The following is a 142,503-nucleotide window of genomic DNA, read 5'->3' on the forward strand; positions in this document are numbered from 1 at the left end:
TACACACACACACACACACACACACACACACACACCCCTGCTGACTGGGTCAATGACACCCTGTGAGGGGTCATTCTGAGGTGATAACAGCAGGCAGGAGAATCAACTATCCTGTGGATGCTGTAAGCCAATGAGTGGAGATGGGCAAGGAACCTGGTGCCTGAGACATGGATGTTTTGGGGGAGCCACTGAGACCCAGCCTTGCTGAGCTCCCGAAAGGCTCAGGGGTTGGAGGAGCCGGGCACCTTTGATGACCCAGAGGTGAGGGGCAGACTGCCAGTCAAGGGGCTGGTTGACAATTGCTCTGAGGAACAACTGGTCAAACAGAGCTTTTCATAATGGGCACAGACAGGATGGGATCTTCTCTACTATGACAGGAGACCCTCCCTCAATGTGCATAAAGGGCTCAGGAGCGTTCTTCCCCCATAGCCTTGATGTTCACATCGATGCCCTCTTCCTGACTGGCTCTCTTATATTGTCTTTATAGTCACAAAGAGACTCAAAGACATGCCCAGAGAAGTCACGTGGGCACCAGGGTCTGGCTTCCTGCTGCCATACTGTCTTATTTATCCTTACCCTCCTCAGTACACCAGGCCATTTGATGGGATAGAAAAGGGCCCATTGCCTTCCACTGTGTAACATCCTCTTTCTCGGTTTTCTAGATGCTGGGCTTGGGACCCATGGCCATACCTGGGCTAAGGAAGCCTCTACCACGGAGCTGGATCCCCATTATCCTCTTTTAGTAACAGGACCTTCCTTCAAGCTCCATCGCAGTTAAATGTGGCTATAGGACTTCATAAATGAAAACTGTACAGAGACTCGGGGAACTGACCCTTTAAAAGGAAGGCGTCGGTGGCTTCTTCTCTGATCTTGGAACTGTTGAGGCAGCAGTCTGCACCTCAGCAGCTACAGTGGACACTGAGCATGGGGACTTTACACCAAAGGTAACAGAACAAAACTGGGTTAAGCTGTCTTCACAGAAACATGGTGTCATGGCCTGCCTCTGGATTTCATACATCAGAGAAGGAGAAAAGTGTCTTATAGTAGCCACTATCATTTGGGGATTTTCTGCTGTGAAAAGATGCTAATCCTCTTTTGTAACCCGAGTGAGGTCCAACCTCTCCCTGGCTCTCTTCCCAGCCAGAGATCCTGGGAGATCAGCCAGCAGGAATCTTGGCTATATGGAGTTCACACATCCAGGGCAAAGCTGGAGCACAGATGTTTTCTTTAGCCCCTACAAAGTTTAAAGAATTAGAAAACACCAATATGTATTCGGTTGTTAAAGTTTGTGGTGAGCTTTTATTGTTGTTATGTTGTTGTTGTTGTTGTTGTTATTGTTTGTTGTTGTTAGTTTGCTGCTGTTGTTAGTTTGAAGCAGGGTCTCATGTACTCAGACTGGCTTCCAGGCTACCATGTGACCAGTGATGACCCTGATTTCCTGATCTTCCTGCCTTAGTGTTCGAGTTACAGGCATACCACCACACCTGGCTTATCCAGTGCAGGAAACTGAACCCTGGCCCTTCTGAATGGTCCATGAGCACAGCACCAACTGAGCTACATCCCTTGAAGTTGAGGATTCTGGATCCTCTTTCCTGGCTGGAGGATCGGGCTGTTGGACCAGTATTTCAGCACAGCATTATTCTGCCTGTTTATTCATGACAGGGTCTCATGTCGCTCAGGTTGGTTTCAAACTCACTATAAAGCTGAGAATGACCTTGAACTTCGGGTCCTCCTACCTCAACCTCTGGAATGCTAGGACTATAAATATGCGCCATCAAAATGAACATTTAGATGTGGCACCTGCTACTACCTTGTGATGGTTTCTTATCAAATGAGGATGCTTTCTTTGGCTCAAGAACGGGATTTTCCTAGGGCTCAAGACTATGAGCCAAAATATGTCCACATGTATGCTGCACTAGGAATGGCTCAGTATTCCATGAACTAGCGAACGTGTGTCATCTCCTCTATGTTGAAGAGGAAACAGCGGCTCTGGGCTTGCCTGAGGCCACAAGCCACAGGTCATCATGAATTTTGACCATCTGTACTCTGTAACTGCTCTGTCAGCATTGACCCTGCAACCCTTGGGTTTCTGGACGTGTGTACAGCCTCACAGGGGAGGAAGATAAACTTAATGATCTTTGTCATCATGTGTCACATTAGGAGGGGACAGCTTACCTGAAGATGCAGAGTGAAGCATCATCCCCTATATTCTCAGAGCCTGGCACAGAGCCAGCCTAGAGAGCTCTGTTGAGGCAATGAGGAGGCCACACTCTTTAGTCGCCCGGCATCAGAGCAGAACCAGCAGAATTGCTGTCCCCTGCCCCGCGTCTTCCCCCAGACCTGGTTGCTGCCTGGCCTTGCCTGCTTTCCTCCAAGCACATCACCTAGGAACATTCATGCTCAACTCTGGCGCATCTCTCATCAGCTGCCAACTCAGAGCTTTGGTTCCTCCCCCAATGAGGGGCTCCCGATTGTGGTTCTTGTGCCTCGGGACTGCAGGGCCTCTGGGAGGAACAGATGGCATCACATATGAGACCATACATAACATGTGCTTGGTAAACGGTGGGAAACATCACCTGCCCGCACCATCCTGACTCTACGTAGGGACGCACCAAGGCCCCGTTCAGATGAGGCTCCACTCTGTCTCCGGGGAGTCACAATGACCAGAGTTTCCTCTGACGCTCCAGCATAAACACCCCACAACACGCAAGCTCACTTTTCTCAGACCTTGGCCTCTGCCTGGAGATCTGAAGAGAAAGCAAACCTACCCACCAGCTAGCAAAAGTCATAGGGCTTTCATGTTTAATTAGTGTATATTACTTGTGCAAAATAACAGGAAGATGCATGTAATGTGTTTTGATAACACTCCCCTCTTACCTTCTCCATTTCTCCTTCTCCTCCTGACCCTCGTCTGACCAATCCCTTTCATGATAATTTGTCCTCTATATTCTGGACTGAGAGAAAAGGTGACCTCCTGTGTTGGACTTTTCTCTCTTAACTTGATTTAATTTAACACGGAGACCTTCGGTTCTATCTGTTTTCCTTCTAACACTATGATTTCAGTCTTCTCGTGGAATTTTTTTTTTTTTTAAGACAAAGCCTCATGCAGCTCTCACTATGTAGCTAAGGATGACCCAATCCTTCTGCCTCCCCTTCCCAAGTGCTGGAATTACAGGCATGCCCCATCACATCCAACTTTTTCTTAGACCGTAGTTTACCTTTAAATATATATTTAGGGCCGGGCGTGGTGGCGCACGCCTTTAATCCCAGCACTCAGGAGGCAGAGGCAGGCGGATTTCTGAGTTCGAGGCCAGCCTGGTCTACAAAGTGAGTTCCAGGACAGCCAGGGCTATCAGAGAAACCCTGTCTCGAACAACAACAACAACAACAAATATATAGATAGATAGATAGATAGATAGATAGATAGATAGATAGATAGATACGGGGGTGCACATAAATGAAGTGCCCATAGAGGCCATAAGAGGGTGTCAGATCCTCTGGAACTGAAGTTACAGGCAATGTGAACTATCTCACAGGGTGCTGGAAATCAAATTCAGAACCTCTGCAAGACCAATGTGTGCTCTTGAATCCAATTCCTCACAGGGCTTTCAGACCTCAGGAAGATTATAGCAAGTCTTCTGGGAAGGGGAACAAAGGGGCTTCCTCAAAGAAGATACCTTCCCACTCTGGCCGACTTTAGATGTTCCTAAACTACATTTCCCAGCCCATTCCACCCCTCTCTGTCTCTGTGACCCCTGATCCAGCTCTACCCTACTACAATGACCTCTACTGCAATGACTTAAATGTGCTTCTTCTGAGCCTGGCTTCCGCAAACTTCCTCTTCTGACTGGCTGTGGTAAACCTGACATCCAGGCGAGTGTTGTAAATTCATCAGGACAGGAGGGGACCACCCACCCAGAATACTGAAGCAGTAAGACCTCAGGGATCAGGGGCCAGGGATCAGCATTGGGCCTGGTATTTGTTACATACATCCTCTTTGCTACAGTAGACACCAGTGAAAGACTGTAGAGGTTTTTTCTTTTTCTTTTTCTTTTTCTTTTTCTTTTTCTTTTTCTTTTTCTTTTTCTTTTTCTTTTTCTTTTTATTTTTCCTTTTCCTTTTCCTTTTCCTTTTCCTTTTCCTTTTCTTTTTCTTTTTCTGGTTTTAGTTTTTGAGACAGGGGCTCTCTCTCTACATAGCTGTGTCCTGAAACTCACATAGACAGATTGGCCTTCGAATTCACAGAGATCTGCCTGTTTCCACCTCCCAAGTGCTTGCATCAAAGGTCTGGCCTAGCAGATTGCAGTGAAGTGAAGCACACCTGCCCACCCCCACCCCCACACTTTGTTACTTTGTTACACTGGCTGGCTATTGAGTTACCAACATTATTAGCAAAGCCTAACTTGCCTTAGCTGGAGATCACTCTTAAGCAATTTCTATAGTGCAATTTTCTAACTGGAACTGGACTTATGTATATTTGAGGCAGAGTCTCACTCTGTAGCCCTTAATTTTGTGGCAATTTTGCTTCCATCTCCTAAGCACTAGAAATACAGGCATGAACCACTTTGTCCTGTTTGGGATTAGCCCTGAGCCACTCCACCCTGGTTGGGGTTAGTTCTTGAACTTGGTTTTGCACAGAAGCTAGGAGAGCCAGAGTTCCAGTGTGCTTGAGAATCTTCCTCAGTAAGAAACTGTGCTATGAGCAAAATGTGTTTGGGGGAAGGCATCTCTCTCTCTCTCTCCATCCCTCCTCCCACTTTAGGCCTGGTGTGTGTTGTGTGGAGAAGATCAAAGCCAGCTTGTAGCAACTGGAAGGACCAAATGACACACTCAGAGTATGGTGGAAAGTCTGAGAGACTTGTCTACAAAGGTGTGCACTATGCCTACGGGCTGCCCAAGTAACCCTGGCATCCCTCTACACGGTGAAAGCTTCTTCTCACTGACACCTGGATGAGCCCGGGCTGGTCTGTGTCTACGGGTACTGAGAAGAGAGTGAAATCAGACTCAAACAATACCAGAACAACAGTGGGGAAGGGGATGGGGAAATACAGTGCTTCCCTGCCACTCAAGAAGTCTGCGATTTGGGCTGGAGAGATGGCTCAGTGGTTAAGAGCACTGACTGCTCTTCAAAAGGTCCTGAGTTCAAATCCCAGCAACCACATGGTGGCTCACAACCATCCGTAATGAGATCTGACATCCTCTTCTTGTGTGTCTGAAGACAGCTACAGTATTCTTAGATATATAATAAATAAATATTTAGACTGAAGCGAGCAGAAGTCCTGAATTCAAATTCTCAGCAACCACATGATCACTCACAACCATCAGTACAGCTACAGTGTACTCATAAACATAAAATAAACAAATAAATCTTTTTTTAAAAAAAAAGAAGTCTGAGATTTGGTCTTTGCAAAAATATATACACAAACACACCCAATGATGGAGGAGTTTGTGTGTCTAAGCCCCTCACTCCCCAGGCCCTCAGGCCCTCAGTTGGGTTAACTGCATACCCCATCAGCTCCCAGAGGCTGAGTGCAGAGCTCAGATTCATCACCTACCTGCTGCTAGGCTTTCTCATTGCCCTGCCTTTTTCTTCATTCTCCTTGTGGTGTTTCCTTAAATCTCTTCAAATAAACCTCAAACTTTGTCTCAGCATCTGCTGATAGGAAAACCCTAATGGAGGCAACGGGGGCCTGGGGAAAGCAGCCACACATGAGGCAGTTCTTGGGGTCATTGCCTTGGAGACGGGGACAAAAGGGGAGGTGTTGGGGGAATAGAAGGGAGGGGTAGCCTGTCCGAAGTTATGGCTTTGCCAGAAAGACAGTTCTGCTTGATGACTGGGGAGTGCAGGGAATAAACAGCCTCACTTCTCCATCTTGTCACCTTCTGCCCCTCTGCCTGTGCCACAGGCAAAAGAGTCCATGGTGTTGTGGACACTGTAAGGTTCCTTTGACAGAAGGACAGGTTGTGTACCCAGTGGTGAGGCCTACCAAAGGCTTGTAGCCCACCCTGCTCAGCTATTTTCGAGAAGTTTGGTCCTGCCTAGAGAGCAGAATTTCAAACACTCCAGAATCTAGACACTTTTCACATCTGGTCAGGATGGAGTCACACAGTCTGCAGGGCTGTGGCAGGTGGAAGTCCCTGCCACCAGATACGGTAGCTGATGAGAAACACCTGCCACAGCTTTGTAAGTAAGGTATGAAGGCTGGGCTCCCCTGGACACTGAAGTCAGCTGGGTTGCTGAAGGGCTGGCTTTACAGTATCTGACATAGTGGGATTTTAGGGGTGGCTGAAAGCTGGGCTTGGCTCAGCAACCAACTGGATTTCCCAACAGTGACTGTGTCTTCTAGTGGCTCAAGTTCCCAGAGCAAAAACAAGAGGCCCCAGTGGAAGTTGAAAGAGCCCCAAATCCCTCCAGGGAAGGAAGTTCAGGAGCCTCCTCTGCCACATTCTAAGAGCAAGCCCTTCAGGACATCCCAGGGCAAGACTCCATCAGGCAAAGACAGGATCAGCAGAGGCTTGTCGCTTTTGGCGGACCAGGAAGTCATTTGCAGAGAATGAGTTGGATGGACTTTGGAGAAAGATTTGACACAGTCCAGGCCCAGCTATAGCGTCAGAATCAAATTCAAGTGCCACCCTCCCTTGCCATGCACTAATCTTCCAGGAACCCAGTGGCCTGTGCCCTCTCGGGGCCTCGGCGACTTCATTTGTAGACTGATAACAGTTTCTGCATCACAGGGTGTAGACAGATTGAATGGAATGATGTTTTCAAAGTGCTTCCAGGATCAGGGCTACGGAGGGTGTGTCCACATGTGATGGTGTTGTCATGTATCTGAAGTAACAAAAAAACCTCCCACAAAGCTACAATGTGTTGGAAATGTTTCTCTCCCCCCCCCCCCCCCCCCCCCCGCAACAGAATCTCAAAAATCTCAATAATAGCATCTTTGTGTCTCAGCTTGGTGAATACTAAGATTACAGGCACATGTATTCCCACCCCTGTCTTAGAAGTACCATTTTGATCCACCCTCTCTCTCACTCCCACAAACAATTGAATCCCAAATCTGTATTCAGCTGCTTACAAGTAGCAGGGATCTGAATCCGTCCTCTTGCCCAAAATCACCACTGTCTCACACCTGGATCTTTCCTGGTGTACCACGCTTTCTCCAGCTCCTTTCATGTTGTCCCCTCACGTCAGGACACCCGGGCATCCCCACCTCAAGGTGCACACAAGTTACTTAAGGAACTTGCTACAATATAGCCCTGCCTCCTGCCCCCAAAATCCCACCAAACCTAGAGTATGGTTCTAAACATACTGTGAAGTCTCCCTGGCTAAGTTTCTAGACTTGGAACAGCTGTAGGAGTTTTCCAAACAGAAGCGTGATGCTGTCCTGAAACCACCGACAAACTTTCAGTGACATCTCTCCGAGCTTCCATCTCGCCTGCTAGCCTCAGCTCCCCTCTCCCCTTCCCATCCCCTCCCCCTTATTTGTAAGTTTGTTTGGTTTCAGATGAGAATTGCATCTCACCTAGTTCTGGGATGCCCTAGGCGTCCCACAGAGTCAGCATGGCCCACCCCAGGGGTGACAGAACTGAGATTTAAGAGTGCTTCCCTTGCTCCCCATTTCTCCTCCCTGATGCATATGTTGTTATTTATATGTTCTAGAAGTTGACCATAGTATGAAGTTTTCTGCAGCGTATTTTTTCTGCCCCCATTTCACTACTGTGAGCACACGTGCTGTGCTTTGTAGCTGAAACTGGCTTTATTGCTGCAGAAACCAGTCCACTGTATTTGCCCACAGCACTGATGTGAGCATTCTAAATACGTCTCGATACGTGGGCATATTTCTCCAGCGTAACTGCCCCAGGAGAGATGAACTGTGTGTTCCTGTCCACCCCCTGTCTCCAGCCACCCTGGAAGTCCTTTCGGACTTAGCTCTCAGGAGTCTCTCTCACACACAACCGTGTTCTCTGCATCCCACCCGCCTTCACCTGGTGAACTCCAGCAGTCGTAGCCGCTAAATCTCCCTAATTACACACTTCTTCTGCCTTGTGATTCTGCAACAAGTGGGTCTATCCCTCAGAATCCAGCCCACAAGGCTTCAGGACTGTGTGGTTCCAGCTTCAGCCTGCACAAAGTAGACGCCCAAGCAACACTGGAAGCCTCAGTACTGAAGGGGCCCGGGAAGGGGCAGGTGAGGACATTGGAGTCACGTCTTCAGGGGGCTCACCTGGGAGTTTCCTAGGTAGGGTGTAGCCAGCAGGGAAGGTCTGGGGTTCAGAATTCCGGGAAATGCGCGCCAGAGTTGCGGGCGGGGGGAGAGGGCGGGGCCGTGGCTCCGGAAGGCGGGGTCTCTCTGTGGGCGTAGCGTGGGCGGGACTGTGCCGGGGCAGTCCGGTAAAAAAGAGCGTGGCGGGCCGCGGTCTCTAAGAGCCATCGGGAAGCGACCCCGCCAGCGAGCCAACGCAGATCCAGAGAGCTTCGGCGGAGAGAACCCGGGTGCACGCTCGGAACCATGGCCCAGACGCCCGCATTCAACAAACCCAAAGTAAGCACCGAGGGGCTCCGTTGCCAGGGTTCTGTCCCGGGCTGTCCCGGGGCTTAGCGGGGCCCAGCCTTTGGCGCCTTTAACCTAGAAGCATGGAGTGGCGGGGGGACTCCCGCAGGCATCTCCCCTCGACCCAGGCCTTAGCTTGCTTCCGGGATGTCGAGCGAGAGACGATGTGGCAGGGAGTGTCCAGAACCTGGGGGTGTCTCTGGTCGGCCTTCGGGTTCGGCTGCTGTCTATGCGAACCTGGGAGTGCCTCCAGTCGGCCTTCGGGTTCGGCTGCTGCCTATGCCCTGTTCCCTGGAGGTCTCAGCCTCGCTGTCTACCAAATGGGCATCCAGTGCGGCGGGGCTGCGCAGCTGTGTGGGACTGGGCTAGGACCTGGGTGTCTGAGCCCCAGTAGAATGGGGCCCAGGGTCTCTAGCTGTTAAATGTTCAGTGTATGGCTTTATACTTAAGTGTTATGATTACTTTGTGGGCAACAGGTAACCTAGGTTTGTGGGTGCGCCCGTGGGAAAATCTATGATCCAAACCAGAAAAGGAAGGGATAGAGGCTTCAGGGTGCCAGGAGGAACCCCTACACATACTGACCGCTTGGCCATATGGGTTTATTTGGGGTGAAGTTTTAGCCCTTGACCCCAGAGGAGAACCCTTTATCTGTCTTTCCGAAAGCTGTGGCTTCTTGGAAACAGGGAGACTCCAGGTCCCCAAGGCCAGATTTGCAGCCCTTACAGATTCTGTCCAGCGAGGGATTCAACCCAGTAGTCAGCCAGGCAAATTGAACTGGTCAGCAGAGTGTGGGACTGAGAACTCAGGGGGAGGGATCAGAGACAGTCACCCTTAGACTTACCCCTCCAAGAAACAGATGCTGAGTGGGGGGGGAGGGGGGATTGGCAGACGTACAAATCCCGTGTGCATGTTGTGCCATATATGTGTGCATGGAGGGAACGGGAGGGAAGATGGGCAGTGGGCCTGTATCCCATGCACTTACCTTAGGGAACACACTCTGCCCCTCTAGCTAGAGGCTAGAAGGGCAGGGCAAGTCTTCCTACCCAACCAATGTCTGATGCACATCTTGTCTGGTGGCTCCTGACCACAGTTGGTGCTCTTAGACATCAAAGGCTGAGCTTTCTTTTGATGGTCTGAATTCTCCCTACCCTTGGTCAGGGGAACCACCTCTCCTGATGGGAACCTAAGAGAGTGACTAAAGGTGAGTGACAGGTTACACTTCTGTGGCACTTACCCTTTTGTAACAGCTCTTGGGGGATGGGGGGAGTGCCAATACATCATGAGCCCTGGTATTGTCATCTGACCCATGCTGGGATGTCATTCCTTCCCTCAGGGCTCTTAGACTCCACACCTGGAGAAAAGGACTGTTAGCATTGGTGTCTGGATGTTGGAAGGTGACGTCAGCAGGAAGGTAGCATGCTGGGCTGCTACCTCTGAGGTGGGGCAGGTCTCATGTCATGGTGAGGAAGAAATGCTGCTATGGTTGGCAGAGTGGGAAGGAACCACTGTGGTCAGCGCCTGGCCAGCCTGCATAACTGATGCTACCAGGGGCCCAGCATATAACACCATAACTACACACAGCTAGTGCCCTGACTTGATGAGGTAGCTGATGCTGTCTCCATGGATAGATGGGGAAGCAGGCACAGAGCGCTTAATTAGGATGTAGCCAAGCTGGGAGAGAAGCCCACATTGAGGGTCAGCTTCAGAATCCCATTCCCTAAGCCAGGCACCATAGTACAGAGCTGGAATTCCTATTATTTGGAAGGCTGAGACAGGAGGATTTTTGAGTTCCAGGCCTGAACTATATAGCAAGACCTTTGTTTTGGATGAAAGAACAAAACCTAGGAAGCAGAAATTCTATGTCCCCATCTTTCATGGGTGATCTCTGCAAACGCTTTAGGGATAAGATGATATCTACCTGAGCCTTTGCTGGGTTCTTTGGTTTCTCATGCCTACACCAGTTGGGACTGGGGCTTGGACAACTTCAAGGTGAGCAGATGAAATGGGCCAGCGTTTGTTTTTGTTTCTTATATGTGGTATGTGTGAGCTAAGGCACTCTGTAGGGACAGGCTTGAGTGTCAGATTTCACCCTCCAGCATGTTTGAGATACAGTGTCTTGGTTGTTCACCACTGGAACTCCAGGCTAGCTGCCTCGTGGGTTTCTAGGAATTCTGTCTCTGCCTCACATCTCACAGTGGGAGTGCTGGGGATGGCAAATGGCAGTTACCACGTCTGGCTTCTGTGTGGGCTGTGTGGATTTAAGTCAGATCCACACACTTGTGTTGCACGCTCTTTACCTGCTGAGCCTTCTCCCCAACCTTGCCCTTCAGATATAGATATACACGCAAGTCACCTGGCTCTAACTGTGACTGGGGAGGCTTGGGTGGCACTGAGATACTGTTGTCATGCCCTGCCAGCAATGTAAAACTGCTGGTCCATCAGCCTGCGTGGAGAAGAAAGACCCCTGCTTTGACTGGGTGCTGGCTTCTTTAGTACTTGCTGCACACTGAAGAAGATGGTGTGTGTGTGTGTGTGTGATATGTACATGTGCATGCATGACCCAGTAACCCTTATCACTCTGTGCCCACTTGAAGCAGGACTAGAAAATCCCATGGTTCCAGTTGCTGCTGTATGTAAAGATGCATGCTGACCTCCTGCCTCTGGCTGAGGCTCTTTGGAGTTGTTGTGAGTACCAGGAACCTTTAACAGTCATTCACAGAATTGTGAATGACTGAGAATGACTGAGCAGGCAGCTGTCTGCATCCCATTCACAAGTGGAGTTGTCCAAGGACTAGAGAGGAAAAAGGCTTGCTCAAAGCAACACTCTCTGTGCACTTCTATGCAGGTTCATAGATAGCATGAGTCCAGTGAATCTTTGCTTTCTCAGACTTTTGAGGTTTGTTCTGTACCAAGTGTAGTTCTAGCTGATTTGTGTGAGTTAAGATGCCAGGGACCAGCCTCGGCTGCAGGCAGGGTCTGGAGAAGGGTGGATGGATGCAAGAGCAGCAAGGGGAAGGATCAGACATGGGATGTGGGGGACAGGACAGAGGGAAAGCACACATCACATCTCACTGTGGCTTCTCCTACGCCAACAACTTTTGTCTCTTTCAGGCTTTATTTATACATTAAAAAATACAGAAATTTTATTTGTTGATTACACAACTTTTCAAAATACATTTTCTTGTAAAGTTTTCCTTGATTACATAAGAATATTGAAAGAGGAACAAAGAGAACAAACAGAAAATTTATGAGAACTAAAAAAATTAATATTAAGATCAAATCAATTTTCTTTAAATGCAGTATCTTCTTCCTTAAGATTGGTGTCATGCTGGGCGTGGTGGCCCATGCCTTTAATCCTAGCACTCGGGAGGCAGAGGCAGGCGGATTTCTGAGTTCGAGGCCAGCCTGGTCTACAGAGTGAGTTCCAGGACAGTCAGGGCTACACAGAGAAACCCTGTCTCGGAAATAAATAAATAAATAAATAAACCAAGATTGGTGTCATAACGCCTTGCAGTGACAGAAGTGCTAGACAGGCTGGCTCTATTTGAATTTGATTCTATTTCAGTTTGGCATAAGATTAATAGTTCAAAAGTTATGTCCTACTACCTATTATATCAAGCTTGGCTTTGTGCAAGAGTTCAGTATCTAACCCTTACTTAATTCTTCCGTTCCTTCTTCTATATTTCTTTTATATTTGGCATAAGACCACTGTCCTTTTTCATTGGTTCTTAAACTATTCTGCAGCCCCTTGGCTGAAGCAAGGACAGTCTATCAGGAAAGTTCTGGCCTGACAAGTCTGTTCAGGAAGTAGGCGGTTCACAGAGGATGTCTTCCTGTGTCTCTGTCATGAACCTTCGTTTCAATACAGTTTCTATCTGTTACACTTGGTCAAGAACAGCAGAACATCAGGATTCCGAAGCCTGCTTGCTTTTGCCTTCAGGAAGGTACAAAGGCTTCATAAACTTGCATGACCAAAATCTCTTCCTATGCATACAAGTTCCTACTTTCTAAAGCTGAATATTAAAAACCTAGCAATTCAATTACAGCTGGTCGGCTTCTAAAATGTCCCTAAGTTTTTCATTCTTGTTTACACTAGCTTTCTGCTATCCCAGGTCTAGCCTTCGGAGAGAGGCCTTTAACAGTAAGAAACAGAAGACTAGCAAAAGGTGTGCAGCGAATATCCATCAAGGGCAGTGAAGGGTCAGTCCAGACTGTCCAAGCACCGGAACTTTGTCAAACAAAGCCTCCAGGATGGTTAGCATCACCATTAAGTCACATTTCATTCACACTAGCCTTTGGGATAGATCCTGCTATCCTCATTTACTTAGGAGGAAACTGACTCAGAACTTGCCAAAGGAGCATGGCCAGAAAGCAGCTGAGCTGGCCTGCAACTCAGACTGCCCTAAAACTGAAGTTGGTGCTATCAACTGCTTTGCTAATTCATCTTTCATTTTCTTTTTGTTAGAAAAAAGGGGGGGTAAGTGGGGGGGGTAGGAAGATGTTACAGAGCAAGGAGTCAGAATCTGCACCTTGGCCTTCAGACAGATCAGGGTAGAGCCCCCTGCTTCTCAGCTTCACAGCATCAAGTCCTCAGGCACACCCTGAAGCTCAGCTTCCTTCCACAAGCCAGGACAGAGAAACAACTGTTCAGGGCATTGGGGAAAAGCTACACACCCATAGCTTCTGCTACAGTGCCTGATGGGTAGCACAGGCTCTCAAGTGCGTGCTTCCTTCCGGAGGTTGCAATAAGTGCTTCCTGGACTCCGGGACACCCTCATTTCGTATCTTACGAGACAAAGCCCCAGGTGCACCTCTTTGGATTCTTGATGTCTCTCATTTACCAGAGCCACCTGTTCTACCCCCGGGTGAGAGCAGCTCACCCGTTTTGACTCATGTGGCAGTTGTTGGGGAGGGGACAGAAGGAGATTTGGTTTCATAGAAGCCTTTGTTTGACAGAAGCAGAATGAAGGGCCAGAAAGGGGAAGGGGAAAGAGGTCTGTGGTTACACAGGAAGGCAGGGAAGCCAGCCAGACCCCATCCAGGGAGGCAGTCCTGCAAACTGAGAGGATTGTTCATCTGCCTAGCTGTCCTGTGGTGGAACCCCCTTAGGGTTAGGGAAGGCAGCACAGTGGGATAGCCTTGAATAAGGGGAACCTCAAAATGAGGTTAAATGCTATATTTACCACGAGGCTAAGGATATGGGTGAGCCATGCCCCCGAGTGCCCGTAGGGCTGTGTATACCTGTACCCAGCTCACAGACACCACATGTGGGCCTGCTTAGGATGGGTATGCCGCTGGCAGCTGCTGCCTCTAGAGACCAGCACCTCCCTGGTCGCATTTCCCCATCATCTGCTTAGCACCTTGCATTGCAGGATGTGGGAACATATTGCCGTGGGAGTGGGGGGCCTTCCAACTCCAACTTTAGGGTCATACAAGTCTCTGGCTATGGCATTCATTACTTTGTAATACTGTTGTGACTTAAGGCAAGTTCCTTTTGAGCCTTGGTCTTATCACCTATAAAGTGGGGGTAAATGGGCTGAATTTCTAGACTGCTGAGTCAGCCATAAGACTTCTCCCAAATGGAGATACTTCTTACTGACTTGGGGACTTCTGGGATAGCTCATGAATAGCCATGGAGAGCTCAGCCAGGCCCTAAGGTTTCAGGAAACACAGAGGCTGTTTGGTTCCTTCCAGTCTACTTAGAGCTATAGGAACCCAGAAAGGGCAGAGCTTAGAGGGCTTCCTGAAGGAGGTGGTGCTGAGACAGCTTCTTGGCCCAAGGCTGCCTTGTTTGATGGCTTCATCTTAAAAGCTAGCTGAGAGGCCCTTCCTAGGGCATGAGTACTGACCCCTGCCCCACTCAAGCCCTTGCCAGGAGCAGAGCTAGGAAGGTGGGACTGGGGCTTGCTCTGTGGGCATCTGTGGCTCCTCTGTGATCTGGCTGTAGTGCTCAGGGTCTGGCTTCTCTGCCCACCCAGGGTCTCTACCACAGCTGCCATTGCTGCCATTGAGCCTGGGGTGAGGGAGAGGGTAAATCAGTGACACTCGGCAGAAGCAGAGCACATTTGACACAGCAGGGTGACACAGACAGGTCCCTGCTCTCAGAGAGGCAAAAGTGGGTTGAAAACAGAACAGGGAGCAGGTGTGGCCACACCCTTAATCCCAGAGCAGAGAGACAGGTCAGCCTGGTCTACACAGTGAGTTTGAGAACAGCTAAGGCTAGAGAGACCCTCTCTCAAAAATACATACATACATAGAAACGGAAGTGGGGGAGGAAAAAAAAGAACAGGGTTGTGTGTTTTAGAGGTCTGGAAGCATGGGACACACTGTCCTATTGGGACAAGCCCCCTCTAGGCCTGAACCAGCTATGGAAGCCTGTGACCAAGGAATCTGAGATTTAGCTCCCTGACCTGGTTCTGTCCCAACATGTCTTGTGACCTGGTGTGACCTGGAATGCTGGGGGTTGTGACTGTGCTTCTCCGTCCCTCACCTATGTGGCTGACGCCTCTCGGTGCTTCCCCAGTTCCTGGACACAGTAATTATCTGTTAGTTACTAAGCTGTTTCCTGTCCCCAGCAGCAGTGGGAGGGCTTCCTGCTATTCTGACAGATAATGGGCAACTATGAGCCAGGCTTGCAGAGTGAGACGATGGAGAGATGCATGATACTCCTCTCCAGGAGGTCAGGAGGCTGGACGGAGGCTTGGCGCCAGGGTCAGGGTGGTGCTGTGGCCATGAACTAGACCTGGCCTTAGAGGCAGAAAGACTTGGGCCCTGCCTGGAGGTCAGGAGGCTGGACAGAGGCTTGGTGCCAGGGTCAGGGTGGTGCTGTGGCCATGAACTAGACCTGGCCTTAGAGGCAGAAAGACTTGGGCCCTGCCTTTCCTGTACTGCAGTGGCCCTCAACCTCCCTAATGCTGTGACCCTTTAATACTCGTGTTGTGGTGACCCCCAGCCATACCATTATTTTCATTGTTACTTCATAACTAATTGTGTTACTGTTATGAATTGTAATATAAGTATATGACGTGCAGGATAGCTGATATGGGACCCCTGTGGGAGTCTTGACCCATTGGCTGAGAACCGATGATCTCCTGCCAGTCTGTGCAGGCCTGGGGAGGTCCTTAAACAGCTCTAAGCTTTGCTCGCAAATCCAGTTGCAATAGCAACTAGGTCTAAGGTGACCCTTGCCTAGTGATGAAGAGAGACTCAGATGGAGGGTCTAATGACAGCTAGGGCTCTGAACGCCTCAGCACCGTTGCCATAGAATTCCTCTTGTCTGCATGAGGCCGGCAGGAGCTCAAGAGCAGACTGACTGATCCTGAATCTTTAGAGATTCCTTTGAGCCTCAGTTTTCTCTTGTGTAAAATGGGTGTGGAATCCTTGCCTTCAAGGAGACAATACATACTCACACAATAGACACTCAAATGTTAAACTTCCTATCTGTTCCTTTTCCCAGAATATGACCAGGAGAACAGGCTTGTACCTCAAAGCTTGGCCCCCCTTGGTCATCTGGGGTGGTAGGTTGGCTTCTCAATGGCGGCTTTCTGGAATGTTCACTGTCTAAAATACAGGCTGGCTGTGGAGATGGCCCAGGCTTCTGCTTCCTTCACCCCTCAGCCTGCTCCATATGGCATTTTCTGTGGAGCATGGTGGGCAGTTGGACCCAGAAGGACCATTGCTCCAGCCTGCTTCTCTGAGACCCTCCTCTGGGAACTGTCATGTGTTGGACTCCTCCTGCTTGCCAAGCACCTACTGGGTGCACAGTGTGGCACACTCTGTGCAGGAGCTGGCTCTCATCTGGACACATTAGCAGTCCTCTGTGGAGGTTAACTCCCAGCCTGTTCTCCACCCTGGAAGCCAAAGAAAGCTTTTAAAAGGTGTCTCCCCTATTTGAAAATATTTTTGTTGAAAATCCATCTCTGTGAGCCATTACTGGCAGGCCTCCTGATTCCAACACTTGGTAACTCCTGGATCCATGCTTCTCTCTAGCCTCCTCTGCCCTAGGAGGTCTCCTTTGAACCAGCCTTCCCAACATACATTCTATATGGTACCCCTTGATGTCTTATTCTCTTTACTGTGTGGTTCTGGATTCTGTGTGTCATTGGAGCCTGGGACTCAAACCTCAGGAGTGCTCTTGTTCTGCTAAGCAGGACAGGACAGAACAGTCCAAGAGGGCATGGATGCTTCTAGAGCTGGCTCACTGGCTGTCTGCCTAGAGCTTCCCAGAGCCATTCTGCTCACAATGGTCTCCTGGGGCCTGGCAGGTAGAGCAGTCACACCCTGACTATTGTCACAGCTACACTACAGCAGGGAGCAGTGTGGAGGCATCTCATCTTGACTTGTGCTTTCCCCAGAGCGACCTTACAGACCCCTGACACCCACTGATGAAGACACAGGGCCCAGACACCCTGCCCTGACCCAATGTCCAATCTCCCAGCTCACAGACCGGAACCGCTATGACCCACATCTTCTCCCCGCGTCCCCCTGAGCTAACTGTTGGCCGTTCAGAAGCATGGTTCATAGGAGAACTATCAAGATTTTCCCCTCTTCCTTTCTTATCCGTGTTGTTTCCTAGCCTGCCCTGGCTCAGGCCTCTGGCACAGGGCTCCAGGCCACTTTTCTTAACCTTGAGTGCATAAGAAAAACAAACAACAACAACAAAAAATTTTAAAAAACAGAACAGGGCTGAGGGTGTGACTTAGCAGAGGGCCAGGCCTGCTCAAGGGCCTAGCTTCCATCCCTAGCACCCCCAAAATTACAGAAGCACACAGTTGTGCCTGAACACACCCAGAGGGCTGAGGCAGGTCTAACCCCAGTTGAAGTCCAGACATCAACTTTCCAATACTACCGGTGTCCTGAAGGGTTCTTCCAGCCTGCGTTCTTAGACTAAGGGACACCGATCTGACCTCCTAGCCTCGACCTCTGGCTATATGAGATTCCCGTGGTGGCTGCAATAGGTGACCACATTCTAAAACACACTGGGCTCCATCCCTAGAACCACGAAGACCAAATAAAGGCAGTTACTACATGACTTGCTCCCAACCCACACTCTGCCGTTCTGCAGGCCACAAGTCTAAAATCAAAGTGCCAGGCAGGGCCTTGCTCACCCTACAAGCTCAGTGGGTCAGACCTTTGCTTCTCTGTCCTCTGGTAGTGTCAGGCACTCTGGGCTTGTGGCCTCGAAGCTCCTATCTCTGCCTCTGTGGTCACATAGCTGCTGCTTTTTCTGAGCACCAGATCTTCTCTGCCTCTGCTACTAGGACAAGAGAGTACATTCAGGGCCTGCCCAGAGGGTCTAGGATAGGTTTTTCCAAGATTGTGATTGACTCCATGTGCTACCATCTAAGATAGTGGATGACTCCATGTGTTACCGTCTAAAGTCCTTGCTACTGGTCCTAGGGCTTGAGATGTGATTCCAGGGTCCCATGGTTGGCCCAAGGTTCTGACCCAGGGAGGCTACTGCTTCTCGTTGATAAGCCACCAGGACTGGCCTCTATATGCTGTGTCCTCCTATCTCTGGTCTCTATTCTCCAGACCCTGCCTCCCTAGCACTAAGTGCTGGCTTAAGCCAGGGCCTGGTCCTAGACCCCAGCCTCAAACTCTTATCTGTGGTAGCTTCTCTCAGCCTACTTCTCTCGAGGTACCTTAAGCTGGCCTCTCTGTGCTCTCAGCAGAAAACCCATCTTTCTGTGGTCATGCAACCCTTCCGGATGGTTCTTCCCTACTGTGCTCAGTCTCAGCGTTTCCCTTCCTCCCATACACCCCCACTTTCCCCTGTCGCAGGGCTTCTGCGCAGACCGTTCTCTCCATGGACTATTCTTCTGCCCCGCCTCCTCACCTTCACCTGCCTAGATGGTTCCTTTGCACCACTCAGTGCTTGGTTTGGATTTTCTAGGAGTCCGTTTGCTGCCTGGCTGGACTGTGAGTTCATGGCACAGTTAGTGTTTCCTGTGGGAGTATCTTGGTTCATAACTATACATTTTTTCATGTGTCTTTAGTTTGTCCCTTGCTGGACTGTGTGTGCAGAAGGAACAAGGCTTTGTCCCTCTTGCTTGCTCCTGTAGCCCCAGCAACAAGCAAGGGCTTCACTATTTTTCCTCAAATGAAAAGCTCCTAAGTGCTGGGTGTGGTGGCTCATGCCCACAGTCCTGACACCTGGCAGGCTAATGCCGGTGAATTGCAAGTTTGAGGCCAGCCTGAGCTAATAATGAATCTCAGGCCTGCCTGGGCTACATAGTGAGTACGATCATGTCTCAGAAAACAATTTGAGAGATAAACAATCAGGAAGACCAAGGGTCATCCTTGGCTATTATAGTGAATTTAATGCTAGCCTGAACTACATGATACTATAGTTTAAGTGATAAATGGCACGATTTTACCTATTGCCATATGCCTAGAGCTTTGTGACTGACCATCCCCGTGACCCCTGTTCATAAAGACCTAGAGGATGGTATACTGTTCTTCCCCAGGTGACATGAGAACCCAGAGGCACAGAGTGAAATACTGGAGTGATCTGGTTACTCTAAGGTTTTGCCAGCTAGAGGCTTTGGCACCTCTGGCCCCTGTTGCCCTGGCCCTGGTTTCTCTTGCTGGAAGCAGGCTCAGTGACAGTTCCTGGGCGGCTGTCCCTTGGACCAGAAGCTCCCAAATGCTCCTCCTTCCAGCCAGGTCTGCCAACTTTCTTATCTCAGCCACCAATTTCCAGAAATGGCCCCACCCTGGCAAACACCACTACTGGGTCTCCCTTAGTCCAGGAAGTTTCCCCCAAGACTTGGATCAGGCAGATGACAAAGTCCCTTAATGTAATAGCTGTTAAAAACACCATCTCCCAGAGACACTAACTGCTTCCTTTGGGCCACACCTCCCCACATTCACTGTTTAAAATCTCTGTCAGGGTTTTTGTACAAGAGCGAGCTATCCCACACTGTTGGCACTTAGGCCATCTGAGATCAGCTGTACAAATGTAGATCTGTAGTCTAGACACATGGACTCTACAGAGCCCCTGCTTGTGGCCTCAGCTTTGTGAACAAGGTGTCACACATAGGACTGGGCAAATAAGGGATGGTCACCAAGACCCTTTCTAGAGGATCAGAAAGACTTAGTTGTCAATATGCTGTCTGATAAGATGGGCCTGACTAGAACCTGTTTGTGAAACAGAGCCTGGTATTTATATTTGCATTTACTTTGCAGTGCTAAAGTTGGAGCACAGGGCCTTGCACATGCAAATGTGACGTATGCCCCACCGGAGTCTTTTATTTCGGTGTGTGTTTGTGAGCACGTGTGCGTGTGAGTGCAGGTATGAGTGAGCGTGTCCATATGTGCCTGCATGTGGAGGCTAGAGGTCAGCATCAGGTGTCACTCAAGTGCCACCCACCTTATTTTTTGAGACAGGGTCTCACACAGGGATCTGGGGACTTGTTGATTAGGCTAAATTGTTTGGCTAGTGAACCCCAAGGACCCCCCATCTGCCCTCCTCTGGAATTACAGGTGTGCAGCCCCACACTTTATGTGACTGCTGCCTGAGCTCAGCTTGTACAGCAAGTACCGAGCTATCTCCCAAGGCCCCTGAGCCTGTGAGTCTGCAGTTGGCTCTTTCTGTTAAACTCAAGAGCTGACTGAGTGAAGTCACCTACGGTAGTGGCTCTGATGTGGTGGTGGCTGGCCCCCACTGAGACCGTGGCTGGCCTTGTGACTTGCTGTGTAACTTAGGACAAGGCGCTTAAACCTCTCTGAACCCCAGAAGCCCAAGCTGTGAACCACATGGCACCTTGACTGCCCCCAAAGCGCACTCATGTGAGCTTAGGCGAAAGCCTGTGTATGAAGAGTTTAAGTGTACTGATTAAGGTCCAGGAAAAGGGTGACTTCTGAGGAGCTCCTCGGGATCTGTGGTGGCTTCTGAGGTGTCCTCTGGCTCTTCGGTATCTCATGCTCTTTTTCTGTCCCTTGCAGGTAGAGTTACACGTCCACCTGGATGGAGCTATCAAGCCAGAAACCATCTTATACTTTGGCAAGTAAGTCCAAGGACAACAACAGACCTTTCCAGGATTACATAATGTGTACAGCTCTTCTTGGGGGCCCCTGGAGATTCCCAGGGCTCTCTTCGTTCCCTGTGGGAGGCAAGCCAGTCCTTGATGGAAGATGGTGATGCTCTGGAGTCTTTCCACTCCAGCCCCCATAGGTTGAGGTGGGAAGGGAGCATCCTTCCTCTCGGGCGGTCAGGAAAAGTGAGCCCCTCCCCCCAGCATCTTCACTCATGCTGTTAAGCATTCTGTGTAGACTGGAAGGACCCAGCTGTCTCCCACTGTCTCCAGTGTCTAGCCTCGACTCTGCCTCTGTCCCATGCGACAGCCTCGCAGGTGTCCAGGTGCTACTTGGGAATTTGTCTCCCAACTTTTGAGCTTAGCTCCCAAGTCCCTGGAGAGTTCTGCTAGACATCTTTCCTCCGTGTTGTTCTTCCACAGCCTTTTCGTTCCCTGGGTCATGGTGTGCTTTGCCTTGGCTGTGCTACACTAAGTTAGTGACTCCTTCCCACAGTGAGGTAGGCAGTTTTCTTGCCTGGCCCGATCCTCTTTGTAGATAGGAAGATGGAGTGATGGCAGCCAAAGGCTTCCTTCGGAGCATAGGGCGGGTTTTATAGTTCAGGACTCTGACAGAGTCCCAGCTACTCTCACCAATGAAACCAGCGATTTCTATGAGATCAGCCATGAGAAGTGAGAGGCTCGGGACAGATTCGCTTGCCCCGTAAAGGTCACTCCCAGATGTTAGTATGGGTATCTATGGCTCTAGTGTCAGGGGGACGCCTCTGGCCTTACCTCTGGGTGGCCTTTGGTCATTTGGCTGGCCGATATCGCCCCAGGGCCTCTCTGAGCTCACTTGGGTGGGACACTGAGATGGGTTCCAGGCAGGCATTATTAAAGGGTCAAGGAAGGCTAATGTATTAGCCAGGTCATGGAGATGTGGGCAGCCAGGCTAGGGTGGAGTGAAAGAGCAACACGTGGGGAGTGGGGGCTGCTGAGATTTTTCTAGCCTCAGTGGCCCCCACAGGGGAGGAGGAGGCTCCCCTGGAATATTCAGGCAGCAGAGAAGAGGCCATGGCCTGCGGTGTCCAAGCCAGTGTCCCATTCTTGGTGACTGCGTTGTCAACCATCCCGTCTTCCTCCAGTTCCCTGGCTTCTGCTCTCTCTCCATGGTGCCTCTTACCTCCTTCCCAGGCCCTTTACCACCCTGTGGGCTCTCTCTAAAGCACACTGAGGATCCAGCCACCCTCTGTTGCCGTCGTTGTAGAACTCTGAGCCACCACTGTCCCTTCTCTTGTCTATCTGCAGTCTGTCTCCAGGTGCCTACCCAGCATCCTCTGGGCTTTAGGGCTGCAGGTCTGACCATTGTCTCTAAACACAGTTACCAGTGTGCCCCTCTGAAGGCTCCCCAGGATCACCATGGCTGGATGTGGCTATAGGAGGGTGACTTTGAGGCAGTCTGGCCCGCAGCAAAAAGTTTAATCTGGAGGGACCAGGTGGATATTGAGAACCTCCCTCTTTGTGCCAGGACCATAGCAGAGGGAGGTACTGTATTCCCACAGTGCATGATGGGAACCTAGCAGGACTGGTGAGGATTCATGACTCACAAGCTGGAACAGGGAGACATGGGTGTCTCCTACTGGAAAGTTCCAGGAACATGGGCTTATTTTATTTTATTTCATTGTGGTGCTGGGAATGGAACCCAGTGCCTCTGCATGCTATGAAGCTACAGTCTAAGCCCCTCAATAGCTTACACACACACACACACACACACACACACACACACCCAATAATAACAACAATAGTGATGATAACATAGAAGAAACCAAGGCCTAGAGGGACCCAATGGGCTGGATCTGAATCACAGTGGGCGGAGACCGCAGTGCATGCGCAGAAGGAGGAAGCCTTCCCAAGTTCACACCAGCTTCTGTAGTCCATGGGGAGGCAGAGACCCTGATGCAGGAAGAAGACTCCAAGGCAGAGGTGGTGGTGCTGGATTGGGGCGGGGTGGGAGAGGAGTGTGTGTGAGTGTGGGGGGGGGGAGACAGTCCTGAGCTGAGTGGCCCACACAGCAGGCATAGGTGTAGGCTGGGTGGGGCAGGCTACTGTGATATGCCAGCCAGGAGAGAAAAGGGAAAGGTCCTGCTACCAGCTCCCGTCCCGGGAATTATGATGCTGCACAGTAGCTATTGTGTCTGATAGCTTCTGTCTGGGCATATGTCCAACTGCCTCTGCCTGCCCCTGGACCTGATGAGGAAGTCATGGGCTTGCCACGGTACTCACCCTGTTAGTCCCTTGAGATGAAGTGACTTGTTTCTGGCTATTCCACCCCAAATGCATTTAACCCTGGAAGTCAAGCAGAGCTGGGCCTGGTTGTTCTTGGATGGGAGATGAGTGACCTTTTTTTTTTTTTTTTTTTTTTTCATGACTTCTGGTTAGAAGTGTTTGGCGGTGGGGGGAGCTCTGTTCTGTTCTCTATGCCTTGGAGTTTGGAGTCTGCATCCATCCCATGGGAGATGGAAGGGATCCCCTGTTTCTCACTGGGGCTACCAGTCTGTTCCATGCTGCCCTGGGAGGCCAGGCTGGATCCTGCCCTGGCATCTCACTGTTTTCATTTGTTTGTTTTTGTTTTTAAATGTATGTATTTTTAAAAATTCATTTTATGTGTTGAGAGTGTTTTGCCTACAAGTATATGTGGAACACACACATGCCTGATGCCAGCAAAGGAGGCCTGAAGGCATTGGATCCCCTGGAACTGGAGTTACAGCTGGTCATGGGCCTCCATGTGGGTTTCGTCTTCTGCAAGAACAGCCAGTGTGCTCTGAACCACCCTTGACTTTATTTTTAGGAAGAGAGGCATCGCCCTCCCGGCAGATACAGTGGAGGAGCTGCGCAACATTATCGGCATGGACAAGCCCCTCTCGCTCCCAGGCTTCCTGGCCAAGTTTGACTACTACATGCCTGTGATTGCGTAAGTTGCCCCCCAACCCTTGTGCCCCATGGCAGCATCCATCCCTGTAACCAAGGTCAGGCCTGAGCTGCTGCTGTACAAGGCACTCTGCACCTCTAACCCTGCTTCTTACCATAGTGCGCACATGAGCCGACCTCTCCTGTGCCTTTGGGCTCCTGATCTCATCCCGTCCAGAGGTGGCTTCTGTCTCAGGGCAGAGGAGGCTCTGCTTGCTGAAGCCCTGTGCTGGCCGGGTTATCTAGGATGTCCTGTTCAGAACTCACTGCTCTTTAGACCCATGCCACCATTCCAGATCTCATAGAAAGAGCCCTAGTCTTAAGGTAAACTGAGGCATGGGTGCAGAACAGGGAAGGGCCTAAGCCAGGTCCCTCATTCCCCAGGCTAGAGCTTTGGATGGGAGACCCTGGAGTGGGACATGGAAGCGGAGTTGGGTCTTTCTTTGATATCTTGAGTCACTGGGTGAGTAAAGACCATTACTAGTCTGTGAGAAGGCCCAGGAATGGTCACTAGAGAGTGCCAGAGAAAGGACTCATGACTGGAAATCTAAGCCAGCCTTCTGACCCAAATAAACCAACCTTTCTCCACATCTCTCAGAGCAAACACCAAAACCCACAGGACAGGTGTACAAGCCCTACAACTTTGAGCTCCTGCTTTCATGGGTGCTGACTCCTCCCCCACCCCACCCCACCCCCACCCCTACCTCAGATCCTCTGTCCCTGTTCTCTCAACCTGCACCACTGTTCTCTAAAAGCCCACGGTTTGGCTTCTGCACGTGGGGTCTTTCTGGCCGTGCTGTGGCAGGTCACATGGCCTCCTAGCTTTACCTGTATCGGTAGCATTCCTATATCACAGATTGTATGTTTTCCCCCTATTTACACCTGGCTTCCCTGTCACGAGGCAATGGAAAGGCAGGGATCCTAGCTCCTGTTCACTGTGTAGTAGGACTCTTGGCCCAGCATGAGAGCTCAATACCCACTTGAAGGACAGATCAGACTCTAGATAGCTATGTGAGAGCTGTGGGGGGCTGGAGCTGGGAAAGACAGTGAGCAAGCTCCCCACTATGGCAGAGCTGAGACCCGATCCTCCCTCACCCATGGAACCCACTCCTAGGAATGACTCCACTGCCTCAGAGACAGGCCCTCTCTTCTCCCCCAAGGGCTGTTGGGGGCACTTGCTTGCCTTCTCTACTCTGGAGGGAGTCCTAACTAGGCCCATCCACTAGCGTTTGATCACTGCCCACAGAGGCCTTCACAGGTAACTTGTGCCTTCCTTGCTCATGGAGTCCACACTCGGCAGCAACAGCAACTAAAACCCTTCCGGCCTGTGTCTGATCACTTCTTGGCCTTTTGGCTGAGACCAAGGGTAGCATTTGTCTGCCTGTCCAACTGCTGGCCTGGGTGAGGTTTCGGATGCTCCCTTCCCTTACAGTAACCCTTATCAAAGGGTAATTGACTAGCCAGGATCACACAGACTTCATAGTGAGTCCATGACTGGAGACCAAGTCCTCCCACCCCAGCGTCCCTCTGGATTCACCATTTAGCTTCCCTGCCAGCCTTCCGTCTATTATTCATCTAATATATGGCTACTGTGTCCTAGGCACTTCCCTTGGCTGAGGTATCACAGCCATGACAAGATAGACGAAAAGATCCTTGTCTCATAGGAGCCAAGGGGAGATGTGATATAGCCCCTAAAAAAAGCATGTGGTATCTAATGTCAAGTGGGGATTGAGGCATGGGGAAAGGCTGCTGAGGGAAGGTGGTTTGAGGAGGCCTGGGCAGAGGGCCTTAAGCTGGCATTAGGTGGGGGCAGGCAGAGTGCAGGAGGCTGGAGCAAAGGGAAGACCACAACCCAAAGTCCTGAGGTGGGAGGGACAAGCTCAAGGGTCCTTGGCCAGAGGAAGACTGTGCAATGCAGCACAAGGCGCTAAGGAAGCTGGTGACTGTGACATTTGGGCTGGTATGGAGTTAGAGCTATACACCTGGCAGGCATAGGGGCTCAGAAGAGAGGAAGAATGTGCTTTGGTTTCTCTTTCTCTCTCTCTCTCTCTCTCTCTCTCTCTCTCTCTCTCTCTCTCTCACACACACACACACACACACACACCGTTTTTTTTTAATCACTCTCACTGCTTTGTGGAGAGTGGAATACTTTGGGACAAACTGGTCGACATGCCTCGTTGGCTACTAGAGCTCCCAAGGAGCTGAGGAAGGTTGCCAACCTGTGTTCTTCCCTTCCCAGGGGCTGCAGAGAGGCCATCAAGAGGATCGCCTACGAGTTTGTGGAGATGAAGGCAAAGGAGGGCGTGGTCTATGTGGAAGTGCGCTATAGCCCACACCTGCTGGCCAATTCCAAGGTGGACCCAATCCCCTGGAACCAGACTGAGTGAGTGACACCACTGGAGGGGGCTGTGCTGAGCGGGGCTCTGAGCTGAGGATGGAGTGCTTAGAGCCCTGGCCTGGTCCATGGACTCAGAGCGACTCAGCTCAGTCCTAAGCACACAATCCCTATTCCTCTGCTTGAGGCTGTGTCTCTCCCCTAAGTGAATACTAGCTAGCTGCCATGACTCTGCCTGGCTTAGCCAGTGACTTCTAAAGTCATTTGCTCAATGAATGAGTCTGGCCCGTTGTGGACTTCTGGTCGACCCCTTGCACCTTTAAGTCTCTTGAACCCCCTATTCCTTCCCTCTGAGCCATGATTCTGATACACCACATGGGAAGTGGGAATTGAACAGGCCCAAATTCAATCACCTCTCCATCTAGAAATAGGAAGGGCTGTGTGACATCACCACACTGGGATCTGGCGATGCCCCGACAGCTCTAAGGAAGTGGACCACTGCATAAGGGCTTGAAATCATGCCCGTGTGTCTCCTTGGATGACATAATCCAGGGCAAGGCTGTTCCTCCCTGCTCTAGTTCCATGGCTGCCCATGGCCTTCCCTTGGCCTAAAGTCCTCCCTCTTCCTCTCTCCACACAGAGGGGACATCACCCCTGATGACGTTGTGGATCTTGTGAACCAGGGCCTGCAGGAGGGAGAGCAAGCATTCGGCATCAAGGTCCGGTCCATTCTGTGCTGCATGCGCCACCAGCCCAGTGAGTACTGCCGCACCCTGCTGGCTGCCTGGCCTAGGACAAGGCTGGACCGACTATCCCGGTGTCCCCCACCTTGTATTTCTAGAGTTTTCTAAAAAACATCTGTGAACTTTTGGTGACTCTGGTGAGTCTCCTTAACAGGAAATCTGGGAAATCTGGGACTTGACAGCCACGTGACCCACAGGAAGCTCACAGCCAAAGGAACCTAAACAATAGGGAAACGTGTAATACCATCTAAGACTCGTGGTCTGGCCCTGCCTTATCTGGGCCATAAAGACTCTTGATGGGTCTGATTTCTGAGGTATCCAGGGGTCCTCCCCCACTACCGGTCAAGCCTCCAAGGCTCAACCTGCAGAGCCCTTTCTGTGACCCAGGGCAGGTCACATCACCCCTCGTGAGCTCTTTCACACAGTGTCTGGTGATGGTCACACTCACTTCTTGCCCCCACCCTAAGGATTAGTGGGAACCAAAGCCCCGGGCTGATGTTAGGTTACAGGGTCTGTTATAATAGGGCATGGCCTGTCTGTCTCTTCGTTAACCCTCAGTGTAGCCTGGGGACTGAACTCAGGTCATCAGGCTTAGGGCTTTAACTGCTGAGCCATCTTGATGGCTCACATCATAATAACTGTATGGGGCTCCTAATATAAAAGTGCATGATGCATTAGAAATAAACGAATATTCCCATGAATTATATTCTAGGCTAAATGTTAGGCTCTGATTTCCTCTCTTCTCAGTGGGGTAAGTCTGCCACGGGAGTTGGTAAGCACCACTGGACTAGCCTGTCCATCACTTACTGAACTCAGCCCACGTCAGCAGACACTCGCCATGACCCTGTGCAGTGGTTGGTGGTGTCCCTCTGGGAAAGGGCACTCTGAGGCATGGGTGAGGGGGACACAGCAGTCAGGATATGAAGACAAGACACTGGATCTTATATCTTCTCTGGCCTCAGATGAGGAATTAAGGCAGCCAGTGGGTGGCTGGAAAGCCCTACTCCATCCCTGTTTGATGTGGCCCCGTTGGACCTCTCTTGCAGGCTGGTCCCTTGAGGTGTTGGAGCTGTGCAAGAAGTACAATCAGAAGACCGTGGTGGCTATGGACTTGGCTGGGGATGAGACCATTGAAGGAAGTAGCCTCTTCCCAGGCCACGTGGAAGCCTATGAGGTGGGCCTGAGAAGGGGAGGGTGGCCCTGGGGGCCTTGGGTAGTAAGCTTGGGGTCTTCTGAATCCTTAGGTATGTCTTGGTTGGGGCTCAGGACTTAAAACAGGATATTACCTAAAGCCCCACTAGGTGTTGGGAGAGTTATGTTTGAGTCTGCATCTGCCTATGTATTCCTGTGTGACCTTGGACAGGGCTGCTTTTTATCTGGACCTCATTGCCTTGATTCTAAACTTCTTGTTAGGCCTTGGTCATGTTAAGTTGGCTTTCTTGAGCTCCGCCCTAAAGCAGTGTAATAGCATTTGCTTTGGACTATTGGACAATGTGTTTAAACCCTTCAAACAGCATCAGGGCATAGAAGTTACAGAGTAAAACATTTCCACTCTACTCCTGACTTGGGAAACTAGACCACACTGTCCTGTACACTTCTTCAAGTAGCCTAGCCTGATTCTGGGGACAGTGACACTTGCCAAAAGTCAGACCCCTAAATGTGGCAGAGACAGAGCTCGCTAGGGTCCTCTCAGAGCCACACCCAACCTGTCTCTTCCCCTTCCAGGGCGCAGTAAAGAATGGCATTCATCGGACCGTCCACGCTGGCGAGGTGGGCTCTCCTGAGGTTGTGCGCGAGGTAAGGAGCCAGTGACCCCGGGCCTCCTCTTCCTGATTCTGTTCCTGCCCCTGGACTCACCTCCTCTCTGCTTCTCCACAGGCTGTGGACATCCTCAAGACAGAGAGGGTGGGACATGGTTACCACACCATCGAGGATGAAGCCCTCTACAACAGGCTACTGAAAGAAAACATGCACTTTGAGGTGAGACTCCAAGACAGAGAGAGAGAGAGCTCTGGCTACCCTGTGCCTTTCAGACAGAGGCAGGACAGGCAGGCTGAGTGGGAGTGGCCACATGGTGAAGGTTTCGTGGGGCTTGAGGCAATGAAGCACTAAAGCTATTCAGAATAGTACCTCAGCAGGTGGCTCAGCCCTGACCAGTCTGGCCCCGGGCCCACTGTGCCAGCCACACACCTGCCCCTTGCAGGTCTGCCCCTGGTCCAGCTACCTCACAGGCGCCTGGGATCCCAAAACGACGCATGCGGTTGTTCGGTGAGATCTGGTTCCTGGGACCCATTTGGTTTTGATCTGGAAAGGAAGGGGAGGGGATGGGGACCTGACCATCCTGGTTCTTAGTCATGAAGTCACTCTGACTGGCTGGGAAGCAGGCATTGCTGTCCTTGTCCAACAACTGAGGACCGTGAAGCTCAGATGTGCCAACCTGACTCCTCACCCACTGACTAGCAGAGCTGGGCCCATCGGCCATGAGTGTCTACCTTCTTGTTACTCGACTCTGTCTTTTGGGCTGCGGGAAGATGCGCCTCATCTGTCTGGATGTTCGCTCTTATTGATGCTGCCGGGTGTCCCCTGAAGGCCAGCTTGAAAGCTTTTCCCTAGAGCACCTTGCCCATGCTACCTGACTTCCATCAGCAACTAAAAACAAGGCCTTCCTGGCCAATGACCTTATCAGGCTTCAGGAGGAGAACAAAGCTGTCTTTTCCCAAGGCAGGATAGAGGTGGCAAGGACTTGGGCTACCAATGGCCAGGACAGCACTGGTCTGTCAGCTACGCTTACACAGATGGAAGGACTGTGCTCTTATAACAAGAGGCTCGTGAGCTTTCTTAGTGCATGGCGCCCGTGGAACGGCTCAATGGCCACTCTAGGAGGCACACACGTCTATTGCACACAGGCTGGGGAAGGGTCGAATCATCTGCTCAAATGCAAAGGTTGAAGAACAAAGACTCTGGGAGATGGTGGATCAAGATGAGGAGGGAAGAGAACCTGTAACAGTGACATTAGTGACAGGCAGAAACAGAAGGAAAGCCAAAGACGTGTCAACGTGCCCAGGGCTGGGAGACACCTCAGTGGATAAGGGAGCTTGCTGTGCAAGCATGAGACCAGGGTTCAGACTGCTAGCACCCACATAAAAAGCCAGGCATGGTGATGCACACCTGTGACCTTAGCACTAGTGAGGTGAGTGGAGACAGGAGGATTGCTGGCCTCAAAATAGTGAGCTTCAGGTTCCATGAGAGACCCTACCTCAAAGAAGTAAGGTGAGGCCTGTCAGAGAAAGACACCCAATGTCTTCCTCCAGCTCCGTGCACCCCTGAACACACACAAAAAACCACAAAAACAAAAGTTTCAAATGACTTTTTAAAAAAAGTATGGGGTCAGAGATATCCAGGAATAATGCTTTGAGAAAAGTCAAGCGTCAAATTCTGGGACTGGTGAGATGGCTCAGTAGGTAAAGATGCGTTCCTCGAAGCGTGACAGCCTGAGTTTGATCCCAGGAACCTATATGGTAGAAACAGGAAACCGACTGCCATAAATTGTCCTTTGACCTCCAAGCTCATGCCCCATGGCATGCTTAAATAAATAAGAATTTGAAAGCGTTGAAAACTGCTCTCCAAGCAAGGAAGGTTGGAGCTGCCAGAAACCAGTCAAGTTCAACAAGATGGAGGGCAGGGTTGTGCCAGGAAGTTTCCATGCTGTGTTGGAAGAGCCTTGTGGCAAGGGACTGAGGACTGACTAGGAGAGGAGGGTAGGATGCTAGCCATGCTCCAGGACTGAGAGGGGGAAGGCTAGAGAGCATGGTAGCTTAAGGCTGTCACCGGCTCCCTGTCTGTCACCTCAGGCTATTCTGCCTCTGCCTCTGAGCTGGCTTTTCCCAGAGTTTTATAAATGTTTCCTCTTTAATACGAGAATGCAACCCTTTGTGTTGTCTAAGGTTGTATAAAGATGGAAGAGGGAGATAGTGGACCGGCAGTGATGGTTCTTGGAGTGAAGAGGCTCTCTCTCTCTTTTCTTCCTGCCTGGCCCCTCCCCCAGCTTCAAGGATGATAAGGCCAACTACTCACTCAACACAGATGACCCCCTCATCTTCAAGTCCACCCTAGACACTGACTACCAGATGACCAAGAAAGACATGGGCTTCACTGAGGAGGAGTTCAAACGACTGGTAAGTATGTGTGAGCTGTGAGCCTGACACTGGCCCAGGTGTGTGTGCTCATGCGTGTGTGTGTGTGTGTGTGTGTGTGTGTGTGTGTGTGTGTGTGTGTGCGCGCGCACATACACATGTGAGTGCAATGTATTGTGTGGATTGCCTAGAACCTCTGGAGACCAAGAATGGGTTGCCCTGACATGCCAAGCTCAGCCTAGTACCAAAAGCCTTCCACAGAGATGCCTGTGCCCCCCACCATGATGCCCCTTGCCCTGGCTGACAGGGCTGCTCCCTTCTTTGTCCTCTGACTCCATGTTTCCCCCTTCTAGAACATCAACGCAGCGAAGTCAAGCTTCCTCCCAGAGGAAGAGAAGAAAGAACTTCTGGAACGGCTCTACAGAGAATACCAGTAGCCACCACAGGCTGACGGTACGCTTCTGCAGGGCGCAATAACCACCCCACCACACTGTCCCCCCTTAACTCTGTGCAGGGTTTGTGGCAGAAGTCCTTGGGCGGGAGCACACCTCTGCAGGGTTGCAGCCACCACCCTATGCTGTCCCTCCACAACTTTCTGTGTGGCTTGTAGCAGGAGTCTTTTCCAGAGTCAGGACAGCCCTGAAAATAAAGGGAGACTGGCTTCTGGGCACAGTGCTCAGCTTCTTGTCAGGGTGGCTATCTCCTGATCATTATGTCAGGATAGGCTCAGGCAGCCTGGAGTGCGACCTGAACAGCAGTTGGCCCAGTCCCAGTTCCATGAGTCCCTTTATTTCCTTATGGCCTTGGCAAGCCACACATTCCCTTGCTTGAAGTCCATCTTGCTGTCTATGGAAGGAAATTATGACTCTCTGGCCTGGATTTCTGTGCTTTCTACCATGCCTTATATGTTATGAGATCTGACCTTTCTATTTCTCTGATTTGACCAGCAGGGCAGGTCCCCTGAAGATGGCAAGGCCACTTCTCTGAGCCTCATCCTGTGGATAAAGTCTTTACAACTCTGACATACTGACCTTCATTCCTCCCAGACCTTGGAGAGGCCAGGTCTGTCCTTTGATTGGATATCCTGGCGAGGTCCCAGGGGCCTTGACAATCATGCACATGAATTGAAAACCTTCCTTCTAAAGCTAAAATTATGGTGTTCAATAAAGCAGCTGGTGACTGGTATCTTGCAGCACATGGTGAATATGGTCTCGGGGCTGCTGACTAGGATGGCAAGAAAGGAGAAGCCCTGGGCCCTACACTGAGTATCAGGCTGGGGAAGCCAGGGTCTCTTTCCTGCAGAAGTGATTCTTTTCCAGAGGGGCTGTTGGAGCAGATGCTCCTGAACTCTCTGCCCCTTTAACCAGTCCTTTGGATTTATTTTTATTATTTTTAAATATTTAATTATTTTTATGTATATGGGTGTTTTGCCTGCTTGTATGTATATGCATCATGTGTGCCTGGTGCCAGAGGTCAGAAAAGGGCACCACCTCCCCTGGTACTGGAATTTAGGTAGTTCTAAACCACCATATGCCCATGTGCCCATCAAGGACAGCAGGTGAAAGCTGACTCTCTCCTACTACCCTGTCAGCCCCAGGGATTGAACTCAGGCTGCCAGGCTGGGCAGTAAGTCTCTACCCACTGAGCCATCTCACAGGCCCTTTTCAGGCTGTGGCAGGTGTGGGCTGTGGGTGGGTGGGGTGAGGAAGGACTCGTGAGATGCCACATGAGGGGTTGTGCTAGTCACCACAGGATAGAGGGCAGCAGTGGGGCCCTGCAGGGTGATGATGTGGGGATGCAGAGCCCAGCTGTGCAGCTGATAGTTAAAAGAAAAGATCATAAGCCAGTCACACAAACCACCAGCATTTATTTCCTGGGCCTAAGTATCAGTCTCTTGGTATAAAGGGTAAAGAATTGGTCAGTTAGTTTTGAGTCCAAATCCTTTCCCAAAACTGGATCTGTGAGGCTCCATGAGGAAACTTAGAGCTGCATAGATCATCAGAACTGAGCTTAAAACGGCTTTCAAAACAAAAACAAAACCCAAAACCAAAACAGAAGAAAAGTGATTGTCAGCTCCCCCCTCTCTCTCTGAAAAAGTTATGTTTTTAAAAAATGTAAAAGAGGCTTTAAAAAAGGGCTAGGAAGATCTTCCCGACAGACGGCTGGCTGGAGGGTGAGTGGTGACAGGACAGTCCCTGTCCAGGTGGCAGTTGCTCACCTAGGGGCAGGGCCTGGTTCGAGCCCCGCCTAGCCGAATAAATAACATCTCATGGTGCTAGTGTCTTCAGAGTGTACCTGGGCACCGTGGGGAGGTGGGAAGAGTGGAGCCTGTGCTGTGGGTGGAGGACTTGGCTGGAGTGGGGGCCACAGAGGACTCCATGAGGCTCCAGTCCAGGCGGTACCGCAGGTCTCTTCCAGCCTTGGGACCACAGGCAGACTCAGGATGAGGTGTTCGCGTCACTGCTCTCAGGCTGGCTGCTGGCTTCCTTGTCGGGGGTACTTCCCTCTGCCTGTCCTTCTGCAGGGGAGAAAAGGAGTGTGTTTTCTTCTTTCACCCATTTACATGTGGGAAGCACAGGGGGCCTGGAAGGAGCAGCCACACTGATGACCGGGGCCAGCCTTGGAAGTAGGCAAATGGGTTCGTTAGGGAGGGCGAGAGAGGCATTTAACCTGCTCTCAGGTCTCCTTTTACCATGGGAAGGCTGCCAGGGCTGCTGGTATACTAAAACTCAGTACAGGTCAGGACTACAGACCTGCTGATCAGCATGTTCTCTCTAGAGGGAGAATGTTAAGTTCCCAGCAGGACATATGTGCTTAGCAAATGGGAGTTTCCTCAAACACCATATAGGAGCTGAAACCAGTGGGCAGCTCAGGCGTGCCCACTGTGGCCTGCACATCCTAAGGTAGAGGATACCTGACTCTGAATACCACTGGCAGCATCCAGCCCTGCTCTATTCCAGCCAGCCAGAAACATGGGCTAGAATAAGGGACAGCAGCAGGCTGGGGAACCACCTGGCCTGGCCTCCAAGTCCCTACCTGAGCTAGTCCTCACTCGCAGCTTCTCTGAAGCCCTGATGGAAGGTGGGACCAGCAGCTTCTGCCCCATGCACTTGCTAGCAGCTTGTGCTGTTATTCAACCCTCTCAGGGCCAGCATCCTCCACAGATGCTGGTTATGGACAAAACTCAACTAGTAGTGCAGTCTCAAGCCCCAGGGACCTTGGTGCCACTGAAGGTACATGTCATTCTGCCATTAGGCCCGTCTTTAAGTCTATGTTGAGCTCTGGGTCTGGAATTCTGTCAAACAGTCCACACAGCAACCTGAAGATGTGGTTAAGGTCATAACACCCATAAGGAAACAGGCTCAGAGGGGCGAGATACCTGCAACCAAAGGGGAGAGCCTGCTTACTGCTGAGCCCCACTTCTTCCTCTAAGCTGCATTCTCCTGCATTTATAGAGGCATGTTGGCAGGACGGCCTCCCATTGCCCTACACAGCAGTCTTTGGCTCTGAGTGCTCATGGAAGTAAATAGTGTGGACAGAACTTGGTACTGTGGCTCAAGTATGTGCCAATCTGAGCCTGCCTGTCCTGAAGCGGCCTCCTCTGAGGATGGGGGCTGAACCAAGATTCAGCCACAAAGTTCTCCTGGTCTCTGGAGGCCTAACACCCCTGACGTACTAGGTTCATTTGTGAAGCACCCCATGAACTGAGACCCTTTAAACTCCCCCATTGTCTCTGCTGTTTACTCCACTGCTAGAGACTGCAGGCAAGTCACTTTGTAGTAACCAACCTGTCAGGGATGAAGATATCCTGAAGAGACTCTGTCCCTCACCTTGGCTGTCAGACTATTGAAACACTGGGCCCCCAAGAAATTATATATTCCCAAGGATCTCCTGCTGAAGAAGAAAAGCCTAAGCCTGAGCCAAGCGCGGGGACTTTTCTCCAGGAAGGAGTTCTGTGACTTGCCAGCAACTGAGGATAGTGGGCCCTGGACAATGAAGGGGCAGTGATGGGCAGACCACACCTTGTGAGGACAGCCTAGGTGTGCACAACGCTGGCCTCTACTTAAACCTACCCTCATGGCAGAGCCCCAAAGATGAACTTGGAGGGAATCACCTGACCTCTCTGTCCCTCTTCCCAATGTGGCCACGCTGAATAAATTGCCTTTTGTTGTTCTTCATTTTAATTTGGCTTTTTAATTTTTTTCTTTATGTACATGAGTGTTTTGCTTGCATGTATGTTTGTGAACCACATGCATCTGTGGCACATTTGGAAATCAGATGGTACTGTATCTCCTGAAACTGGAGCTACAGATGTTGTAAGCTGCTATGAAGTGGTCTTAACCACTGAACTTAACCACCAGCTCCTAATTTGGCTCTTTTAATTGGCTTATTGAGAAGTGATGTCTGAATCTGGCTTGATGGAACGTAGGCTGTGGCCCTAAGTCCTCTCTAACAGTCATACTTCCTCTGTACCAGCCCCAACCCTCCCTTAGTTGGGGAGAAGGTCCTCTTCCATCAGTCCTGGGAGGAAAGAAACTGTTGCCCAGGGTCAGTGTACCCTCATCTCCATGGCTGGCCTCTGGCTTCTCTTCCTCTTAAGAGAGTATAGCAAATGTGTGCTCCCTGTCTGAGAAGATGACAGGCACAGACAGATGTGTGCCCTGCATGCTGTAGGACACTGATAGATCCAGCAGGCCACAAGTTTGGGGAGACCAGATAGCTAGGACACTTCTGCCTGCCCATACCCTACGGGGCCACAGTTCTGTTCCACTCAGGCTATGCATCAGCAAGGGCGTGGCAGAGAAAACTCTGGGGCCTTGGCCTGTGGGTCAGAATCTGGGGGATAGGATTAAGGCTCTGTCTTCAGCATATGAGAGTCTGCTGGGCTCAGAAATGCCTGGGGACACTTTACTGTGATGGCTTCTCATAGCTGGCCACCTTGATTCTATCAAAGGCATTCCAGTTCTCAGCAGCAGCAAGCACATTCTGTCCTCATGCCTCCCTTTTAGACATCCGTCATAGTGGCTAGCAAGTGTCATGTACTGGGAGGACCCAAATACCACAAAGACCCTCAGTAAGGCAAACGGTGTTGTAAAGGCCTGCATGAGGGACTAGTGATGGCTAAGGATGAAGGCAGGCAGCAAACAAAGCTGATGAGAGCTGAGCAGAGCACAGGAGCCTTGAAGAGCCTCTTGGCACTGTGCCCGGTGTGCCAGCTGGGCCCACGCCGTTGAGTAGGTACCCGTCACGTGCCAAACACTGCTAGTCACAGAGGGCATGAGACAGCCTGTGCTGGAACAGCTCAGTTCAGAAGGGGTGCTTACAGGGCCATGGAGATGGGAAGAAAGGGGCGCCTCTGTCAGAAACAAGCTGTGGTCTGGGAAGGCCGTAGCACTAAAAGCACCACAATGAGAAGCAACCGCCAGAAGCAGGGCCCTACAGGCCTTTGTTCCGGCTGCAAAGAGAAAGCAAAAAGTGGGAGATAAAGAGTTGGGGCTGCGGAGGGGGTGGGGAGCATTGTGTAGGTGTCCATACTTGAATAGAAAGCGGGGACCAACACAAGAAAGGCCAAAGGGCCTCAGCCTGGGAAACTTTGTGAGGCTGTGGGGGTAAGGGGCAGGGTATTCTCTCGAGGCATAGAGACTGTCATACTAATGATGGGTCATTGGCTGGGCGAGCCTAAGAAGACTCAGGTTCTCTTTACTTCGGTTAAATCTATTACATGAGAAACTGGGTCCCTGACCCCAACATCGTCCCTGTTCCGTGTTCCTAAGTCATTTCTGGGCAATAAGGACTGAGAACTCTAGACTGGGGCCGCACAGGCAAAGACAATGCTTTGGCCCAGCAAGGATCTGCTCCTGGAGTAGCACAGAGGAAGCCGCAGTGCACCATGGGAAGTGATACGGCAAGCACGGCTCTGAGCCTAAAGCAGAGAAGTCGTAGGGAAGGCTTCCCAAGGAAGGGTCTACAGCTAACTGTGGACCTAAGCTGAACAGAGGCCTCTGAGAACAGAGAAGTGAGGAGCAGGGTGTCCCGGGCAATGCTGGGTCCCCTTGGTTTCTTCATTGGGTCACTCAGCCTGTGGTCACAAAATGCCCGCCATGTAAAGGTATAACAGGGTTCCTCTCTCCTAAAACGAAAGTCAAAGACATGAGGCCTCTGAGAGTGATGTGGCTGGGGGCACACTAGCTAAGCAGGCCTCTGGGAGCATCTGGGGTTGTTGTAGACAGAGGTAACAGTGAGTGCAGTGAAGGCCCCCACAAGGAGGCCCTGACCCTTTATAGAGAAGCAGACAGAGATGGGCAAGTGGGGAAAAGTGAGTAGGGTGTGGATGGACCCCAAGGCCAGGCAGGCTAGCCAGCAGGGCATGACTCCTGGGGAGCACTGAAGAGTAGCTTGGCTCTGAGATGTTACCATAGAGTCTGGGACAGAAGGCTGACAGGACAGGACAGGCTAACTAATCCTGCTGTCTGCTGTGCAGGAAGGGCATGAAGTCCAAGTGAACAGCAGGTAAACATGGTGGCTGTGCAGATGTGGAGAAGCTAAGGCATGGAGCACTGGGAGTTAGGATCCATTACAGAGATCTAACAGGACTTGTTGGAGTTGGGGCAGGAAAAAGGGGAAAGGCCCCAGCTACTCATCAGAGCCCTTGGAACCAGGACGCTGGCACTCTATCCTAGACATCGGCTGGACTCTGCCAACAGTCGCAAACAGCCTCAATTAAGATGCAGCTGCTTCCCTGAGGAAGGTGTAGGGCCTGGAGGCTAGCAAGAGCTAGCAAACTACCTCCCCAGCTGCCCACCAGGATGTGGGGGCACTAGCTCTGACCTGCTCCCTCAAGTGCAAGCTCGCCCATGTCTCCAGCGAGCTTCCGCACACTCACGGCCTCCGAGTCACCCTGGATGTCAGGGACTGCATTCCGACGGCCTGTCCGGTCGCAGGAGATGAAGTCCGAGTAGGAGGACTCGACTTCCATCATGCCTGTCGCATCGCTCCTCAGGCCTGTTGGGACAGGAGCAGAAGTGAGACACTGACGTCCTTTGTAACTCCACAGTTAGACAACTTCTACCCACGTCTTACAGAACGAGCATGAAGTCAGGCATGGTGGTGCATTTTAATCTTAGCACTTGAGAGGCAGAGCTCTGTGGCTCTAGGCTAGCCTGGTCTACCTAATCAGTTATAGGACAGCAAAGGCTACATAGAGAGACCCTGTTTTATTTTTAAAATTAAGAAATAAAAAACCAAAAGGAGGCAGGGGGAAGGGAGGAGAGGAGGGAGAGAGGAAGGGAGGGAGGACAGAGAGATAAGCCATGCATGAGGGTCAGGAAGATGGCTCAGTGGGTAAAGGTGCTTGCCACTAAGCCCCAGACACCATGTGCTAGAAAAACAGAACGAACTCCTGCACATTCTTTTGTGACCTTCATACCTGCACTGTGTACCTTGTGTGTACACACACACACACACACACACACACAGAGCAAAATAAATGTGAAAACATGTAAGACCATGCATTCCATCTTGATTCAAAGTCCAGCTGATGGGCAGCTTGCCCCACACCATGTGCCCAGCACTGTCTAGGGTACAGAGGGAGCACCTCAAGCCGGCATCGCTCCCACCTCACAGAGCTTAGAGTTCACCACACACTGGGTCACTTAGCTCATGACTGCATGTTCAGGGCTTCAAGGGCGCTAGAGGGATGGCCAGGACCCAAGCAGGACTCAGAGATGGAAAGTAGCACATCAGCCAACAGCCAAGGATGTACGGGAAGAATCTGGGCATGGTAGCTTCCACCTGAAACTCCAGCACTGAAGAGACTCAGGCAGGAGGACTGCTGTGAGCTCGAAGCCAGTCTGAGCTACACAGTTGAATAGTGATCTCTGGGATAAAAGAATGAAACCATGTCTCAAGTAAAATTATAAAATGAAGAGAGGCAAAAATTATAAAATAAAAAAAGGCAGGAAGAAAGAAAGGGGGTACAAGGAGTGCCTACGGAAGGGAACAGGCAAGGAGTGCCTAAGGAAGGGAACAAGCAAGGAGTGCCTACGGAAGGGAACAGGCAGGTACTGAGGCTCTGAGGAAGGAAGATGGGGTGGAGCAGAGCAGAAAGGACGCGCATGAGGGACACTGACAGGGAAGACGCACCCTGGAGGGGTTTAGGTAAGACCATGAAGACAGCTGTGGATGGGGTAGGTTAGGCTTCTGGGGAGGTCAGAGGTGACAACACAACAGGGACCAAGCAGACACCAACCTGGGTCCTAGACACAACCTGGAAAACAAATATGTGGGCAGCTTCTGTCTGACAGGGAGTTTTGGTTTCTGACTTTAGTCAGGTGGTAGAAGGAGGCGTGGCTATTGAAATGGGACCCAGGGGGAAACACTTGGGACACCAGATGGATGGAAAGCAACCGTTCAAGGGTTCATTCAGTCCCTGCTGGCTTCAAGCTCCCATGAGCCCTCCAAAGGCGTGAGACCAGGAATGTCCCTGTGGGGGACAACAGTCTAGAGTGAAGAGAACCATGGTTCTAAGGAAGGAACTCGGTAATTATACAGGGACCAGACCATACATTAGATTTCATAGCCAATTCTCTGGAGCAAAGACCCTGCCCCTCTTTGGGTTTCCAAATGAGGAGAAGCAAAATTCTGTGTAAGGAAGTGCCCTCTGCACCCAGCAGATGGCGCTCTCCGCCTGTCTTTCTTAGCTGTGGGGCGCGAACTCCTGGAAGTGGTTTCTTCTGCTGCCCACTCTGCCTCCCCTTCCTCTGGGGAAACTGTTCAAAGCCTCGGCAGAGCAGAATGGCCTGTTGCGATGGTGATGACACTCTACAATGATGAGACTGCAGCACAAAGAGTGGTGAGGACAGTCACCAGGCGCTTGCTCACGTCCATCACTCTCAATGGCCCCACCCCGTAGATAAGCACTGTGTGTGTGTAGCTTTATAACTTGACTTGGAAAGGTCTCAGGCCGGTCCAGGCCGATCCATCCTCAGGCTCAGATGTTTCCCCAGGTGACACCAGCTGCCCAGGTGGGTCAAACCGTGGGCAGCCCATACCATCTGCTGTAGCCTCTTTGCTCAGCTCTTTTCCAGCGAGAACGTCAGTTCCAATGAAAAGGGATTTGTGTCTGGATTGTCAATGCACCAGACTGAGAGACCTGATCTTGGCAGCTGAGCCAAACCCACTCTGCTGCTTTCTTCCAAGATGCTGGGCTCGGCACCTGCTACAGAGGAATGCGCTATAAATACACCTGGATCACACAGCTTTTCATCCACCCACCTGCCCACCCACCCATCCTCTCCTCCATTCCCTATCTGTGGGATGACAGAATGACCCCAGGGACTGCAGGGAAGGCTCTGACTGCCAGAGTGCTCCACCGTTGTTGCTCTCTCCAGGATCTGACACCAGAAGATTAATTACCTGCTAAGCCACCTGCTGGCCTCTCACTAGGACAGACTCCCTAGGGCTCTAACCTTGCTCTTGCTATGTCTGACCTTTGAGCCACCCTGGCAGAAAGCTGATGCTGTTGGCACTGCCAAGTCCCAAACCCAATCCTGGAAAGCATCCATCTTCATTCATCCTTAGGGACCATGGCTCCAAACACAGCTCTGGGGAGTTTTCCAACTCAACACACAAACACTCAAATTTACTGTCTTCCATGACTGTGGTCTTCACACTACGGTGGCCTAGGCCTAGAATTACAGCTACTTGATGCCAAGGGAGGATGACCTTGGGTCCAGATAGCCTGAGGTACATAGCAAGATGCCATCCCAACAGACAGACAGACAAGCATGAGAAAAATGTTCATTTATGCTGGAAGTGAAATAAAATCATATAGTCATATATGAGTAACTTTTTTGTTTGTTTGTTTGTTTGTTTTTCAAAACTGCTTCTCTGTGTAGCCCTGGCTGTCCTGGAACTGTAGACCAGGCTGGTCTCAAACTTAGAGATCCACCTGCCTCTGCCTCCCCGGTGCTGGGATTAAAGGTATGAGCTACTACAGTCTGGCTTTCCTCAAACTCGGGATCCTCCTGCCTCCACATCCTCCAACAAATCCTACCAGTGTGCACAAGGCCACCACAGCCAGCAAGATTGATTTTTAAGTATATATATATATATATTACTCTACATTTTTGAGACTGGGTCTCATGCAACCCAAGCTGGCTTTGAACTCAAAACATAAACAAGGCTGGCCTTAAACTCCTGATCTTCCAGCCTCTATTTCCCAACTGCTGAGATAATATGTACCATACCTGACTTACCTTTTCAATCTTCTTTTGGGAAATGGCTTTGTTTTTATTTTTATTAGTAGTACTGGAGATGTGACCCAAGGTCTTCTGCATGCTAGGCAACTGTTCTATCATTCAACTACACTCTAGCCCATAATTTATCAATTATGTGTGGATGAGAAATAAAACTCAAAAGGCACAAATGGAAAGATGCAAGGCCTGGGTGTCTCCACGTACTCCAGACACTCTCCCCCAGCACACTATATCTTGGGTCCTTCCAGAAATGTCTGTGTGATACACAAAACCCCTCCCTTCTTTCTTATGTCTTTTGTAAAGAAATTTCTCATTTGTCCATTTCTTCATCTATTACTGTGTGTCCATGGCATGAGTGTGGGTGTGTGGGAGCACGATGCTTCTATGGAGATCAGAGGACCTCTTTGGGGAGCCTTCCTGTGTACTCTAGGGTCTGAACTCAGGTTGTCAGGCCTGCAACGCAAGAGCCTTTCCCCCACTAAACCATTTTACTGGGCATCTCTCCTTTTCTTTTTGAGAAAGGGTCTCACACTGTGGACCAGGCTGGGCTGGAACTCACTATATACCCTAGGTGGGCCTCCAACTCACAGCAATCCTCCTGCCTCAGCTTTGCAGATGCTCGGATTATAGGCATGCACTATCATGACTGGCCAAAATTTTTTCTTTTTCATCTTTTCTTCATCCAAGCATATGTCTTAGAAACAAATCCAAATTACCCTGAAACTCTGTGCAACGATTATATCAAAACACTACAAACATATCCAAAGTCCACCCAGCCCCCGGTTAGCAGCTGCAGGATCCTCTGTAGGGAGGCACAGCTGCAGACTTGATTTAATTACCCTCCCCAAAGACCTGGAGTTTCTTCCCTTAAAAGCAGAGCGGCCACATCAAAGGCTCTGTGCTCTCCATCCCAGGCCCCTCCAGATGCTCTTTTATCTTCCCTCCCATTTCAAGCCACCTTGTGCTGCTAAATCAAAAGCCCTGAGTGGACCACGCTCAGCCGCATGCTTCGCACGACAGACTTTATTATACAGATTCAAGAGTTTAAAGACCACTTTCATTCTTCTGTAGTCTCCTTCCCCGAGAGTGAACACCATTGCTCTTGTCTTTGTACCCTCAAGGCTGTTCCAGTGCCTGCACGCAGTGGGTACTTCATACTTACTGAATTTAAAACTAACTATTAATAGCCTGAGTCCTCCTCCTGAGTGGCCAGGTTGGGTCACTGACAGCACACTGTGCAACACAAGTCCTCTAGCCTCCACTTGAGAAATGAGGAAATTGAAGCTGGGGAGTGGAGCGACTTCTCAGCTCATCTCCGTTCCTCTCAGCTGGCCTGCACTCACGCTGTCCTTCACACTCTCCACCTCTCTGTCCCATGGTCTGCCCATCCACTCACTCAGCATCGACTCTCTCGTGCTGAGGTGAGACACCTGGGTGACACCATTAGGAACAGCAGCATTGTCTTCCTTTCTGGGCAAGGAGCAACCTCAATTGTTGCCTGAGAGAAAACTCTATGGCCCTCAGCTCTGGCCTCCTCTTAGTTTCCTCTCTCATGGGTTTCCTGCACAGGACTCAACTTGGGTACATAGGCCTAAGCACCCTGGTCTCCTAAACCTGCCCTTTTCCCACACAAGCTGGCCTACCTCTACCTCTGGCTCCCTCTCAGGTCCTCCTTCTCTGCTGGCACGAGGGACACTCAGGAAAGTAGTCAGGCTTGTGGCAGCACCTGACTCAGAACTGTTCAATGACTGAGAGAGTAAAGCAAAGCTGAGCGTGGCTGTGCATGCCTGCAATGCTAGCGCTCAGGGGATGGAGGCAGGAGGATCAAAAGTGTAAGGGCATTCTTAACTATACAGTAAATTCAAAGCCAGTCCGGGCCACAGGAGACCCATAAAGAGCGACATGCACACTGATCTGCTCATACCTACTGACACAAAAATGTTCTCGATAAACAGTCACCAACATGGGGGTCTGTGTTGCTTTCTCGGCCCTGGCCCACTGCACATCTCCAGCAGAGAAGCAGTTTGGATGCACTCAGGAAATGACAGGGCCTGGTCCATAGCAGGTGCTTCTGAGTTCGAGGCCAGCCTGGTCTACAGAGTGAGTTCCAGGACAGCCAGGGCTATACAGAGAAACCCTGTCTCGAAAAAAAAAAAAAACAAAAAACAAAACAAACAAAACAAAAGGTGGGAAGGTCCAAAGAGGTATGGAGAGTTGAAGTGAGAGGCACTCCAGAGACCATCTAGAAAAGACTGTTGTTACTTGGAAAAACTAAAGCTCAAAGAAGATTGCGAGAGGGTCACCTTCAATTCCAGGAGGCAAAGGTGACATCACCAGTTCAGGGACTGCAGGTGTGCTGTGGGGAACTCATCAAATGCCTCTGTCAGTCAGCCTCCCCTCTTACCGCCTGGGACACACTGGCTATCACCCTTTGTCCCTGCACTTGGGAAGAACCAAAGCACCCTGAAGTTCATGGGCTGAAGTGAAGATGAGGTGAGATATGGGCTCAGAGGGGCTGGAAAGTTCCATGAGACATGAGAAGCACCAATTAATAAACCATTGCTGTGCCCCACTGTGGCTGAGCTATCAGTAAACCTTCCCTTCTGACATTTCACTTGACTCCTTTGTTTACTCTCTCTCTCTCTTGTTTTTTTTTTGTTTTGTTTTATTTTTTTGTTTTGTTTTTCGAGACAGGGTTTCTCTGTATAGCCCTGGCTGTCCTGGAACTCATTCTGTAGACTAGGCTGGCCTCAAACTCAGAAATCCGCCTGCCTCTGCTTCCCGAGTGTTGGGATTAAAGGCATGTGCGACCTCTGCCCAGCTACTCTCTGTTTAATGGTGCTGCAGAGAGCCAAAACCCTACCCCTCCTTCTCCTGTGCTTTTGCTGCTAGGTGAACAGACATTCCACCAGTTGGCATCCTGGCCAGCATGGGCACTATTTACCTGAGAGACCTAGCTCAGAGGCTGCTGAACTGCTGTAGACTCTAGGGTAGAGGGAACAAGGGATGGACCCTGTGCCGCAACAGCAGTAAAAGTCTGACCCTACCCTCACGGTCCTCAGACTCCCAGAACCCCGCTCCTCTCCTAGCTTCCTTTTTCCCATCTGAACAATAATGGAGTCTGATCTCTAAGTCTCTTCCAGCCTGGACATTTCATTGTCTATGGCGCACCAGAGATGCCAGGCACCTTGTCAGGTGTGAGGTACACACTGGAGACAAGATTTACAATCTGACACAAGAAAAAGCACTGCATGGGTATGTTAATTGACCATGGCAGATTCTAATACTGGCTATGGAAGGAGAGGAAAGGGCTCTCCAGTGGTATATGTGGTTCAGTTAAAGGTGGGAAGGTCGCTGGTCGGTGGTGGCGCACGCCTTTAATCCCAGCACTTGGGAGGCAGAGGCAGGCGGATTTCTGAGTTCGAGGCCAGCCTGGTCTACAGAGTGAGTTCCAGGACAGCCAGGGCTATACAGAGAAACCCTGTCTCGAAAAAAAAAAAAAAACAAAAAACAAAACAAACAAAACAAAAGGTGGGAAGGTCAGAGAAGAAGTTTTGGGGTAAAACTGAAAAGAAAGAAAGGGGGGAAAAGGTGGAGAGCCAGGCGTGGAGACATCTGACTATAATCTTAAACCTTGAAAGAGGCATGAACACTCCCAGATGTTCATGGCCAGCCTGGTCTGCACATAGAGTTACACAGGAAGACCCTGTCTCAGAAACCAGATGAACAAACTAACAACCCTCCCTCACACAAAATGAGGGTGGCGGGGTTGGAGAGAGGGCTCAGTGGTTAACAGCAATGGCTGCTCTTCCAGAGGTCCTGTTCAATCCCCAGCATCCACGTGGTGCTCACAACCATCAACAAAGGGGTCTGATGCCCTCTTCTGGTCTGCGGATATATATGCAGCAGAGCACTCAGACGAAGATGATGAAGAAGAAAAGGAGAAAGGAGAAAAAAAGGAAGAAGGAAGAAGGAAGAAGGAAGAAGGAAGAAGGAAGAAGAAGAAGAAGAAGAAGAAGAAGAAGAAGAAGAAGAAGAAGAAGAAGAAAATGAATAGTCCAGGCAGAGCCAACAGCCAATGTGTCTAATAGCTTCTGTCTCAGCCTGTGCTCCATGGGCTGCTGGACACCAAAGTTCCCTGCCTTACCCCGGAAGTCTGGGGAACTCAGGGATTTGGATGCTTACAGGGAACCTGACCTTGAATACCCAGGCTAGAAGAGAGAAACCAAACTTGCTATAGGTGCTTGCTCTGGTCCCCACAGGATGGCATCTTCCTCAGGTCTCTCTGCTGCTTTCCTGGGCTATGTAGACTGAAGAAACCCTGGGCTGTGCCAAGAGCTACAGTCTAAGTCTGCAGCTTAGTCCCCATTGCTAGGGCAGATTCCATTACAACTCCTAATTGCTTTCCAAATAAATTTGAAAGGTCATTTCCTGTTTTTTTTTTCCCTTCTTAAAAAGATGAAATATGTTGCAGAAGTTACAGAAAAAGCAATCAGACTTTTTTTTTTTTTTTTAAACAGAGAACATGGGGTACAAGAGTATAAAATCCTGTTTCTTAGAGTGGACAAAACTGCCCAGCATCTCTAAGGCCAGAACGAGCTTAGACACCTAACAGAAAGGCCAGGGTCTAGGGTCTACTAAACCAACAGTTCTCCAATCATCTCTGTGAAGGAACCTGGCCACCAGGGCTGGCATCAAAGTGCTCCCTAATGCCCTTGAGCACATGCAGTGCCGAGCCCCACAGTGTTTAGTACCTGTGCAGAGAGCACCCCTGGGCGAGGCTTTGATCAGAGGCACATGGAGAGCCCAGACTCTGCTGGTCAGAAATGGTGCAATGGGAGGAAGGGGTAGGGTGCTGTGCAGGCAGGGCCATCGGTGACTTCTGCACTGCTAGGGACGGGGCACTTTTCTTACTTCTCCAGTCATGTTTCCCACAGCGTGTCCTGACACCACACCCTCTGGGCCTCCTGTTCCACCGGGACCAATGTTAGAGCTTCTCCCCCAAACCTCAGTCCTGGGACCTTCCTTTAAATACTCTGCCGAGAGCCCCCAAAACATTTCAAACTCTCTTAGAACGTGTGGATCTGCCCACTTTGTGTATCACACTGGGCTTCCTCATCAACACAGCGAACCTCATGTGCAAGCTATCAGCTCACCCCTCCCAGCTGCCTTCCCCTTGCCAGCCTCCCCTGTTCACACGTGGCTGGAGCTGATAGCTGGGAGCCTTTCTTGATCGTCCTCCTCTGCCACCTGCAGTTTGTCACCAGGTTCCATCGATTCTGCTTGCAAAACAGTTGCAGTGTGCCAACTGCCTACCCGCTAAGTGCTATCTATGCAGAGGCCCTTGACCCCAAAACAATTTTCCATTTAGAGTTGTTCTTGAAACAGAAACTGGGCTGTGGGATTCCTCTGCTCCATTCAACATCAACAAAACCCTAACCTCCCCGGTCAATCCTGCTGTCCCACTCTGACCTCACCCCTCTGTCCTTCCCTTCTACTTTCTTCATGGTCTAGTTTCGTTCTGTCATGCTGGACCCTCTAATGCTCAAATCTAATGTAATTCCTGACCTTTCTAAGCCTCTTCCCTCTGCCTGAAGCACTCTTGGACACTCTCAGCTCCTGTACACTGTAGACAGGTGGCACCCAGGCCTGGGGTTCTTAAAGGTTACTGCTTTGAGGTCTGCAGACTCAAAACCACCAGGGTTCCTGTCTCACTGTCTAAGTCAATAAGGCCTGGTGCCTGGAGGCTAACACAGTGGACATAACTAGGGTTTTGGAGGCTGTTTGTCCCCAGTGTGGCCCTTTATGGTGTTGGCCAATTTACCCGACCAAGGGACAACCAAGAAACATGGGTGCTAATACTGAATGTGGCTGTGGGATTCTCAAAGTTGACAGCAGAGGTCCAGGTGGTCTCTCTCTGACTGTATATCAAGTCTAAGACAAAGAAATCATTATTGTGGCTATTTTGCTACAGACATGGGAGGTTCAGAGAGGTTCGTAGCTTGTCCAAGGTCACACAGCATACGTGGAACAGGAGCTAGTCTGTAATGTCTGTAACTGGGCTAACACATGGAAATGATCTACAATGGGCACTAGTGTCTAATAAGATTTTTTGAAGAGTCTCTTTCCTTTGTCTTTTTTTTTTTTTTTGGTCCCCAGCCACCCCAGTCTCTAGCCTCAAAGAAAGAATTTCAAAAAGTAGAGCAGGAAACAGGGAAGGCGCATGAAAATATTCTACTGTGCTCGCCAACACAAACACCAGATGCACTCACCACGCTTAAGCAAAGTTCTCTGCTGAATTTTCTCACTTGTAGTTTCTGGTTTCGAGTCAAAGTCTCATAATGTATCCCAGGCTGGCCTCAAACCTCTGATTCTCCTGCCTCAGCCTCCCTCGTGCTAAGCGTATAGGCTGATACCCCATAACTAACCCTCTTCATTGAATTTTGTGCTGGAGATCAAATTCTTCAGTCTTTTCGCTGATGTTTGGTTGAGTCTATGAATTTGCCTCAAAAATTTTTAATTATTTATTCAATTCACTTTACATCCCAATATCAGCCCCTCCTTACCCCACCTGCCTCAAAATTCCTAATCCACAGCAATAGAAAAAAACAACAACAACAATTTGGGATATCAATTTTAAAGCCCCACCCTCTTAGCGACTATGCTCTACCCAGCAGGGCTGTACTGTGACTTATGTGGGTAGGGGCTACCATCGGTGGTTCTAAGGGGCCACTGGGATGAAGCAGAAGTCTTGATAGATCTCTTAGAGGCCAGGCACACTTCTCCCCAGCTCTTTTGCCATTTGTGTCTTTTCTATCTTAGTTGGGGCTCAGCTTCGAAGCAGAATTTCCAGAAAGGGGCAGCCTCCCTCTTCCATGGAGGGAGGGGCAGGAAGGGAAAGTGAAATCACTTCCAGGCAGGCTTGCCAAGGTCCCAGGCTGGGCTAAGCTCTAGCTCTGTTGGTATCAGGTGGGTGCCTCTGGGGACAGTTCCCCAACCTTAGGGGTCCCACGTGCAAACGAAAGGGAAAGCAGCCACTTATCTCTGTAGTAATTCTGCAACGTATCTACAAGTTGTTTGGCACTCTGCCTAACACACTGACATCTAAAAAGCTGGGAGTGTAACTGGGTGACAGACCGCTGGCCTAGCATAACACAGTCCTGGGCTGAAGTACCATCAAGAAAATACAGAAGGGGCTTAATTTAAATCCTTTTGGATGCTTTATGAGCTGGCTTTAGAACTGACTTCTTTTCTTCCTTCTCTTCCATTTCCTCCTCTTTCATTTTTGGGAGGTGCTGGGGATTCAACTTAGGGCCTTCCATATATCACTGAGCCATTCCCTAGTATCTGATGTCTAACGTAAAATGAAGGATGGTGTCTGACTCTAGGATGAAGTTAGGGGGCCTCAGACAGCATCCACCTGGCTCTCCTAGGATACCTGTCTCCTGCAGTTGAGAAATACAGGAAACCAGAGGCTGCCACACCATGAGGAACTCACACTCTGGGAAGTGAGCACATGAAGAAGCCTGAGCTGCATGGGTGGCGATGCAGCTGTCAGTCAGTGACTCCTGCACAGCCCTTGTTAATCCAACTCCAGGCAGTAGCTATGTGTGCCAGACGCACACTGTCCCAAGTCCTGCCTGCAGCAGCCAGGAGAGAAAGTAAGTTACCACTGCTGCTGCACTTGTGGGAATGTGGTGACGTGTCACGCAACACTGTAGAGTCAGCGCAAAGGAGTCGCTTCCGGTTTAGGCTTCCTCTCCAGCTCCTCTAAGAGTCCTGTCAAAGTCACCCCAAAATACACTGAGAAGGATGAAAAGAAACAAGATAGTATTATCTCTCTAATAGTCATGCATTCATCCAGAAAACTCACCGATCACTCACTGAGTACCAGATTTGTGACTACATGCTGTGTGCACAGAACAGCCAGACACAAGTATGGCCTTACTGGGGCTGGTGAGCTGGCTCAGTAGTTAAGAGCGCCGACTGCTTTTCCAAAGGTCCTGAGTTCGAATCCCAGCAACCACATGGTGGCTCACAACCATGCATAATGAAATCTCATGTTCTCTTCTGGAGTGTCTGAAGATACACTATAGTGTACTTACATATAATAAATAAATATATAAATAAATACTTTTTAAAATAAATATGGCCTTAAAGAAGCTCAAGGTCTAGCGAGGGAGACTGACTGAAAATACCTTAACTCTTCACAAATTACAGCACAAGAGGCACACAGTAGGATTGCTAGAAGCACTGGGTGTGCTTTCAAACTCCCTCAGTAGGCCGGGCGTGGTGTCGCACGCCTTTAATCCCAGCACTCGGGAGGCAGAGGCAGGAGGATTTCTGAGTTCGAGGCCAGCCTGGTCTACAAAGTGAGTTCCAGGACAGCCAGGGCTATATAGAGAAACCCTGTCTCGAAAAACCAAAAAAAAAAAAAAAAAAAAAACCAAACTCCCTCAGTAGGTCTGCAAATGACAGGCAGGGTGGGGCACTGGTACAATGTCCCTTCTTGACATTTTACTGATGGGGGGCATGACAATCTATATACCTGGTAAGGGGGAAGAGTTTAGGAATATTTCAGGATATCATATATAAACCTTTAAAATGTCACAAGTGTTGGCAGCTAGGAGATAGCAAAAAGGAATAGACAGAATGACAGAGGACCTGGCACCTTCCTCGGGTCTCTGTGTCTGAGCACACTTGTACATATATACACACATAAATAAATCTTATAAACCCTCCTGCCTCTCGCCTACATCAGTTCCAGAGTGATCTAGATCAGAGACATGCTCAGAGCTTCTTAGCTAATAAGACCATCTTTATTGTTGTTTCAAGACAGGCTTTCTCTGTGTAGCCCTGGCTATCCTGGAACTTGCTTTGTAGATCAGGATGGCCTCGAACTGAGAGATCTTCCTGCCTCTACCTCTGGAGTGCTAGGATCAAAGGTGTGTGCCACCACTGCCCTAAGACCATCTTTAAACTGCATTAGAATCAACTTTCATGTCTCTATTTCCTGGGGATGGCCGTAGCCACAGCAACAAAATGCTCAGATTATTACTCTAAGTGTCAAAGCCCTCATTGGGAGACACAAAGTAGATTAGGAGTCGCATGAGACCTGGGAGGGAACAAGAGGGGGATGGCAAAAGGGTGCAGGGTTTCTTTGTGGGTGGTGGAGACGTCTGTCTATCTAGCTGTGAGGGGCACTGACTTATATCCTTCAGTGGGTGAACTATGTGGTATGTAAATTCATAAAGCTATAGGAAGAAAAGCACCCTATCTAGTTCTGATGGAAAGAACCCTGCTCCTGCAGACACTGGTGCACAGGTGCGGTAGGCCCTAAGCCTTCCTCAGGACTCTAGATCACTCCTGTGAATGTAGTTTCTCATATAGGCGATCACACAGAACTTTCTCAGGATCACAGTGTCTGGGCTCTAAGCCTTATGCAAAACAGTTCCTTGCCTTTTCCCTAAAAATAAGGCAGGTGAGCAGCTGTGCTTTAGTTACACACTTCTGCCTGCCTCACTGGCTGTGTAATCTATGGCAAGACACACAGACTCATACAACAGTCAGTTTCTCCACACGTAAAACGACAGCACCCACTTTCTTAGGGCATTATGAGGGTTAAATATGACAGCATGCAAGGTGCATTTAACGGTACCCATGGCAGTGCATGTCAGATTATTTTGTTTTTCGAAGCAGCGTTTCTCCTCCCTCCCTCCCTCCCTCCCTTCCTTCCTTCCTCCCTCCCTCCCTTCCTTTCTTTTTCTTCTTTTTGTTGTTATTGTTTTGTTTGTTTGTTTGTTTTTGAGACAGGGTTTTTCTATGTAGCCCTGGCTATCCTGGAACTCACTCTATAGATCACTAGTCTCAAACTCACAGAGCTCGTCCTGCCTCTGAGCGCTCTGATTGAAAGTGCACGCCACAATGCTCAGCCCCAGCATAGTTCTTGCCATTACAATGCTTACAATGCACACAGCATTGTTGCCCACACAGTCCTTGCATGGACTCAAACCCGTAAACTCATGTCATGTTCAAAGCACTTAGGGGTTGAGTAGGGTGAGCTGGGTTGTACATTTTGTGAGGGGAGTCGGGAACATCCCACAGAGTGGCGTGAGCTTCAGCAATATGAAGTCACCTATCTCAGCTCACCCATGATCCTGTCACCTGGAAGTTCAGATGGACTAAGTACAGGGGATTATTTCTAGATGAAAAGTTATCAAATTAAACACATTTGACAATCTAAGGAAAACTATGGGCATATCCCAAGAAAATATGTATCTGTAAGCATCAAGGAGTGCCCATGACTCTAGGAACCCTGGTGTCCTTGGTCTTCCCACAAAGCTCCGCAGTGTAATGTGCACGGGGCTCTGGCCCTCGATGTTCTAAAAGCAGCTGGAGCAGAGGCTAACCCTCCTAAACTCGGGTTGGGTGGAAAAACATTCTGGGGACGAACAGTTGCAACCAAGTCACTGCAAATATGCATCTCGGGGATTCCCAGAGGCCCTGGGTCAGAAGAGGACACAGCCTGGGGTTCTGGGAAGCAGCTGGCAGGCAGGGTATACAGGATGATAAGCAGGAGGAGAGCTCTATTCTCATGGGGCCTTCCCACTAGAGACCCTGGCTCTGCAAGTAGAGAAGAGTCTCAGTGGAGGGGTTGGGAGGTAGAAATCCCCCAAATCCTGGGATTACTAGAAAGCAGAAGAGAAAAAAGGCAGTAGATTCTGCCCTGATTGCAAGAAGATGGTGCTGAGAGGAGGTGGGAGGGGTGGGCTGTGGGGAAGAAGCCGAGTCACGAGCTCCACTTTACATGATGCCGAGGGAGCAAAGCACAGACCTTCCGAGTCTTGGGTTCTTTACCTGTAAAAACAGTCCCCGTGGAGGACTGCCGCCAAAGGAAAGAAAATGGGTGCCACTTTCTCTAAGTCCTTTACTTCTGCGGCTGTGGAGAAGCACGGGACAGGAGTGCAGGGTGAGAATCGGAAGCTTTCTCTGCCAAGAGTTCAAAGCCTGGTCTTACTACACAGTTCGGGGAGACTGAACCTCTTCAAACCCCTAATTCTTTGCCTGTGAAATGGGGATAACAACTTCCCCACATGGCTCAACTAGAACCTAAAAATAGTGAGTGGATAGTGCTTGGCTCAGATAAGACATTCAAGGCAGGAATTACTTTCACCCAAAAAGTGAAGTAAAATCCACTTTTGAATAATTGAAAAATGAAAGGCATAGAGTTGGAGTGAAATGAAATCTTGCTTGTGCCACTTTCTGTGCCACTTTTTTGTTTGTTTGTTTGTTTTGTTTTGTTTTTTTCAAGACAGGGTTTCTCTGTGCAGTCTTGACTGTCCTGGAACTCACTCTGTAGACCAGGCTGGCCTCGAACTCAGAAATCTGCCTGCCTCTGCCTCCCGAGTGCTGGGATTAAAGGCGAGCGCCACCACGCCCGGCTGCTTTCTGGCTTTTGATCATTGGCCAAATGCTGTGATTTCTAGAAGCCTAGGGTTCCCACTCCGTAAACCACAGATAATAACGTGAGTAGCTGAGTAAGATGTCAGGAAGAACATGGCCCATGATGCATTCTTATTTCTGTGCTAAAGTGTAAACCATTTTCTAGATGGCAAAACAGCTCAACAGGGTTGAATGATGGCTTCCAATGAACTGGATAGATGTTTAAACCTTTTCAGCATTATGGTGTTAAAATTCAAAAGTAAAACATACATATTTAAATTTTAAATTGCCTAAATGGTTACCACATTCAGCTAATTGTGTATCCATCACCCCACTTTTGTGAAGAGGCCTCTAAGACCTGTTCTCTTAGTGACTGGCAAGAACCCAACACTTTATTACAACAACAGTTGTCACTCTGTATATTAGCCTTGTAATTGTCATTCATTTTATAACTGCAAGTTTGCAGCCTTTGGCCAACACCATCTCATTCCTTGGCCCCTCACTCTATTTCTCTGAGTTCTTTAAATTCCACACAGAAAGGCAAGCATGTGGTACTTCTTTTCCTCTGCTTGCTTGTTTTACCCAAGATAATTATGTCTTCCATGTCCATCCTTGTTACAACCTACAGTCTATCCTTCCATTTTAAGTAATATGCATGTATATACGACACATGACACAAACTCAATCTCTCTCTCTCTCTCTCTCTCACATACACACACACACACACACACACACACACACACACACACACACACTTTTCTTTACCCGTTCATCTGTCACTGGACACTTAGCTGCTTCCACATCCTGGCTACTGTGAACCATGATGCTGTGGTGAACTTGGACTGCAGACATCTACTTAGGAGACCAACTTTATTTTCTTAGAGAAATACACGGGAGTTTCTAGATCCTGTGGTAGTTCTATTATTAATCTGGGGTGTTATTTTATTTTTGAGATAGTCTCACTATGTACCTCAGCCAAGCCTCAACCTCACAGCAACCCTCCTACCTCAGTCTCCGGAATGTTAGCATTATAGGTGTGAACCACCAAACCTGGCTACTTTTAATTTTTTGAGAACCTTTCCAGTTCTCTATAACAGCTATGCTAATTTACATGCCAACAATAAGGAACAAGCGCTCTGAGTTTCTGAGCCTTTTACAACAGTGCTCTGAACACATATGAAGCAGCTAATTCGCTTACTTTAAGTTGCATTTCTCTGATGACTGTAGGCTGACATTTGTCAGCCATTTGTATGTTATCCTAAGGAAACTAATTATTGGGTGGAGCAGCACAAACTTGTAGTTCCAGCTCTAGGGTTGTAAAGGCAAGAGCACTGTGATTAAAAGGCTAGCCTGGGCTAACATAAAGCCCTGTCTCAAGAAAGCAAAAAAGGAAAAATTTAAAAGGCCAGGTATAAGAGCCATGTGTATAGCACATGACTCGTGCCACTATTTGGAAGCAGGAGGCAGAAGATGGGTAATTAAGGTGGCCAGGCATGGTGGCACACGCCTTTAATCCCAGCACTTGGGAGGCAGAGGCAGGCGGAATTATTTTTTTTTTTTTTTTTTTTTTGGTTTTTCGAGGGCAGGCGGACTTATGAGTTCAAGGCCAGCCTGGTCTACAAAGTGAGTTCCAGGACAGCCAGGGCTATACAGAGAAACCCTGTCTCGAAAAAAAAAAAAAAAAAAAAAAGGAGGCCCTTAGCTATGGCGGGAGCGTGAAGCCAATGCAGGCTGCATACAATGCTGTTGTTTTTTCTGCTTGTTGTTTTGTTACAGAGTTATATACAAGTCTAATGTATGAGTCTAATATATTCTCCTTAAATCCTTATCTTTAGACAGCTTAGCATACAAACGGTCCTGGGCAAACAGGATTCCCACCTGAGCCCCTCTCCACGCTTTAGTGACTCCTCTCAAAGGAACTGCCCTGGTAGCCATGGCTCCTCATAAGATGAAGGGAAAGGCGCCTTCAGTGTGTATACTGGGTTAAAGCAAGCCACTGCTCTTTCTCTCACGGGAGTAATAATGCCATTTCTGCAAGCATGGCTATAAACCAAAAGAAAAATGTCCAGGGAAGAAGTAAACAGAGACACTCCCAGCTGCTAGGGAACTGACCTACGGGCAGAGAGGTGGCCTCAATGCACGTGGAGGAAGGTCTTAGGAAAACACTAACTGGACAAGCCACACCAGAGCTCAGGTCTAAAGCTCATATTAGTCACCAGTGGCCTTGCTAAGAACTTACAATTTTGGAGAGAACAAAGGAGCTGTGTCTCTGTTTCTCCATGGCCTCTGTCATGTCTGAACTGTCTACAGGAATATGTACAGAATGGCAAGTCAACTGTGGTCAGAGATGGGCTCTTCAACTTCACCTTGTATCGCCAGAGGTAAGAACTGTCACCTTTTTTAGCTCAGTTCCCTTATCTGTAATATTTGGATACTTCACAAGATTAAACTAAATGAGATTAAGACGCACTAAAGTAATTCAGGGATGGTGGTGCATACCTTTGATCCCAGGACTCAGGAGGCAGAGGCAAGCAGATCTCTGATTTTGAGGGCAGCCTGATCTACAGATTGAGTTCCAGAACAATCATGGACACACAACAAAGGATGGCTGTGTTTACCGTAGGCTTACTAGTTCTAAAAGCCTTCTGTTGTGTCATGGCCAAGCACATACCTAGTCTTCAGTCAGCATTTGTTTGCTCCTCCCTAAAAGTGACATCACGGGAGAGAAGCCCTTGACATAGGACATATAGCAGCTAGTGAAGCCCTAACATCCCTGTGAGGATTTCAACAGTACATGACATGACAAACAGGCAGGATTCTGCTGAAGCCCTAATTGGGCATGTAAAATATCCACAGAGGAAGGGGACAGGAGAGAGGGAGAGTCCATCACCCTTTAGTAGACAATAGTCGTGCTCACAGGGATGAAGGGCCTCGTGTAAGGCTACTTCAGTGCTGTACACTGAATGACCCGCCTCCTCGTTCTCTCCAAGGAGATGTTTCTCCCAGACTCTGTCACCGTTCCTCATCAGGGTCTACTAGCAGGAGGACCACAGGCCCTGAGGAGAGGTTATGATAGCAGATGGAGAGGGTAAGATAATTAACATGGCCCACTTCCCAGAAATTTCTACGTATAACTCACATGGCTCCTGGAAGATCACTCAGTGACTTTCTGCTTAGAAGCAACAGGAGAAAGCCTGGACTAACTCGCAGCCATTTGCAAGCTCCAGCCCTGACACCTGCTCTACACTACCAAGCCCATGCACACCTTGTCTCCACAGGGGCTCGCAGAGCCCTCTGGAGCCTCTGGGCCTTCCCCGTGCTGCTCCAGAAGGCCCAAGGTCTGCAGCCTGTTTGGCACACTCCTCTCCAGTCCATTCCTCACCTGCCTCTGCATCTAGTGACCAGACCCTGAAGCTTCTGAGGGCAAGGCTATGTCCGATATTTCTGCTGTGGTATCCAGTATCCACCTCACCCTTGCTGATAAGCTGAGATAAAAGGCAATCTCCTGAGTGACTCTAAGCTGAACTTCATTAGAGCTGCACTCTTCCTACAAGACCATCCTCCTCACACATCCCTGGTTGAAAGCACAACAGTCCAATGAGCTCCTCAGAAAGAGGTGAACTCACCATCAGGCTCCCTCATCCTTTCTGACCACTCTGGTGTGGCTCAGACCTGGTAGAAATGGGTCAGCTGGGCACAGGTGACCTTTGTTTCTTACTCCCTTTACAAGGACAAATTCATGGGTAGGCAGATATCTGTGGACCACATACTCCCAACCTGACAATTTGCTGTGAGTCACAGGAATTGTAGATTTAGATGAAAAGCCAGGTGTGGGAAGATGATGCTCACATCTCATCCCAACACTTGGAGGCAGAGGCCAGCCAGAGTGAAATGGTAAGGCTTGGAGAGAGAAAGAGAGGGAGTGGGAGAGGGAGGGGGTAGGGGGGAGAGAGGGGGGAGGGAGGAGGGGTTGAGGCAAGGGGAAGGGGGAAAGAGGGAGGGTTGGGTAGAGGGAGAGGAAGAGGGAGAGCGAGAACCAACAATCATGCTGGCTCTTTTAGACTACACACTGCTACACCTCTATGCCAGAACACCTGGCTATCACAAAAACTATGAGCACTGACCCTAGGCTGTGCACCACTACTAGGCAGCCCACTTACACTGTGTGCAAAGTGTGTCTCCAGACAGAAGGTGCCTGCCCCATCCCTTTTAACAGGCCCACTAGGCTGGGCCCATTTGGTAACTAGTCTTAAAACGACAATTCCCATAACATGCCCTAGTTGTTATAAATACTCCTTTATAACTGATAAATGCAGAAAAAAATTGAAGTCACACCCAATGTTGCTAATCAGCTATGTAGGACTCCCTCTGTTTGGGTACATGGCTGAAGAAACCTGCTAAGGCACCGGAAGGAAGCTGTCTTTCCAGTGCTATGAAGAAATTGCCTGGATGGGAATCAGGCCTGTGGCTCTGCAGCATGACTTTACATAACTGCTGCTAAGAGTCACCCTGCCTTTTCTTTAGGTGACTAAAATTCCCCCTCGAACTTCATTTAGAACCTATTCTATTGGCTTTCTTTTCTTCAAGCAGAGGAAAAAGAAAAAAGAAAAAAGAAAAAAAAGGAAAAGGGTGTGTAGGCAAACGTGATGAGAGGCAAAGAGGTGCGAGCCACACAGCTACCCACCTAGTTTAATTCCGTTTTCCTGCCTGCATCTCTTCAGGTTTTTCACTCTTGATTAGCCAGTGCAGAAAGTCTAAGGAACCAGAAGAAAAGAAAACAAAATTAGAGCCAGACTCCCTCTGGGCTGTAAAGGAAACTAACCTCTGGAGACTAGTTTGCAGCATCTGTTACCATGCCATGAGTACAACCTTCAAGTGGACCCAATGTCCGGGAATTGATACCACAGATAGATTCAAGCAAGGAAAAGGCACCTCGTGGAATTAACTGTCTAGATAGGGAATGGAGTTAAGTTCTTGGGGATCAGCATGCCAAGATGCTACACAGCCATTTCAAAGTATAAAATACTCCCACGGAAAGATAGGCTTTGTTGCTTAAAGAATATTGTGAAATTGCATGTATTACTTCTGCTTTTCTGCGGGGGGGACAGTCTTCCTGTGTAGTACCAACTAGCCTCACAATCTCCCCCTCAGTGCTAAGGCAGATGACAGGCGATGACCCCACACACTGCTCCCTACATATGGGACAGTAAGCTGCATTTGGTTAGGTTGTTTGGGGAAGGGGAGAATCAAAACAGAACAGGTCTTCCAATCCATTTTCCTGTTCAGGTTTTTCAGACAGGCTGCTGGCTAGCTGGATTCTTTGTGTTGGCATGCAGGTTTCTATGAACCTAGGTCAGCCAAGGCCACAAAGTGAAAAATAGAAAATAAAGTCTAAAACAGAAACCCTCGCATCCAGCCCTGGGAGTGGCTGGCTGCTGGGAACTGGCTGCTTCAAACCACTGAATTTCTGCTCACTGGGAGCTGCACCTAGCAGACGCCCTGAATTCCATAGATGTGAGAGCAGGAGGCCAGAGAAGAGAAATGTGAACACTTTTTGAACCGTTTAGCCAGAAGGAGAGGACAGAGGAAATTCGACAGTGAAGTGAAAGAGGCCGAGCACTCGCAACAGGTGCTGTAGCCTGTCAGTCCCCTGGAGGCGCCATGCTTCAAGCTTTTGCTCCATTGATAAAGATTCCAATAAAAGAGCAGTAACGCCTCCATCTCTATATATCCTAAAAGCATAGTTTGCTTTGCCTCTCACTGCATTCAATCTTTTTTCTCTGTACACTTCTTCTTCATGGCAGTGACCACCATGTAGGTCCACATCCCCAGGCCCTGAGGCACTGTGAACCATAGGCCCACATCCCCAGGCCCTGAGGCACTGCGAACCATAGGCCCACATCCCCAGGCCCTGAGGCACTGTGAACCATAGGCCCACGTCCCCAGGCCCTGAGGCACTGTGAACCATAGGCCCACGTCCCCAGGCCCTGAGGCACTGTGAACCATAGGCCCACGTCCCCAGGCCCTGAGGCACTGTGAACCATGGGCCCACGTCCCCAGGCCCTGAGGCACTGTGAACCATAGGCCCACATCCCCAGGCCCTGAGGCACTGTGAACCATAGGCCCACATCCCTAGGCCCCGGGGCACTGCGAACCATAGGCCCATATCCCCAGACCCTGAGGCACTGTGAACCATAGGCCCACATCCCCAGGCCCTGAGGCACTGTGAACCATAGGCCCACATCCCCAGGCCCTGAGGCACTGTGAACCATAGGCCCTCATCCCCAGGCCCTGAGGCACTGCGAACCATAGGCCCACGCCCCCAGGCCCTGAGGCACTGTGAACCATAGGCCCACATCCCCAGACCCCGAGGCACTGTGAACCATAGGCCCACGTCCCCAGGCCCTGAGGCACTGTGAACCATAGGCCCACGCCCCCAGGCCCTAAGGCACTGTGAACCATAGGCCCACATCCCCAGGCCCTGAGGCACTTTTTTCCTCTTTTCTTTTACATCATGCATTCATCACTTCGCCCAGTACAGATGATGAATGAATATTGGCTGACCACATGAAAATGCAACCAACATGAACTAAAGGTGTAGTGGCTTCAGTGCCTTTTAGGCTTGCCACCACTCTCTGGGGCCTCTCCCAGGACACAAGACAACAGGTTTGTTTTGTTGGGACTTATTCCTCTATCAGACTGTGTAATTAAAAGCCTTATTCCTGGGAGGCTGGCTTAGAAGTTATGTTCAGATCCTGGAGTACATACCAGCTAGCTCACAAATGCCTATATGCCTGTAACTCTAGCTCCAAGGGATCTGACCTCCATAGGCACCTACACACACACACACACAACATGCGTTATGTGTATGGTGTGTGCATGTATATATGTATAAATATGTTTGCTTTACTCTAAGTTAATTATATTTATGTTTACATTAATTTTTTTATTCATTTACTTAGCTGTGATAGGGTCTCTCTACATAGCCCTGGAAATCACAACCTACACCAGGCCTGCCTCCAAAACAGAGTTCCACCTGCCTCTGCCTTTGTGAGTGATGGGATTAAAGGTGTGTATCATGCCACGCCTGGCTTCCTTTTATTTCTTTAATCCCAAGAAAGTTTTTTTCCTTGGGGGGTGGGGTGGGGAGGGGAGGATGTTTGTTTTTAATTTCTTGTTATTTTATTACACATTTAGTTTGATATCTTCTTTGTTTGTTTTTTTTAATGTGTCCCTGTGTTCACATTTCCTGTGTGTACCTGTGTGCGTCAATGTTGTGTGAGACTGAGAGACAGAGACAGGGAGTTGATGCTGTCATCCATACAGAGTGAGAGAAAGACAGAGACAGAGAGGGGCGTTATGATGCTATTGTCCATACACTTTCTAGGTCACAATTCAAAATTTTTCAGTAACTGTATGGTTGCTGGCTACCATCTTGGCTGGTGACTTTTAAAAAATATATATCTTGGCCAGAGACAAGCAGGGTGGTGCACACCTTTAATCTCAGCACTAGGAAGGCAGAAGCAGGCAGATCTGAGTTTGGGGACAGCCTATTCTACACATCAAGTTCTGGCCAAGCCAGGGCTACACAGTAAGACTCTGTCTCAAAACAAATAAACTAGGGCTGGTGAGATGGCTCAGTGGGTAAGAGCACCCAACTGCTCTTCCGAAGGTCCAGAGTTCAAATCCCAGCAACCACATGGTGGCTCACAACCATCCGCAACGAGATCTGGCGCCCTCTTCTGGAATGTCTGAAGACAGCTACAGTGTACTTACATATAATAAATAAATAAATCTTAAAAAAAAAAAAACAAATAAACTAAAATAAATAAAAATTTAAAAGGTTGGGGGCTGGAAAGATGGCTCAATGGTTAAGAGCACTGACTGCTCTTCCAGAGGTCCTGAGTTCAAATTCCAGCAACCACATGGTGGCTTACAACCATCTATAATGAGATCTGATGCCCTCTTCTGGGGTGTTTGAAGACAGCTACAGTGTACTCACATATAATAAATAAATCTTAAAAAAAAATTTTTTTAAAGATCATAATATCCCCCTTCAAATTCCTACCACAACACCATGCAGGAGCCCTAACACCCACAGTTTTGACTAGAGGTCAAGACCAATGGAGGCGGCAGCCCCTCCCCTCTCAGATGGTAGCTCATGTCTGTCTGTCATGCAGTCCAGAACATGGACTGCAATTGGAGGAGAGGGAGCATCACAATGCACACTATAGAAACAAACCAACAGAACATCACTGATGACTTTAGACTCCAAGTCACCCATCCCTTTAGTTGGGGTCCCCAATCCAGGCCATCCCTGGGGGGTGAGGGGCCACTGCACTTTGTGAGGAAGGGTTCCTTCTAGCCCTCTGAAGAGTGGGAGACAGGAAGGTAAAGGAGCAAGTGCCTTGCGGTGGCTGCAGCTTCCAGATGCTTCCAGCACAAGCGCTGCAAAGCTGTAAGCACAGGAACTGGAGGGAGCAAGCACGTGCTAAGAGAGTGGCCGAGCTCAGAGTCTCTGCTGGATCCACTGACTTAGCACTTCACAGCCCTGCCACACATTTCTCTTACTCCACTTGGCACATGCCGCAGTAACTGTTCACTCCTTTGCTGTCTTCCCTGGATCACAGGGCTTGGGAGGTACCCCACTGTGGAGTGCTTGCCTGACATGAACTTGGCTTAAACATCAATGCTTTGTTTAAAACAAACAATACAAACAAACAAAAAACAACCAACAACAACCCAGAAATCATGTGGAATTTTGACCCAGGCCTGGTATCATACACCTCTAATTTATAGCATGACAGAGGCAGAGGAAAGATGCATGGTAAAGGCAAGCCTCAGCTATTTAGTGAGTGTGAGTCAGCCTGGACTAGATAAGACCCTGTCTCAGAAATAAAGTGGGTGGAGGATAGGACACAACAAAAGCTATGCCTATGATCCCTTGCATTAGTGCTTAGTGTTGTGGGAATGTGACGGCCAGCCCGACCTGATGGCACTGTGGTATTGCTTGCCCAGGGAGAGACCATTCTATCCCGGTCATTAATATCACTTCTTTCCATTTTCCCGGGGTGGTTTAGTTTGTATGACAATTTATACATGACTCCAGTATGGTGGCTAAGGAACTTAAGGCTGTACCGGGCACCCCTTAAGTAGTCATTGACCTTTTTTTCCTGAGATGCATGAGAGATCCTAGGGGCCTGCAGATGGTGTTGCTGCTGTGAACTAACTCCGTGCTGTGGCTTTTGTAAACCCACCGTGGCTGTGGGCAGGATGAAATGGTCTCTTTACTGCTGTACAATGGAGCTGAGAAGAACTGAGGGCCATGAAGCAATTTTCTTGCCCAGCTGTGGATTCCAATGAGCAGGAGGTAAGTGTGGTGCCCACCATTATGAACCCTTCCTTTAGCATGCTTTGGCTCTAAGGCTGCCATCCTGCTGGCAATAAGAATAAATTCAGTTCATCTAAATTTGAATTGAGTCTAAGTTTTGGTCTTTGCCAGTGGATTCAAACTCCACAACAGCAGGGGAGCCCTGAGCACAAATTTACCAAATGGTAGGGGCTGCATCTATGAAGTACACAGAGCTGACCTAGAGCCTGGGACATAAGTGTGCATGAGCCACCAGACACTTTGGGACTCTGAAGGTCCTTATCCTGTCCAAAGAGCCAAATGGAAGCTGTCATTTCTTCGAACATCGACAAAGCTCTTAACACTGGGAAATGTTGGCTTCACAGAGTGCTAAGTTCTACTGTGCACTTCAGAGCTGAGTGCAGCGCTCGGAGAAACCATGCCTTTTAGAGGAAGCCAGGCCAGTGTTGAAGCATTTCCAGGCGATGGTGAGCACAGCTGGGGGCCATGAGTAATAACTGTTTCCAAGCGTTCCCACCTCTGTCTCTGTAGGAATCACTTCTGGCGCCTCTCCCTCAGCTGAGGAGACTGAGGGTGCTCAGCAGCCTCTCCCTGCAGCTGCCAGGCCAGGGCCCTCGGCTCCCCCAGGAGAGAAGCACCCCTTCTCTCTGCCTCCGTGCTGATGGCGAACTTCAAGTTGAACACTTGGTGTCCGGGTGACAGAAAGCAGCCCTGAAGCCTGGTTTGTAGAGCCAAGAGGCATTCCTGAGGTCCTCACAGACACACTGCCCTGTGAGTGCACACACCAGCACTCTCCCTCCTGTGGTACAGCAGCAGTCCAGAGCATGCAGTTTGGTTTTACTTTGTTGTTTTGTTGTCTTGTTGCTGGTGGTGGTGGTAGTGGTGGTTGTGGTGGTGGTGGTGGTGAGTGTGCACGCATGCACACCCTGCGTGTCAGTTCTCTCCTTCCTCATTATTCTGAGACCTGAACTCAGATGGGCAGGCATGTGCAGCAAGCTCTTTTATCCTCTAAGCCACCTTGTTGGCCTTGTGTTTTTTCGTTTTGTTTTGGTTTTTGTTTAGTTTTTTTGAGACAGAGTTTCTCTGTGTAGCCCTGGCTATCCTGGAACTCACACTGTAGACCAGGCTGGCCTCGAACTCAGAAATCCGCCTGCCTCTGCCTCCCAAGTGTTGTGTTTTGTTTTTATCTTGTTGTTTATTTGTTTGTTTGGGCAACAGGGTTTCACAGCCCAGGTTGGCCTGGAACTCATTCTATATAGGCTTGAGGTTCAGGATAGCCTGAAACTCATGGCTATCCTCCTGCCTTAGCATCAAGTGCTAGGACTACAGGTGTGAATTGCCATGGCCAGCTGAGTTTGGTACTAATATATAGGTGCTAATTTACTGTATTTCATCTACCCCCACAACACCCTGTGGGATTGATCTGAGTGTGGTCCCAGCTTTGCCCACCTCTATTCCTAAGATGCTGTAAACTCGCCTCCAGGGTGGCACACGTCAAGAAAGCCTTGTAATGGCACTATGGTAGCACAAACAAGAAACTAAAGCCACCCTTACCTTGCATATGAAGAAGACATGCCACCTCTTTCCACCCCAGTTTCCATGCAGGGACCGGGCAGCCCAAACCCCACCCTTTCAGAGCAGCATGGCCTCACTACCACCTTAGAAAGAAGGATGGCCTCTGTCCAGAGTCACCAATGCTTGGGACCAGGCTGGGGGTGAGGCACAGAAAAATATCTAGGCCTCCCACTGTCCTTGCTACAGGGTAGCTACAGGTTCACCTTACACAGCCACTGGGGAAGTCTGCAGCTTTAAGATATGCCAAGGGCCTCTGAGAACTCTCCCTCTAACCCTGACCTTACTTCAAAGAGTTTCCAAACAATACATCCTCCTGAGGATTAGGGGCTCTGGTGGCCTTAAAGACAAAGACTTAACAAGACCTGGAACACAGCTGACTTTGGCTTTTGTCTCCATCCTAGCTGTGGACGTCCCTTTTCTGTGCAGCTGCAGTGGTGGCCAGGACACTAGGTTAAGAGAAAAAGGGCACATAGGCAAGTACAAGGGCACTTCCCCCTTTCTCCGCTCATCTCTCCTGACAAACTAAAAACTAGAGTGGTAGGTTTAAGCTGAAGTGGAATTGTTCAGGCTGGAGAAACAGCTCGGCAGTTAAGAGCTCGGTCTCCTCCTCCATAGGACCAGATTCGATTCCCAGTGCCCACATCAGCTAATTACTCAGAAACACCTCTAACTCTGGTCCCAGGGGATCCTATCAACGCCCTCTGGTCTCTAAGGGTATGTGGGGCTCAGAGTCATACAGGCACACACACACAGTTGCATTAGTAAAAGTAAATTTAAATGAAAACAGAATTATCTCCTTCACCTATGTGTCAGACTTTCTACAGATTGCAGATCACAGCGAAAGGCTAATGGAGACACAGGAATTGAAGTTAGCCAATAAGTACGTACAAGGAGCTCAGCTGACTTACGGAAGGAGTTCAAAAGAATATGGAAATATTTACCCTCTGCAAAGATGGGCAGGGGATTCACAGTAACCATCTACTAAGGTAAAGGGTTGACCACTGACAGGGTGTTGACTAACAGTCATTTTTTCTAAGCCCCTCTTAAATACAAATGCTTGTAGACACCAACTTTTCCCCTCTTTCAGGCACACCAAATCTGTAGAAAACCGTAAAAATTCACAAGCAGCTTAATACTGCCTGTGTGTGTGTGTGTGTGTGTGTGTGTGTGTATGCATGTTCATGTGTAGGAGGGACATTCACCTGTATCCGTCTGCCTGTATCTCTGTGTGCATGAGTGTGGAAGCCAGAAGCCAGCCTCAAGGACCTCCTCTATCCCACTCTTCTTCTTCAAGGCAGGGTCTTTCATTAACCCTGGAGTTAAGTGGGCTAAGCTGTTTGTTGGTGAGCTCTTGAGAGCAGTCTGTCTCCATGCCCCAAACTCTGGCATTACAAATGCACTTACCATTACACCCAACTTTCATATAAGCTAGGATCTGAATTCAGGTCTTTGTGCTTTTAAACAAGCAAGCACGTCATCCACTGAGCCATGCCTCTTGCCCAGTGTCCTCTTGATTTTCCCACCTGGCTAGTTTTTAGCCATGTTGAAATACTAAAAGCCTAGGGCACTTTGCCCAAAGGTTGTAACGGTCAGCCTCAAAGAAAAGAAGTATCCACAAGTTCATCTGCTCTTGTTCCCTCATTTCAGTACAAATAAGAAAACTCAGAGGCCAGCACTTGGGAGGCAGAGGCAGGCGGATTTCTGAGTTGGAGGCCAGCCTGGTCTACAAAGTGAGTTCCAGGACAACCAGGGCTACATAGAGAAACCCTGTCTCAAAAAAACAAAAAAAAAAAAAGAAAAAAAGAAAACTCAGGTCCAAGTGTATGAGATGCTGCCCAAGGCCACATACTTTCCTTGGGTGACTTTTCTACATGGTGGATTTATTTTTTTGTGATGCTGGAGACAGAAACCAGAAAGGCCATGTATATGGTGGCAAGTGCTCCAGCTGGGCTCCACCTATTCCATCTCTGCTTTTTGCCTTCCAAGGCTGGAATATTTCCCTCCTAGCTATAAATTCTCAAATATATTTAACCTGCTTGGCTCAAACCTATCTGTATCTCAAGTTTCAGGGGATTCTGCACCCATTTCTGCCTCTGCAGGACCAGGCATGAAAGGTTCAGACAGATCTCTAGCACATATACACAGGCAAAACATTTATACACATAAACTATATAATATATAATTTAAAATATATTAAGTATATTCAACCTAACTGCGGAGTGGGCCACAGCATGCCATAAACCAACTCTAGCACCAACTCTAAACCAATTCTGAGGACCTCAGCTGAGATCCACCAAAGGGACCTAGAGGGGACAAGTGCCCCCCACCCCCTGCACAGGGACCAAGAGGGAGCAAGCCCCCATCACCCCCTGCACAGGGACCTAGAGGGAACAAGCCCCCACCCCCCCCACCCCTGCTCAGAGTGGCTGGCTTGTTGAAAGTCCTGAAAACAGGCTCCAAGAGCAAGAAAGCCTAAGCGCTTACATATCTGTTTACTCTCTAGACACAAAGTTTTAAAAGGAAGCAAGGAAAAGACCACAAAGCCAAGGCTAAACATCACTCCTTCGGAGCCTAGAGTTCTCCACACAATTGCTACAATATCTGGAAGGTAACTTCACAACCTAAGCAAACTGGCATTTAACATATTACCAGCACTTGAGAGGTGGAGGCAGGAAGATAGGGAGTTTTTTTTTTTTTTTTTTTGGGTTTTTCGAGACAGGGTTTCTCTGTGTAGCTCTGGCTGTCCTGGCACTCACTTTGTAGACCAGGCTGGCCTTGAACTCAGAAATCCGCCTGCCTCTGCCTCCCGAGTGCTGGGACTAAAGGCGTGCGCCACCACGCCCGGCTATAGGGAGTTTTAATATACTAATTTTATATATGTGAGACAAGTCTTTCTAGAATTTGCAAAACGTTTTTAATTGGAATTTTAAAAACCCTCTGTAATCAGATAACCATTACAATTTTACGGACCGCAATTTCTAAGGTTTGACTTGGCTTTTTAGCCTGTATGTGGGCAAGCGGGTGCTCTGAAGGCTGGAGAGACTACTGAAGCTATGAAACTATGTGGAGAAAATCTCCAGTGGGGATGGAGCCAGCCTGTGAGAATGAGGCTCACATTCTGCAGCCTTGGACAGCTGCAGGGAAGGCTATAATGTCGGAAGCAATCGTTCATGCATCAGAAGATAGAAACAGACCTTTGTGGGCAGCAGGCTGGGGTGAAAGAAGGCAAGACAGTACTCACAGGAGCCAAGTCTCCAAGGCCAGGGATCCTAGGTCAGATGGGAAGGTAGAACAAGAAGCCAGGACTCAGAAGGGCAGTGCAGGCTGGGGCAGCCAGCTCGCTCCTGCCCTTTCTCTCTCCCTGTGTCTCCTAAATGAAAAGCACTTCGAGGTTTTAGTGGGTGTTTCCCAGTCTCTGGCCAAGTAAGTCTCCATTTGTTGTAATCCAATTCCCGGTCTGATGATGTCAACCACTCAACCCACTTGCTCAGTTTCCACCTCTCTGTCCACAGGAGAGATCCATTTCCTTTGGACAATGAGCCAGAGGGCTGTAACTGCATCCCAGGCCCGTCACATTTGTCAAACATCCTTCCTTCAATTTTCAATGCTGCGGCCTCAGTGACAAAAGGCTTCCTATGTAGTCGGTCAGTGGCCAGGACTCCCCACATAAATCTGCCTCTTAGTCCTTGGGAGGACGGTGGCTGCCTGCGTGTGGCTGTGCTTCCATTCATTTCTTTGGGGTATGATGTGCTAACCAGGCAGAAGCCTTCTCTGTGTCTCTCCATCTCTGCCCTCTGCTCAGTCCTCCAAACTGTTTCATCACTCTAGCTTCCTAGGAGTGTGCTGGGCACAGTACGTGCATGTGCCCTTTGTTCTTATGAATATACACAGGAAAGGCTGGGACACAACACTGCTCTGTTGCCTGGAGAACTGGCTTCAGGTCTTGGGCCCTGCTTTAAGCAAGTCACAGGTCTTTGGTTTCATCAGTAAAATGGTAACATGGGTGTCTTTCCTGCCTGAAATTCCACTGGAAACCAGTGTGTGCAGAGCTTCTTATCAAATGAATCTTGGAGCATTCTATTCCATGCTAACAGCCACATGCCTGAGCAGGAAGAAACCCTGGCCCAAGATGCCTGGCCTTGTGGACTCCCGGGGTCCCCTTTATAGGGGAACTAAAACATTTCTCTGTGAGAAAACCCAAAAGAATTTAGTGAAGGAGTCCCAGAGGGCATGAAATACAACAAAAACTACTAGATAAGATAAACAGTAAGAGAATTTAACTGTCCTTAGGGACAAACCCAGCAACCGCTAGGCTAGATAACAAGAATGTTGCATGTGCAGTGTGCTCCACCAAGGAAGATGTGGCAAACCTCTCTCTCTTGCCTGTGAGAAGCAGGGAGACCTAGGCAGGGACTGTGAGCACCACGAAGAGTCAGGGACAGAATCTGGGTCCGACATGACACATAACCCCACTCCCCAGACCCCAGTCTCCACCTCTTAGTTTTCCTATCTTAAATGAGATGCTAGTGGCTTCATTTTAGAATTATGAGAAGTGACACTCAAAAAGGGACAGAGACAGCAGTCAGTACAGACCAAGTATGCTAGCTCATGGACAGATGTTGGTTCTCATTGTGGTACATCATCTATTTTGATTCTCACAACACCCCTAGGAGAATTATTATTACTCTCTTTCCTCAGTAGGAAAATAAAACAGATGTTATATGATTAGCTTAAAGTTACACAGCTTGAAAACAAAAGGGCGTGGTGGCGCACTCCTTTAATCCTAGCACTCAGGACGCAGAGGCAGGCGGATTTCTGAGTTGGAGGCCAGCCTGGTCTACAAAGTGAGTTCCAGGACAGCCAGGGCTACACAGAGAAACCCTGTCTTGGGGAAAAAAAAAAAAAAAAAGGGTCAGAACTAGAAAGAAACTGAAGCTCTTAACTCCTAAGTCAGAATGAGCATCACACATGTGCCAATGCTATTCTTATAGCACACCCGACCCAGATGATAACGGAAGCACTTACCACGTGAGAGGGAGGGCCTACTGACATTGTGACCAAAATATCAGGTGGTTTTAACTGCCTCTCCCCAAAGGGGCAGAGCAGACCTGCGTATAGCTACTTCCATGGGGATGGAAGTTAGGGCTGGAACTCTGCTGGTCACAGCTCTTTATGGTAGATGGGGGAGGCTGTGGCCCTTTGTAACTTAACAGGAATTTTAATTAGTTCTCAGAAAACGCTGATGTTTATCAGGACTCAAGCAAACAAGCTCTTCTTGGGAGTGTATTTGCCAACCAGAAGGCTTTGGACAAGTTGGTGAACTGTGGTGGAATAAAAACCTCCAGCTTGAGAGGAGGGGAGAGATGTGAGGTCTGCGGGCCCTGCCTTCCTGCTACTGTGGATAACCTACAGCAATCCGTCTGTGCCTTGGCTGTCCAATGGAGGATGAGATCATAACTTCCCCCAATAAGTTCTTTGTGTGTACTGTATGTGAGTACATGCTTGTGTGGGTGTGTATGTAAAAATGTACACTCGTATGTGGAGACCAGAGATGCATGCCGGGTGCCTTCCTCAATCGCTTTCCACCTTATTTCTTTTTAGATTTATTTATTTTATTTCATGTATATAAGTGCTTTGCCTACATGCATATGTGTGTTCTTTGTGTGTTGGTGGTACCTACATGCATATGTCAGATGAGGACTTTGGATCCCCTGGAACTGGAGTTTACAGTTGGCTGTGAGCCACAGTGAGGGTTCTGAGAACCTAACCTGAGTTCTCTGTAAGAGCAGCAACCTGAGTTCTCTGTAAGAGCAGCAAGTGTTCTGACCACCGAGCGATCTCTTCCGCCCTCCACATTAGTTTCTGAGGTAGGGGCTCTCACTGAAGCTGGAGCTCACTGATTTGGCTAGGGAACAGATGCATGCAGCCATGCCTCACTCCTATGTGGGTGCTAGGGTCCTCATGCCGTCATGGCAGGCATCGTACTGACTGAGGTATCTCCTAGACCCTTCTAGGTTTTTGTGAGGATTAAGTGACTGACACATACTGTAAGTACAAAAATATTTGCCACAACAACAACAATAACGCCCAATGTCTTAATAGTAAAGACACAATTTTCTAATTCTGACTGTTTCGTGGTTCTCTGCCCTGGTGCTGAGTGAGAGGAATTGGGAGGAAGGCACTGGACTTCTCCAGAATGTCAGACTGAGTCCTGCACAAAGGTCTTCTGAGAGCTGCTGGGGGATGGGAGGAGTGCTCTGTCTAGAGGGGCTGGAGACTGACCCATTGTTTAGCTGTGCCTTTACCCCACAAGCACAAGGGGCATCAGGAAATAAGGCTGCTTTGTAAGAAAGTTCACTTTACTGACACTACCCTCTGGCTTGGAACAAAAGTAATGGGAGCTCATTCACAAAACATCAATTTCTTCAGCATGCTGCCCCTGGCACTTGCCTTGTGGATCTGTGGCAGAGTGCATGAAGAGAGCATGCTGCCACCACCAACCTACAGGCATGGCACATGTCTCACAGCTGACAACAGTAGACACACATGTAAACCAGGATCACGCACAGCCAAGCCTCACACACATGTCATCTCACATCATCTGAGTGATGATCAAATGGTCAGACAGGGGCTCTCATGAGTACTCAGTAGGACAAGCATGCTGATGGGGGCAGAGGGGGGCGGGTGAGCTTCTCAAAAGCCCAGGAAGGAAGCCACCCAGGCTATGCTCTGGCTCAGGGATGGATCTCCAGGGCCAGGCCTGATGCTCTCACACCTCATGCCATTGCCTCTGAAGGGCCTCTCCGCAGACACGTGAGGATGGAGGGGAGGAAAGCGGTGCAGACTGAGGGGCTCACACAGTCCTTCACAATGAAGCTGCCCTTGACCCTGCCCTTTCAGCATCCCCAGTGCCACCTTAGGCTCTTCTCTGAGCGGCTTTTATTCCCAGGCGAGCACTAGGATCCAGGCTAGGGTCTTAAGGAAAAGATCTGTTTCTGAGAAATATTTTGTATGGATTATGAGACACCTAGTAGCATAAGAAAACTCATAAACAAAAACATTTGTCGGATGTTTATCATATGCAGGTGACAGTCTATATTTCTGTATCCATTAGCTCCCCAATCTCCACAGAGCTCCTGCGAGGCAGACTCTTCCTCCTCTTACACAGGCCAACTGGGCCATCTGTTCAGCTAGCAATACACTGGTGTTTCTTTTCTCTTTGTTTGGCACTTGAGGACTGTCTGTATGTCTGTCTGGGTGTGTATGTGTGTTGAGGGCTGGTGGTGGTGGTGGTGGTATGTGTGAGAGGTTCTCCTAATGTTTTTAGACTGGGTCTCATTCTGTAACCTTGGCTAGCCTAAACTTGTGGCAACCCTCCTGCCTCAGGCTTCCAAATGTTGTGATTATCGGCATGCGCCACCACAGCTGACCACAGTTATCTCTTAGCAGGAATGTATACATGAATAGATTCTGGCTATCACTATTCACTTTCTTGATGCACAGAGCTGCTGTAAACTGCATGCTGTTTTGTTTGTTTTGAGACAGAATCTCACTAGCTCTGGCTGTCCGTGAATTTACTGAGAATTCAGGCCTTAAATACACAGAGACAGCCTGACAGTGCTGGGATTAATCGTGTGCTAGACTACACCCAGTTGTGCATGCTTATTTAAAAAAAGAAAAACTGCATCTTGTACAGCCTGTGCCCTATCAAAGGCAGGCTGCAGATTACAGCTTACTTGTTCTTTGTGCCACAAAGCTACAAAGGCAATACCTTTTTTCTAGACAACAGAAAAACATACCGAGATTTACAGCTGCAATGAGAGCTTCTTGCCATTATATTTTCAATTATAACAACTGCTTATTTAAAAAATGGTAATCTATAGAAGAACAGGGAAAAAAAGGCAAGAAAACCATCGGCCTAGCATGCAGCCCTAACCAGAGAGCCTCCTAGTGTACAGCGTACAGATCTCAAAATCAGGTTTGGAATCAGAAATTTGAATCATTTGGGAAGCAGTGCAGTCAACCCCACAAGAGTCACAAAGACACCTTCAGAAGATCTACTTGAATTCTGTACACAGGCCATGCTAGCCCTTGACTTTCCAAGGATCAATCTTCTCCCTGTGGCTAGTAGGACACATGCCACCACCCCTGCTTTTTAAATGACTTCTGGACATTTGAACCCAGGTCCTCACAGTTGGAGAGCAAGCACTTTACTAAGCCACCTGGTAGTATCCTTGCAGAAGGCAGAAGGTTCTCCTGAGGCTGCACAACCTACAGGTTTAACAGGATGCAGGTTGACTACTTTGGGTCTTACTTGCCACTGCCACTCTGATGGCCCTGCCCTCTGGTTCTGATTACTCAGATCCCACATGAAATGCCACTTTCTTGAGGAGGCCTTGTTTGGAGTCACATTAGCTCCATGCTCTTAGCTCAGTCCACTTTTTTTTTTTAATTGGATATTTTCTTTATTTACATTTCAAATGTTTTCCGGTTTCCTCCCTCCTAAAAACCTCCTATCCCATCCTCCCTCCCCCTGCTTCTAAGAGGGTGTTCTGACACCCACCCACCCACTCCCACCTCCCTGCCCTCGATTCCCCTACACTGGGGCATCTATCGAGCCTTCATAGAACCAAGGACCTCTCCTTCTATTGATGCCTGACAAGGCCATCCTCTGCTACATATGCAGCTGGAGCCATATGTACTCCTTGGTTGATGGCTTACTCCCTGGGAGGTCTGGGGAGTCTTGTTGGTTGATACTGTTGTTCTTCCTATTGGGTTACAAACCCCTTCAGCTCCTTCAGTCCTTTCTCTAACCCCACTATTGGTGACTCTGCACTCAGTCCATTGGTTGGCTGCAAGCATCTGCCTCTGTATTTGTAAGGTTCTGGCAGGGTCTCTCAGGAGACAGCCATATCAGGCTCCTTTCAGCATGCACTTCTTGGCATCCACAATAGTGTCTGGGTTAGCTCATTCCTCTTAGCAGATACCTGCTATGTTCTCCTACCAGAGTGGAAAGGCCAAAACATCTCTGATATAGCCATTCCAAGTGCCTCAAACTACTCTCACTAAACACACACACACACACACACAAAGGAAAAGACAATGGAGAGGGAGACACAAGGCAAAAGGGATCTTGATTTTAGAACAATCCCAGAAGTTCAACATGCCACTGATTAGGAATTTCAGGAAAGAAAGGGCAAAAAAGGAGAAGATAGGAAAGTATCCTTAAAAAATTGAGGCCGGGCGTGGTGGCGCACACCTTTAATCCCAGCACTTGGGAGGCAGAGGCAGGCGGATTTCTGAGTTCGAGGCCAGCCTGGTCTACAAAGTGAGTTCCAGGACAGCCAGGGCTATACAGAGAGACCCTGTCTCAAAAAAACCAAAAAAAAAAAAAAAAAAAAAAAATTGAGAAGATTCGAGAGATGGAGGAAGACAGTCTTCAAGCTCAAGAAGAGAATAGAGTGCATGGTTGACAGCCACTTAATCTTGCCCAGATCTGAAATCCCAACACTTGGGAAGGTGAGGCAGAAGGATGTTGAGTTCAAGGACAACCTGGGCTATACAGTGAAGCGTTTTTGTTAAAGAGTAATATAGAAATAGATGGTCTTGTTTAACTCTGACTAGAAAAGTGAATATGTAAGTGAAGTGGAGATCTTTGTTAATTATAAGGGCTGTTAATTATTGCATTTGAGATACTAAACATAAAAAAACTGGGTGTTGTTTGTGGGGTTGTGGGGTTATTTGGTGTGTGGTAGCTCAGTGGTAGAAGGCTTGCCTAGCTGCTGTGAGGCCCTGGCTTTAATCCAGGCATCATAAATAAACAAACAGGCCATGCATGGTAGAACATAGTTGCGATCTAAGCACTATGATAAAGGCAGGAGGATCAGAAATTTAAGTCAGCCAGGCAGTGGTGGCACACGCCTTTAATTCTAGTACTTGGGAGGCAGAGGCAGGTGGATTTGTGAGTTCGAGGCCAGCCTGGTCTACAGAGTGAGTTCCAGGACAGCCAGGGCTACACAGAGAAGCCCTGTCTTCAAAAACCAAAAACAAACAAAACAAAAAACAAAAAACAAAAAAAAAAAAAAAAGAAAGAAAGAAAAGAAATGTATGTCAGTCTTTAGCTATATAGCGAGTTTGGGCCCAGCCTACACTATAGGAGACTACAGAAAATTAAAAGGCCAGTGATACTAACATAAATAGTTGACTCAGAGTGAGAGGACACAGGAGAACGAGGCCATTCTGGCCTCATATTTTGTTTTGTTTTTTAAGTTGGTCTTGGCCAGGCACAATGGCACAAAGGTTTAATCTGAGCAATTTGGAGCGCAAGGCCAGCTCACAACAAGTTCTAGGCTAGCCAAGGCTACATAATGAGCCTCTGTTTCAAAAGCAACAACTCACCCATTCCCTCAGTTGTGTCTTACCTGTACTTTAAATTTTTACCTTTTACTATCAGTTATACATCAGCTTTCATTTCAGCTGGTCCTTGTGTTAACGTCACCATCTCTACGCCCAATGTAACTGCAAGGTTGGAGCCCTCAATCACCTAAGGGTCAGTGATGAACCCGCTGCTGTCCCTGACAGCTCACTGTGTGCATTCTTAGTCCTAACTGTCCCGACAATCCCCGGGACCCAGCCATCCTCTCCTTCACATTCTGCTACTTGGGTAGAAACCAGAAAGTAATTTCATGTAAATTTTCTCATCATATCAATGAAAATGGAGGGGGGGGGGCACGACTATCCTCATTTGAAAAATGAAGAGTAAAAAGGTAAGTAATGTATTTGCTCAAATATTCAGATTCCTGACCCCTATCTATCGCTCTTTCTACCTGACCTTCTCATCTGCCACAAGCCTTCAGGGCATTTGACTGGCAGCCATGGTAAATGAATCCCGCTGAAGAGAGATAAGAGCAGGCAGAGACTAAGGAGAGACCCCACCACAAAGGAAGCAGAGTAGTCAGCCATGGAATGTCCTCGGTTGCTCCGTCAGCATTCTGTATGAGCCTTGAAGGGGCTCTGGAAATGCCAGCAGCCAGAACCTGACCCAGCTCAGACAGCTGGTACAGAGAGCTCAGAGCTCTTCTCATAACTGATGCCACTTTTGTTGGTTCCAAAAGAAACATGCATGCCTCTGCTCTGAAAGACACCACCTGCGCCTCCCAAATCTGCCTTAGTCCAGCCATGTGGTCCAGGGCTTTTAAATTCTGCCAATAATCTTGACTAGGGCTGGTCTAGAGCAGTGGGGTAGGGTGACACAGCCTCACAACAGGAGGGGCCAGAGCTAAGTCCCATGAGTGGAGGTAAATGGGCAAACACCTGATCCAGTCACTTAAAGCTCACAGAAGCTGGAGACTCCACCAGCAGACAGGGCAGGATTTGGGTGCCAAGCACCGAGATGCAGACTGCTCCCAGCCTGTTCTGGCATGTGAATAATAGCCAAACAGCAGCTAGGGGAAGAGGCTGTTTACTTGAGTTCAAACTATTTATAGCGTCAGCAATCTGCACATATTTGGATGACAAATCTCTGGGTTTCAAGTGAGCCGAGCTTTGCTCCTGGACAATTTCAACAAACACATTCCCTCCCCACGCCACCCCCGGGTCCCCCAACACGTGTTGCCCTCAGGATGTCTAACTTGAGTTGCCGAGCTTCTAAAGATTATAAAAAGAAATCACATTTCAAGAGCATGTGACTTTTAATTCATCTATCTATGGGTTTGAAATACATAATATTTCCTTTAAGGCTTAGATCATGAATCTCAATCCATGCACATTCTTTAATAGTTTCCAAAGATCCCATAAACTGCCAACAGTATCTGAATGACTATAATCAGCATATTCTGCACTGCTATAACGCTGTCATGCCCAGCTCAAGACCTACACAAAGAACATTTCTTATGACACAGTTTGTGTAGGAGGATAATGGTTTTCAGAAGTGATCTACAAATATGTAACCATACAGGCGTGCCAAACACACAGCAGAAGCATTCCCCACTGACTGCAGAGCAGAAGCAGTCAGTGCAGGATTACAGAGGCCTCTGAAACTCACCGCATGCCACATGGGAGAAAGGTGGGCTGCGACAAAAGGCATGCAGAAACTTCTGCAGCTTTAACTCACCAACAGCATGGCCAATGAGTCCGTTTGGGAAAACTAGCTACCTCTAAAAGCCACTTTGTTTTTAGAGCTAGGCATTGCCTCACTCTGAAGCAAGAAAAATGGCGGTTGTTAGGTCCATATGCAGGATGGCTGCATTCAAATGTAAACAGCTGATCAGTGAGAGGAGTGGTGCTGGACCAGCAGTGTATGGAGAGGGAACACGGCTTGTCTTTGAAAGGACTGTCCTGTTTCCTAAATCGTTCCTCTTGCTAATAACACTTACTAGAAGATAAATGAAAGGTTCAAGCAAATCTTGAATTTTTATTACTTTTTGCTTTGAAATAAAATCTTACTACATAGCCCTGGCTAACCTGAAGCTGATTGTGCAGAACAGTGGGCTTCAGATCTGTGGCACTCCTCCTGCCTCAGCCTCCTCCAGGGTGCTGAGATCAAGGTATGTGCCCCCATGACCAGCTTATACTTATGATAATGCAGAGGACAGTACCCAGGACCTCAGGCATGCTAGGTAAATGCTCTATCATTTGCAACCCCAGCTTTCAATGTGCACTTCTTGGCCAAGTGATTCTCAATGTGGACATTTATCACACAAAGATAACCAGAGAAGAACCTTAAGTAGGTGCATCCATCAGTGTTTATAAAGCAAGCATCAGTGACATATCACCAGCTATCCAGAAACCTCAAGTCTACTGACTGGTAAAATAGGAGCCTCATACCAGGGAGTCAAGATTAACTGAGACAAGTCAAAGTACCCAGTTCATAATTATGGTTCCCAGGGCTATTCACCTCTGTAAAGGGATGGATGTGTGTGTGTGTGTGTGTGTGTGTGTGTGTGTGTGTGTGTGTGTGTGAATGAGAGAGAGAGGGAGAGGGAGAGAGAAATTCCATCCATCCACACACAATATCTCTGGACAGCTGGTTGCACGAGGCATTCACTAAATTATGTATTTCCACAAGACCTTAATTCTTATAAAGTGCATATTAAGGCTATAGCCATAAAAAAAAAAAAAAAAAAAAAGACCTTTCTCTTTAGGACAGGAGGGTGGGTGGAGGTGGGACTTGGGGGCAGAATAGTTGCCCAGAATCCACAAGGTTCTGGGTTCAACCTCTAGCATCACAAAAAGGAACACAAAGAAAGGATGAAGAGACTAAAACTAAAGGAACTTAAGCAGAGGAGAAACCACTTGGGCACAGTAACGGGAACTGGCTTAGGAGATCTCAAAACATAACCCAGTTCCTAGCCAGGGGGTGGTGGTGCACATCTTTAATCACAGCACTTGGGAGTCAAAAGCAGGCAGATCTCTGGGTTTGATGATACAATTGTCTATATAGTGAGTTCCAGGGCAGCCAGGGCTACACAGAGAAACCCTGACTCAAAAACAAACAAACAAACAACAAAGAAACCCACATCACACAGTTCCTCCTGGGATTCAAGAGAGCAGCTGGTCAGTGAGTGGTGAGGGCTCCTCCACCAGGCTAACCACCTAACCCTCATTCCGAGGACTCCCATTGTGGGAGGAGAGAACCTACTCCCTCAGGCTGGTCTCTGTCACACACACACATACACACACACACACACACACACACACACATAGGCGCGTGTGCACGTGCATGTTAATGCACACACAGAGGTTAATTCTTTTGTTCTAGGTAAAAACATGATCTCAGAAGTATTTATAGCTCCTATCCACTGTGAGGGCTAACACAGTAACAAAGAACATTACTTTTTTGTTGTTGTTTTGTTTTGTTTGTTTGTTTTTTCTTTTCTTTTTTTTTTTTTTCTGAGACAGGGTTTCTCTGTGTAGCCCTGGCTGTCCTGGAACTCACTCTGTAGGCTGGCCTCGAACTCAGAAATCCGCCTGCCTCTGCCTCCCAAGTGCTGGGATTAAAGGCGTGCGCCACCACCGCACAGCAGAACATTACTTTTAAAACAAACAAAACTACATAGGAGATTTATTAGGATGGTCTCATAAAATTCAAGAAGATATTATAACATATATACAAGAAAGAAGCTCTTTATGATCAATCTGTCTGCTAAAAAGGTTTCTGTCAAATAGATGGATCTCATGGCTAAGCACCATTTGAGTTCAGCTCTGCAAAATGTAATAGAAATAAAAGCTGCAGGTTTCAAAGTAGCTCTGCAGGACCCAGAAGGAAGAACTAGGGTTCCAGGGTCAATCTGTGGGTTATAAACAAGACTATGAACAGGAGCCATACTGTGGCAGAAACTTAGGGGCCTCAAAATTACCAGCCAACTGTCCTTTTAATGCTTACAATGAGTGTGTTCTCTGTTCTGGATGAAAATAGGGGAGGAAGATAGCTTCAACTCAGAGCTGACAAACTAAGAACGAGAGAAAGGTAGTGGGGAGCATAGCTCATTTGGAGTGCTTACTTACCCTGCAGCTTCAACCCCCAAAACTGACAAGAAGGGAAGAGGAAGAAGGGGGAGGGGGAAGGGGGGAGAAAGAAGAGAAGGGACTGCAGTGACCTAAAGAAGTACATGCCACATTTTCTCCAGGAAATCTATAGAATCCTGGGGAAGCTTTTGGCTTCTGCAAGGCATGAAGAAACCAAGAGTATAGATCTCAAAGTGCTGAGGTACCTGGATCATAAGACTTTTTTTCAGTTATGTGTTTAGTTCTGAGATAGGGTCTCATATAGTCCAGAATGGCCTTAAACTTGTTACATACCTGAAGACGGCCTTGTACTTCTAACGCTAGGATTGCAGGTGTGGCCTGCCATAGCCCATTTATTCAGTGTTAGGAATTTAATCCAGAACTTTGTGCAAGTTAGGCAAGTACTCTACCTGGCTATATCCCAGACCTTGGCTTGCTCTCTCTCTTGCGCGCTCTCTCTCTCCTCTCTTCTCTTCTCTTCTCTCTCTCTCTCTGGGTGTGTGTGTGTGTGTTTACATTTTCAGACAATTAGATCTTGAGGACTCTGACCTCATGAATGGTTTAATCCTTTGATGGATTCTATTTTTTTTTTAAACTACTTTTTTTTTTTTTAAGATTTATTTATTATATGTAAGCATACTGTAGCTGTCTTCAGACACTCCAGAAGAGGGCGCCAGATCTCGTTATGGATGGTTGTGAGCCACCATGTGGTTGCTGGGATTTGAACTCTGGACCTTCGGAAGAGCAGTTGGGTGCTCTTACCCACTGAGCCATCTCACCAGCCCTGATGGATTCTATTATGATAGCATTACTGGGAGTTGGTGAAAGGTAGGGGGGGTGGAGCTAGTTAGAAGTAGGTCAATGGGAGCATGACCTTGAGGCTGTATCTTGTCCTGACCATTTCCTGTATTCTCCTGTTTCCTGTGTGCTGAGAACCTCTGCCACACACTCCTACCATCACCAGGTTCTGCCCAAGTGCAAAGGGCCAAGTGACCGTGGACTGAGCGAGTTCCTGAAACTCTAAAATCCTTCTTCCCTTATGACTAATTGTTCATGTCAGTTATTTAATCCTATGACATAAAAACAACTACTATGCACGAATGTGCAAAAATATACTAATGAGACTCCTCCTCATCGGTGAAACACTTTCATACTTTGAAGTGTTCCCTACTTATTGTATAGTATGTGTCCCTTTGGGAATCTACAGAAATGTATATTTTCAAACAATTTTTCTTTCAAGGGATCAATGAAATCTGACAATCATCTTTAGGTTTGTCAGAGATCACATCTGAGAACTCTCAGATCCTTAGGAAAACTATAACAGTTAAGATGAACATTCATTGATTGTTGTTGGTAATGGATATCAAGCCACTTGCAGTGTATACAAAAGGCACCACAGTGCTGCCAATCTCCATTCATTCATTTATAAATGTGTGCTGGGCCAGGTATACCGGATCACAAGGGCATCAGATACATGCAGTGTGACCCTTAAAGGGCTAACGAGGGACTGAGGGGACCAGCAGAGCAAACACACAACAGCAAACAATAGGCAGGATGTATCAGAGCACCTCATCCACATGGCCTCACCCCTCACTTTCCTCTTTGGCTCCCGAACTTCCTAGCTATGAAACAACAGGTGGAAATGATTGACAGGAATACTGAACAGAAAAGAAAGCAGTAACTAGTCCAGACACTATGGTGCCACTGTTAAATACCCAGCCTGCTCTGCCTGTGTCTATTTAAGAATATCTCAAAACAAGAATAAGAATAGGTTTCTTGGGGATGACAGGCTGAATCACTCCATAAAGTGCTTGCTGTACAAGCAAAGGGGCCTGAACCACTCTTAAAGAACAAGCCAGGGGTACAAGTGATTGCAATCCCAGTGCTGGGGTTGATGGAGGCTGGCCTTGGACATACAGAAACCCCTCTGCTTTTGCCTCAGTGCTAGGATCAAAGGCATGTGCTAACACACTCAGATTCACATGTTCTGTTAAGTGGTACTTCAGGAAATAGGAATTTGGGGCTGGAGAGATGGCTCAAGTTAAGAGGACTTGCTGCTCTTGTCAAGGACCCAGGTTCAGTTCTCAGCTTCCCTCATAGTGGCTCACAGCTGTCCAGCGCTCCAGTTCCTGGGGATCTGACACTTTCTGGCTTTCCTGGGTACAAGGCATCCACAGTATATGTATAAAGCTGCACGTCCTTTAAGCCAAAGAAACCAAGTTAGCAGCTGTCTAAAGGAAATTTCTTTTGAGATTTTTATATGTTTTGGTGTTTTGCCTGCATGTATGTCTGTGTGACTGTCTCTGAGGGAGGCTAGAAGTGGATGTCTGATCCCCTGGAATTAGGTACCATGTTAGGGCTGGGAATGGAACCTGACCAGCTCCAGTTAGTACTCTTAACCACTGAGCCATCTCTCCTGTCCCTATCTTTTGAAGTTTTAATAATATATCGCCTACTGTGTGGGTGTTTATGTATGTGTGTGCAGACATATATATGTGTGGAAGCCAGAGGACAACTTTTGAGAGTTAGTTTTCTCTTTCCACCATGTGGATCTCAGAGATTGGCAACAAGTACCTTTACCTACTGAGTCACCTCACCCGCTCAAGAGAACACTTTAAGAATTACACATGGAAAGCCAGGCGTGGTGGTGCACACCTTTAATCCCAGCACTCGGGAGGCAGAGGCAGGCGGATTTCTGAGTTCGAGGCCAGCCAAGTCTACACACACAGAGAAACCCTGTCTCGAAAAAAACCAAAAAAAAAAAAAAAAAAAAGAATTACACATGGGGCTGAAGAGATAATTCATTGCTTAGAGGTGCTTGCTACTCTTGCAGAGGACTGGAGTTCAATTCCCAGTGGCCACACCAGGTTGCTCACAACCACCTCTAACTCCAGCTCCAGGCAATCTGTCACCTCTGAATTGCATGAGCGCCTACCTACATGTACACACACACACACACACACACACACACACACACATACACACATACACACACATGCAGAAACACACACACATTTTAAATTAAGCTGGCAGTGGCGACACATCCCTTTCATCCTAACACTAGGGAGACCGAAGCTGGCAGAGCTGGCTCACAACCCCTGTCAAAAATGTTATATATGTATATATATATATATATATATATATATATATATATATATATATATATAATCTTTAAGATATGTATTTATTTGGAGACAGAGTGTCACTAAGTTGATCAATTTTATCAGCCTATATCCCAACAGACCTTGAACTTTAACCTCTGCTTGGAGGTCTGAGTGTTGGGGTTCCAGGCCTGGCAAGTCTCACTCTATCTCATGTTTATTTCTGTGTACTTAGACTTCTTTTACTGTTTTGTTGAGCTGTCAAAGAGAGGGGAAGAGCCATCATTACAATACATTATAATGAATGAACTATAAATGCACACTTCTAGAGGATGAAAATTCGGCCTTTTGTTGACGAGAGTGGGTGTTCTGCTTTGAATGTGCACTATCAAAGATTTCTTTTTAATAATAATTCCTGGTGTTGTGAAGACATGGAAAATAGAAGTCAAATGGAAAAAAGCCAGACATCATAATTCATGACTGTAGCTACAACATACCTGAGGTTGAAGCAGACATACTGCCATCAGCCTGAAGCTAATCTAGGCTAAAGAATGAGGCCTTGGGGCTGGACCAGATGGCTCAGTGGTTAAGAGCACTGGCTGCTCTTCCAGAAGACTTGGGCTCAATTCCCAGCACCCACAAGGCAGCTCACAATTGTCTGTAACTCCACAACCTGACACCCTTACATAGACATACATGCAGGCAGAATACCAATGCACATAAAATAAAAATGAATAATTATTTAAAAAAAAAAAAAACAAAGAAGAAGAAAAAGAATGAGGCCTTGTCGCAAAACCAACAAACAGCAACAAAAAAGATAAACCTTTTTCTTGGCCTGCTGAGGCAGGGTCTTGTCCTATAGCCCAGATTGACTCACTACAGAGCCCAAGGTAGCCTCCAACTCCCTTTGTGGACAACACTGGCCTGCAGTTAGTGATCTTCCTGCTTCCACCTCCTAAGTGCTGTAAAGCTGGGTCTGGTCATGTGCATCTATAATCCAGCTAGCCTTGTCTATGAGGCAATGAACATGAGACCCCAGTCTCAAACAAGGCAGAAGGTAAAGAAGATACTTGTCCTAACTGGAACAGTCCTCTAACCTCCACAGACTCTGTGGCACTGTGCCTATATTCACACACATGAATACACACATATGGTACCAGCTGGTTAAAGCAACATACACCTGTAATCCCAGCACATAGAACATGGAGGAATGAAGGCAGATCACAGGTTCTATGCCAACTTGGACTACACAGTGAGTTCCTGAGCAGCCAGGGCAACAGTGTAAGATGCCATCTCAAAGAAAAACTAAAGCAGTTGGTGAGATGGCATTACAGGTAAAAGTGCTTGCCACAAGAATGAAAACCTTAGTTTGATCCCTGGGACCCAGATGGCAAAAAAGGGGAACTGACTCTTGCAAGTTGCCCTCTAATTTCTACACTGTGGCACATGTATACCCCTATACACATCACATATATAAACATGCACACAAGTAAACAAAACTTAAATATTCATAGGGTTATTTTTCTTTTATTTATTTTTTGAGACATGGTGTTTTAGTCACTGTTCTATTGCTGTGAAAAGACATCATGACCATGGCAACTCTTATAAAGAAAGCATTTAATTGGGGCTGGCTTACAGTCAGAGGCTAGTCCATAACCATCATGGTGGGGAGCGTGGCAGCAGGCAGGCAGACATGGTGCTAGAGAAGGTGCTCAGAGCTCTCCATCCTAATCCATGGGCATGGGTTGTGGAGGGCAGAGGCGGGTGGGGGTGGGGTAGAGACAGACAGGGCCTGGAATGGGCTTCTGAAACCTCAAAACTAAGTGGCATATGTCCTCTAACAAGGCTGCACTTCCTACTTCTTCTAATCTTTCAAATAGTGCTACTCTCTAGTGACCAAGCATTCAAATACATGAGCTTGTGGGGCCCATTCTTATTCCAGCCACTACACATGTGCTCATTATTTGGCCCTGGTTGGCCTGGAATACTTTGTAGACCAAACTAGCCTTAAACCCACAGAGATGCTGGGCGGTGGTGGCGCACGCCTTTAATCCCAGCACTTGGGAGACAGAGGCAGGTAGATTTCTAAATTCAAGGCCAGCCTAGTCTACCAAGTGAGTTCCAGGACAGCCAGGGCTACACAGAGAAACCCTGTCTCGAAAAACAAACAAACAAACAAAAAACCCACAGAGATTCACCTGCCACTGTTTCCTTACTGCTAGAATTAAAGCCATACATATATAAAGTTGTTTTTATGTTCCTTAGGGCAGGCAGTATATGCCTGTGTGTTACAAGCATGTGCATTCTCTGACATAAATGCAAGATTTATATTAGAGTTATCTGTGATACAATAAAATGTAAACCCATGTGGCTGCTCTAACTATGGAGAGACACACGCCACAGTATCCTCTAACCCATTTCTGGATGGTGTGCCTAGACTCAACACTCCCCTGGCCCAGTTTGCTCTGCCCAGCCTGTGCCTAGCACTGCATATAAACAAGAAACAAACTGAGTTGGGGATAGTGACACACAACCATAAACCCAGCTCCTGGGAGGCTGAGGCAGGAGGATGCCAGATTTGAGACAAAAAGGAAACACAAGGCAGACAGAGAGAAGAGGCAAGAGTCCTTGACTCCAACTCTGACTCAGGCTGCCCTGGAGGGAAGGACCCAGTCGCACGAGGGCCAAGAAGGGGAAAGGCAGAGTAGGTGCTGGAGAAAGAAAAGAAAAAAGCATGTCTAGAAAGGCGAGGTAGAAACAGTAGAGGGTGAGCAGGAATCAGCCAGTGGGCTCCTGAGCCTGAGACACACCCTAAGGAGTACTGACTGAGTCAAGGTGAGAGGCACTTTACACACTTCAAGGCTTGCATATATAGCCAGTTCTACAGGGACAAAAGCCTAAGGAGTCTGTCTGTCTTTGGAGAAACAGGAGCTTCTTAGAATTCAGTTATTTTGTAGTGTTTTAAAAATACTGTTCCTATAAGTTTTTATTGTTGGTGTTGTTTTTGGAAAGTTGAACAGTCCTGTACCCCTCTCAATGCATTTAAATGTTTGTTAATTTAATTTTAACAGAAATTGAAATACTTCCTAAACCAGGAATAGTGATGCACACTTATAATCCTAGCTATTGGAAGATGGAATAGGATAAGAAGTTCAAGGCTAGTCTTGGCCACCTAGGAAATCAAGGAGTTCCAGATTAGCCTGGGCAACTCTGTTTCAATGTGTGTGTGTGTGTGTATGTGTGTGCGTGCATGTGTGAGTGTGTGTGTGCGCGCGTGTACGTGTGTGTGAGTGTGTGTATGTGTGCATGTGTGAGTGTGTGTGTGTGTGTGCGCGTGTACGTGTGTGTGAATGTGCGTATGTGTGTGTGTGTGAGTGTGTGCGTGTGTGTGCGTGTACATGTGTGCATCATGGTACACGTGTGAAGGTAACTTGAGGGGGTTGGTTCCAGCCTTCTACTGTGGATGTTGAGATTGAACTCAGCTCTTCAGCCAAGCACAGGAAGTGCTTTTGGCCACTGAATATCTCAACAGCTTCTTCATTTATGAGACTTTCTTCAAAATGCAGGCTCTGTGGAGGCTTTTCAGGGACACCTTGAGGAACTAGTCTGCAGTGCTCTGTATGACACTTGGGCTCCTCCAAAGCATTGAGGGGTTTGCCCTCAAAACACTGACCAAGAGCCAAGAGGCTGGTGTGTTCCTAAGCAAGAATCGCTGCCTCCCATCAGCAACAGCTCCAGCTCAGGCGGAGCTCCTTCCCAGTGGCCTTGCAGCAGGTTAAGTCGGGGCTGCTGGCTCTGTGGGTGCTTGTGTATTTGCCATGAGCTTTCTATCATAACTAAGCTTTACTCAAGTTAATAAAATTTCCCACTTACTACCTGGCCTTGGTTGTCTTTATGGTCTGTGTATATATCTGTGTTCAGCTTAACACTCACTGTCCTTCTGTCACTTCACCTCCTTTCAGTTCCTCCCAAAGCAAGCTCTTCCCCTCCCCCACTTCACAGTTATCGCTCTTGAACCTTCTTCAGCCATCTTAGCCCTACCTTAGCCCTATCCTTTTTCCTAGTTAACCACCTATTAGCCCATCGGTCTCAGCTTCTGTGCCTTCTCCTCCAGGAAGCCTTAACCCTTCACTTCAGCCACATAGAAAGCACATGTGCAGGCCAAAATGACTCTATGCTCCCCTTTATGTTTATAAAACCTGTGGACTGGGGTTGTAGCCCAATGGTAGAATGCAGTCCTAGCATGCAAGAAGTCCTGGGTCCTATCTTCACAACACTGTACCAGTAATTAGCTCAAGGTATGGGCACTAGAAAAGGAGACAGGCATTCTCACTTGTCAGGCATGACAGCAGGCATCCCTGGGGTTTAGTGCGTCTCAGATGCTCAGCAGAACACATTTAATGAATGGTAAATGAAGACAAAGAAATTAGCCATTCTGCTCAGGAATTTTGTTCCTCTGATAGGCTGTCAGAAGTCTGCTCTGCAGCCTTAAGCCCATCATGAGGACATCAAAGCCCTGGCTCCACTTCTGCTTCTTGTTCCTATCTTAGAGGAAGAAAATCCCAAATCCAACAGAAATTACGGCGGCGGCGGCAGTTATGAGTGAGAGGCTGTTCCCACGTACACTTCTGCCACTTGTCCAATCGCTCAGCCAACTCATCTAGGCAAAATTCTATGGAATATGTTTAGCTATGTAACTACACTGACTGTACCAGGGTGACATAAACTTTAGACTCCCTTGAGATGAAATTGGTGATAGCTTTCAACCTTGTAGAGTTTTTTTAAAAAGAAAAAAGAAAAAAGCTAACTACATTCCCTAAAAAAAATTCTGTCCCAGGCAAGATCCTTATGAGGCAGTGGGAAGGAAAATGAGGGTGACTCAGCCTGAGTCAAAGCGCAGAGAAAGCGCTTCTGGTAAACAGTTGCTCTTTTCCAGACAGGATTAGGATTACCCAAACCCCGCTGCTAAAAATACACAGATAACAGGTGGTATACATTATATAAGTGCTTCCAAAACAGAGCCTTGGTCACTGACTCTAAAAAGAGAACAGTTAATAAGAGTCAGCCAGGCCTGACTCTTGGAGAAGCCCCAGGAATGAGCAAATGTCTCCACTGAAGGGAGGACGAGGCCCCTCAGCGCCCCACTGCTCTATCCTCCAGCTTTAACTCTTCACAGCCACAGGCTCCTACACTTGCCGCTCGCTGCACTTGCTCCCTCGGCTTTTGGAAGGAACCCAGGCTACCCCCCACCAGAGCTAGACATACCCCCAGCTGAGAGGCAGGGCCTCACCAGGAAGCCCACATGGCCTAGAACTCCCATTCAAGCAATCCTGCTGCCATGCCCTCTCCTTTTTGCCTGCTTTCATTTATTGTCACTGGGGGAGGCATGTGTCATAGGGTGCATTCTGGATGTCAATTTTGAGAACAACTCTGTGCAGCCAGTTCTTGCCTCCCATCTTAATGTGGGCTCTGAGGACTGAGATTCAGTTTCTCAGGCTTATGTGATGAGCACCTTTAACCACTTGGCCAATTCACGGGACTCCTGCCATAGCCTCCCAATGCTAGGATTGCAGGCATATAAGGGTTCACCCCAAACAGGATGCTTCATCCCTAGCAACTCCTGTACCAAGATAAAGGAGAGGGTGGACCCAATAAATCCCAAGCTACAAAAGCTATAGGATCATCAGGGCATGCTGATAGATCAGGGCGCCACACGGTGCCTCCCAAACCTAGCCAAAGCCCAACACATGCTGCTTCTTTTCCTTTCCAGTAAACCCATCATTCAGCCTGCACTACTTACTCAAAGGATCAGTCTGGTGAAATCAACAGTGGATATTTCAATGTCCACCTTGCCTCCCCAGGCTTCCCTCCTCCCAGATACCCATTTGTTCTCTTTATAACATCTGTTCCTCCTCCCCACCCTCTGCTACCCCTTGCCATCTCTCTCTGCCTCTCTTGCTAGTCTCCCTTCTCTCACAGACAGCCCTGGGTATGTCCAGTCTCTTTCTCCCAGGTGTGTCTGGCTATTCTCTGTCTCTAAATTATGATCTGGTCATGTTGGCAGCTTCTTTATTGTGCCCCCTCATACACATATGGTGTGGTAACCCGGGATTTGACTCTCCTAAGGTATGGATCATTTGTTTCTGCTGGCTTCTGCCACCCACCATATCATAATTGACTCCGAATTCTAAAGTATGCCTGCCTCTTCAGCCACTTCTCCCGTATCTGCTCCAACCACTTGTTTCTCCTACTCAGAATCTTCTTGGTCTCTGGCTCCTGGAGCCACTCCCACATGCTGGGCACCGACCGTATAGAAAGGCCATGTCTCCTGCTGGCTCACTGGAGTCAGCTGTTTGATTCTCCACTAGGGCTCAGAGCATCTCTCTGCTAAGGCATGGACCCCTGACCGCTCTACTGGAATCCTGATGGATTCCCACCTCCTCTCTGCTCTACAGTCTAAAGATTGCCTTCTTCCCTGCTTGCTCTCTACCCATGAGCTCTCTCATTCAGAATTAGAGTCGCCCACTCCTCGCCTGCCTTCTCTAAAGTCTTTCCTCTTCAGACATAGGGATTCCATTAAAGCCTCACTGTGCTTCTGCAAAAGGCTTGGCCCCAGTACAGCTCAACACCAGAAAATGGCACCCCTGACTTTCAAATTCTAGACAACTGTAGCTACTGCTGTTGCATATGCAAATGATCCCACAATCCCTCTCTAAGGCTTCTCTGCTCACTGCTCTTGTCTTCTCTCTGAGCAGTCTTTGCTCTGCTCACTCTAGTTGCTCTCTCTGATCCTAACTCCAGTTTTACAAGGATTCAAATGTCTCCTGGGGATGAATAATATTAAAGATTGTCACATGCTGTTCTACTTTATTTATAAAAAACAAAAACAAAACAAAACAAACAAACAAACAAGTAAAAGACCTAGCTCTAGAGTTGGGTTATGGTCCTCCCTCTCCAGACCCGAGCACGCTTCTTTAAAAAGTTTCCTCCAAAATCTCTGTCCTGGATCCGGCGGGTCACCTGATTCTGTGACAGAGAAGAATGAAACACAACAACACCCCACAAAGACCCTACATGCTTTAAAACAGCTAAGAAGTAAACTGTTCCCTACGGGACACGACACTGCTGCTGCTTGTCCCAAAGCCCTCTTCCTGGTTATGTTTAACTCTCCAACACTTCCCCCATCTCTAAAACGTCTGCTAAAGTATAAACTTTCTGTATCTCTGGATTTTTAAGTTCACTGGGTAAAGTTAAAATCTGTACAATCTATAACAAAAAGTTATCTTAAAACTTGTAAAAAGAAAAACAGGTTGGTAGCTTAAAAAAATTATACCTAAGTAATCTTAATTTACCACAGCATGCTTGTATGTAACTTGGATTCAACTCTTATTTTAAAAAGTAGCTCTGCTGCCAGGCAGAGCTGGCACACACCTTTAATCCCAGCACTTGGGAGGCAGAGGCAGTCGGATTTCTGATTTCAAGGCCAGCCCAGTCTATAAAGTGAGTTCCAGGACAGCCAAGGCTACACAAGAGAAGCCCTGTCTCAAGAAACCAAAAGAGAGAGAGAGAGAGAGACAGACAGACAGACAGACAGACATTTGGTGGGCTAGCCACCCAGGTTCTATCTTGTGTTTGCTGACTGGTCCCTCCAAGTGAGGAGGCCCACTATACACTTCCCATAACCATGAGCTCTGCCAGGATTTCCCCCACGTGACAGACTGCAACTCTCTGGGACTGTGATCCAAAAGGAACCGCTCTGCCCTTGTTCCTGCCAGGCATTTTGTCACGGCAACAAGAGAAGTAAAAACCACAGCTGTGCTGCATCCTGATCATGAAGATGCTCTTATTAAAGGAGACTAACAAAGAGACACATGATCCCTCTGTGCCACTTCTTACAACTGCATGTGAGTATACAGTTAAACAGACTTTTAAAACAGTTTACCCCAGCTATGGAAAGAACAGATTTTTCTATATGTACAGATTGTATACATGCAAATCCTATAAGGGTAAGAAGCCAAGTATCGTGGCTCATTGCTGTAATCAGCTTTGAGAGACGGAGTCAGTAAAAATGATTCCAGTTCAAGTTCCTGGAACTACAAACTCAGTTGCAGAAGTCTACAGACTGAGACTGTCTCAGTAATAAAACAAAAAGGTGTAAGGATGTAGCTTACCACTCGGTATAGTGTTTGCTTAGCCTGCATGAGGCCGTGGGTTCAACTTCCAGCACTCCATAGCAGGTACTGTATACCTGTAACCTAGCACTCATGGGACACAGGCAAGAGGTTCGAAAGACCTGAACTGCCAATACATGGGAAGGGGAAAAGAAGAATGAGTTCCAGAGCAGTGTGGGCTATGCAGAAAGACCCTGTGTCACAGCAGATCAACCACCCTCCTGGAAAGGAAGACTGAACTCCAGGTAATCAATCACCTTCCAGGAAGACACCACGAGAAGATGACCAGAGATGACCTGCCCCAGCTCCCTTGAGAACAAGTATCCACCAAGTACACGGAAATCACAGGAAACAGAAGTCTGTGGTGGGAAACGAAGACTTCTACATGCCAGTGTGGTTAAATGGTGGCCATGGGACACTGCGCTTCTTGTTTGTTGGGATTTAATCTCCTAGAAGTTCATAAATTACAAGATGGTATGAATGACAAATGCTAAAAAGCCAAACTTATGCTATCAAAAACAACCAAATATTTTAAAAGTTAAGCCTAAATAGCAAGTTAAAAAAAAAAAAAAAGAAATAATTAAAAAAAAAAAAGAAAGAGAAAATTTTAAGACTTCCTGAGAATTTGGGTCTTGTGGTACACTGGCCTTCTGGCCTGGGTTTCTGTGACCCAGGGGTGTGACAGCTGACTGTCCTGTGCAAACAAACCCTGCAGACATTTATTTGAACGTGAGAGTCGTCCATTTCTCTCCCCACAAAATGAAGTGCTTATCTGGGGCAGACAGAGGAGTCTGTTCGAGCTTGGAAGAGTGTTCTACATGATCAGAATTCTTTGTAGCACGGAGGAGGAGACAATTGGTTTAAAACTCAATTTTCATTTAAAAGAAAAATAAAAGACTGACTTGCCTACAGAAACCCTGGCTTTGGGGAGAGTAACACAGTAGTATGTGAGTTATCTTTAATTAGGGGTTGACAAATGACCGTGAGAAATGTGGACAAATAAGGATACTATTTATATTTCAAAGTTAGTGATCAGATTCTGCTACAGAAATTTCCCAACACTGCTCCTTAGCCAAGTACGATGTAGGAAAATTATTTTTATTCCTTTATCAACTTGGTTGAGAAGAATTCCAACTCCAGTGCTTATATGGACAAGCTGAAAAGTGAAAGTGTTTTCATGCTTTAGAAATAAACATTGTGGCCGGGTGTGGTGACTCAGGGTCTTTAATCCCAGCACTTGGGAGGCAGGGGCAGGCGAATTTCTAAGTTCAAGGCCACCATGGTCTACAGAGTGAGTTCCAGGACAGCCAGGGCTATACCGAGAAACCGTGTCTCGGAAAACCAAAAAAAGAAAAAGAAAAAGAAAGAAAGAAACATCGAAGCAGAGCTTTGTGGCACACAGCTCTCATCTCAGCACTTGGCAGCAGAGCTAGGTAAATGGAACTCTGAGTTGGAGGCCAACCAGGGCTACACAGGAAGAAAGACTCTATACTAAATAAATAGATAAATAAACTCCTTGTACTAAGCTCAAGTCTAAGTGGATTAAGGAACTCCACATAAAACCAGAGACACTGAAACTTATTGAGGAGAAAGTGGGGAAAAGCCTCGATGATATGGGCACAGGAGAAAAATTCCTGAACAGAACAGCAATGGCTTGTGCTGTAAGATCAAGAATCGACAAATGGGACCTCATAAAATTGCAAAGCTTCTGTAAGGCAAAAGACACCGTCAATAAGACAAAAAGGCCACCAACAGATTGGGAAAGGATCTTTACCAATCCTAAACCAGATAGGGGACTAATATCCAATATATATAAAGAACTCAAGAAGATGGACTCCAGAAAATGAAATAACCCTATTAAAAAATGGGAGTACAAGCCGGGCGTGGTGGCGCATGCCTTTAATCCCAGCACTTGGGAGGCAGAGGCAGGTGGATTTCTGAGTTCGAGGCCAGCCTGGTCTACAGAGTGAGTTCCAGGACAGCCAGGGCTACACAGAGAAACCCTGTCTCGAAAAACAAACAAACAAAAAAAAAAACAAAAAAAATGGGAGTACAGGGCTGGCGAGATGGCTCAGCGGGTAGGAGCACTGACTGTTCTTCTAAAGGTCCTGAGTTCAAATCCCAGCAACCACATGGTGGCTCACAACTACCCGTATTGAGATCTGACGCCCTCTTCTGGTGTCTGAAGACAACTACAGTGTACTTACATATAATAAATAAATACATCTTAAAAAAAAAAAAAGGAAAAAAAATGAAGTACAGAGCTAAACAAAGAATTTTCAACTGAGGAATACCGAATGGCTGAGAAGCACCTGAAAAAATGTTCAGCATCTTTAATCATCAGGGAAATGCAAATCAAAACAACCCTGAGATTCCACCTCACACCAGTCAGAATGGCTAAGATCAAAAATCCAGGTGAAGCCGGGCGTGGTGGCACACGCCTTTAATCCCAGCACTCGGGAGGCAGAGGCAGGCGGATTTCTGAGTTCGAGGCCAGCCTGGTCTACAAAGTGAGTTCCAGGACAGCCAGAGCTATAAGGAGAAACCCTGTCTCGAAAAACCAAAAAAAAAAAAAAAAAAAAAAAAAATCCAGGTGACAGCAGATGCTGGCAAGGATGTGGAGAAAGAGGAACACTCCTCCATTGTTGATGGGATTGCAAGCTGGAAATCAGTCTGGCGGTTCCTCAGAAAATTGGACATAGTACTACCGGAAGATCCAGCAATATCTCTCCTGGGCATATACCCAGATGTTCCAACTTGTAATAAGGACACATGCTCCACTATGTTCATAGCAGCCTTATTTATAATAGCCAAAAGCTGGAAAGAACCCAAATGTACCTCAACAGAGGAATGGATACAGAAAATGTGGTACATTTACACAATGGAGTACTACTCAGCTATTAAAAACAATGAATTCATGAAATTCTTAGGCAAATGGATGCATCAGGAGGATATCATCCTGAGTGAGGTAACTCAATCACAAAAGAACACACATGATATGCACTCACTGATAAGCGGATATTAGCCCAGAAACTTAGAATATTCAAGATACAATTTGCAAAACACATGAAACTCAAGAAGAAGGAAGAACAAAGTGTGGATATTTTGCTCCTTCTTTTTTTGGGGGGGGGGTTGGTTTTTCGAGACAGGATTTCTCTGTGTAGCCCTGGCTGTCCTAGAACTCACTCTGTAGACCAGGCTGGCCTTGAACTCAGAAATCTGCCTGCCTCTGCCTTCCAAGTGCTGGGATTAAAGGCGTGAGCCACCACTGCCCGGCACTTCGCTCCTTCTTAGAATGGGGAACAAAACACCCATGGAAGGAGCTGAGATCGAAGGAAGGACCATCCAGAGACTGCCCCACCCAGGGATCCATCCCATATACAACCACCAAACCCAGACACTATTGCATATGCCAGAAAGATTTTGTTGACAGGACCCTGATATAGCTCTCTCTTGTGAGGCTATGCCAGTGCCTGGCAAATACAGAAGTGGATGCTCACAGTCATCTATTGGATGGAACACAGGGCCCCAATGAAGGAGCTAGAGAAAGCACCCAAGGAGCTGAAGGGGTCTGCAGCCCTATAGGAGGAACAACAATATGAACTAACCAGTAAGCCCCCAGAGTTGTGTCTCTAGTTGCATATGTAGTAGAGGATGGCCTAGTGGGCCATCAATTGGAGGAGAGGCCCTTGGTCTTGCAAAGATCATATGCCCCAGTACAGGGGAATGCCAGGGCTAGAAACCAGGAGTGGGTGGGTTAGGAAGCAGGGCAGGGGGAGGGTATAGGGGGCTTTGGGGATAGCATTTGAAATGTAAATGAAGAAAATATCTAATAAAAATAATTTAAATAAATAAATAATAAGAAAACATGAGAGAGAGAGAAAGAGGGGGGGGGGTTGGGGAGCAAAGGAAGGAAGGAAAAACAAACATTTGACCAGGCACGATAGTGCATGCCCATAATTGCAGTACCCAGGCAACTACGGCAGGAAGACTACCACACATTAAGACCAGCCTGGTCTACATAGCAAATTGAGACCAATCAAAAATCTATAGAGTGACTCTACCTCACAGATAAACAATAAAACATACCTTTTTTTTTTCCAAATGAAAAAGAGAACCTACTATGTTATGAAGTTTATTTGATGGACTGACAAATGGAGCTCTGAGAAAGCCCATGAAGTCTCCAAATGGAAAACCATACACCCCACCCCTGATGTCCCAAGGGTCTGATCCCTCGAGGCCAGAACACCCTGGGAAATTGTCCTTAATGTTAACTCAGAATGCATTTACATTTATTACTTGTGATGTTCTGATGGCTTAGATGGCTTAGATACTCTTAGCCCCATTTTCATGTGAAGAAACTCTAGCTTGGAAAGGGTGGCACCTAAGGTCATTTAGTTTAGTGCCTCAACTGCCACACCTGCCTTTCTGTCTGCTGCCGAGCAGTGCTGACCACAGGCACCAGCAGCAGTGGCACCTGAGTCTCACTCGCCACTCGGTGGGCTTTGTTCTCTGCACTTGTGTATGCCAACTCAGGTAGTGTGTACAATAGTCTTTCACTAAAGGCACACTGGCCTATCTGTGGGCCACCAGCCTCCTCTCTGTCTACTCTGCTCATCTTACATGCTCTGCATCTCTACCCAGAAAATCAAAATGGCCACCCTAGAACCCCAATGTTCTCTCCACCTTCATCTGCAATCATAACTCATTCTAAAATATTAGTAATTATTAAAGCTGGATGTGGGTAATGAGGACTGCTTTTTACTATCTGCTCCTGTTTTATTTAGTTTAGAAATTACCTTATAAACATTTATGGTTTTCCCTTAACATAAAATCTGACCCACTGAAGAAGCCCGATGACTAGCCTCCACTAAGAGTGAATTCAAAGACAGTGTTTCCCCGGGCGATGGTGGCGCATGCCTTTAATCCCAGCACTCGGGAGGCAGAGGCAGGCAGATTACTGAGTTCGAGGCCAGCCTGGTCTACAAAGTGAGTTCCAGGACAGCCAGGGCTATACAGAGAAACCGTGTCTCGAAAAACAAAAACCAACCAAACAAAACAAAACAAAAACCAAAGACAGTGTTTCTAAAGAAGGCCCTGCAGTAAAAGAAAGGGGTGTTGACTCACTCACTAGTTCTGAGAACAAAGACCTGATCCCCAAGTATGTGTAAGGCTAGGTAAAGGTCCATGGAGGAATTCTTATTCTCACCAAGCTAAGAACTGAACACACACACACACACACACACACACACACACACAGTTCAAAGTGCTACAGGAGTGAAGAAGGAAATTCCATTATACAGAACTCTCCAGGGCAGTCCAAACTTTTGACAAGTATTATTTCAATTCAGTAAGTGGCTCACAGAAGGATGAGTGCCAAACACAAAACCAGGTCTGGAAAGCCACATCCTCTCTTTTATGCCATCGTGGTGGCTTGCAGAGAGGGGTTGGAGGTGTAAATTCTTCTGCAGTCTCTGGACAAAACAGAGATTAGAGAAGATGTGTGCATATGTGTGTGTGCACATATAGGTGCTCACACATTCACAACCTAGAAGTTGTGTGTGCGTGTGTTTAAGACAGGGTTTTTCACTGAATTGGAACATGCCAATTCAGCTAAACCTGTGGCCAGCAAGCCCCAGGGATTCTCCACGTCCTTAGAGCTGAGATCACAGACATACATGGTCAGCTTTTACATGGGTGCTGGGGATTGCACTCAGGTCCTCAGTCTTACCAGGCAAGCACTTTACTCACTGAGCCATCTCTCAGCTGACATTTTTATTTAAGATCTTTAAGGGGCTAGAGATGCTAAGTTAAGAGTGCCTGCTAGGGCTGGAGAGATGGCTCAGCGGGTAAGAGCACTGACTGCTCTTCCGAAGGTCCTGAGTTCAAATCCCAGCAACCACATGGTGGCTCACAACCACCCGTAACAAGATCTGGCGCCCTCTTCTGGAGTGTCTTAAGACAGCTACAGTGTATTTAAATATAATTAATAAATAAATCTTTTAAAAAAATACTAAAATTAAGAGTGCCTGCTATTCTTTGACTTTCTAGCTTTCTAGTACCAGACAGTGCTATTCAGGCTGCTGGAGAAGAAAGGATTTCACCCAGCACCAGACCCTGGATGCTACAATATCAACCTAGTACAATAGTGGCATGACTGTCAAGGAGGTGACCAGCCACTTTCTGACTGAATCTGAGGCCTGCTCCACAGGAGGAAGTTGATGTCTGATATTATAAACCTGGTCAAAAGCCATGGTAGAGAGATTGTAGGTTCTACAGGGGAACCTACTTTTGTTATTTTTGCTAAATTTTTCATGTTGCCAAACTGCCTTGTAAATGTTTCCATCTGTACATCTGTGCTGCTCTTAGCTAAGTCAGGGAAGCTTCTTTCTGTCGTAGGCAGTAGCTAATGAAGAGAGTCATAACTGTCTGAATGCTGAGAATAAGTGATCAGGAGCACTGAGCACTAAAGGAGACATCTGTGTCATACTCCCTATGTCCAAGGCTCAAGAACACTGCAGAAGAGAGGGGGAAAGGGTGTAAGAGCTACTACAGGAGGGGAGGAGTGTCATGTGAGTGCTGTCTTCTGAACAGAACATGGCTTTTACAGTCATGAACTCACTCCAGCTGTGGATACATGCACAACCCTGCATACGATCCCGGCAACAAGATCAGACAACAACATCCCCACCAATCCCCACCAGGCAGCACCACTAGTCTCAGACTCTGATCCCCCCCCACTCACACACACACACACACACACACCACAGAAAGGACAGGAAGGTAGGAGGGGGTGTGCTGGGGACATCAGGAGACTGGGGAAGGGATAGTTAAGGACAGGATATACACTTGACTGGACCTACTCTGTAGAACACAGAATCATGGATGCTGCCATCTTTGAATGGTTTCTCCCAGAGTGAATCATTGTGAACAGAAAAGCTGGGCAGCCTGGGGAAAAGCTGTAACCATCAAATGAAGCAAGACAAGATCACTGTACCTTTGCCAAGGTACCTTTTTCTAAAAGGTATTTGCAATCTCTCCAAAAAAGTACTTGAAGAATAGGGGCTCAGGGTGTGGCTCAATTGGTAGAGTGATTGCCTAGCATGCAGAAAGCCCTGAGTGTGAGTCGCAGCACTACAGAAACCTGTGTGTGGTGGAGCATCCCTCTAGGTTCAGAAGTTCAAGGTCATTTTCCCCTACTTAGTGGGAATTCACTACCGGCCAGGGCTAGAGATTGTCTCAAAAGCAGCATTGGGCTAGGGCTGAGGGATTTATTACTCAGCATTCTATCATTGCCTAGCTCTGGGTTCCTTCAATCTCCAGTTGGGAAGGAAAGGTGAACGGGAGGGAGGAAGGGAGAAGAAAAATATAGAAAGGCATAGGAGGAAAGCTGAAATTTTAAACCCCACGACTTAGAGGTCCCAGCTTCCAAGGAGTCTCCAGAATCCTCTCACCTAAGGTTTTCCCCTCTGAAAACTAGAAGGATCTTCCCCCACCTCGCAGAGCTGCTGCCTAGGGGAGATGAGATTATGGGCTTGCATCTTTCAGAAATTTGAAGTGTTGAGCTATTTACAAATGTCAGTTTAACACCTGGCTCCCTCCAAGACGCTCTGAAGCAGATCTCAAGGATATGGGTCTAGAGGAGGTGATGGATGGGCTAAGGTCATCCAGACCCTGTGAATTCTTTTCTTTATTCATTCATTTTAAGATTTATCTTTTGGATTGTTTTTTTTAAATGTTTCTGTTTTGTTTTTTGGAGACAGCGTCTCACTTTGAAGTTCTAGCTGTCCTGGAATTCACTGTGTAAATCAGGCTAGCCTTAAACTCACAGAGATCCACCTGTCTCTGCCCTGAAAGTACTGGGATTAAAGACGTGTGCCACTACACCCTGCTAAGATTTATGTATATTTTTAATTATGGTTTTGTGTGTGTAAGAATGACTGCAGCCCCTCTGGAGTTTCAAGCTGTTGGGAGTCTCCTGACGGAGGCACGGGGAATCAGGGAGAGGTCCTCTGGTAGAGCACCATCCATTCTTAACCCCAGCCCTTTTTCCAGCTCAGATCCTGAGAAGTTTTGTTTCCTTGAAATGCCCAGCACTTGGTAAGCAGAACCAAGAAGATAAGGAGAGTTCAAGGTCATTCCTGGATACAAAGAGAGTCCTAGGCCAGTTTGAGCCACATAATACTCTGTTCCAAAAATTGGGTGGCAGGGTGTGGGGTGGGGAGATAATATGGTAGCATGGCCTGGTGTATAAACCTTTAAGCCCAGTACTCCAGAAGCAGAGGCAGGTGGCTCTCTGAGTTCAAGACCAGCCTGGTCTATATAGTGAATTCAGGCCAGTCAAGGCTGCATAGTTAGACTGTCTCGAGGACGATGATGACGACAATGATGAGGCACTGAGTACAGGGTACTTTCCCCCATGAACCTACAACACAGACATAAAGTGCTTCTCTTCCTCACACACTCATGTTTCACAGCAGCATTAGTCATCAGAGCCAAAACAACGAAGCAACCCAAGACTCCCCCATAGAGAGATGGATAAGCCAAGCGCTAGAAGCACACAATGAAGCGCTATTCAACCTTAAAAAAAAGGAAACAGGCTTCGTGGCTGTATTAGTCAGGGTTCTCGAGAGTTACAGAATTTATGATAGTCTCTATATAGTAAGGGAATTTGTTGATGACTTACAGTCTATGGTCCAACTCCCAGCAATGGTCAGCAGTAGCTGTGGATGGAAGTCCAAGGATCTAGCAGTTGCTCAGTCCCACTCAACAAGCAGGCGAAGAAGAGAGAATCAATCTTCCTTCTTCCAATGTCCTTCTGTAGGTCTCCGGTAGAAGGTATGGCCCAGATTAAAGGTGTGTGCCACCAAGCCTGGAACTGGGACTTGCTTTGTCCCAGATGACCTTAAACTCAGAGATCTCCCTGTCTTAATCTTCTGTGATTCATAGCCACTATGCCTCAAGATCTCCATGCCAAGATCCAGATCAGACACTTGTATCTCCCAGCCTCCAGATTAAGATCACTGGTGAGTCTTCCAATTCTGAATTGTAATTCATTCCAAATATAGTCAACTTGACAAACAGGACTAGCCACTACAGTGGCATATATCTGTAAGCTCAGAATACAAGAGGTTGAGGCAGGAGGACTGCCTTGAGTTTGTGACTAGCTGGGGCTACATAGTAAGACTGAAGAGGAAAATTTAGCACATTATATAACAAGGCTGAACTTTGAGGACTCTCTGTTAAGAGAAATAACTGATCACTGAAAACAAAGTGAATGTGTGACTTCATTACTGAGATATCTGGAAGGAAGGAAGGAAGGAAGGAAGGAAAGAAGGAAGGAAGGAAGGAAGGAAGGAAGAAGGGAGGGAGGGAGGGAGGGAAAAAAAGCCAGCAAGCTGTCAGAACTGAGGGGGAGGGAAATGGAGATTGTTTAGTAAGTATAAATTTGAGTTATGGGGGAAGGCTGGAATGATGGCTTGGCAGTTAGAAGCACTTGCTTGTTACAGCTTTAATCCCAGCACTCTGGAGGCAGAGATAGGCAGATCTCGAGTTCAAAGCCAGCCTGGTCTACAGAACAAGTTATAGGACAGACAGGGCTACACAGAGAATCACTGTCTTGAAGAAAAAAAAAAGTATATAGGTGTTTTGCCTACATATATGTCTGTGGACCATGGGTATACCTGGTACTTACAAAGGCCAGAAGAGAATGTCAGATCCCCTGGGACTGGAGTCACAGATGGTTGTGAGCCACCACATGAGTACTGGAAACTGAAACTGGGTCCTTTGGGGAAGCAACAATTGCTTTTCTTCCTCTTTTTTTGGGGGGTGGGGGTGGGGATTTTAAGACTGGGGTTTCTCTCTATAGCCCTGGGTATGCTGGAACTTGTTCTGTAGATCAGGCTGACTTCTAACTTGGAGATCTGCCTGCTTCTGCCTTCCATGTGCCACCAGTATTTTTAAATTATTTCTCAAATTATCTCAGCACATAATATAAAAAGTATAAACTGACAGCATCCAGGTTGTGACTAAGAGTAAAAGCTGAGTGGGGAGCTGCCCAAGCAGGAGGACCTGAGCTTGGAACCTCCAGCATCCACAGGAAAGACGACCACAGGGCTGAGGGATGCTCAGGTTACAGCAGCTGCTACTCTACTCAGGACCCGGGTTTCAGTCTCAGCAGCCACATGGTGCTCACAAGGCCAGCTACATATACAGGTATATATACACATACACACACACACACACACACATACATACATATACACGTACATGAAATAAGCATGGCTGTGCGTGCCTGTAGCCCCAGCACTATGGAGGATGGAGGAAAGGGGATCCCTGGGGCTTGCTGCTGCCAACCTAACTCTAGGTTCAGTGAAAGACAGAGAGTGATGGAGTATAACGTCACACCTGCACACACGGGTGCACGCACCACACACACAATGATTAAACTCTCTGGACTCCTCAGCAAACTAAAACACAGAACCCAAATATACTCTGATCTGGGGTAAGCATTTTACCATAGTTTCATCCATAAACCGAAGATCATAACAGAACCTGTCTCATAAAGGTTTTATAATGATTATATCATTGAGGGATTATAGAGTGCTTGCCTAGAACCCACAAGGCACTCAGTTCAACCCCCAGCAACCTGCCCCATACAACAAGGTTATAAGGAGATTAGTGTGTGACAAGCACTTCATAGAGTAGTCTGAAAAGGCCTGCTACCTGCCAATAACGAGAGCATCGTTTGTGCTCCACACGCACACCTTTTGTCCGTGGTTGGTGCCTGCCATTGGTGCACTTCTGTTGGCAATAACCTCTCTGCCTGAGCCTCTCCACTCCTGGCTTTCAGAGACAGCTGTGCTATCGCGTTTCCCTTCCACTCCCAGGTCTTCTCAGCCTTTCCTCCCACCAGCTCTGTGCCAACTACAGTTGTCTCCCATGCTTTAAAGAAAACCCTTCCCTTACTCCTCAGTCGAGCTCCAGCCTCCCCATCCCTCCACAGCCACCCTGCACGGAGCTGCCTCCGCTCTGTCTTCTCACATCCCACTCTTACCTCTTCCCACTGATCCATTACACCGAAGCTTTGGAAGCTGGGACATTAGAGATTCCACCCCCGCCATTTCGCCACATCTGCTCAGTCAGGGCTCTGGTGACCTTGGAACTGATTTATTCAGATGGCACCTTCTGACTTTAATTGCAGCTGCTGGCCACCTGACCACACATTCTTGGTTTCCTCTTACTTCCAGAGCTATTTCTTCTTGGTGTCACCTAAATGAATGGTTCTTCCAAGACTGCAAAGCAGCAGCCCTCAGATCTGGGCCTTTAAAAATCTCTCATTATCTTCCACTATTATTTGGGGCTTGGGGGGAAGAGAGCGGGTTGTTTCGTTGACACAAGGCCTGACTATGGAGTCCAGGCTGGCCCCATACTCCTGATCCTCCTGCTTCAGCCTCTGAGTTCTGGATTGCAGGTGTGAAGCACCACAGCTGCTCAGCACTGACATTCCACTTGGAGCTGTAGTGAACTGCTTTCACCTCCATAAACACACTAATACTGCCCAGTGTGGTAACATGCCTTTAATTCTAGTACTCTGAAGGCAGAGGCAGAGGAGCCACTGTACATTTTAGGCCAGCTTGGCCTACAAAACAAGGTCTCAAAATAAACAAATTCACAAACTTGTGTGTGCGTGTGTATGCTGAGATAAGGTCTCATTCAGCCCAGCCTAGCCTTGAACTTGCTCTGGAGCCAGGACTTAAACTCTTGGTCCTCCTGCTTCCACCTCCAACTGCTGGAAAGACAGGCAGGTGCCACGCTGGGCTCAGTGACATTGCTTTTGTTTTGTTTTGTTTGAGACAGGGTTTCTCTGTATAGCCCTGGCTGTCCTGGAACTCACTCTGTAGACCAGGCTGGCCTCGAACTCAGAAATCCGCCTGCCTCTGCCTCCCAAGTGCTGGGATTAAAGGCGTGCGCCACCATGCCTGGCTTGACATTGCTTTTCAATATTTTGAAATACTGTCTTTTTCCATTCTCACCATCTCTCCAGATAGAGCTAATTCTCACTACTCTCTCCCCCAACCTCCAAACTAGATTGTATTCACCTGAACAGAAACACCCAGCAACACCTCCCATTACACTGCCACTGTCAGCCTAATTTCCCAACTAGGCCCTGATCTCCACAATAAGAACCAGCTTTCTCATCCAGCTCTGCCCAGTGCCTGGCACCTCATACTTCCTATGGGTTAGATGTAGTTTGTGTGCATGTCCCAAGGGTTCATGTGTTGACATTTCTGCTTCAGATGGTGAGTGAAGACAGGGGAAACCACACTGACACAGTGTCCAGAGGAAGGAGGCAGCATCAGATAAGGTCAGAGGTTGTGACTCGATCCTGGAACTGCCTGAGAAAAGGCCAAGGGTAAACAGCTCTGAGGCAGTACCCATGCCTGCTGTGGGCAAGGGTCTCTTCAACCCCGACACCACTAAAAGAGGAACCCTTGAACTCCCCATCTCGTGATATGCTCAACAAGCTGAGCCCTCTCAGGACACTGCCATAAAAAGAACATGGTCAGAAGTGGGCCCCAAGAATCTCCAGAACTGTAAGCTAAAGAAACCTCTTCTCTCTCTCTCTCTTTTTAAAGATTTATTTATTGCTATATGTAAGTACACTGTAGCTGTCTTCAGACACACCAGAAGAGGGCATCGGTTCTCATTACGGATGATTGCTGGGATTTGAACTAAGAACCTTGAGAAAAGCAGTCGGTGCTCTTAACCGCTGAGCCATCTCGCCTGCCCCGAAACCTCTTCCCTTGCTAAAGCTATCCAACCTCGAGCATGTAGTTTGTTGTTTGTTTGTTTGTTTGTTTTGTTTTTCGAGACAGGGTTTCTCTGTATAGCCCTGGCTGTCCTGGAACTCACTTTGTAAACCAGGCTGGCCTCGAACTCAGAAATCCGCCTGCCTCTGCACCCCCACCCCCCACCCCGAGTGCTGGGATTAAAGGCGTGCGCCACCACGCCCGGCTGAGTATGTAGTTTTAACAATGAAAAAAGGTCTAAGATAATTGTCAATATCTGTTTTTGTTTTTGTTTTGAATCGCCATAAAGAACTGGCTGCAAAGCAAAAAACAAGAGCAAGGAGACCAAAGAGGGTGAGAGGTCTACTTCTGATCAAGGGCGCGCATAGGATCACGCAAGTGCATGCGCACACGCTCACCCGCTACTAATTAGACGCCTCTGCAAACTCACAAACTCAGGAGCGGAGACATGAGAGTCAGGAGTTCAAGGCAAGCCTCAGCTACAAAGCAGCATTAATCAAGACCAGACTGTAGGCCACAAAATCCTGTATTAAAACAAACAAATCCCTTGAGGGTTCACAAAAAAATAAAAAGCAAACATCCTAAAACTTTACCCATGACGCCACCTCCGACCCTAAAAAAGTCTGTCAAGAAGAGCCGAGGCTTATCCTTCAAACATCAAGCTCTTGCTATCTTTTGGACTCCCTTCCAGCCTGAAATTCTTGGGAGAGTTTCTAGAAGTTTGGCTGTCTCCTCAAGGCACCGTTTTCCTAACACTGGGCACACACAGCAGCCTAGTCTGCTGACCAAGACATACCTCCTTTTGGAAGTAACCTAGTGTAATCCTCTCTCTCTGATCACCTCTGAAGGTCTACAACTGCCTCCACTGCATTCAGCTTCCTGTACGCGTAAAACCATAGCTCAAATTACACCAAATTCCAGTCCATAGGTCAGTTTCCTACGGGCAGGAGTGGAGTTCCCTAAGGACAAGACGTCTCATTCACTTTTTTTTTTCTTTTTTTTTTTTTAAACCGCTGGCGATCAGCCCAGGCCCTGGTTCTCAATAAATACTCAATGATGCTCCTCGTAGTAGTAGCAAGAAAAGCGCCCATGTAGTGAGGATTTTAAATATAAATGCATGCTGTGATCATCTTATAAGACAGGTATTATTATCCCCATTGTGCAGGTGAGAAAACTGACTCAGAAATAAGTCCTATCTCGCCGACCTCCCCCACCACCACCAACGAAGAGCGACACACGCAGACGTTCTCTTCAGTTCCTAGCTACTCCGCGACCAACCCTCATAAAATAGGAGCTTTTAAAAAATTACTATTTAAAAGGAAAACTTTCGAGTGAGGCTCCAGAGATACGTAAAGAATAAAAGCGGAAAGCGCACCCACCCGAACCCGGCCAGGGTCAGAGGGCGTCGCAGACGCCAGCTCGCGGGCCCAAGGGACAAAGGTCCGGCCCTCCGTCCTTGCCTGGCGTCCCCGCGACCCGTTCCTCGCCGGTCGCCCGGCGGACCGCTCCTCTCCGGGTCACGTCCACCCGCTCTACCGCCGCTTACCTGCCGCCTTGTCGCCTCGTAGAGCCCCGGCCGCCGGCGCGAGCGCCTCCCCGGGGCCGCCTGGCGCCCGCAGCCCGCCGCCGAGCCGTTGCCTAGGCGACGCGACTGCCGAACTCCCGCGTCGCTCGCTCTATGGCGGCCGGGAAGGGACGCGACTGGGAGCAATGGGCGGAGGAAGGAAAGCGGTCCTGAGGCTGGGGTCTTAGCTCTCCAGAGAGGTGGCCAGTGAAAGATGAGCATGGAGGCCAGCGAGGCTCTAAGTGAGGGCTTGTCCCTCGGATGTTTATGCCACCAGATGTAGCTTATTATTTTTTTAATTACTTTTTTTGATGGTGGTAGATATGCTCTATCACTGAGCTACAAGCCCAGCCCTCTGCCTGAAAATAAAGACTAGAAAATTTGATGTGGCCGGGCGTGGTGGCGCACGCCTTTAATCCCAGCACTTGGGAGGCAGAGGCAGGCGGATTTCTGAGTTCGAGGCCAGCCTGGTCTACAAAGTGAGTTCCAGGACAGCCAGGACTATACAGAGAAACCCTGTCTCGAAAAACCAAAAAAAAAAAAAAAAAAAAGAAAAGAAAATTTGATGTGGAGTGTCATAATCTCTGGAACAAAGGGGTATGGCAAAAAAAGTAAAAGGTTTTTTTTTTGAGGGGGGGCGCGAAAATTTAAACACCAGAATTAATTTCAGCATGGGAAATAATTAATTCATATTCAGCAATTAGGTTTCCTGGGGGAAACCCTGCAGATATAAGGGAACCTAAGCTCAAAGGGTGCTCCTAACTGGTGTGGAGCTTGTATCCACTGGGGGGGAAAACTATGAATTAGACTCAATCTGAATTCAGATTAAATCAGTTGATTGCTACCACTAACAGAATCACAGCCTGGGATGGCAGCCTTAGAGCCACATCAAAAGATTGCCTTGACAAGGGGTGGCTAAAGGAAGGGTTTACAAAGATGGACATCAGCAGTGGGCATCACAGTTATCTCATGCTCGGTGGAACCCATAGCTGGGGGGAGAACTGGCTTTCCTCCTCTCAGTTGTTTCTCATCCCACTGTACAGAGGTAAAGGGTCCGCCTCATCCCAGTTCCAGAGCCATAAGCAGGTTTACAGAAGCCAGAGCAACGGGGTTAACTACCTCACAGAAGCAATGCCCTGTTTCCTCTTCTTGTCTCACATAGGCCTGTAGGCCCCTAGCATTCTCCTGCATTTTAGGTCAGAATGGCTCCTTAAGCTATTTAAGGAGTTTTTGGTACACCTTAAGTTCCTTAGTTATTATAGGAGAGTCACATATAAATTGTCACACAAGCTAGACCACTCAGGGGAAATGGAAAGTGTTATTAATGACTGAGAGAGTGGTTTCTTCCTGGGCAAACAGTAACACAGTGCCATCAGGTTAGGGCTGGCCCTAACACATTCCCACCAGGAGTGCTAATCGTTGAACCTGGTCAAGGACTGAAAAGCGACACATTTATTGGGAGTGGTAACTAAGCAGTTGTTACAAATGACCTAAGAGCTCTCTCCAATAACACCAATTTAGAGACTGTTAAAAGCACCGACATAGCTGGGCGTGGTGGTGCACGCCTTTAATCCCAGCACTTGGGAGGCAGAGGCAGGCAAATTTCTGAGTCAGCCTGGTCTACAGAGTGAGTTCCAGGACAGCCAGGGCTACACAGAGAAACCCTGTCTCGAAACAAACAAACAAATAAACAAACAAACAAGTCACCAACTTGGGTGGTTAAGAGGACCTATCACACTCCCAGAAAACCCTGGTTCAATTCCCAGCAACTGCATGATACCTAACAGCTGTCTGTAGCTCCAGTTTCAGGGGAATTTTATGTCCTCTGGCCTCTGTGGGCACCAGGCACATACATGGTGCACAGACATGCATGTAGGCGAAACATTCATACACATAAAATAAAATTCCCCTACACATTTGTCGCAGATGTGCAGCTTGGTCATCATGTGGGTCCCCAATCAATTGGAGCAAGGGCTGTCTCTGACTCTGCTGCCTGCCATTGGATTTCCTTCCCCTAGCTGGAGTGCCTGGTGGGGCCTCCCACCCGCAGGAGAGGATACACTTAGTACCTGTTGTGACTTGGTGTTCCAGGGCTGGTTGGTATATAAAGGGGGCTTTCCCTTCTCTTCAGAGAAGGGAAGAGAAGATAATGGGGAGAGGAAGAGGAGGGTGAGACTGGGAAGAGAGGAGGGAGGGGGCTACTACCAGGATGTAAAGTGAATAAATAAATTAATGAAAAGGAAATAAAATGAAATAAAAAGAATTTTTAAAATATCTTTAAAAAAACAACAACAACAGAGATCAGACTCTGATCTGAGCATGCTCACTTGGACACTGAAACTGTGATCGAAAGCTTGGGATAAGATTTTTTTCTGAGCCGGGCGTGGTGGCGCACGCCTTTAATCCCAGCACTCGGGAGGCAGAGGCAGGCGGATTTCTGAGTTCGAGGCCAGCCTGGTCTACAAAGTGAGTGCCAGGACAGCCAGGGCTACACAGAGAAACCCTGTCTCAAAAACCAAAAAAAAAAAGATTTTTTTTTCTGAGGGGATAGCTCAGTTGGTAAAGTGCAAGCATGAGGACCTGAGTTCAGATCTCCAGCATTCATGTAAAAAGCTGAGTGTGATGTCATCTGCTTATAATCCCAGTGCAGGGAAGACAGAGACCAGGGGCTCTCAGTGCAGACCAGCCAGCCTAGCCTAAATGCTGAGAGCCCCAGATCCTATTAGCAGACCCTGTCTCAAAAGACAAGACGGTTGGTTCCTGAGAAATGGCAACCAAGGTTTGTTTTTTTGTTTTTTTTGTTTTTTTTTTTTTAAAGATTTATTTATTATATGTAAGTACACTGTAGCTGTCTTCAGACACTCCAGAAGAGGGCGCCAGATCTCGTTGCGGATGGTTGTGAGCCACCATGTGGTTGCTGGGATTTGAACTCTGGACCTTCGGAAGAGCAGCCGGGTGCTCTTACCCACTGAGCCATCTCACCAGCCCGGCAACCAAGGTTTGAAAGGACAACATAGACCCCATTTGTCTCCATGTAAGGACCAGGCCTGATTTCAAAAATGACTGTAAGACACCAGCTCCAGGAACAGACCATAAAATCCAGAGCAAGATCATAAAACCCCCTCCCAAAGAACAGCTTAGGGACAGCCACTAAAATGGGGACATATCTTATCTCAGAATGGGCCACCTGCGCTGGGACAGCCCTGGTTCATCATGTGGTTAAACATGCATGACATGGGAATGCAGACCACTGTGACCCCCTAGCACCCACCAATGAAATGTTAGATGACCTAATCCTTCCAGACAGTTCTCTCAGTCCCCTATGAGAAGGCCTGCCTGCCTTTGTCTGAGGTCGCCATTTGGGAGAATGGTTGACTCCCACACGCTGGTTGTTTCTGCAGAATAAACACTCTCTGTCTTTGCATGCTGTCTGAGTCTGGGGTCTTCCTTCAGCGGTTTTTGGACCCTTACAGGTTGACCTCTGCGGTCCGTGTATACATGCCTACACATACACAAATTTCAAGGCTATTTAGAAAATCAAAGCTATGAGGGTAGAAGGGATAAGAGACCAGGGGGAGGGTGCTGGGTATGGCAGTGGCTCTCAACCCAATGCCTCCAGCCCTTACTACAGTTCCTCACGCTGTGATGATCCCCAGCCATAACATGATTGCCATTACTACTTCATAACTTTGGGGTTGCTGCTGTTATGAATCCTAGTGTAAATATCTGCTAGGCAGATGGTCTCAGGTGACCCCTGCGGAAGGGTCCTTCAACCCACAGAGGGGTCATGACTTACAGGCTGAGAACCACTGGTTTAGGGCAAAAGTCAAGGCATGGATGCCAGCACACAGCGACATGTAGCAGTGAAGATTAGAGGAGGACTGAATGAGAACAGCCCCAGAGGCTCCTGTGTTTCAAAGCTTGATCCCCAGGAAGAATTAGGAGATGTAACCACGATAGATGGGGTGTGTCACTGGGGGTTTTATATTTGAAAAGCCCACTGGGTTCCTAGTTACACATCCCCCTCCTTCCCTGCACAGGATTGTAGACCAGAATGTCAGCTCTCTGCGGCTGTTCCAGGGTCATGACTGCCTGCCTGCTTCCGTGCCTGCCCCCCATAATGACCATGAACTCTAGCCACTACCTGACGATTTTTTCCTATAAGTTGCCTTGGTCTTGGTGTCATATCATCCCAAACAGGAAAGTAACCATAAAGAGGGTTAATAAATAGATTAATTGATAAAATAAGATACAGGGGTTCAAGTGACCTCAAATCAGTCTTCACAGAGATGACAGGAACTTTGACATTTTATTGACAAGAGGAACAATGGAACTGGTTGGTTAAAATACCAAGTTCCCTTACTTGCTACCTTCATGTTGTTGGGCTAGACAGTATTTTCAATTATTATAATCCTAGGTATATTCTGCTATGTTATATACTAGTCAAATACTGAGAAAAAATAAATATGGATTAAACCCAGGTCATAATGTATAGACTTTGATGTTATCTGTGGTCCAGGAGTTTCTACTTTAATGGCTTTACCAGCCATTCCTGTTTCTTAAAGATGCTTTCCAGCCTGTTACATCAAATCCTAGCAACTCACCTTTCAAACAGTGAGGAAAAATTAATATTTGACTCTTGTGTACATGAAATGTGATGCTTTGTCCTCTGGGGGATCCTAGAAAGAATGACACCTTACACTGAGCCTTTGGGAAGGCTGATTAACTAATTAGAACTTCAGTGATTACTACAGAGAGATTGGAATGTTGCAGGTCCAGAGTCTATTTATGGTTTTCCTTGGGCATCTTCCTCAATAGTTATTCATCCCTTCGTCACCTATGTGTCTGACCCAACATCCTGTGATTAACTTAACAGGCCTTTGGTTTCTTAGCTTCCACCAGCCAGAAGGCCAATGTTGTCATCAGATAGCCTCAGACCTAAAGAAGAAATTTTCCTTCCTCCTCTTTGCTGTAAGCTGCTGTCCATAGTTGGATCTGTTGCTGTGATAAACACCAGGACCACAAGCAATTTGAGGAGGGAACGGTTTATTTAAGCTTATAGGTTAAAATCCAGGAAAGAAACTCAAGGCAGGAACCTGAAGGCAGCAACTAAAGAAAGGTTAGAGATCACAGAGAAAGGCTACTTCCAAGCTTGCTCTCGGGCTTGTGTTCAGCCAACTTTCTTATACAGTCCAGACCCACTTGCCTAGGGACAGTCCCACCACAGTGGGCTGGAGTCTGGTGTATCAATTAGCAATAAAGATTAATTAGCCAATCTGATCATAAGATTCCACCAGTGTATTTGAGACTGCCTTAGTTTATGACTTTATTAATTTATGTGATGGGTGTTTTGCCTACATGTATGTCTGTTCACCATGTGTATGTGCCTGGTGCCTACAGAGGTCAGAACAGGGTGTCAGAGACTCTGGGAACTGGAGTTACAGAAGTTCATGGGCTGCTATCTAAGTATTGGGTCCTTTGTGTTTCTGTTTTTTTGGTTTTTTTTTTCTTTTTTTGTTTGTTTTTGTTTTTGTTTGTTTTGTATAGCTCTGACTGTCCTGGAACTTACTCTGTAGACCAGGCTGGCCTAGAACCTGCCTCTGCCTCCCAAGTGCTGGGATTAAAAGCATGTGCCACCACTGTCTGGCCTATTGGGTCCTTTGTAAGAGCAGCCAGTTCTCTTTTTTTCTTTTTTAAGATTTATTTATTTATTATATGTAAGTACACTTATTATTATATGTAGCTGTCTTCAGACACTCCAGAAGAGGGCGTCAGATCTCATTACGGATGGTTGTGAGCCACCATGTGGTTGCTGGGATTTGAACTCAGGACCTCCGGAAGAGCAGTCAGTGCTCTTAACCACTGAGCCATACCTCCAGCCCACAGCCAGCACTCTCAACTGCCAAGCCCAGACTCCTGGCCCATGTTTTTTTGTTTGTTTGGTTTTGGTTTTTCCTTTGTTTTGTTTAGGTCTCATGTAGCTAATGCTTGCCGCAAACTCCCTGTATAGCAGAAGGTATCCTTTAATGATTTTTACCCCCCTGAGACAGTGTCTCTCTCTGTGTAGCCCTGGCTATTCTAAAGTTCCCTATGTAGACCAGGCTGCCTTAAAATCTCTTTTCCTGCCTCTCTGCCTCTCCAGTGCTGTGATTAAAGGTATAAACCACCAAGCCCAGCCTGACCTTGAATTTCTTATCTTCCTCCCTTCTGGAGGAGCTCTGGGTGCCGCCTTTTAGGAATTTGGCAGGAATTTGGCTAGGACATGATGGGCTAGGACAAGGAAGTAGGCTCAACTGGAATACAACTGAGGAATGTGTTCTTTGTAGACCCTGAATACAGAAGTCATGGGACCTTTGTCTATGCTTAGTTTTTTAACTACCTTGTTTATGCCTTAGGACTGAACACCACATTCTTTTTGTTTGTTTGTTTGGTTGGTTTTGGTTTTTTGAGACAGAGTTTCTCTGTGTAGTCCTGGCTGTCCTAGAACTCACTCTGTAGACCAGGCTGGCCTCGAACTCAGAAATCTGCCTGCCTCTGCCTCCCGAGTGCTGGGACTATAGGCGTGCGCCACTACTGCCCAGCTGACCACATTCTTTTTACCTAGAATGGTATAAAAAGCAGATCTAGCGACAGGTCCAAAGTGGGACCCAGCTCAAGGGGCGGTCCCAAGGCCTGACACTATTACTGTGGCTATGTAGCACTCACAAAAAGGGAGCTAGCATGACCGCACTCCAGAAGACCCAACAAGCAGCTGAAAGAGTCAGCTGCAGATATTTTCATCCAACCAATGGACAGAAGCAGCTGATCCCTGTGGTTGAATTAGGGAGAAACTGAAAGAAGCTGAGGAGGGGCACTACCCTGTAGGAGAACCAGCAGTCTCAATTAATCTGGACCCCCAAGATCTGTCAAACACTGGACCACCAAACAACAAGTAGCACACACCAGCTGATTGAGTCCCCCAACACATATACAGCAGAGAACCCCCGGGGTTTGTGTTCAATCACAGATGATAGCACCTAACCCTCAAGAGACTGGAGGCCCCCAGGGAGTTTAGAGGTCAGGTAGGGTAGAGGGTGGGGACAGCCTCTTGGAGGCAAGGGGGTGGGGAGGAGGTATGGGATGTGGAACAGTTGAGGGTGGGGAGGGGGAATAAAATCTGGAGTGTAGATAGATAAATAAATAAACAAGCAGATTGGGAAAAAAAAAATCAAACCTGGATTTTTTTTTCATGTTATAGTGACTGGAGTCATGTTATAGTGTTGTTGTCTCATCCTCTGTTTCTTCAATCCTTGATCCCTCCCTAGAAACCCTGTTGACAGAGCTAGCTTGGCCACTCCCTCTATAGGCCAAGCACAAGGATCCTAGGTGTACGCCACCAAGCCCAGCCCAACCTTGACCTTCTTATCCTCCGACCACTACAGGCCAAGTACAAGGTGTATATTGGTCACCAGGCCTGGCTTATGTAGAGGTGGAGTTCAAATATTAGACAAGCACTCTACCGATTGAACTACAATCCTCAGCCCTTGAATAAACTTCTACTGAAAAAATAAAAATATCCTCCTGTATATAGCATCTCACATTACTTATTGAGTGAAATTATTGGTTTCTGGGTGGAAGCCGCAAAAAAGAAAACTCATTTCCAAAGATAAGCTTAAAACTGAAAGCTTTATTTTATAAGCATGCAGGGAGCTGGCCAGTTTGGGATCTGTACTTTTTTTTTGGTCTTTCGAGACAGGGTTTCTCGGCATAGCCCTGGCTGTCCTGGAACTCACTCTGTAGACCAGGCTGGCCTCAAACTCAGAAATCCGCCTGCCCCTGCCTCCCAAGTGCTGGGATTAAAGGCGTGCACCACCACCGCCCGGCTGGGACCTGTACATTTTTAAGGGATGGGAACCCAAAGCAGTGGGTAGTGGGGAGCCTCAGTGTTATCTAATTGTATTTTGATATTACGGGTACCTGTTGGAGACTGGGCTGTATCCTGGGCACCTGGCTTCAAGGTCATTAATTCAGCTCTTGGACCCAGGTCTTCTGGACTCTGGCCCGGAATTTTAGAATGATAAGGGAACAGAGGAGTGGGCGAGCTGCACGTAGTCAATTAGTGCATAGCAGGCAATGGTTATAGGTTTTTATAACTTATGCATGTTGGCTCAGATAACAGTAGTTTCTATATATTTTTTTTTTTTTTTTTTTTTTTTTTTTGGTTTTTCGAGACAGGGTTTCTCTGTGTAGCCTTGGCTGTCCTGGCACTCACTTTGTAGACCAGGCTGGCCTCGAACTCAGAAATCCGCCTGCCTCTGCCTCCCAAGTGCTGGGATTAAAGGCGTGCGCCACCACGCCCGGCTAGTTTCTATATTCTTTACTGGTTAACAGACAAGAAAACATTTGGACAAGTGGGGTAGGCATTCGTTCCTAGGCCTGGGAGCAGGACATTGTTTGGCCCGGTCTTCAAAGTGGGGAAGTTGTCCCTGAAATATCTGGACTCAGACAATTGTTTTCAACGGAGGTTGCTGAGCTGTTGGAAAAGTCCCCAGCCCCCCCAGGGCCTGAGACCTTGAATTTAGAAAACGAAAACGGTAGTACTTAGCATAAGTTTCTTTTGCTTGTTCCCAACAAAATGAGGACAGGACTGCTCCAAGGTATGGCTGAGGAGAAAGTTTTTATTATAGATATGAGAGCGAGTACAGCTAGAGGCATTGGGAAGAGTCTAGGACAGGGAAAGTAGTGAGCTGAACCTGGCCAGCAGAGTGACCCCCGCGGAGGGAGGGGGCAGGGGGAAAGGGGGGCAGGGGAAAAGAGGAAGGGGGAAAGGGGAAGGGGGAGAGAGACAGGGTGGAGAAGTTTCCGTAGGGTGTGGGGTAAGAAGAGTGGCTTTTTTGTTCGTCTGGAACTCTATGTAGCACAGGATAGTTTTGAACTCCTGATCCTCCAGCCTCATCCTCTTTAGTGCTGGGATTACAGATGCTAACTGATTATTGAATGGCCCAACATAGCCTGTTTGCCTCTGAGTTTGCCAATATTCCATCTCTCAATAATCACAAAGTACTGCCCAGCCACGACTTAACAGTCTGTAGGATCTTTAATTCGGATGTAGCTTCTTCCGAGGATAAGTGCAGTTCGTAGGGGACATGCTGTCTTTCTGCACCTTTGTGTTGCCTCTGATCACCAGCGCCCCAAGCGAGCCCGGAGTTGTATGCCACGAACCCTCTACGTCCTCTGCCACCCCAGCAGTCTTAGGCTCCGCCTTCTTCCCCCTCCATGGGCGGGGCCACCCGATGACGTGAACTGGGCGTCCTGCGAAGGGCGGGCCCGGTTTCCGGCTTGAGGATCCATCGCGTTTCTGAGGCGACGCCTTAGTCGGCAGTTAAGATCCGCTCGGAGCGGTGGGTCTCGGCCCCGGCGTCACCATGGGGGCCGTCCTCGGCGTCTTCTCCCTCGCCAGCTGGGTGAGTCCCGAGGCCTCGGCCATCCGGAGCCTGAGGCGCGCGGGGGCTGGGTGTCAGGCCGCCCGAGGCGGACCCTCCACTCTCTGAGACTAGCAGAGAGGAGCGGGCAGGCCCCGGGTCCAGGCCCGGTAGCCGTTGTCCCGGGGTCGGGGTGCGGCGGCTCGGCTGGCTCTCGCTGTGAGCGGAGGGTCGCGGGAGGCCGGGCCGCCATTGTTTACAATTTCGACGCCCCGCCCCCGCCAGCCTTCCGGACCCAGGGTTCCGGCGGCCAGGCGACGCCGAGGTTCCAGGGCGCGGGTTCCTGAGTGGCTAGAGGGTGGCGGCAGGGAATATAGGGCCACTGGAGTCATTTTTCTTAATAGTTCGGCATATGCCAGCGCTACTGAGTGGGGTTGGGGATGGGTCTTTTAAGTCAGCCTCGCTGCAGGTCGCGAGCAGAAGGCGTTTAATTAGAAGCCCCGCGGCCTAAATATTTTGGGATTAAACACCCTAGCATTCCTCTCCTCCAGAACTGTTGTGAGGATAAAGTGAAGAAATTAGTCCGATCCCCTTGTCAATGGTAAAACGTTTTTAGAAGTTAATTTTAGGATCTCTTTAACCTAAGGAATAATCTAACAGATCTGCCTCAGAGGAACTTGGTAGCTTGAGCCACCTTGCCTAATTGTTTTCTCCTTCCCGAACTGATGTAATGAACCGAGGACTCAGGCTCTGCTCATGTCAATGGCATGTCTCAGGGCAGAAGTAATGTCGAAGATATCTTGTACATTTTTCTCCTCCTGGTTTAAAACCATAATTTGAAAATATCCTATCCAGGTGTTCATATCTAGAAACTCCTTGCATATATTGTTAATTCAGTTTTTACCCAGTAGGGGCTTAGGATACCAGAGTGGAATGAGAGAAGAGAATAGTACGAAATTAAAGGCTGTGGAGGGCCATGGCAGATCATTTGTTATTTGTTTTGAGACCCTGTCTCAAACAGGGAGGTGCAAATTACAGTTTATGGGTAGGTTTTTAGAGACTGTGGGTTTAGTCTCCAATTGCCACTATCCACCCCCATCTCCCATCCCACGCCAAAAAAGAGGGACAGAATATCAGGGAGCCAATACCCACTGTAGATACCCACTGTATGCCTTTATTTTTTAGGTAATCTCTTTGGTCATTCTGGGTGTTCAAGATTGCACCCAGGACCTTGTTTGTCCAAAGCTTATCTCTGAGAGCTCCTCCAGCTACACCTCCAGTCCAGTCTGGATTAAAGATTTCAAAGGACTTTTGTACTTGTTTAATTTTTGCCCTATTGAGATAGGTCACCAGATCTGGCTGAGTATCCCACGCTGGCCTTTCATTCACAGTCCTCCTTGTTGGGATTGTAGGAAGGTACCATTCCTGGCAAAGAAGTTTGGCCTTTACTTTTTTTGAAATACGGTTTTACTTTGTAGCCCAGGTTGGCCTTGAACTTTTGGCAATCCTCCTACCTCAGCCTAGTGTCGAAACTACAGGTGTGAGTCCCCACTACTGGCATGTCTTAGTAAAATGCTTCACATTATTATTACTTGGGGCGGCGGGGTGGGGGGCAGGATTTCACTCTGTTAGCTCATCCTGTCTAGAACTGCAGATCCTTCTGCCTCAGCCTCCTGAGTGCTGCGGTTACAGAAGTATGCCACTTTCCTGGCTTTTTTCTTTGTTTTTTTTTTTTTTTTTTTTCCTGAAAAGAGTGGATCTGTGGAAGACTGAGTTCTTGGTGATGAGTAACTCAGGTGATTAGGTCTTGCTGCTTGTATGTCTGATTTAGGAGGGAAAGAAGAAGAGGCAAAGGAGGATTTTAGCACGAGGATAAGGACTTTTGTCTTTTGAAAACGTCAGTGGGGTAGCTATGTGTTGTTGTGTTGCATTGGCACGAGAGATACTTATCCCTACCTTTAAAACATCCCTTTAAATGGGGCTTTGTGGCCGTATTTTCTAGGAGTTGCTTCTTTAAGTCAGATGAGGGAGACTTTGAGGCTGGATTTCTGGCCTGAGTTCTTCATTTATGAAATAGAGAGAAGATAAAGCATATAGTAACAGGTAGATTACATAATAGTTACTGATTTCTATGCAAAGGTATTTGTGACACAGAGAAATAAATAGGTATATTGGTTAGGGTTTTACTGCTGTAACAGACACCATGACCAAGGCAACTCTTTTTTTTTTTTTGAGACAGGGTTTCTCTGTGTAACCCTGGCTGTCCTGGAACTCACTTTGTAGACTAGGCTGGCCTCAAACTCAGAAATCCACCTGCCTCTGCCTCCTGAGTGCTGGGACTAAAGGCGTGCGCCACCACGCCTGGTCCAAGGCAACTCTTATAAGGACAACATTTAACCAGGGGTAGTTATGAAGAAATACAGTTTTTAGCTTAACTGATGTACACCAAAGCTATTTGCAGAGCTTGTAGCTTTTGCTTCCCAGTCTCCTGCTGCAAGCTTTCTGCAGCAGCTTCTCCCCATCTCCTACTGTCTCCTGCTGCTTAAAGAATTTCCCCTTTCCCTGCCAGTGTAAACAAATTCAAGATCACTGGACCCCTTCCCTATCTTCAGGGACAGACTAGTGGTCCTAAAGACCACAGCTGCCAGAAATAACCGTCCTTGAGAAAACTTCCCTACCCCTCCTCAGTCTGAATTCTGAGGAAAACTACAAACTGCTTTGACCTTGCTGATTGCTGACAGAGTTTTCTGCCAAATTAAAATTATACTGTTGTGCCAGGAGGTGGTGGCGCACGCCTTTAATCCCAGCACTTGAGAGGCAGAGGCCAGCCTGGTCTACAAAGTGAGTCCCAGGACAGCCAGGGCTATACAGAGAAACCCTGTCTCGAAAAAACCAAAAAGAAAAACAAACAAATTATACTGTTGCTTTACTAGCCAATAATAATAATAATAATATAGCTGTGTAAACACCTTCAAAAGAGTATAAAAGAGCTGTATTTTGGACAGTCAGGGTTGACTCTCCCTGCGAGGCTGAGCGACCCCACGAATCGGAATAAAAACCTCTTATTGTTATTACAGCGATCTGTCATTAAGCTGTGTTTCTGTGGGTCGAATTCTCTACCCCTACAGGTTCTCTTATCAAGGTGGGAGCATGGCAGTGTCCAGGCAGGCTAGATGCAGCAGGAGCTGAGAGTTTTACATCTTCATCCAAAGGCAAACAGGAAAAGACTAGCTTCTAGGCAGCAAGGAAGAGGGTCTTAAATCCCACGCCCACAGTGACACACCTACTCCAACAATGTTACACCTCTTAAAAGTGCCTCTCCCTGGGCCAAGTATAAACGAACCATTAGAATTAGTTTGCTCGTACTTTCAAGCAAAGTATCACAAATCAGTATAAGCTATAGCAATGGGTGGAAGCTACAGATCTGACATTACTGTGGCTCAGGGTTGTTAACCTTCTGCAATTGATTAGAGACGTTGTGCCTTTGCCCTATTGGTTTGCTGGTAATCTTTACTTTCTTTGGCTTGTAGATTTGGGCTGGGCAGGACAATAATGCCCAGGATGGGAATAATCCACCAAAGACAGAAGAGGACAATAGAGAGCTTATTAGATTCACTCTTCCTGTTGGACATACTTACTGCAATATATTGAGCCCTTTGTAGGTCAGGAATTGTGCTGGTTACTTTATATTCTGGACATGCATGCCATTCTTCACAGTGACCTTGTTCAGATGATAAGTGGCATTAGGCTCATTTTACATCTGAAAGACTTTCTAAGTTAATCAGCTTGCTCTAATACAAATAGTCTGATATGTCTGGAAAAGCTGTAAAAGTGGTTGCTGAGACCATGTTATAAGACTAGAGCCATCCTCTTTTTTTTTTTGTATTTAAATGTTTTAGATTATTTTATGTGTAGAGTGTTTTGCCTACATTTCCGTATGTACACCACCTGCATGCCTAGTACCCACAGAGGTCAGAAGAGAAGGTTGGATTCCTGGAACTGGAGTTAAGGCTGGTAGTGAGCTACCATGTGGGGTACCGGAAACTGAACTCTAGTCCTCTGCAAGAGAAACAACTGCACTTAACTGCTAAGCCATCTCTCTAGCTCTAGTCATCCACTGTTAATAGTAATTGGTTATGAATCTGCATTAACTCATTCTTGTGCTGTGATTTGATAATCTCAACTATCAGCGCAAGTTGGATAGTTCCAAACAAGCATGTAATGTTGTCTTACTTTGCTGGTGGGGCGATATTGGGAGAGGGTCTCACCGTATAACATTGGCTGGCCTGAAACTTACTATGTAAACCACACTGGCATCAAATTCATAGAAATCTGCCTATTTTTCCCTTGTGAATACTAAAATTAAAGTCATGAGCCACCGTGCCTGGCTGTAGTAATGTTGCCTTATGATGAAACATCATTTTGGGAGCAAACAGTAAACCAAAAGTAGAGATGTTTGTATTTTTCTTACGTTGTTTTCACACAAAATAATGTTCTCTGTGAATATATTTTAGAAGCTCTTCCTGTTTCAGGCACGGTGTGGTAGGCTCATTTATTGTAGTAAAGTCTAAAGTAGGAAATATTTTAATGAGTCCATGCTACAAAAAGAAAACTAGGGTTAAATACATTTTTGCTAAAGTGGTGGAAATAATATTGGTCCTAAAGCCTTTGCATTTTTACTTTGTCTTAAATTGTTTTGTGTTGGGAGACAGGCTTCTTATGTAGTCCCAGTTGTCTTCAAACGTTTGATACTTTTCCATAAAGCTTCTTAAATGCTGAGAGTGGGCATGTTACTATGTTACTATGCCTTGACTTTCTTGATTTGTAGCTCATGTAACCTAGAACTCATAGTCCTTCTGCCTCTGCCTTCTAAGTGCTGGGATTACTGGGAATTGCCATGTTAAACGGATTCTGTTAAAATTTCTAAGCCCTAGTTTGCCTCCTAAGAGCAGTGAAGGAGCTCTCATGGCCCATGGTGTTGCTCTTATAGGTCCCGTGCCTCTGTAGTGGTGCATCATGTCTGCTGTGCAGCTGCTGTCCCATCAGTAAGAATTCCACTGTAACTCGGCTCATCTACGCTTTTATCCTCATCCTTAGCACTATTGTGTCTTGCATCATGATGACAGAAGGCATACAAACTCAGCTGAAGAAGGTAAGTAGAAGTTATAGCGTCTTACCATGTGGTTGTTTTTTAAAATTACTTTTTTATACTTTGCAATACTTGTAATTTTTTTACTGTTATACTTGATCAAGGTCATTTAAAATAGTTTTTTAAAAATTTTATTTTCTGTGTATGAGTGTTCTCAAATGTGTCATGATACCTGCAGAAGCCAGAAAGAGGGTGTTGTGTCCCCTAGAACTGGAGTTATGAATAGTTGTGAGCCTACCATATGAGTGCTGGCATTGCCGCCTAACCTTCTGCAAGAGGAACCAAGTGCTCCTAACCACTGAGCCATCTCTCCAGTCGTAGTAATTTGAGGCATTTAACATTGTTAAAATTATTATGGGTTAGGGTTTCTTGTAGCCTAGATTGACCTTAAACTTCCTGTGTAGTTTAGGCTCACTTTGAACTCTTGATGCTCCTGCGCTCTCAAGTGCTGAGATTGCAGGTACATGCTCGTTTAAATTACCTTTGGTTGTAGTCAGGACACAGACTATGAGGTGTTAGTCTTCTTGCAGACATAGAAGTCAGAATGAGCATTGTTGAGCTCTAATCTAATAATCCAGAGAAAAACAGACAGTTGCCGGAATATTAAAAAGAAGGGCAAGTTCCTGCATTACTCGACCAACTCTCTGACTCGGAGCTCCAAAATCTTTTCACCCAACTCCTTAAGTTCCCACTGGCGGGTTGCTACCATGCCAGCCTCATGCTTCAAACCCCTCATGACTTTTGTGGTGTATATCTGGCAGACCTATGCTTTGCCACTGTACCTTTCTCTCTTGAACCCAGTCAAACCTCCGCATGAGGGAAACACCACACAAAGCTTAGTTCAGAAACAATGGTAGCTCAGTTGCTGGGTACAACAACTAGAATCCTAATGCAAGCCATATTAAATCTAAATCCTCGGGTGGCAAATCCTTGCAGATTCTCCATATAACCTAGGGCACACTAGTAGCTACATCTTGCCCTCTTACTATCCCTTTCCAAAAGGCCCCTAACTCTCTCTCCTCTTCCTCTCTTCCTCCCTCTAACCCAGAAGTCCCATCTACTCGCCCAGTGATTGATTCCTTTATTCATTAGGGGACCCATTCCCCATTCCCCATTCCCTGGTCCAGACAACCCTTTCTGGGAAATCGAAATTAACATCAAAATACAACAACTCCCCGGCCATCCCCAACAACCAAATTTAGAAATTACTCTTTTTCTTGGTTGTGTAGCTTTAAGCTACATTAGTACTTCACTTTGGAAGGAGTTTATTACAGCTGGAAAGTTTTGTGGGGGAAAAAGGAGATAACCTCAGGAAGATGGGTTATTTAAGAACTGAACTTATCCTGAGTCCTGCCCTGTTGAGAAAATTGCTTACTGAAGAAACCCCCGGAAGCCTGACTCTGCACTTTCCCGCCACTCACCACTCGTGCAGAGCTCCCTCCACCCTTCTCCCAGCAGAAATGCCTCTAGCCTTTCCGAGGGAGCAAACAGAAAGCCCAACCTAGCGCCAGAATATTGCAATCCCCCTTTTCATACATATCCCAGCCTCCTGATAGATAACTGGGACTTCCTGGGTGTAGATAGCTCTTGTCCTTGAGAAAAAACAAACCAAACATCCTTGAAAAAGATAAGTGCCCTACTTACTGGCCATGAGAAAAGGGCAATTAAGTGTTCCCAGACAGCTGTGGCCTGTTGTAAAAATACACCAGCTTCTGATAGCACAAGTCACTTTTCCCAGGTCAGAAAGGTCTCTTTCCAGCTGCACGGTTCTGCCCCCACTGTCTGAACGAATGTTATCAGGTGTGAAGGACAGCATTCCTTCACCCTCTTGTGCAATGCCAAGGCTGGAAAACCCCCTTCACTTAGACCTGGGGGTTCACTCTCCTTCCTTTTCCATCAGGAAGGTTAGTGGCCCAAGCTCGAGCTTGAATAAAGACCCTCATTCGATTACAACAGGTTGTGATTCCTGGTGGTCTCTTGGGTTTTTACAATCTGGGCACAACATTCTAAATGACCCAAGCTAGTCTTAAACTCACCATGTAATCCCAATTGGCTGGAAACTTGTGGTCATCTTACTTCAGCCTCCCAAACTTTGGGATTATAGGGTCAACTGTCATAAGCATTGTGTGTGTGTGGTATGTGTGTGGTGTACGAGTTTTTTGGCTTCATGTATGTATGTGCACAATGTGTGTGCTTGGTGCCTTTGGAGGTGAAAAGAAAGCATGGCTCCCCTGGAACTGGAGTTACAGATGGACAGCTGTGAACAACCATGTGCGTGTTAGGAACTGAGTCTTGGTCCTGTGCAGAAAGTACAAAGTACAAAGTGCTCTTCATTGATAAGCAGTCTCTTCATCTCAGCTTTTAGTTTTTAAATGTGATCTGTTGTTTATGTTCTTAGGTAATAAGATTGTAGTCAGTTGGAAGTCAAGGAGAAAAATATCATAGTCTTGAAATTGCTAAGGGGGTCTTATTTATTTTTAACAATTCCCTGCTTCATAGTAGGTAGCATTTTTTGATTTTGATATTCTCATTGAAATTCCTTGCCTCCTCAGATTCCTGGATTCTGTGAAGGAGGATTTCAAATCAAGATGCTTGATACAAAGGCAGAGAAAGATTGTGACGTGCTGGTCGGTTTTAAAGCTGTGTATCGGATCAACTTTGCTGTGGCCATCTTTTTCTTTGCCTTCTTTTTGCTCATGTTAAAAGTTAAAACAAGTAAAGATCCCAGAGCAGCAGTGCACAACGGGTATGTGAGATTGTCTTTCAATGTGTGTGGTTCCTCTCCCTCAGCAGATAATATGCCATTGGAATGGAGACAATGGAATACTTACTCAGTGGTCAGATGGACACATGAACAATTGTTTATTGTCATTATTTTTTATAACTTTCTTTTAGGTTTCTAAATTTTTATTTTAAAGTACCTTGTAAAATAGGTCAGACACAGTGCTTAGACATTGTATGTTTTCTTCATTCATAGATAAGTATGTACTTGAGGCATGTATAATCACACATGAGTACACAGGCAGCATAGATGGAAGATAAACAGTAAAAAAAAGAAAAACCTCCATGGGCTGCTTACTTATATTCTCCTGGTTCCCCTGCTGACCCTTCCTCTTTCACATGTACTTCTCAGCTGGAAGCTAATGGGAGCTTGGTTAAATACTTTGTTTGTTTGTTATTTTTTTTTTTTTTTTTTTTTTTTCGAGACAGGGTTTCTCTGTGTAGCCCTGGCTGTCCTGGAACTCACTTTGTAGACCAGGCTGGCCTCGAACTCAGAAATCCGCCTGCCTCTGCCTCCCGAGTGCTGGGATTAAAGGCGTGCGCCACCACGCCCGGCTTTGTTTGTTATTTTTATTTACTTGGTTTTTCGAGATAGGGTTTCTCTGTGTAGCCTTGACTGGAACTCAGAGACTGGAGTGGCCTTGAACTCAAGAGATTCAACTGCCTCTTCTATAGCGCTAGGACTAAAGGTGTGAGTCACCATAACCCAGCAAATATTGTGGTTTTTGTATAGATGTTGTAAGTGAAATCCAGAGAAGTTAAATATTTTATCTAATATCTCTTAGCTGGGAAAGGTCGTAGGTAGGATTTAAGTTCATGTATGTTCCATTCTCAAAGCTTAATACTTCATGTTCTGCCATGCAGGCCACAGTGACTAGTTCAAGGTTGGTTTGGTTTTTTTTTTTTTTCAGACAAGACCTCTTCAGCTCAGGCTGGCCTTGAAATCCTGATCCTCACACCTCCACCTCCCTAGCAGGGTCACAGGTGTATACCACCATAGCCGGCCCAAGACAGTAGTAAAGGCTGTAGATGTAAAAGTCATATTTGGGCCTGGCCTTTTTGCTAATGAGTTCTATCATTATGGACAAGGTATTTGTATCCTATTTTGTAAATGTAGGATTGGGGAATAATTTCTCCCATAAACATAATGATTAATGAATGACTCTTCATATAGAACTGTTAGAACTAGTAATTCTAAAAAAAATATTATCTTTATGTGCTAAAACTCTGAAATTTACTCATAAATGTGACTTATCTTGCATGCTAATTGTTCTCTCCCAGAAATCATCCAACTCTTCTGACCCCTGGCTCTGCCTCTTACTTGTAGCTACTAACAAGCATTGTCCTTGAATTATCAGATTATTTTTATCTAGAGCCATCCTGCCTTGTGACTACTAGTGCATATACTAAGTCACACATAGACTGGGTATTGAAGAAACCCCTCCAAATTTCCCAGTAACCTATCTTCCTACAGTGTCTCCTCCGTCAGGGTCCCTTCTTACAATGCTGTAACTCTGTCTTCTGGGGGACTTAGGGGGACTGATGACTTTCGCCTTTAGGACCGCCATCTTGCTGTCCATGATTGTTGTCTCTTAGGGCTGCCTATGGCTATGATGCTGTAACGCTAATGAAGCTCATCTGAAGGGTTATAATTCTCCTCTTTCTGCTGGACCAGTATAACTTGCTTATAATACTGTGTGTGTGTGTGGCAGAGGTGAGATTGAACCTAGGGCCTTGCATGTTCTGGGCAATCATTCTACCGCTGAACTCCAGCCTCAGCCTTTTTTTTTTTTTTTTGGTTTTTTTTTTTTTTTTTTTTTTTTGGTTTTCAAGATAGGGTTTCTCTGTGTAGCCCTCACTGTGTAGACCAGGCTGGCCTCGAACTCAGAAATCCGCCTGCCTCTGCCTCCCTAGTGCTGGAATTAAAGGCGTGCGCCACCACTGCCCGGCTTACTTTTTATTTGCTTTACTGAAACAGGTTTTGTTTTTGTTTTTTATTTATTTATTTTTTCCAGTTTGTTTGAGCCAGGGTTTCTCTGTGTAGCCCTGGCTGTCCTGGAACTCACTCTGTAGTCACCAGGCTGGCCTTGAACTCAGAAATTTGCCTGCCTCTGCCTCCCAAGTGCTGGGATTAAAGGTGTATGCCACCACTGCCCTGCCAGAAACAGGGTTTTGTTTTATTCTGTAGCCCATGCTGTCCAGGAATTTGGTATCTTCATACTTCAGCCCCTTGAGTAACTGGGATTACAGGCATGAGTCACAAGGCCTGGCTTTTAATGTATTTTGTATGAAATATTGAATGAAGTACACTGGAATCAAATGAAGAAACAAACCTAGATATTTATGTTGCAAATGCTAGTTAGGTTTTATTTTTGTAATCAGAAATGTATTTTTCTCAGTGTAAGAATGAAAATTCGAATTTTATAAGTGAATTTATTTTAACAGGTTTTGGTTCTTCAAAATCGCTGCCATTATTGGTATCATGATTGGATCTTTCTACATCCCAGGGGGTAGTTTTACTGAAGGTATGACTTACTGCTGAGTGGTTAATATGTACAACTCTGTGGTGACTAAGAGCTGAATTTCTGTCAGTGATTGGTAGGACTGGCCTTTAAGATATGGTGTCCAGTTGTATAACTACATATTAAGACAGTGGTGGATTAAAACCAGGAGATAGTCCACTTCTCAGCTTTTCTAGAACTATATGATAATTACTGTTCAATAGTTTATCTTCTCATTTGGTAACAAAAAGTTTATCAGCTTGTCAATATGAGAACCTAACATTCTCATGCTGACTTTTCCTTGTCTTAATTTACTTTTATACCATGGTAACAGGTGACATCTGACAATCTCCAATGTGGTTTTCCCATACACACACTAAAAATAAAGGGAAAGTTGTGAAGTTATTTGGAATGTGACCAACACCATCCTCTTCTATGTTAGTGTCTGCCTGGACAGCCCTGTTTCATCCCAATAGCCACATCTACCTTGGAAACACATTTAGCCTGTTGCTGATCCTGACCATGGTTCAGATGTGTTAGCTGAAATAATTTCATTTGTACAAACTGAAAACTAAAACAATTAGAGGAAATAAAAAGTAATTGCCATGTGTTGTCTGGAAAATATTGCTAAGCTCTGCAGAAAGACAGATATTACTCCAACCCCAGTGTTAAAAGCACTGTAATTGTGGTTTTGTCTTCTAAAATAATGTACTGGGGCTGGAGAGATGGTTGAGTGGTTAAGAGCACTAGCTGCTCTTCCAGAGGTCATGAGTTCAATTCCCAGCAACCACATGGTGACTCAAAACCATCTATAAGGGGATCAGATAAGGGCGTGCAGATGTACAAGCAGCAGAGCACTCATATATTAAATAAATAGAATTTTAAAAAAGGGCAAAACAAAAAACCCTCTACACACACACACAAATAACCAACAACGGTGTACCCCTGAGCTTGAGCATCAAGAGACATTTTGGAGGCATTAGCCTATGCTTGGTCTGTCCATTTTTAAAGGACTTTTATACTCTTTGTGTGTGTGTGTGTGTGTTTCGAGACAGGGTTTCTCTGTATAGCCCTGGCTGTCCTGGAACTCATTCTGTAGACCAGGCTGGCCTCGAACTCAGAAATTCACCTGCCTCTGCCTCCCAAGTGCTGGGATTAAAGGTGTGTGTCACTGTGCCTGGCTAGGACTTTTATACTCCTAATTGGCTAATGCATGGTCATGGGTAACTAAAGTTTTAAAAGGTCTCAGGGTGAAAGGTAATTGCCAGGAAACCTGATGTCTAGCCTGAGCTTGACCCCTGTAAGGAGGAAACTGAATCACAGAAACAGTTCTTTGGTGTCTGTGTGTGCTGACGAGCACGTGTGTGTGCATACACACAAATAAACTGAAAATGTTTCTAAAACATGAAATCCAGCACAACATTCCTCAAATACCTGTAAATTTGAAATGATAACAATCATACTGTACAGCTGGAGATAGACTCTTCTACCCTGTTGATGACTGCTCATAAAGTTTGGCAGTCATACTGAAATGTTACTCTTTACTGCATTGTTCTTTTTTTAAATGTATTTTTATTTTATGTGCATTGGTGTCTAGCCTCTGTGTGTGTGTGTGTGTGTGTATGTATGTATGTATGCCTGTATGTATGTATATCAGACCTTGGAGTTACACAGTTGTGAGTTCCCATGTGCGTGCTGGGAATTATGAAATGTTATTCTTATGGTGAGAAATAACTTCTCTTTGTTTACAGTCTGGTTTAGTGCTGGAATGTTGGGGGCCACTTTCTTCATTTTAATCCAGCTGGTGCTCTTGGTAGACATGGCTCACTCTTGGAATGAATTATGGGTAAATCGAATGGAGGAAGGAAACCCAAGGCTCTGGTATGCTGGTAGGTATCTGTACTCACCTCAGAGCATCACACTGCTACCTTAAGTAGGATGCATAGTAACATCTTTACTTTTAAATATATAAGCTCTCCGTGTAAGGTTTCCATTTTTTTTTAAATGCATGAGGGTATTTTACCTGCATTTATGTCTGTGCATTTTGTGCATGCAGCACCTATGGATGCCAGAAGAGGGCATCGGATTCCCCTGGAACTGAAACCCATAACCTCTGGAAGAGCAGCGAACCTTTTCTCCAGCTCTAGAGCTGCCCTTATAAAGTTGAGATTTGTTAGTTGTGCCTGTTGTGAATTGTATCCATCGCTGGAAGATGAGCATACCCCAGTCAGTTGTATTCTCTCAGTCTGTAGTGCAACTACTTCTGCTGAGATGCTCAACAACTTTCAGATTCAGAATTATACAGCTAATCGATTATCCATGTGAATGTAAAGGAAGATTTCTATAGATTATTTGAAAGTAGCAGATGAACTGTTTTCCCAGACCAGGGAGGTCATCTCATTATTTGTAAAGGGAGCCAGGTTAGTGTAGCCAGTGACCACAGAATGAAATTGTCTCAGAAGGGGCCTGTTTTATTTCCCAGACATCGTCCCTGGCATATAGTTACTATGAGCTCTGACCTTGTGTGAGGAGATGAGCTTTGTGTAGCTTAGGCTAGCCTTGAACTTCTGATCCTTCTGCTTTAGCTTTGCCAATACTAGGACTACAGGTACCCACCCATTACGCCTGACCTTACTGCTGTTGAAAGACCAGGAATCATCTAGAAATGCTTCTATACACATTTTTACCTAGTGGATTTAGGAATTTAGTGGTGAATCATTTCAAAACTGTAGGAAACTTTAACCTTGGGGCATTTCAGTTTCCTGTGGCTTACTGCTCACCATAGGAATGAATTAAGTGTCTTCATTGTACAGCATGGAAGAAGGCTGATGTCACTTGTAGCCGTGATTGACATGGTGGACACTGTTCATGCTCTTTCCCCCTTTTCTAGCCTTGCTGTCCTTTACAAGCCTCTTTTACATCCTCTCCATCGTCTTTGCCGCGCTGCTCTACGTCTTCTACACCAAGCCTGACGACTGCACAGAAAACAAGGTCTTCATCAGCCTCAACCTGATTTTTTGTGTTGCAGTTTCTATTGTGTCCATCCTCCCTAAAGTTCAGGTATGGAGGTTCTCTGCTTTCTCCCGTGGAAAAATTAATGCTAGCTAAGCTTAAATTCCAGACAGGGGCAACACTGGTATTCAGTCCTTAGTGAATTGGTGAATTTATATCGGTGGTTAGCTACTTAATATTTCTTCATATCATGATTAAGTTTTTGTAATTTAGCTTATTAAGCAGAAGTCAGTATGTGCTATTGAGTGGCAATATTTTTTTCCTTTTTTAAAAATTTTTAATTTTATATTTTGAGATGCTCTCACATTATAGTCCTAGCTGGCTTAGTACTCACCGTACACTCCAGGCCTTGAACCTCAGAACCTCCTTGTTGGCATGTGCCACCATGGCAAGTTGAGTTCTTCCTATATTGTGTTAACATTCATTTACTGATCATTAAAAACTAGGTACCTTGGGGCTTGTGAGGTGCCTCAGTGGTTTAGTAAAGATGCTCAGTATCCTGAGTTTCATTCCCTGGACCCATAGGGTTAATGAGGAGAACTGACTCCTGCATGTGGCCCTCTGACCTTCACACAGCTTCATACAAGGGTATGATAATTTCATAAGGAATTGGAGGCTGATCTAGAAAACTGTAGTGCAGCCCTTTCTCAAGAAATCAAGAGGAAGTATCTGAGATGCCTCAGCCAGTAAAGGTGCTTGCAGTTGACCTGAGTACCATACCTTGAACCCCTGTAGTGGAAGGAGAACCAATTCCTGGCCTCCATACTTGAGGTAACACACACACACTTAAAAAGAACATGAAAGCCTAGGATAGAGCTTGGTTGGTTGATAGAGAGCTTTCTCAGCTTGCACAAAGCCCCAAGTTTGATCAGCATTAGGCAGGGTCCTGCATGCCCATAATTGTAGCATTCTGGAGGTGGGAGCTTAAGGTCAGTTGTGTGTCACCATCTTTAGCTTACTGAGTTCAAGGCCAGCCTTAGATAAATAACAGGAGAGCCTGTCTCAAAATAAAATTCTTTGTTAACTCACATTTAATTACCTGCTGGACATGGTGCATCTCCAACCCCAGCAATGCTGGAGGTTGAAGCAGGACTGAGTTTGGTCAACAGTATCTAGAAAAAAAGAATTCGTATAAACAAAGAAAACTGAAGTTTCCAAAAAGTGGTAGGTCATTTAGCTATCTTGTGGTAGAGTTGAGCAGACTTTTCTAGAAAGCTAGGCAGTGGTGGTGCACGCCTTTAATCCCAACACTTGGGAGACAGGTCTCTGTGAGATTCAGGACAACCAGAGCCTCATAGTGAAATCTTTCTTTTTTTAAGATTTATTTACTTATGTGAGTATGCAATAGCTGTTTTCAGACATATCAGAAGAGGAAATCAGATCCCATTACAGATGGTTGTGAGCCACTGTGTGGTTGCTAGGAATTGAACTCAGGACCTCTGGAAGAGCAGTCAGTGCTTTTAATCCCTGAGCCCATAGTGAAATATTGTCTCAAAAAAAAAAAAAACAAAAAACAAAAAACAAAAAACCCAAAAAAACAAAACAGACTAGAAACTTAAGCTTCTTAAAAACCTTTGTGTGATATACAGAAGCTTTCAAGATTGTGAAATGTTTTTCCAAACCATCAGTAAGTGCATTGAGTAGAGTAACTCAAACTGAAGGGCTACCTTCATCTTTTAGCTGTCAGGAAGATTTCAATTTCTCACAATTGACTGCATCTCGTGGAGGCACACAGGCTTTCACAAGGTCACCCTTGCGATCCATGACATTGTTTCTGTTTTGATTCCACAGGAACATCAGCCTCGATCTGGCCTCCTGCAGTCCTCCATCATCACTCTGTACACCCTTTACCTCACGTGGTCGGCCATGACCAATGAACCTGGTAAGGGAATGGCTGACTCTAGATAAAGTACTCTTGGTAGGTGTGCACACTAGAGCTGGAGCAGATGTGGCACAAGCAGTATAGTTTACTTTGACTTTGGTTTGGCCTGCTTACACCAGCCCATTGCATAGTGTAGGCTTTATCTAACTTAGACTAAGTCATAGAGTTAAGAGTGAGCTTGTTTGGTCTTTTGGTGGAATGTCTGTTTTCTGTTTTCTACCCCACTCCCATCCCCCGGTGGGATTTGACTCAGTCCCTTTTTTGTAGTCCTAGCTGTCCTGTAGCTAGTTATGTAGACAGGCTGGTCTCACAAAAGAATCTCCTTTCTCTATCCCCAGAGTGCTGGGATTAAGGAATTACTTCTCAATAGAATATTCTACGGATGATGATGATGATTCTTCCTCTTCTTCCTCCTCCTCCTCCTCTTCTTCCTCCTCCTCTTCCTCCTCTTCTTCTTCCTCCTCCTCTTCTTCTTCTTCTTCCTCCTCCTCCCCCCCTCCCCCTCCTCTTCGACCTCCAAGATGATGATGATTATATTGAGTGACTGGAATAAGATAAGGATAAGCTCCTGTTTGGAAAACCTAAACACCATGGTAAAACATTATCAAAACAGTGAGGTCACAATAGATAGGGGCTGGAGAGATGGCTCAGCAGTTAAGAGCACTGACTGCTCTTCCAAAGGTCCTGAGTTCAAATCCCAGCAACCACATGGTAGCTCACAACCATCTGTAATGGGATCTGATGCCCTCTTCTGGTGTCTGAAGACAGCTACAGTGTACTTATATATAATAAATAAACATCTTAAAAAAAAAAACTCGAGATAGTATTTTTTTTCTAAAGCTAGATCATTGGTTGTGATAAATACAGTATTGACTGCTGAGTTTCAGGTTCTAAGCATAACTTTCCTGTGTTTTAAATAAAGCTAACTGGTGTGTGGACAAGCCCTCTGATTTATGTGAAAATAAGAGTGTGAATAAGAGTGAGATGTAACTAATGATAACAAACAATTACATTTCAGAGCGGTCCTGCAACCCCTCCCTTATGAGCATCATCACACACTTAACTTCACCAACTGTGTCTCCTGCAAATTCAACTACTCTTGCTCCTGCCTATGCTCCGCCGTCACAGAGTGGACACTTTATGAATTTGGATGATATTTGGGGACTGGTTATCTTTGTTTTCTGCCTTATATATTCTAGGTAAGTTCTAGGTAAGAGGTGCTTACAGTATCCTCATGAAAGTGAACAATAGGTTTTTTTTTTAAAAGATTTATTTATTAATATATGTAAGCACACTATAGCTGTCTTCAGACACACCAGAAGAGGGCATCAGATCCCATTACAGATGGTTGTGAGCCACCATGTGGTTGCTGGGAATTGAACTCAGGACCACTGGAAGAGCAGTCAGTGCTCTTAACTGCTGAGCCATCTCTCCAGCTCCTAATATGTTGTCTTTAAACCATTGTGAAGAATTAAAACAGTGTGGGGGTTTTTTGTTTGTATGTTTTTGTCTTTTCAAGATAGGGTTTTTCTGTGTGTTGCTGGCTGTACTGGAACTCTCTTTGTATAGACCAAGCTGGCTTGGAACTCACAGAGATCTGCCTGCCTCTACCTCACTAATGCTGGGATTAAAGGCATGTGCCACCATACCTGGTTCAATAGAGTTCTTTTTAATGAAAAGTTGTTTACATATCTTTGCCAGTCCAGCTCTGTATGCTTCTTTTTTTTTTGTTTGTTTGTTTTTTGAGACAGGGTTTCTCTGTGTAGCCCTGGCTATCCTGGAGCTCATTCCGTAGACCAGGCTGGCCTCGAACTCAGAAATCCGCCTGCCTCTGCTTCCCAGGTGCTGGGATTAAAGGCGTCCGCCACCACGCCCAGCACTGATGGCTCTTTCAGACATCCTGAGTTCAAATCCCAGCAATCACACGGTGGCTCATGACCATCTGTCATGGGATTCAAGCGTGTCTGAAGAGAGTGATGGTGTGTCACTTACATAAAATAAAGACTTGTTTTACGTAAGTGTAGGGGGTACCAAATTTTGTCACCTTTTTCTGCCTGTAGAAATGATCATGTAGTTTTTGTCCTCTCTCTGTATTTTTTATTTACTCATTAACTTGATCTTCTACTGAGCATCTACAGTGCTGGCATCCAGAGGACTGTAGCTAGCAAGGCAGGATTGGCAAGTGTTGGCAGGACACCTAGAGAGCTGTGAGAAAGAGTTGAGAGGAAGCTCCTCACCCAGCCTAGACAGGGGTGAGGTCAGAAGAATTTCACGAGGCTATGGCACTGAGAAGAGATGTGACAGATAAGTGAGTTAGCTGGGAATCGCTGGGTGGTACAGGACAGGCATAGCTGAGGCACTGGTGCAGTGGTAGACCAGCCACTGGAAGTGAGCTGTGGAGCAGCAACTACTAAGAGTTAATTAGCAGGAGTTAGCAGGCAGCAGGTTGCTGGGCAGAGCTTTCATTAGGCTTTCCGTGTCCAAGGTAGGAATAGCCCAGAAATAACTACACATCTGGAGGCAAAAGAATCATTTCATCTAAAACAGTTCCTTTTTGATGTGATTTTTTTTTTGGGGGGGGGGATTATTTTCCAGCATCCGTACTTCAAGCAACAGCCAAGTTAACAAGCTGACCCTCTCTGGGAGTGACAGTGTTATCCTTGGTGATACCAATGGAGCCAATGATGAAGAGGATGGACAGCCACGGAGGGCTGTAGACAATGAGAAGGAGGGGGTGCAGTATAACTACTCCGTTTTCCACTTGATGCTCTGCTGTGCCTCCTTGTATATCATGATGACCATAACCAGCTGGTACAGGTAAGAGGCATAGACAGAGGTAGAAGAGCACTCAGCCCTTGGGAATTCCTATAACCTCTCTGAACCATCCTTACTGTGGAGCCCTTTGCTGTCTCAGAGCAGGAAGTTTCTCTGAAGTCCTTTGGTTTCTTTGAGATAGACTAGCTTTGAACTTTCCCATTGTTGTAGTTCTGCTGTAGCAAACTTACTCTGCGATTCCAAGCATGTATCAACATGCTGCTTGAAATAGAGCCCGGTTGGAATTATTGGTGGCTTTCTAGACTAGTTATTTGAAAGAAAATCATGACATAAAAGCCATTCAGTGTGACCTTGATAATTTTTTTCTGTGCTTTTAGAGATGCCATATTAAAGTGTTCTGGTCAAAGTAATAATGTTCTAAGGAAGAACCATTTCAGGGACTATATTTCCATTTTGCCAATAATTAGAGTAATTCAGATAGTAGTGAATAACATTGCTGAAACAATAGTTAGGTCTTAGCAAGAAGGAAAATGTTTGAGAGTCAGAGTCCTTTGGTCATAATAACTGAAAGTAGCTTCTCAACTCCATACTAGAACAGTACTAGGGTTAATGGTGCCAGCTAAGTCTCACTGTGGGGTCTTTTGGTGTTGGCCAGGATAGGTGGAATGGGAGGGATGCAGGTTTGCAATACTAATCTCTTTCTCCCTCCCTACTCTCTTGTTTTCTTAGCCCTGATGCCAAATTCCAGAAGGTATCCAGCAAGTGGCTAGCTGTGTGGGTCAAAATGAGCTCCAGTTGGGTGTGCCTCCTCCTTTACCTTTGGACTCTTGTGGCTCCCCTGGTCCTCACAGGTCGGGACTTCAGCTGAGCTCAGTGTGACAAGGACAATGATAAAGCTGACCAGAGTCTCCTTTTCTGAAAATGCATATCCATTTTACGTTTTATCAATTAGACTATTAAGTGAACGCTTTGCAGATTTGGCTGTATTCAGGTTTATATCAAAAGGCAAGATTGAGTAATGCTTGATGCAGAATCTGAGCTTTCATATATATATATATACACACACATATATATTATGTTTATTTGTAAGGCTATAGCACAAAGGGAACATTTTTGTGTTTTAACATGAACTACAGCTGTGCTGTGAAGAGAATTCTTTATAAAGACCTGTAGATTCCTACAACTTTGGTTTAAGTTGTAAGTTAGACTGTTGGATATTTAAGGCTATCTTTAATATATTTCTATTACAGTCTCCTTAAAAACCAAAAAGGAATGCATTAATCCACATTTCCCTTCTTCAGAGGTGTAGTGTCCTGGTTCTTGGCAAGGAATTACGTATGTAGGTCAGTCCCCAGAAATGCAGCTGCTCATACAGCTGAGAGAGGACTATTGAGTTCCTTTACTTACTTTTTATACTACACTGATGCTGCTTGATAGAAGTCTGTGGCTTTGTCAGATATGTCACCCCAGTAAATGCTTTGTAGATCTGATTAAAATGAAAAGCTCACTTGAAAAACACTGCAGTGTTATGTAATGATCTTGTTGTGAGTGTGTGAAAGTCAAAGGCATGTCAGTTTATTACATTTGCAACATAAAAGTACTTAATTAAAATAGATATTTAGTTTCTTGTTTGTTTGTGTATTTGTTTAGAAAGGGTCTTTTCCATATAACCCAGACTTGCTTGGAATGTCTGATCATCCTATCTCCGCTTCCAAGTACTGAGGAGGTTGTTTGTACCACCATAGCTAGTTTTTTCTTAAAGATCCTTCTGCAATGGGGTTGATAGGTTTTCTTTTATTATTTTCTTGTTTAGAGAGTCCCAAATCCATCTGACATTTCAGGCCGGGCGTGGTGGCGCACGCCTTTAATCCCAGCACTCGGGAGGCAGAGGCAGGTGGATTTCTGAGTTCGAGGCTAGCCTGGTCTACAAAGTGAGTTCCAGGACAGCCAGGGCTATCAGAGAAACCCTGTCTCGAAAATCAAAAAAAAAAAAAACCAAAACAAAACAATCTGACATTTCAGGCAAAATGCTCCTCTTCTAACACTTAAGATTTGACTAGTCAAGTTTTTAAGTTCATTTAGAAACTACCCTAAATATTTTCTCTGGGGAAGGGCACTGTCAAAAAAGATATTCCTGAAAAGCAGTGTGCAAGGGAGGTATGATAAAACAGGCTTTTCAAGAGAAACTAGTATCGGTTCTGCACTAGCCCTTTTGGGGTGAAGACAAGACATTCTTCCATCTAAGGAAAATGAGCTGACCAGCCTGGTAAATTAGTGCTGAAAACTCATAAACAGAGATCAGTGGGTAGGGGCTAGCACAGTGACTTCCTCGAGAGAGTGCTGTTAGGATTTGTAACTTAGGTTCACACCAGGTATCAGGGCAGTTCATCTTAGATTTGAACTAAATATGTAAGGGGGTTTGGGGAAAAATTGACAGCTTAGAGAATTTCTACATTGGTGTCTAAGGGAATAGGAGAAACTTATTTCAATTTTAATCTGTGTACATAGGTTCTGTTTGGGATCCTGGTTGGGATGGAGGTCCCTTCATATGATGAATAGGTTTGGGAGTCCAACCTCTGGGGTCTGCCTGACCTCTGCTGTTTTCTAGGTTTTGAGTGGCTGTCTAATGCTCAGTGAGTACATGCTGTGCTTGTGACCTTGAGCACTCTGCCTGGGCCTAATGCAGGACTTAGTACCAGAGATTATTTGAAGATAAAGTTGTCTCAGAATGGATATGTTGTAAGGATGTTTGACAGTAAGTGCCAATGTCACTATGGATTAAAGCAAGACTAAATGTACTTAAAAGGTCAGAAGTGTTCAGAATCTGATAGAGGCTGGGTTGAATGTGGTTTTAGAGAATCAAACATAGTCGTAATAAAGACAGCTAGCTAGAGCTGGAGGCTGGGGAAGCTGGGTTTGATGGGTTGTTGGAACCACTGTCCTTAAGGATCATGTGTCAAAGCAAACAACAAAAGGATTTGTGAAGCAGATAGTTGTGGCCCTTAAGCTTAACTGTGTGAGACAAATACCTGTTTTTAATAGTAGGGGAACCATAAATTTCAAAGCAGATCCCATTCTTTGCCTTATATGATTAAAAATAAATGGAATTCTAAACTACCAAATAATGAAATAGAGTTCAATAAAGGGTTTTTTTTTTTTCACCATGATACCTTAGATTAATTTGAAATAATAAGTTCTCTTAAAAACGGAGCAGTTCCACCATTGCTTGGCTACACTCTTAAGTCTGGCTGTTAACATGAAACAGTCGTTCATTTCAGTCTCAAGAGAATTCTTCATCACGTGCAGAACTGTACACAGGCATGAAATACTGGTGTTTTGAGTAAGCCTGTGGGTCAGAACTGGATATAGTTTTGAGTTATCTCATGCCAGATGAGTCCACTTGATATTTCATCACAGACTCATCTGTAGATTGAGGGCCCTGATTCAGATGAGTGGCATGGTCTAGGAATTCATCGAAGGCAACAGCAGAGGCTGGCTACAGCTGGGGAAACTAGTTGACCCAGCTTGAATTAGCTTCCTTTCTAGGTCAGCGGATTTCAGTCTGTGGATCACTGCCCCTCTGCAGGGGGGTAGTGGGGGGGTGTTGTTTTTGAACAACCCTTTTACTGGGGTCTCCTAAGGTATTTATATAACCATTCATAACACTAGCAAAATTACAATTCTGAAGCAGCAGTGAAAATCATTTTATGGTTGGGGTCACCCCAGCTTGAGGAGCTACTTTAAGGTTGGGGAGGTTGAGAACCACTGGTCTAGGCGAGTCTTTGCTTGTTTGGAAGTAAGGTCTTGCTCTAGGCTGTGCTAGCCCAAACTCACTCTGTAGGTCAGCCAGCCCGCCCTCTTCTGCTCCCTAAGCACAGGTGGACTGTGGACAGCAGCCACCACCCCCAGCTTCAAATTTTATCTTTATAACCAAAGGCACTGCTGAAAATGGCCTTTGGAAGCCAGGGATGGTAGTGTACATGTATAATCCCAGTTACTGGGGCTGCTAAGGCAGGAAGATCACAAGTTCTAGGCCTGACTTGGCTCTAGGTCATGTTTCAACATGAGCTGAATACGGAGACTATATCTTTTTTTTTTAAAGAATTATTTAATTATTTTATGTATGAGTACACTGTAGCTGTCTTCAGACACACCAGAAGAGGGAATTGAATCCCATTACAGATGGCTGTGAGCCACCATGTGGTTGCTGGGAATTGAACTCAGGAGCTCTGGAAGAGCAGTCAGTGCTCTTAACCTCTGAGCCATCTCTCCAGCCCCAAGGGAGACCATATCTTAAAATTAAAAAATAAAAGAAACAGAGACATGTAGCTTAGTGGTGCAGTGTTTGCCTAGCATGTATGAGGTGTTAGGTACAGTCTCCAGTAATACTCCTTTCTCCCTATAAACAATCTATGGTCCTGGTTATTGAAAGCCTAGACCAAATCATAACAGATCTGACTATAAGCAGGACAGCCGTTTTTTTTTTTTTTTTGGTTTTTTTTTTTTTTGGTTTTTCGAGACAGGGTTTCTCTGTGTAGCCCTGGCTGTCCTGGCACTCACTTTGTAGACCAGGCTGGCCTCTAACTCAGAAATCCGCCTGCCTCTGCCTCCCGAGTGCTGGGATTAAAGGCGTGCGCCACCACGCCCGGCTAGGACAGCCGTTTTGTCTATGACAAATCCTTGTTTGGTTGTATTTTTCTTCTTACATAGGAACAAAATTAAGTATGTTGCTAACAAGTGATCTCTGGGCTACTACCTGGCAGCCTGTGCCAGGCCTGTGCTTATTATTAGCAGGGATTGCAATTCATCTCTTTACACCTTTTATATTGGCCCATCCATCCTGTTACCCAGGTACAACTTAGTAGTCTACACAGTGATGTCCTGGTTTCTGCTGTCTTTCTTAAGCCTGTCTTCAAGTGAAGAATAATATATCATGTGGCTAGCATGCACAAAGCCCTGAGTTCACTCTTTAGCACTCTGCCCCCCAAGTCATAGAAATAGCTACATTTGCCAGCAGTGATTTAGCAGTATCTGCTAATATGCAGTTGGTGTTTACCTCTTTCTTTTCTTTTTTTTTTTATTTTATTTTTCAAGACAGGGTTTCTCTGTTTAGCTCTGGCTGTCCTGGAACTCACTCTGTAGACCAGGCTGGCTTTGAACTCAGAAATCTGCCTGCCTCTGCCTCTCAAGTGCTGGGATTAAAGGCGTGCACCACCACTGCCTGGCTTACCTCTTTTCTTTTTCATAGCTTATAAACTGAGGCTTAGAGAAGTGATTTGCCCAACGTTACCCAGGAAATGGCAAAGCAGGAAAAAAAAAACCTCAGGTTTGACTTAAAGATAGACCTCATTGCTCCTGGGCCCACCAAGGTATAGAGACACGGCAGGGTGTGTGGAGGAGTGTGGGGGGGGGGCAACTCCCCACATTTATATCACCCGAGTAGGCACTAGTATGTTTTCCTTTGAGACAAGATCTCACCATGTAGTAGTCCTGGCTGCATAAGAACTGATAACAGACCAAGGTAGCCTCAAACTCACAAAGCTCTGCCTGCTTCTGCTTCCTGAGAGTATGGCCTGGCTTGTCACTAGTATCTTAAGGTCTTATCTATAGCGACTAGTATCTATTCAGGTAAGGTCGTGAACATTTTTTTTTAATACCTTAATGAAAGTGATTCCCTAAAAAAAAATATTACAGCCGGGCGTGGTGGCGCACGCCTTTAGTCCCAGCACTCGGGAGGCAGAGGCAGGCGGATTTCTGAGTTCGAGGCCAGCCTGGTCTACAAAGTGAGTTCCAGGACAGCCAGGGCTACACAGAGAAACCCTGTCTCGAAAAACCAAAAAAAAAAAAAAAAAAATATATTACTACCTTTTTACCTTTTCTTATGATGCTGAGGGTCAAAATCTTTCTGGCCACTGCTTTTTACATATTGATCATGTGCCCCATCTCTAAGTCACAACCCTAGCCCTACTTACCCATCTTAAATACAAGCACATAAAACTTTTACTGCCAGTGACTGTGGCAATGTTCAACCAGTGCCACGTGCTTAAGCAAAGTTCTGCCTCATATCAGGGAGAAGTATTGTTGATCCTCACAACTGCCTTAAAGTGGAGGTCAAGTGTCAGGCTGTTCTCATCCTAGAGTGAGAAACAGGCTTCCCCAGAAAGACGCGCTTGGAGGGCTGGCTCTGCTGTGGTATGTGTACTTACCTGTTGCATCATCAGACGCTAGCAGCAAGCCTAGATCCTGTGCTAGAGTTTTTCAACGTACTCAACTGTCATCCCAGGTAGGCTAGTCATGAGGACCCAGCTGCTCTCTTCTGGGGCGTTATGTCCCTTATATAAACAAACAGCAGGTAGCAGCTTAGTATGTGACACACAAGCCCCAGCCCAGTACTCTTCATAGTCTGTACCTGTGTATAAAAATGTTAGGTTACAACTTCAGTCTTGGGTGGAAAACTTGGGGAAGTAGGCAATGAGGCCACACTCCCACTGAGGACATCATTATAGTCAGCAGAGGGTCATCGTGTTCTACCCTTCCCCTAGTCTCTGTAGACAACTAATGGTTGCTAAGGGAGAGACATTTTCTTCAGGAGTGTAGCCACAGGCAAATGGCACGTACTCCTGTAAGTAACCCTAACCTAACTCACTGGTTCACACCAGAAAAGGCCTGAGTAGAAGAGGGACTAGTTAGGAAAGTGGGATCAGTGGGAAGGAGAAGATAAGAGACAGTAAGGAAATAAACATGAATACACCGCATGCATGTATGAAAATGTTATAAGGAAGCCATTATGTGTACTTAGTGTATGAAATGAACCCAAAGGAGCTAGGCCTGGTGGCCCGTGCCTGTGATCTCATCACTTTGAGAGGTTGGGATAGGGTTGCTCAGTCATCCTGGACTATAGGGGTAAGAAAAAGGTACACCGAAGCACACATGTGACCCCAGCACTTGAGTGTGGAAGCAGGGGGATTGTAAATTCAGAGTCATGCTTGGTTAATTTTTAAGTTTGAGATCTGATTGGACTACATAAGACCCTGTCTCAAAAAACAAACTCAACTAATACAAAAAACCATTTCCCACCCCCACCCCCAAATGTATTTCCAGAAAACAACCCAATTTCTGATACTTTTTTTTTTTTTAAAGGAATGGAGTCTCACTTCTTAAAGCCTTTTGACTAAGGTCTAATGGAGAGATGGTGGTCTGGCTGTTGTCCAGTTTCACCCTAGACCTCAGCCTCAGCTAGAATAGCAGGGACTAAGGCATATGCCAGTTTATTTGGCTCACTGTTTCTCTGATCCTTCCCTCTCTATCCTCACCAGGATTGGTTACATGAGTATAAGAAGGAGAAATGTGTGCCACTAAACTCCATCATGTCCTCCTGATACAGGATCCAGTCAGACTGCCTGGCTAATTAACATTTGTGGGCCCCATTTTTCTCAAGGAGGCAATACACTTCATTTATGGTGTCTGAAGATTGAAATGAGATTATGTGCTCTGTGTACTTGGCACACATGTCCAGCCCATAGGTGCTCTTTAGGAACCATTAGTTTTCATTGGAAGGATTCAGGATCAGTCCAGAGAAATAGCTGTTTTGGAAACTGAAAAATGTATAATGTCTCTACCACTGTGCAAAGCTAAGTCCATTTCCCTTCATATACAACTGGTGTGATCTTCAGTGGTAGCCAGTGTCTGCCACGTGCCCCTCCCAACCTCATCTAGAGGGCAGGAAGCTGTCCCTGGGCCCGTGGTTAGGAAACCTGTGTCTATCCAGGTCACCAGGACTACATAGTGAGACCCTGTCTCAGGAATAAAAACCACAATGCACTCAGCTTTCCAGGGGGTTTTATTTTGGAGACCCAGTCATGCATACTAAAATTACATATTTTCACCACTTAGAAAAATGCACTAGAAAAATAAACTTTTGGTCAAAACACTGAAGTAGGTGAATCCACCATATGTGCCTATACCCAAAGCCAAACTGAATTTCAGTTTGAAGTAAGGGATGTGACCGGGGACTAAAATGGTGGCCTGGACTGGTCAGGAAAATAGCCCAGTTCCCACCCATCAGAGAGGGTGTCTGAGGTCTTGGCCACTGAGGAGTTTCAAGTCTTTTACCTGTTGGGTCCTCTGTAATGTGCCGAGAAGCTGAGGCACATCCACAAGAATCCAAAGCGGCTACCACTAACTGCCTGATGGGAAAAGATGGAAAACCAGTAAATTTGGTCACAAACCAGTAAATGTGACTCCAGCTGCAAATTCCACTGGGCCTTCCTGTGGAGCAAGTTCCCGCTGAGAAGAAGCATTTGATGGTGCCTCTTGCATTTTGAAGCTGAACATTTCTGAGTCACGAGAGCAGAAAGCAGGTTTACAAAGGGAACAGACTGCAGTACTGAGCCTTACCAAGATGTCTCCCAACAGCTCATGTGTCTGGTGTTCCTGCCTAACATGACCACAGCACAACTACACTTCTATCAACTGAGTTAGCCTTTTCCTTCCTAAAGGAGGTGTCATGAGAAAACCCTTGATGCGGTATTCTAATACCACAGCACCAGAGTAGCTAGCTGTTGCTGCCCAACTGAAAAGCAAGTTCCAGGAATGATCGCAAGAGTGAGATGACATCTACCCAAAGTGCCTGCTAGGTAATAAAGCCATTTCAAGTATTCAGAGGAAATGACCCCAGTCCTCCAACTCCGAAGAAGCTGCCCCATAACCTGTGATGCTTACAAACCTGGGATGAAATGTGAGCAGTACAAATCCACCTGTGCCTGAAGCCAGCACTTTTACTGTAGGTTTTATCTGTATTCCTGCATGAAGGCAGAAAACGTACATTTCTAGGAAGCTGAATTGCCTAGAAGTCTGTAGCGGACTTGAAGAAGAAAATTCCCATATCCCTACACTAGGACATTTCAGCACCAGGCAAAGTATAGCATCCTTATGGCCAGAGTCGGTCAGGAACAGGATTCAGAGTTTAGCATCCAAGCCCCTGTCCAGCACTCAGGGTGTTAATGTTCTATCCCTTTCTCTTCCAATACCACATGACCTTGAATTTAGGAAAAGTGGACTTCCAGCTGTCTGTGAAGCGTCTAAGCACTTTACCCTCAAGTCAGATACTCCCGGGTTCTTGCTCACTTGCTGGCTCCACCAGTGTGCTTCCCGCAGGTGAGGCCTTCGTCTCCCCTGCTGCTCAACATCAGAGTTGCTTTATTTTGCACCAGGAGGTCCTGGTCTCACAGCCTGCTTCAAAGCTGAGGTGCCAAGATGGATCTCTAGAGTCCACAAGCATTAGCGAGAACATAGCAGAGCCAGCCTCCTTAGAGGCTTGATGGAATGGCTCCCTCTTGGCCTAGCCAGAAAGGCCTGGCAAACAGGTAACATTTCTGCTCTGAGATTTCTCCCCAAGAGACTGTTTGTCCCTTTGTTAAGTCAGGAGAACTAGTCAGGTGACACAATTTAAATTCAGGGAACCTAGTGGGACGGAGGTTTTCCCGTTGTTTTTTCCTTCTGCCTTCTCCTGACCACCTAAGAAATCTTCTAATAAGGCTCTCCCATTAAGGCTGCGGGGGCCAGCATGGGTCTTTTCAGGAGTCTAGGAGGCCAGGAGCTAAATCAAATAGCAGAAACTCAGCAGCAAATGATCTCAGTGGGCAGTCAAGAGGGGTAGATTGGCCCTAAAGCTTAGCCAGGACCTAAAAGATCAACGATTAGCATCTAAGGTGAAAAGAATGTCCCATAGAATTGGCATTATTGAGGTAAGTCTCCATAAAGAGCTTCTGTAGACATTTTGGGAAATGCTGTTAAGGGTGGAACAGCTTAGTAACAACCGGCTGACCTTTGATCTCCAAGCACTGTGTGTAAGCTGTATGCAATGCCTGCTTAGTCTAGGAGATGTACAACCAACAGTACTTGACACTATAATACATAGTGAATACAAAGGGAACAAGTCAAAAGCCAGGAGATAAATCACCTCACTCAGTGCTTGAGTTAAGGCTAAAACCTTGTCAGGTGTCTAAAATACCCAAACACAGAGCTGACATTCAGTCCAAGTGGTCTTCCCATACTAGACTCCTGTGTGTCTGAGAGGGCAGGGCCCCCAGGTAAACCAGCAATAGCCTGCTCCTGTATGTTTCCAGGACAAAAACAGCCCAAATCTGGCAATTACTGTGGCTGTTTCTAATATAGTATGAATGTCTCCAGTGTGGAAGGAGTTTGTATGAGATCTGGTCAGCCTCACCAAAGCCATCCCTTTCAAGTTTACCCATTATTCTGCAAAGGCAGTTGGCCTCCACCAACTCCCAGGAACATACTAGTTTCTTTAAAGGGCGGGCCAGATGGTGATATTCCTTTACATAAGGCTGTATTCATACTACAACAAAACAAAACAAAACAAAAAGATCCAACCACCTCTAGGTAATGTCTTCCCAAGCAGAAACCTAACACCTTCAGCAGCCACAAAGACCCTCATTCCATGTAGCCTCACTTAGAGATGACAAGCTGAAGCCTGTGTCTTGTCAGTCATGCGACCTGACTCCTGGTCCAGATGCTTTTAGCCGCACAGTCCTAGAATCCAGTATTTGATGTTGACCTACATGATTCCATGGAGAACCAGAGCTAAGGCTTTATGGGCTTGGGGAAAGTTTCTATTGCAAGATTCAACCCTGGACTCCCAGGAATGCTTTGAAGCCTCTGGGTTCCAAATTTGATCTTAAGTACTACCTGGGCCTGGGGTTTCTACCACTCAGTTAGTGCTTCCCAAGCCCAACAATGACAACTGGGGCCTGGACCTTGAACTTTGCTGATGGGCAAGAGGTCAACACCTAGGGTTTATGGGAAAGAGACTCAAAAGTCTTACGTGTGGCCACCTCTCAGGGTTGGCGATTGTTTCAGAGTTGTGTTCAGTCAAGTTGTCTTCTCCTGGTCACTTCAGAGTGACTTTGACCTTAGTTCTTTCCAAGATGCATAAGAAACAGTTAGATACAGCTTCCAGAGTAACAGCTGCAAACTCAAGAGTACACCAGGGCAATTTCCATGTCTTCCCTGGAATAACTCAGTCAAAGGTCTGCCTGTGATGGGCGTGCCTTAAATCTCTGCAGGCAGCTCCGTGCAGAGGGATGGAGCAAGACAGAGGTTCTGGCATCTCAGCCTGTGCATTTCTAAGGAAGGAAAAGAATCACACACGGTGACTCTCCCGAAAGAGGGCTAATAGCAGGAGTAGAGCTGGGACTTCATGGCTCGCATGGAGTCATCGCACTGTGCATCTGAGATCAGCCCCTCAGGTAGCAGGGGCTGGCCCAGGAGGTTGTCGCAGGCAGGCATGGGCTGGCAGAACTCTTTCACAAAATCCTCCTCTGAGGCCAGCAGCACAGCGTTCCAGGAGGCAGTGTCCAGCTCCCCAGCTGTGCCCCCGTACTCCTTGGGGAGGATATTCCTTGGCAGGTTTGTGTGGAGAGAGTTCAGGTCAGACC

The 142,503-nt window shown here is 47.0% G+C and overlaps 4 protein-coding genes across 11 annotated transcripts in view; 2 read left to right on the forward strand and 2 right to left on the reverse strand.

Moving 5' to 3' along the window:
• Positions 1 to 8,385: 8,385 nt before the first annotated feature.
• Ada (adenosine deaminase) lies at positions 8,386 to 31,932 on the forward strand. Of its 2 annotated transcripts, none has more exons than XM_085832491.1 (12): positions 8,386 to 8,543; positions 20,502 to 20,563; positions 23,418 to 23,540; positions 25,776 to 25,919; positions 26,512 to 26,627; positions 27,661 to 27,788; positions 28,340 to 28,411; positions 28,493 to 28,594; positions 28,818 to 28,882; positions 30,660 to 30,789; positions 31,101 to 31,200; positions 31,695 to 31,932. In XM_085832491.1, exons 1-11 carry the CDS (start codon positions 8,511 to 8,513, stop codon positions 31,182 to 31,184), a joined length of 1,059 nt encoding a protein of 352 aa, XP_085688617.1. In that variant the 5' UTR covers positions 8,386 to 8,510; the 3' UTR covers positions 31,185 to 31,200; positions 31,695 to 31,932. The 2 variants fall into 2 exon arrangements, with proteins under 2 accessions (XP_085688617.1, XP_021011168.1); XM_021155509.2 differs by having other exon boundaries at positions 31,698 to 31,932.
• A 662-nt stretch (positions 31,933 to 32,594) lies between these two features.
• Pkig (cAMP-dependent protein kinase inhibitor gamma) lies at positions 32,595 to 103,623 on the reverse strand. 5 transcript variants are annotated; one of them, XM_085832495.1, is made up of 5 exons: positions 103,526 to 103,540; positions 97,854 to 97,932; positions 57,130 to 57,199; positions 37,576 to 37,749; positions 32,595 to 33,265 (listed from the first exon to the last, which is right to left on the reverse strand). In XM_085832495.1, the coding sequence occupies exons 4-5, from the start codon at positions 37,724 to 37,726 to the stop codon at positions 33,186 to 33,188; spliced, it is 231 nt and encodes a 76-aa protein (XP_085688621.1). In that variant the 5' UTR covers positions 37,727 to 37,749; positions 57,130 to 57,199; positions 97,854 to 97,932; positions 103,526 to 103,540; the 3' UTR covers positions 32,595 to 33,185. The 5 variants fall into 5 exon arrangements, with proteins under 5 accessions (XP_085688621.1, XP_021011443.1, XP_029330199.1 ...); XM_021155784.3 differs by lacking the exon at positions 97,854 to 97,932 and having other exon boundaries at positions 103,526 to 103,623; XM_029474339.2 differs by lacking the exons at positions 97,854 to 97,932; positions 103,526 to 103,540 and adding an exon at positions 103,359 to 103,502.
• A 9,195-nt stretch (positions 103,624 to 112,818) lies between these two features.
• On the forward strand, positions 112,819 to 132,669 carry Serinc3 (serine incorporator 3). Its single transcript, XM_021151249.3, has 10 exons — positions 112,819 to 112,986; positions 117,935 to 118,096; positions 120,646 to 120,839; positions 123,320 to 123,399; positions 125,127 to 125,264; positions 126,266 to 126,435; positions 128,179 to 128,269; positions 129,288 to 129,468; positions 130,865 to 131,086; positions 131,774 to 132,669. The coding sequence occupies exons 1-10, from the start codon at positions 112,948 to 112,950 to the stop codon at positions 131,910 to 131,912; spliced, it is 1,416 nt and encodes a 471-aa protein (XP_021006908.1). The 5' UTR covers positions 112,819 to 112,947; the 3' UTR covers positions 131,913 to 132,669.
• A 6,197-nt stretch (positions 132,670 to 138,866) lies between these two features.
• Ttpal (alpha tocopherol transfer protein like) overlaps positions 138,867 to 142,503 on the reverse strand; it is a 16,539-nt gene continuing 12,902 nt past the window's right edge. For all 3 annotated transcript variants that reach the window (XM_029474350.2, XM_021156559.2, XM_029474349.2), the window contains exon 5: positions 138,867 to 142,503. This exon is cut by the window's right edge and continues 13 nt beyond it. In XM_029474350.2, the coding sequence (XP_029330210.1) occupies positions 142,238 to 142,503 (266 nt within the window). In that variant the 3' untranslated portion in view covers positions 138,867 to 142,237.

The sequence above is a fragment of the Mus caroli genome, unplaced genomic scaffold (assembly GCF_978045245.1).
Source record: "Mus caroli unplaced genomic scaffold, Mus_caroli_1 scaffold_2, whole genome shotgun sequence".
In the NCBI taxonomy this organism is placed as follows: domain Eukaryota; kingdom Metazoa; phylum Chordata; class Mammalia; order Rodentia; family Muridae; genus Mus; species Mus caroli.

Excerpts from the sequence above, each read along its gene's own strand:
- Serinc3 (XM_021151249.3), top strand. The coding sequence starts at position 112,948 with ATGGGGGCCGTCCTCGGCGTCTTCTCCCTCGCCAGCTGG. Across the intron at positions 118,097-120,645 it reads TACAAACTCAGCTGAAGAAG|ATTCCTGGATTCTGTGAAGG; the intron begins GTAAGTAGAAGT and ends TTGCCTCCTCAG. Across the intron at positions 128,270-129,287 it reads GGCCATGACCAATGAACCTG|AGCGGTCCTGCAACCCCTCC; the intron begins GTAAGGGAATGG and ends ATTACATTTCAG.
- Pkig (XM_021155784.3), bottom strand. The coding sequence starts at position 37,726 with ATGATGGAAGTCGAGTCCTCCTACTCGGACTTCATCTCCTGCGACCGG. Across the intron at positions 33,266-37,575 it reads GCTTGCACTTGAGGGAGCAG|AAGGACAGGCAGAGGGAAGT; the intron begins GTCAGAGCTAGT and ends TCTCCCCTGCAG.
- Ada (XM_085832491.1), top strand. The coding sequence starts at position 8,511 with ATGGCCCAGACGCCCGCATTCAACAAACCCAAA. Across the intron at positions 8,544-20,501 it reads CCGCATTCAACAAACCCAAA|GTAGAGTTACACGTCCACCT; the intron begins GTAAGCACCGAG and ends TGTCCCTTGCAG. Across the intron at positions 28,595-28,817 it reads AAGAAAACATGCACTTTGAG|GTCTGCCCCTGGTCCAGCTA; the intron begins GTGAGACTCCAA and ends TGCCCCTTGCAG.